Source organism: Macrosteles quadrilineatus, unplaced genomic scaffold (assembly GCF_028750875.1).
Source record: "Macrosteles quadrilineatus isolate MER2022 unplaced genomic scaffold, UCM_ALF_1.0 Scaffold_8__2_contigs__length_117827958, whole genome shotgun sequence".
NCBI lineage: Eukaryota > Metazoa > Arthropoda > Insecta > Hemiptera > Cicadellidae > Macrosteles > Macrosteles quadrilineatus.
In genome coordinates this window covers 29,987,902-30,103,126 of record NW_026542601.1, presented here as the reverse complement: position 1 = coordinate 30,103,126, position 115,225 = coordinate 29,987,902, and the positions used below count along the sequence as shown (strand labels likewise).

The window sequence follows — 115,225 nt, the reverse complement described above, 5'->3', positions numbered from 1 at the left end:
TCTTGTATCTATTTCTTTTTAACTGCATGACTCTTTTATTTCTTATCCTCTTCCATATTCCAATAATACACATCTTTATTTGCCTTCCAAAAAAAGAACTGTTTCACATCTTCTTTCCACTATAAAATCTCGTATTTTCCTATTTAGGACTTTCCTAGTTTTTCTCTACTTACACCCTTTATTGTTTTTTATAAAGCTTTATACTGTTGTTCTTCATCTCCAATTCATTCTTCATCTATTTAATTTTCAACCTTCTTAATTATAAAATGCAGTTTTCAATTTAAATCTTCATGGATAGGCTTCCACTCGTCACTTATATATATACAGCCTTGGTCTTTGGGTTTCGAGCGTCCTTAGGTTATGTACACTATGTACAGAAACAACCTAAGTTTCGGCCACATGCTATTTACTATGCCAAATACTATTTTTTTTTAACATCTCTTATTCTGTTTCGCAGTCTCTACAACTATTACTTTTCTCTTACTTCCCTTATTTTTGTTTCAAAATTTATTCTCTCTGAATCAATTTTAAGTATCTTATTCCTATACTTATCTCACTTTTAATCTTTGCTACTTAACTCAATATTTTTATTACCGCATGACTCTTTCACTTTCTAATTTCTTATTTTAGTGTCACTACTAATTAATTATAGTTCTTTATACTTGCATGACATTCTTTGTCTCCTTTTTATGCCTGTTTTCTCCTTGTTTCACTTTGTGTAAAGACTTGCCAATTTTGCCATGTATTTCATTTTTGTTTTCACTTTCATATTGACTTATACTACTTTCTTATTTATTGTTTGACTCCACTCTCTATTCTACTGCAATAATTGATTTCCTTTCTATAATTTTTAATCCTTTTACTGTTTTACACCTTTTACCTTCCTTCTTTTAATTTCTATTTTAATAAAAAATGTTGTATTCATTTTTCAAACCCATAAAAACAATCTATTCTATCCCTTTCTCTGCATTTTTTATTGGACTATCCTCCCAATGTGCCTAATAGGTTTCTACTAATGATTGTAGGCCTTTTATTTCTTTTGAAATTTTTTGTAAACTTATATATTACTTTAACTGTTCATTTTAGTATCGCTTTTATTTATTCTACTTCTATTTCATTTCATGTTCGTTCTATTTATATTGTTAAGCATTTCCATATATTTTTAGTTGGATTTGTTAAACTTTCCTACTATTTACTATCTTCTGTTCTACATAAATTGTATCTTTTTGGAAAATAGTCTGTTCTCTATTATTGCATGTGTTATTTCTTTATTCAATTTCCAACCACTCAATTTGTCTCCAACTGTCTTTCTTATCTTATAAATTGTATTAATTTTCCCTGTTTCTTTTTCTTCTTATTTCCTTCTTTTCACTGTCCATCTATCGAATATCTCCTCTCTTTATTATATTACTTCTTAATCACACTGCTATTTCTTCCAATCATCTTGATCTGTGATTTATTCCTCAATTGTCTTATGACAAAATCATACAACAACTTTGATCATGCTTGGTAATATAAATTCAGAAGATCATGTTTTATAAATTTACTTGTACATGTATACATTTTAGTTTTTAAGGTAAACTTGCTTGAACTGAGCTTTTCTTTGCATTCTCTAATTTTTCGTTTTAAAAATAAAACCTGTAATACAATACAAACTGTGATACTTAAAATTAAAATTATTGTTACCTAATTTTATAGCTTATGCTTTATTTATTTATTATGTTTAGTTCTGATTTAACTTTTGTTTTTATGTCATTAAAATTAAATGCTCTTGTGAACTGCAAATTTGCTGTGATAAAAGTTATATAAAAATATGTAGAAATGAAATTAAATGTCAACCTTTTCTCATCATATTATTCTATGTTGTAATTAAGTTCAGATATTTAATAAAATAAAATAAATCCTACATTCCTACCTAGTTTAGTTTCCTAGTATATAATTAAATATTATCCATCCATCATAATACATACTTTGCATAAAACTATCACTATACATACAACTACAATTCTTCTCATCCCAAAAACTGTTCTACTAATGAGGAGCATAACAAGAGAGATTAGTTGTTGCAACACATATTGAACATACTGTGGAGAAATTACAATATTCATGTTTATCATATCATCAATATGATACAGGTATTGCCTCAGAGTGGAAGAAATTCTCCTAAAATTTGATTCTGTCAGAGGTTCAAGTTCCTTAAAATCAAAAGGCACATATCCCCTGAGGATTAAGGTGCCTTAAATTGGTAGAAAAAGATATCTCTCAAGGATTTGTGTGAATTAATCGGAAAAGGTACAGAATTTCTCAAGGATTCAAGTCCCTTAAATTAAAAAGGTATATCATATCTCTTGTCTGTAAGTTTAGGTCGTACAAGCTAATCTAGATTTCGAGCAACAAAATATCAAAGTATAATAGCTAAGTAATAATTAAGTTTATATTTTGAAGGTATGTTCATATGGTGCATTAAAATCTAACCACCAAGTTAATAATGAGATAGTCATCAAATTTTGAAAAATGTTTTCTTCAACACAAGTCTTCAATTTGTGCTAATTTGAATTTAATATATGAAAACAAAAGTACCGCTCATGTATAAACAGTATATATTCAACCTAAATGAAGAATGACAGCAGTACAACACAGCCTGGAGTACAAGATTTTAAACAAATTTTGCCCAACCTGTTAACAAGTTCAATCGGTCCCAACCAATTGAAATAAAATGAGGCTGTAGATACTAGTTCCTTTATTGAAGTAAGTACAACCTCAGGATCTTTGCTTGGCAAGATTGCACCAACTTAGTTTTATGTAAAGTTGTATAACATAACAGATGACTTCAAAGTTCCTGAATTAATCTTGCAACATTATGGCTTTAGAGAAAATTCCTATACATATAATTTGTATGCCATATTGGTCGAGCTAGCTTTATTTTAGTTTCCTGGAGTAATTATATCACTGTCATAGTTCTATGTTAATATAGACAACTAAGCTGACACAAGCATTATGCTTCAAAATTAGATATTCCTTTTAATCATCAGTTCATTAAAAGAACATTATACTAAGAACAAGGGGATGACAAAAAACAACAAATAATTCCAATAAATGTATTTGTCGTTGTCTATACAAATACATCAATATGTGCAGATATCGCTAAACAATGACAACAACAGTGAAATACTTGTTGTAAAAACACAATGATACATTGTCCACACAACACTAGATTGGAATCTAGAGATGGCTCTATGTAAGGAATGTAACAAAATAATATGGCACTTTGCTAAGAGACTGACAGAATGTACTACTTGCGTTAACTAAATCAAAATGTTCTACATGCATAAACATAGGCAGTGTAAAACCTCTACATTTAAATACTGCACTATAGTTATACTGTATACACTGAACATACTGTAAGCAGAATGGACTCGGCAACTCTGAAAAAAACTAAATCATTCGATTTCCTAATAGAAATTGGGATGTAATTGATCAAAATCATAAAATTACACAAGCTTATAGTGGGGATATTGTATAAATTTGATTGAAAGACAATAAAAAGGAAGTTTTAAAAGTAATTCTAACTTGTAAAACATTTAATTCCAACACATATATAAGATTCAGAATGTTTTAAGTGAATTTATAAAGATTATTATTTGTAAACATAAAAGTATGTCTCTAAATTTAACTTAACTTGATTGCTTTTTGGACTGTATTTTAAGTTGTTATCATAAACTAACGTATAATCAAATCAAATCAAATCAAATCAATCTTTATTCATAATGTGTACATGAGTCATACAACGGAATAGTGTCATTTCCTTATAGCTAACAGGGCTTATAATACATATTTACAACTGGTTATACTCCTCAATTGAATAAATAGGATTTGATGTAATAATGCAATTGGTGTAATGTTTTTAGTTGAGAGTTTTCTTTGTCTTGGGCACCTATACTCTTTTCCTATAGAAGTGGACTTACAGCTTAAGCTCTGCTTTATAAAAACCGGTTACTGCATTAGCACTAATCTTGAATCCATTAGAGTGTTCAATACCCCACACTCTAAGGTACATTGAAATCAATAAATCAACAAATCATTAAATTTAAATATACCAGGTTCTAACAGGTAACAACAGTAATTGCATTTGAAATGGATGTAAATAGAAACATCTTATGAAAGTTCCATTGAATAACTCCTCTGGCAATAAGTAGATTTTTTTATCATTTGTTTAGTTATTTAACAAATGAAATAACATAACTTCAATTTTAATTTATTGAGTCAAACTTTACGAAATTAAACTTTAAGACTACAAGCAGCGTGGTGAATATCTTAATACACTTCAACCAACGGATCTGACTTCACGTCGTGACTACATAGTTTATTCTCTGTGTCAACAATTTTTCATTTTGCGAGGCAACCAGTTGCTTTGGTAGATACCAGAAATGTTAACACAGAATGTGCTAATATACCGCAATTTTAAACAACCAGTTTATTGAATTTATACTTTCACTCAAGGGGTAATTGCAAACATACTTTTTAGCATACAATCATAATTTTAAACTAGTTTATTCTGTCTGAGATTGTTATACTTCTATTTATACTTTTAAGTCCATTCTGCTTTTTACTATTTGATTATTGGACACATTAAGTTCTAGACTACTTATTCATTAACAACAATATATACACATCGGTGGCTAAACAGTACTTGCTGAAATAGACATTCACATAAATTATGTCCTTGACATGATTCATTAAATGTTTTAGATAAAAGTTTATGGTAATCAAATCATACTCATTGGCTTTCCTTTAAGTGCATCTTTGGTAACTCTATTTGATTCTGCGGTAACCACCCTCTACTTGTTTTATGTACTAATTAGTTTTGAACGTGGCGTTGTTTGATTTTGATAAAATATTTTAACTTTTTAAGTAATCTAATAGGACTAAATCCAAATCAAATTTTGAATAATTCAATCTAACTCTTAGAAAATATTGAGAAAATAAAAAAAATCAATAATTATTTTTACTCTGTAAGGTGTGCGCCACATCCTTTTCCCACAATGGGTTGGTAAAATCAGTAACATCCTTAAACAAATATAAATGGACAAACATCTAAGTCCTTATAAAAGAAACTTAACTAGAAACTATAAAGAACATTATGCATAGGGTAACCTTTTAGAAACAGTAACATTTCAATATATTTCTAGTAGTAAAAAACTAACTTTGGTTATTAAAAACAAAATAATTAACATCCAATACTAATTATTTTCTAATTGATAATAACAAATGAAGACCACTTCTAAAATAATACCAATACAGTAACAAAAACTTAATATTTTGTTCAACAAAAATGCACCTTGTATAAGCATGCACCTTTCTAGTAATACTTCTTTGAATAAAAAACAATACAACTAAATTATATATGCGATAAAAACAAGAAATGTATTCTATACTAAAATGTTGTAGACACTGCAATTATTATGCTAGTGATTATACCTATAAACATACACAATACAAATATAACGTAGTAACAATAAACTTAAAGTACAAAACATTATTTGTTTCGAAAAAGTACCACCTTTACTAAACTAGATTATGTAACATCAGTCTCACTTAAGAAAAAACAAAAAAACTATGAATCAAATTCAGACATGGTTTACACTAGACTTAGTTCATTCTAACCTCAACAAAAATAAATTGCACAAATTCAAACTGTACAAAGCTTAAACCAGTGGAATGCTGTGTTAAATACTGTTTTGTTTGTGAATACATTTTCAAACATGTAAAATTCATGAAAGTATAAGCTGCACATTATAATACAATAAAAAGTTAAAAGGTTTGTGGGAGAATTCCAGTAGATTAAATCAAATTACAATAAACAGAAATAATATTGTAGCCTAATTGTTGGTTTAAAAATCTAAAACAGAGACCTAAAAAATTGTAAACAATTTCAACCAGGAACTTAAACGTATGTAATTTATTATTGTTCTTAAAATTGTTAAGGTTAAATGTTTTGTTACCTTTTAATATCCATATGTACATCTACCTAAACTGTATATTTCTTGGCAAATGCCACGTCTTCATTAATTGATCTTTATTGATTAATTAATTTTAAAAAATCTATAAACAGGACAGTGAATTATGACCACATTTTCATTAGTGTTTTCATCCCTAACTAAAAATCTTAAATTAAACTTCTTTCCTAAAATTTCATAAGGGTGGGTTAGCAGTGGTCTACTCATAATTACCTTTTTGTTTACAATTATTTTAAGTGTACATTCAAATTTATGGGTAAGTACCAACATTTCCAACAATACTTGTTCAATTACTCACTACTCACAATTCATAAACCAAGCATACTCTTGAAACTGGTAACTTAGAATATCTATGGCTTATTTATTAATTAAACCTTAAAAGGTGGAATAGACATTGTCCAATGCATGCCACCTCAGTAACATGCACACTAATAATGATTGTAATATTGTTGTACATAATGTTTACTGGTAGTGTCGGGTGGGTGGGAGAGTCAAGTCTATACACACGGTCTCGGGGGGAGGTCGTGGAGGGTAGCCCATGAGAGGGAAGGGCTTGGCAGCTGGGTTGAACATCATGCTCGGAATCGCCATCTGCTTACTGTGCATCATCTCGTGAAACATCAGTTCACACTTTTCTTTGAATTTGCATCCACAAAACTTGCAAGAAAACTCTTCTTGTTGCGGGATCAGGAAGTGGCTGCCGTTAAACATGTTCTCGATGATGTTGTTGAAGCTCCTCATCCTTGTGTTGTAATTGTAACTCTCGTCTCTTGAATGGATCTTCATGTGGTTCTTCAGGTTCCCTTTCTGACTGAATCGTTTCTGGCAGACTTTACACGCAAAGGGTTTTTCACCGGTGTGCAGTCTGAAATGGCTTTCAAGTCCACTTTTTTGGCTGAATGTCTTCCCGCAGATGCCGCACGGGAAGGGCTTGATACCGGTGTGAAGTCTCATGTGACTCTCTAGGCTGCTCTTCAGACGGAACTTCTTGTCGCACATGGTACAGTCGTAAGGTTTCTCACCAGAATGTATCAACATATGGGCATTTAGATTTCCCCTCAGATTGAATTTTTTGTCACATATATTGCATTCAAAAGGCATTTCCCCAGTGTGCATGCGGAAATGGGCGTCCAAACTACACTTGAGTCTGAAGCCTTTGTCACAAACCGTGCAGACAAACGGCTTTTCCCCAGTATGAATCAGAGCGTGGGTGTTTAAGCTGGATTTTAATGTGAATTTCTTGTTGCACACTTCACACTCGTACGGTTTCTCCCCGCTGTGCAGCATCATATGACTCGATAGATTTCCTTTCAAAGAAAAACTTTTATTGCATTGTGGACATGAAAACGGCTTCTCACCAGTGTGTATTCTAAAGTGAGCATCCAATGTGCTTTTGAGTCTAAAGCTTTTGGGACATTCGGAACATTGGAAAGGTTTTTCTCCTGTATGAATGCGAAAGTGGGAATCGAGCATGGACTTGAAGCAGAATGCTTTTCCACAGACTGTACAACTGAAAGGTTTTTCACCCGTATGGATTCTGAGATGGCTTTCCAGGCTGCTTTTGAGAACAAATCTCTTGTCACATTCTGTACACGCATGGGGTCTTTCTTCTGAATGAATCAACGAATGGATCTTCAAGTTTCCTTTAAGAGTAAATCTTTTATTGCAAACTTGGCATTCAAAGGGTTTTTCTCCAGTGTGAATTCTGGTGTGACTCTCTAAGCTTCCTTTCAGTAGGAAACGTTTCCCACAAACTTGGCACCCGAAAGGCTTCTCCCCTGTATGAGTCAATAAATGGTTGTTCAGGGTGGTTTTCAAAGTGAACTTTTTATCACAAATGTTGCAGTTGAACTGTCCCTCCTCACTGTGAGTAAGGAGATGAGTTTTCAAAGTACTGTTTTGAAGAAACTTCTTATCACAGAGATGGCATGAAAATGGTTTCTCGCCAGAATGAATAAGCTCATGAATTTTTAAATTACTTTTCTGTTTGAATTTTTTGTCACAAATTGAACATGCATATGGTTTATCGGCCGAGTGGACAAGTTGGTGAGTTTTGAGGTAACATCGCTGGGTAAAACCTTTTCCACACTCAAGACAAATAAAAGGTTTTTCCTCCGAGTGCGTCGATTCATGAGCCTTTAAGTAGCATTTCTGGGTGAAAGCTTTATCACAAATGTTGCATACAAATGGACGCTCTCCACTGTGGATTAACATGTGAGATTTAAGATATCCCTTCTGACTAAACCTCTTGTCACAAATTTCACATGCAAAACGTTTTTCATCTGTATGAATTAAGAGATGTGTTTTCAAGTAGCATTGCTGGGTGAAAGCCTTATCACATACATCACACACCCAAGGTTTTTCATCAGTGTGTGTCAACTGATGATTCTTTAAGTAACATTTTTGAGTGAAAGCTTTATCACATAGCTCGCAAGGATAAGGCCTGTCATCATTGTGAATCATTTCATGACTTTTTAAGTAACTTTTCTGTGTAAACGACTTATCACAGATCTTACATATCCATGGTTTTTCCTCTGAATGTGTAAGTTTGTGTGCTTTCAAATAACATTTTTGCGTAAAAGCTTTATCGCACAAGTCACACGAGTAAGGTTTCTCGCCACTATGACTCAGTTGGTGGGTCTTCAAATAAGCTTTCTGTGTAAAGGACTTGTCACATTGATCGCACTGATAAGGTTTTTCGCCAGAATGCAAAAGTTGATGACTTTTCAAGTTGGCTTTTTGAGTAAAAGCCTTGTCACAAACATCACAAATATAAGGTTTAAAGTTGGCATGGACCATTTGATGATTCCTCAAGTAAGATTTCAATGAAAACTTCTTGTCACACTTGTCACAGGCAAATGGTTTTTCTCCTGAGTGTTTCAGCTGATGTGTTTTCAAGTAGCACAAATGGGTAAACTTCTTTCCGCATTCTTCACATTCATGAGGTGTTGGGACATTGTGTCTTTTCTTATGGATTTGTAGCTTAGTCTTGTTGTTGAACGTCCTCCCACAAACATCACAAGTTGGAAACACTCGTTTCTTGTGGTTCTGGGCAATATGTGCATCCAGCTCTTCTTTAGTCAAGAATCTTTTTTTACAGTTTTTACACCTCTCCGACCCATGTGTTACTCTATGATCTTTCCAAACGTCTTTTGAACTGAATGTTTGGTGGCAAGTTTCACATTCATATGGTCTTATTCCACTGTGATCCACCATATGAACTCTCAAGTTTCCTTTAAAAGCAAATTTTCTCTCACATGCAGTACACTGGTAAGGGGTTTCCTCCTTATGAATTATAGTTACATGACTTTTTAAGACGTATTGGTTATAAAATTTACTATCACAATAATTGCAAACAAATGATTTTCCTCTTGAGTGACTCTCTAAATGCTTCTTCATGTTAGTTCTATGATTGTATCTTTCTCCACACAGCTTGCAGGCAAAGGGTTTGATCCCATTGTGCAGCATTTTGTGACTTTTCAAAGAGCTATTCTTATTGAATTTTTTGGGACACTCATCACAGCCATAAGGTTTTATACCATCGTGCACTAATTTGTGGTTTTTCAAAGTGACTCTACTAGTAAACCCTTGTTCACACTCATCACATTTGAAAGGTCTGGTAGCCATATGGGTAACTTGATGGTTCTTGAAATTCCATCTATGAGAGAAAGCCTTTCCACACTCTCTACAAATATGACGTTTGGGCCCGTAATGGACCAGTTGATGACTTTTCAAATAGCACTTTTCAGTAAATGTTCTGTTGCATTCACTGCAAGAGATGTTTTTCAATTTCGAGTGAACGAGCATATGACTTTTCAAGATTGTTTTTAAAGTAAAAGTTTTGCCGCATACATTACAGGGGTGAATTTTGTTTCCGGTATGTGTAAGTTGATGAACTGTCAAGTAACTCTGCTTTGTGAAGCCTTTATCACAAGTGCCACAAATAAAAGGTCGGTTTCCAGTATGTGTCAGTTCATGGCTCTTCAAGTAACACCTGTGCGTGAAAGCTTTTCCACAGAACTTGCAAGCGAACTGCTTCTGCCCTGTGTGACATGTCATGTGAGATCGCAGATCTTTCCTAGAAAAGAACCGTTTACAACATTTATTACATTTAAAAGGTTTTTCAGCTTTGTGCTGCAGGATGTGTTCATCAAGATTTTCTTGGCTTGTCACTTTCAAGTCACAGATGAAGCAATCAAACCAAAGAACTCCAGAATGAGTCAAAGAGTGAGATTTGTATTCTGATTTTGAGTTAGTCACGAAATCACAAAGCTGGCATGGAAATGTATCCCTGTTATTGTGCACCTGATAATGTCCCATGAGAGTTCCTTTCTGAGCAAACTTTTGGTCACATATTTCACAAGAAAGTAGCCGTTCACCATGCAGCAATGCATGAGTTTTCAAGTTACTTTTAGAAGAGAATGCCCTGTTGCATACTTCACATGTCCACGGTCTTTCACCAGAATGAGTATTAGCGTGACTATCCAAACTCGATTTATTAGTGAATTTTTTATCACAGATTTTACAGCTATAAATCTTCTCTTTGCTGTGTAGAAGAATGTGAGCATTTAAATTACCTTTCAAGCTAAACCTTTTTCCACAAGTGGAACATTCAAAAGGCTTTTCACCCGTGTGAAGCCGAAAGTGGTTCTCCAGACTTGTCTTTGATCGGAAGTGTTTACTACAAACGGTACATGAGAATGGTTTCTCTTCTGAGTGTGTCAACATGTGAGATGTCAGACTTCCCTTCAGGCAGAATCTCTTATCACACATCTCGCAAGCAAATGGTTTGTCTCCAGTGTGAATCCTACAATGGTTTTCCAAATTGACTTTTACTCTGAACCTCTTGTCGCACTGGGTACAAGCGTACGGTTTTTCTTCTGAGTGACAAGCCACATGGTTCTTGAGATTTGACCTTGTTATGAATTTCTTTTCGCAGATGGTACATTCGAACGGACGCTCACCTGTATGTGTCATCTTGTGAGCCTCCAGGTTGTTTCTCTTACTGTACGCTTTCCCACACACCTCGCATTTGAAAGGTTGGACGCCACTGTGTATTAACAGATGACACTTGAGCGTGCTTCTCAGTCTGAAACGTTTGCTGCAGATAGAACAAGGGTAAGGCTTTTCACCAGTATGAATAAGAATGTGACTAGCGAGTGCCTTCTTTGTTCCAAATGCCTTACTGCACGTGTCGCACGAATACGGCTTCTCGCCACTATGTTGGAGCATGTGATTGTTCAACGATGTCTTCAAGTTGTATTTCTTATCACAAAGGTTACATTCAAACATATTTTCACCCGTGTGCAACCTTTGGTGATTCTCCAGTCCTCGTCTGTTCCGGAACTTTCTGTCACATGTAGTGCAGGAGAATGCTTTGATCCCCATGTGAACATCTATGTGACAATTCAAGCTAGCTTCAGTTGGAAATTTTTTCTCACATATCCCACATGAAAAAGGCATTTTTCCTGTATGAAGAAATCGGTGTGCTTTCATATTTCCTTTGAAAGCAAAACATTTTCCACAGATATCACATTTGTATTTCTTTTCAGTGCTGTGAATTAACATGTGCTTCCTGAGAGCGCTGGGGTAAGGAAACACTTTGCTGCAAGTATCACATTTGTGTTCATTAGGTTGATTAATATGAAAAGTGAATATATGACTCCTCAAATTACCTTTTTGAACAAAAATCTTTTTACAATAATCACATTGAAACGTCTCCCCCTTCTTACGAGATGGTTTGGTAGTCCAGCTATAATCCTTTTCAGTCACTTTTGGCTTTGTTTTCTTGGCGTATAGTAAACTCTTCATTAAGTTCTTTTCTGCGGGTTTTTTCCAAGCCTTGAAAAATAAACACAATTTGTTAATACCACCCTAGGGATAATGCATTTTATTTTACACCAATAAACAAATATAAATAAAATTATAAAAGATAAATTTAAATTAAGTTAAAAAGGCAAAAAATAAACTGGATTCATTCAAATTTATAAAGAGATTCACTTTGGTTTTATTAACATAATTTAAATATCATACCTTTTTAAATACTCTTGCAAGTGTGTTGGATTTGTTTATAAATGACAAACGACAACAAAACGGCACACGGAAGATTTCTCAGGTGCCGTTTGACGTCACTAACTGCTGACGTCACTTTGAGGGAACACCATTACTGCAACAATACGGTTTTGAGCCATCGGCCTCGGTGGTGTAATGGATAGCGTGTCGGGCTGATAATCCAAATGTACCGGGTTCCAATCCCGCTGGTAACATTAACTTTTTGTCAACAATTTTTTCATATCAGCACGTTTGGCTGGTTTGGTTAGGTTATGACAGTTTAATTTAATAATAGAAAACTTATAAAATTGTCTGTTTCTTCAGACGCAGCAGTTAGTGACGTCAAACGGCACCTGAGAAATCTTCTGTGTGCCCCACCGCAAATGACTATTCTTTATTGCACATAACATCTGTTACAGTTATTACAAACGTAATACACAGACAGGTACATTGTTAAGGTTTCTTATAAATAAGGAATTCTAAATATATAAAAACCCTAAGATTTAGCTAGTACCCCCTACAAAAGCTACAGCATGGTGGAACTGTTTATGTTAGGAGAAGTTGATGAGAAAATGGGTGTCTGTTACCAGGAGTCATTGAAATATTCCTCAAGAGTGTAATATGCTTTTTCTATTAAAACTGTATTGATTTTGTCTGCAAATTTTGCTAAGTTTAATTGCTTTAAGGAGTTTGGAATTTTATTGTAAATTTTTAAACCCATATAGAGAGGACTTGTTTCATATTTTTTTAAATTATGAGTGGGGTATTGAAAAATGTCTTGTCTTCGGGTATTATATGAGTGATTACTAAGATAATTTTGAAACATACCAGGATTTCCATGAACCGTTTTTTTAAATATCAAAAACTTATATTGAAGTTAGAGTTTACAATTTTAAAATTTCAAAACAATTGTCTACATGATGTTTTTTTTGGGGCAATTTGCAAGAGTTCTGATAATTGACTTTTGTTTTTTACTGTGGCTGTCCCCCATAATGTAATACCATAGCTTAAAATAGAGTACACATAAGCATAATAAACATTTTTACATACTTCCAAGGAGGTAACCTGAATTAAAACACTTAAAGCATATCTTGTTGGACTAAGTTTTTTGTTTAGAAAATTAATATGCTCTGTTCATTGTAGTTTACTATCCAAATATATTCCTAAAAACTTTACTACATTTGTGGGCGAGGCAGTAGTTTCTGTTCCAGTGGTTGAATTTCTCAATTTGAAAATTAAAACACTAGTTTTATCTTCATTCAAAAGTAAGCCATTTTTTAAAAACCAATTTGCTATTTCTCCAATTGTTTCTTTGACATCATCATGTAACATTTTAACAGTACTTCGTCTGATGAGAGCTGTTGTATCATCTGCATAAAGGGTAAAGTTGCAGATTTGACTTGAAAAATGAAAAGGTAAATCATTAATATAAATAAGGAATAAGAGAGGACCTAGGATTGAACCTTGCGGAACTCCATAGTTATTATTTGCCCAAGAAGAGTATTTGTTCCCAGAGGCGGTTTTAATTACTGTTCTTTGTTTTCTATCGCTTAAGTAAGATTTCAAAAGTTCTAGGCTATTATTTGTCCATGAAAACCAATTGCTGTAAGTTTTTTAATAAGAATTTTGTGATTAACACAATCAAAAGCCTTGGATAAGTCGCAGAACACACCAGCTGTGCACTGCAACTCATCCAAGGCCTTCAAAGCCCAATTTACAAAGTATAATTCACTCAAAACAATTATAACTCATAACTTGTTTTAGTAGTATTGCAATCTTTCCTGAATAGTATTTTCAGAAGAGCTATGTTTATGAACTGCCCTGATTAACACATAGTAGGGATCCTATATTTCAAACAAAATCTTTAAAGATGACAAAACAATATCCTCTCTTTACTGTAAATGAGGTAATTTATCAGAAGATAGTAAATATCGTGTTACATTCAGCAACATATAGGTATTGTATTTTCTAAATTGACATTTCTCATCAAAATCTAGTCTCTGAACAAGTCTTAAATTATTATAATGAAGTATTAGTGTGGTTTTGTGACATGTTCTTGTGTAACTATTAGCTACTACAGTGTAGATGAATATTCTTCAGTAACCTAGCTAAATCATTTTCAAAATAAGTCTTAATCAGCCACCTGGCCTTTCTTTGAAATTTATGCAAACTATAAAGGTTACCGTTGGCTATAAGGTCTGATCATATTTAGGTTATTTCTACTCACCTCCATTAAAGACTTTTCTGAGATTATAGAATTTTCCTCATTTAACTTTTCTTTGCTCATTTTGATCTGTTCTTCAGGAGTGCTTTGGAAAGAATCACATTCTTCGTCACTAAAATCATCTTCTAAATGAGGCTGAAAATACATTTAACATTAGATCCCAATAACTTTGAGAACCACACTTCATGTGTGCAACAGTGACAAATTGCAATAATACTCTAAACAAGAAAGAAACTCAGTAATAACATCTGAACAGCGCAGTTTTAAAATACCCCCGCCGCAGCAAACCTGCAGACTAAGCGAATTTCCATTAACCTGATTGGATTTACACTAAAATGCCTCCATAAAAATAGCGCATTTATTTCCTATTTAAATAGAATAAGTTTAACGAGTACTTAGGTTTGCTGCAACAGGGAGGATAAAAAAGATTTTTTTTTATAAATTGATAATAGTTTAGTAAGAAATAAAAGTATTTTCCAAAATCGATCAAAATATGTTCATAAACAAGCAAACTACCACGGTTGACTTATTCTCCATAAGAATAACATGGGAATTTCAAAATTACAATTTTTTTGAATTTTCTCCGTAACAAATAGGCGCATAACAACGCTTCAATATACTAAATTATTTGTTTTTTTAAGCTCTACAAAATGGTTTAAAAAGAAATTGTGAAATTTCGTGTTTTTAGGGTCAAAAATGGGAAAAACCTATTTTTACCCCATAAAACCCCCCATAAACCCCCGTTCCCATGGTCCGATCATGCTGGTTCGCGAACTCATTCAAGTTTATCCCGCCTTACACCTTCAAACCAAATTTTATCAAAATCGGACAAAAACTACTCAAGTTATCGTGCGGATGGACACATATATATATATATATATATATATATATATATATATATATATATATATCTATATATAGATATATAAAAATTTGAACGAATGGTGTTTTTGGCCTCTGGGGACATCAAAATGAAAAAGTAAATCGGTCCCGGGCTTAGGTCTTACCATGAGACCTACGGTAATAGCTACTTCCCTATAGGGAAATTCGCTAAAACTGGTGCGAAAAAGCAATCATGTGAGCAAGTGAGTTTCATACACAGGTCTGAACCAAGCAAATCAGATTGTGAGTTGGTCTACTTCAGATACAGCAAGAACAGATTAGATTGAGAGAAAACCAACAAACTATGAATATTTCAAAACAAACATTTAACAGCATCATCACCAACATGAATTTTAATCACAAAAATATTGTCAACAAGACCTTTAATGATGGCAACATAATCTCTTTTTACTTGAAGCATATTTATCTAAGACAAAATTAGCTATTAAACATACCTCCATTTCCTGCAATTAAACTACTCAGTAGCTTACAAATTTTGTTAAAAGACAGCAATTTCAAAGCTTGCAACTTGACAAAAACACAATTAAAACAAACAACAACAAACCCAGTGCCCAATACAAACATAAAAACTGTACGATTACACAATCATTTAGATAGCACTATAATAATAATGAATTAGTCTGATGCAGCGCGAGGTTGGTACCAGAGCCTGCCAGATTTTAGATGTAGGTATGAATTTTTATGTAAATAGCGCTATCTAAATGTTTGTGTTGTACACAGTTTTTATATTTGTGTTACTTAGTCTTAAAGATAATAACGACAATCGTCAAATAGGATAAAGATAACAATGGATGAAGTAAAACACCGCTTATTCTTTCTTCTTTGTTCTTCTATTCTTTCTTTAGTTTCTCTTCATCCACACATTCAACAAGTTGCCATGATTACTAATCACCCAATCACAAACTGTTGTGAGTTAGCAAGCCCACAGCAGACAGTTGTGTAAAGAGCAGATGATTGTCAGTGCAAGCAGGTAGCTTGACCTTGAAGCTAACAATGGCTATTTATTTTTTTTGCTTTAATTTTTTTTTGTCAAATAAACCGTCTCAAAAACAATAACGAGGGAACCTACTGTATAAAAAAATTGTCCGAAATATTTAGTCATACACTGAATTTCAACATATTAGACTGAAGAAAAACTATTTATAAAATGTTCTTGGTATTTTTGAGGTTGTGACCTAGTGAGATAACCGATCCAACCGAAGCCGAACTAGAGGGAGTCTACTGTAATAGTATATTTAATCAATAGGGTGTAAAGTGACTATTTTCGACCCGAGCTCAAGTTTCATGACCGAGTTGATACAGAGGTAGGTAAGTGATTCAATTTTATCGTCTATTACGATTGTGTTAGTATACATTATGCTAAGTCAAAAGCTATGTCGAGCTAATGAAAGAAGGCAACAATTAGCTGCAATCGATTAAAACGATCAATACATTCTTTCTATAAATGTGATTGTGTAAACAAAATAATCTTGGGGTCAAAAACATGAATTTTGATTCATATTTATTTCTTGTAATGACAGTGACATTGCCAACAATAATTTATAAATAAAAATACTTTTTAAAAATAACACGTTTTTAAACGCACTAAAAAGTATAAAATAATTTATAAAATGTTGAGAGAATAAATACTTGTAAGATTTAAAACGAAAAATGTGGGGCGCATGCTGATTTACAATTAACTTCACCTATTGAACTATTAAGATCTATTGCATGCGCCCCACGTTTTTCGTTTTAAATCTTACAAGTATTTATTCTCTCAACATTTTATATATTATTTTATACTTTTTAGTGCGTTTAAAAACGTGTTATTTTTAAAAAGTATTTTTATTTATAAATTATTATTTCGTTTTTAGTCTTTAATGTGTAAATATGTTAAATCTATTTTATATGGCCTCTTAATACATAACCAAAACCCAAAACCTTATTATCTGTAATCAGATGTTTTATCTTTACTTTGAAATTATTGTTTTATATTTATAGAATATCTCGGGAGCAGAACCTGTACCTCTTAACCTCTGCTCTTCTAACTGTCAAATTTAAGTATTTACAGCTGACTTAAATTAATTTATATGTTTACATTCTTTTAAAATGTAAACATGGAAAATTTGGAAGCCAAAGGGGCGTAGCCCAAGGGAAATATGAAAATTAATATTGCATTGTCATCCATTTGTGAGCGATGCTTCAAATTTCAAGTCTCTAGCTCATCGGAAACTTTGTTTAAAATTTATATCAAAATTTGTAGGAAAGGGAGCTAATGAAAACAAGCCCATGGGGCGTAGTCCAAGGGAAATATGAAAATTACATTATATAATATTGCATTGTCATCCATTTATAAGCTATGTTTCAAATTTCAAGTCTCTAGCTCATCGGGAAGTATCAAAATTTGCAAGAAAGCGATTTAATAAAAACAAGCCCATGGGGCGTAGCCCAAGGGATATATGAAAATTAAATGATATAATATTGCATTGTCTTATATTTGTGAGCTATGTTTCAAGTTTCAAGTCTCTAGCTCGTCGGGAAGTTAGTATAAAATTGATTTCAAAATTTGTACCGGACAAGAAAGCGAGCTAATAAAAACGTTTTAAAAACTACAACCAGCTGGCTGTATATAATAGTTGATTAAAAATTCTATTCAACTACTAAGTTATGTTTCAACACTATAAAATCACTAATACTGAATGGTTTTTGTTTTTACCTCTGGTTCCAGCTTAATTTCATATTCATCAATCATCTCTTCTTTCACTTCATGATTTCCAAACAGACTGAGTTTATAATCTTCACTGATCTCAAAGGCTGTTGCAGGTGGTGGTTCCTAAATCAGAAGTTTATATTATTATAGAAACCAAACTATAATAGTTGTAACTATAAACTATAAGTTGCAAAAACCCATGAGCAATGTTTTGTAGGCTAAAGATAAGCAATAAATTGTAACAGGTTAATGTTAAATGAACTTTTTCCACTGACCTTTTTGACATTCAGTTCCTTCTCCACCTCCACGGGACAGCCGATGTCCTCAATGTCACACCAACCAAACACTCTCTCTGTGGGCTTGATATCTTCCTCAGTCTTTAACATAACCTGCGGCTCTAACTTGGTAGTCATCTCCGTTTTCACCACACTGCCACTCCAAGACTCTCCGTTCTCTACATTTATCTCTCTCTTTACATAAGTCTCTCCAATCTCAGTCTTCACGTCCACTCTTTCCCGGTTCTCGAAATTACTTGTTCTAGCTAATGGGTTCTCATCAACAGACACCTTTTCATTTGCTACTTTAAAAAGATTGTCGATGAAATGTTCGAGTTTCTTTTTCTTCATGGTGTAATTCGTCGGTTTATGGTTGGACTTTCTCGGGCTTTTGTCTGTGTCGCTGTTGTTAGGATCTGGCAGGGAGAAAGCCTCGACAATTGTCGGGTGCAGATGGTTTGTGTCGGTCATTGCTCTGTTGTCTAGCGATGACTCTGTCTTCAAACCTTTCAATACGTCGACTCCCTGGGGAAATAATAATAAGTAGTAATTGATGATTTGTACATAAATCTCTCACATCGCTTCTATGATTACATTGCTATAATCTAGAAAGTGCCTGAGAATAGCACTGAAACGGCTGTAACGCAAGTTCTATTGGTTGAGCTGTTGGCAAAGAAAAAACCTATATTTAGTTAATAGCTTAGCTCAGGGGCTAAACATGGATTTTAATTTATGTTTCACATTTGTTTAGCAATATGCAAATATGGAAGTATGTTACTTTGAAATGTATCAGTATCATGAATACTTTTTGAAATTTATATGACAGAATTATATCAGAATTTCTTCACTGGCATTAATGACAGTTTAGGAACTATTTTAATTAGGTACATAAGTATCTTAAACTAAGACTAAAATCGTTTGGACACAAAATATGAATGCAAGAAAAGAAAACCTGCAAGGGAGAGGGAATCAATGGTGTTAGAGAGAACCGATTTGACAAGATATAGGAGCAGAAAGGAGAAATACATAGTTGATTGTATAGAGAAAAAGCAGAATATGGAAAGATCTAGGCAAAGCCCAAACCCAGAAATAAACTGAATATAAGGAAATATGTATGTGTGGACATTAACTAGACAAAACTAACAAATACTATTATAAAAGAGGGCATATTATACATGGCAAGACATCTGACTAGGAGCTGCTCATGACTATATTCATAATTTAGTAAATTATTGAAAACAAAAATTTGAAGCATTTGTTAAAACTGCACAAGATTTTGTTTAATTTACTGGTTTGAAATTAATCAGTGTTAGGCTATGTATTCAAAATGTAATCAATCTACAAAGAATGGTTTTTTTGTCAGATGATTGGAAATTAACATGTACAATTTACTATTGTATTGAAACTATTGTCATTCTTAATGAATGCACAATAAAGAATATTGTAAAATGAATTAACAAAGTAGCCTACATATGTAAATTCCTAAGGAATAAGATATGGACACCAACGGTGGAGTCAGCAATGGTGTAGGATTCTCAACCAGTCCAGCAAGAGTGCAACCTCTACATCTTCCGAACTTAGTTTTCAACTTAAAGCTCCATTCATACATTACTTACTTATAAAAACAAAGCATGAGAGTAAATTTAAGAGGTCCAAAATCATCTCTTTGTGATATTTGTTGATTGAAATTTAGGATATTTTGTGTTGTATCCCTAATTTATTGTTTCAATTATCACCATCCCATGTTTAATATTATTATGTTTCTGTTTACTTTTCACTCTTGTTGTAACAAATGTTGCACAAGCTATTAAACCAGTGTATTCCAAAAAAGGATTTACAGTATTAATTATTAGAGGACAAATAATAAAATATTTCAAAGATGTTTGGTATTAATTTAATCATTTTTATTGTAATTCTTCACGTTATCACTTTTATTGAATTTTAATAATAATTAAATTCCTGATTTGTGATTGTAAGGAGTCAACAAAGATTATAATTTCAGAGCGTGGTTATTGAATTTGATTTGCTTACTTGTGAAAGGTGCATGTACTCATTCTATTTAGAATAATTATTAATGTGATTAGTATATGATATATTGGAAATAAAGTGTTCCTCTCACAGCAGTTATTTCATTTGAATACGACCACGGTTACACCCTCGGTCACCAAAGACCAAACGTGATAATATCTTTGATGTTGAAAATATAAATATTAATTGGTGGTAAGACAATTTTTTAAGCACTTCCAAATAAAATACATCTTGAATTATTGGAAAAAGAAAGGTTGGGCATATAGCCACATGTGTTTTTTTAAGTATCTGCATACCATAAAATTAAAATGTAACAATCAATGGTAATATTGTGTGTATTAGAAGGCTACTCAATGTTAGTTACATTTTATGAAAGATTATAATTACAGTAGACTCCCTCTAATCCGGACACCTTTCAACCAGACATCGGTTTAACCGGACTACACATGGCAAAAATTACAACTCTTTAACCGGACAATTTTTATCAGCACATTGGTTTAACCGGTCTAGATCGGCAGGAAGTGGGCAATACTGAAACGACTGTTCTTGTGGGAAAGATTTGAGACCAGTGATCACAAGTCTAAATACAATGCTCTCCTAAATTTAAGTTCAATATAATGCTAAAAAGGGTAGTTTTGTGGTGTATGGTAAACGGTCTGTTTTAATGAGTTTTTGGGGGCTTTGGTTGAACCGGAAGAACCGTTATTCAGACTGGCTTCGGTCCCGAGGAGTCCGTATAAGGAGGAGTCTACTGTATAAACTTGTAGTAAGATGGCAATATTGTTCGTACACAGCTAGAACAAAAACCTATTGTTCACAGCCATCCACTAAAACCACAATAAAGATAGCATTCCCAGCACTCTGCAAGCTTACAAGCTTAAAACCAATAACAAGTGATTTTGCAAATATTATATACGGTATGGATAAACAAGCAAAGATTTTGTATCAACTGATTAAGACGTTAGCTTAGATGTTAGCTTAACTTATTAAAATGCATATGATCATACTATAAATTACTTACATTTGACCCAGTTGGTGAAAAGACACCTTCATCTTCTTCAGGGTGACTGAAAAATACAATGTTTGGTATTTACACTACTATTATAGTTATTGGTAAAATGTATATTCATCTAAAACCTATTAATTAAAACCAAAAATAACTGGGATGTGTAACAGCTAAACAGTTGGTATAGATTTTCTGTGACTTTTTGCAAAAATATATTTGGAAAAATGTATAAAATAATAATATTATGTAAGGCCAAGGCCACACTAAAAAAACAGGCCGTAATGCTCGTCAAGCATGACGTCGCGATAGAAGACGGCAATGACATAGGTATTTATTTATTTTCCAAGGAAAAATAAAAACAAGCAGCTGATCCCAAACGGCAAATATTATGTCATTGCCGTCTTCTACCGTGGCCTGTTTTTTAAGTGTGGCCTTGGTAAGGCCTAAAATTGTCTAACAACCTTAAAAATAAATCAGCTGAGCTGCACCAAAGAGGAAAAGATAAAAATATCAGCCTATCTCGCCATTTGACAAATATATGTCCCTACAGCACAAATTGTTATTGTAAAGAATTTGCTAGACTACTATTAGTAGGTACTGTCTTTGACGACTGAGATGTACATTGTATTTGTACTTACTCATGAATAAACTATGTCTATGTCTAAAATGTAATAGAGTAGAAGATCTTTAATCCGAACTAATTGGGACAGGGGGTAGTTCGGACTATTGAATAGTTCGGATTAAAGAACACAGTTGTTTTTACGTAACAATAGCTAGGGAAAAGTGAAAAATTCTTCATAAAGTAAAATACAGTGTTCATTTAATACAGTAGTAAAAATAGGGAATAGGAATAAACTGTACTGTACATTACAATTGAAATAATTATGGCGTGTATATCAATAAATACAGTATACAATAAAGAACTACTCTACTGTGTACAGCAATGAGGCGTTCGGATTAGTGGTCGTTCGGATTACAGGGGTTCGGATTAAAGAGGTTCTACTGTATTTGGAACATGACAATATTTTTAACTGTTTGGGAAAATTTATCAAGGAAACAGAAAGTACTTGCCTTTCATTTGTTACTACAGTTGAAAAAATCATCAAGACTGATGCAACTTCCGACACAAACTGAGGCAAGTTTTAACAGGTAGGCCAACTGATAAGTAACTCAAAGGTAGGCTTTGGTAGTTTTAGGAAGCATTTTAAAAACAGTTTATTTCTACACTGATTTAACTGTAATATTTTACCTAGAAATAATTTGTTCTACTGTAGGAGAACTAAAATAAACATAATATGTGGATTCCATGAAAAATTATGGTTAAAACTATAGTACTTTAACAATAAAAAAACACAGTTTTTGTTTTAAAAGTTAAAACTATAAAACTTTTACTTAAAGAAGTTTACTATCTTTCCTCCTTCATAAAAAATCCCTTCCTATATCCTATGTTTGGGAAAAAATTGTTTAGTTATTTGTCTAACTTTTATTGGGGGAGTTTTTTTTGCTATTTTCAAAAGACAATGTTTCACCAAAAGGCTGTAAATTGCGCTTTGCACCCAAGGAGTAATAGTAGGATAGTAGTGCAAGCTCTTTAATAATTGAAGATTTCTTCAACACATTGTTAAGATAGCAAATCCTTATTTTTGCCTTTTTTTGTCAAACAACATGTTTTTTTAAATATATAGCAATACATAATTACCTGAAGATGGGATGTATGGGTTTCCCATTGGTCTTCCAATAAGACCCTTCAAATGAAGGGCCAGCTTCCATGATTCCTGTAAAACAACATTCTATTTATAAATCCCTACAATTTTAGCTCATGAAAATAAAAGTTAGTCAACAGGGCTTTAGCCATTTTCAGTAAAGATGGCTTAAAACAGGATAAATCACACCTCGTCAAGAATTTACAGCCAAATGGTTACAAAAAGCAAACAACAAACTTGAGAGAAAATAAATAAAAAAACTTCTGACGAAAACTAAAAACAAACTTTTCTACCGTATGTCAAGGGAACCTCTGACAATATTAAATACCCCTGCCCCAAACAATTTTTTGTAATAAGTTTTACTCTCACAGGTTTTCCAACAATTATGTTGTTTCAAAATATCGTTGTATGATTTTCAACGACCTATTAATTAATTGATTCCACAGCTAAAACTATTAGCATTGATGTATAGTACGGTAATATATACCTATACAAAAAATCGCGCCCACCTTTAAGCACATGAGACAATGTGAGATTGCATTTCCATATTACCATTGCTCGGTAACTTACATTTATTTAATAATCCCAAATAATAGATAATAAAATCATCAATAAAAAAATCGCTCATTGGAATTCTACAGTTTGTCTCGGTTTTCTTAATTTCACCATTAATCATTTTCAACACCTCTTCAAACTGATTGGGCGTTAACCCTAGCGCTGGCAAACGCCGGATATACGGCGCAAATGCAGGTGTTACGGTAGGCCTATATATAATTTTTTTTTTTTTTTTTTTTTTTTAGTTTTGTTCCCTCTTTAGGGCTACTGTTGTAATAAATAAGTTAAATAATACAAACCAGAGTACCCTGGAATTATATATTATACTAGCTGGCCCGACAGACGTCGTCCTGTCCTATTGTGGTTTTATGTCACATGCTCGTTCATTTTCAAGATGAGCTTGTTCGCATGGCTCAATGACGTACTGGTTGAAGTTCGTTCGCTACGCTCACTCACCTTAAGGTTGGAGCTCGTTCGCTGCGCTCACTTGCCTTCAGGTTAGCTCGTTCGCTACGCTAACTCGCCTCCAGGTTGAAGTTTGTTCGCTGCGCTCACTCACCTTTTGGTTGCAAATTAACTGTTCTCATAAATTAAAAATAAATATAGTACTGCACCCTGTTGGTAAACCTATTAACTTTTTAATGCTATTGAACATCACAGAATCAAATTGTTTAGTTGCACCAGCTGTTAAGATTCTTTAATTCCATTTAAATATGAGTACTCATAAGGTTAACATGGGAAACTCCAGAGCCACTGGGGCGGAGCCCTATTGACGGATCTGCACCAAACTTCACACAAACCATCCTTGAATAATGCTTAATAATGCCTGAAAGTTTCATTACAATCTGTCGAGCGGTTTTGGAGTCCATAAAGGACAAACATACAAATATACAAACATACAAACATACATTGGATTTTATATATATAGATAAGGTGTACGGTTTTGAACATGACCTGGGTTGGATGATTATTAGGTAGGTACTAGCGCGGGGGTACGATCGACATAGTAATAAGGCTATCAAACAAAATACACAAAATAAGCTATATAAACTATATATTTTTGGAATCAGCACAAAATTTACCACAACTTTACAATTTACCTTATGATGATAAGTCTTACATGCACTTAGCTATACTACGGAATATAAAAACATAAAAAAAAATTAATAATGCCAAAAGTACAACCTTGTCATCACTATCATCACTACTGTACCCTACTTGAATCAAGCCATGGAACAGAAAATCCGGACTGATAACATGTGGCAATACGCACAGACATTGTGTACACCTCCACCGTGTTGTAGGAGGAATGACCAACTTCCCTACAGTATTTGCATTTGCGAATGAGTGGACGTTTAAAACGTAGCTTGCAATGTGAAGGGGGGTAGCATCCATCCGAATCATTCCATCCGTCCGCGGACGAAATTATTGTCCGCGGACGCCAGTGTGAAACCGCCTAAAGCCACCGACTCACCTAAGCTTACTACACTTTATAGGTACCGGTAATATGAAGCAAAGTGTATGCACTGTTCATGGGATGATTGGGATTTTCTAAACCTTGCGCTCAAAAAACCAATAAACTTAGGCATAAATGTAGGTTTAAGTTAACTTATAAGTTACTTCAAAAAATTAGGTATCATACATTAATGGCAAATTAACTTAGGTAAGGTACTGTAAGTTATACATTTTTTATTAAGTTATAAAAAGTATCCTTTGAACTTTTAAGTTTTAATGGTCAAATTTAGGCCTAATACTAAGTTAAAATTAACTTAGTGTTAGTTTAACTTACAGGACAAACTTAACTAATAAGACCCTAACAACTGTAAGTAAGTTAAGAAAAATATTTGATTGTTTTATATCTGTTTCTAAAGAGAGGTTTCCGAATCCCAAAACATAACTCAGTTAGCCTACATTCTTTTAAATGTAGGTTACGTTACACAAGTCCTTATTAATAAGTGTCCATATTAGTCTATGGCATACCAAAAAGCTATTGGTTATTTATTTATTTAACTTACCGGTATTTATTTTTATTTTACATAAGTTACCATCGGACAACTCCATTTTTACATTCATAACTTACAACAAAACAAGATGGAAACAATAATTCATAACAATAATGTAGCATTCGCGCTGGACTTAATAAAAATACATGCATTTGATAATAAAGAATTCTGCCTAAGTTAATGATTAAAAAATAATGAATAACATTTACAATAAATGGTTATGGTAGGCCTAAGTTAGGGCCTAACATATTTTATTCAATAAAGGGTTCAGCCTTGGCAATTTAAATTGTAAGCATAGGTAACAAGGAAAGGCCAAAACCTAACCTCAAAGTCCTTTCTTACAGTTATTACTGCATTCTCAACTAACAATAATATAAATAATATCCATGGGCTCAAATAAACTAATAAGTCAAGCTCTAGCTTAGTAATGACCAGAATTAAGTTTGGCTGCAGGGGACGTCATTATCATAAACATATTAAAATTATTAAGTTATGATAATATTCATTGTTTAAACAAAGTTGATTTAGCAGCATAATTTATTTTAGAATGAGTTATCTTAAATTGAAGAGATATTAAAAGTTAAATTAAAATGGAAGTCGAAAATGGTGCTCATTGTAATGAACAAGCAATCGGATTCTTTTCTGATTGACACAGACGCCTTGGGAAATGCTAAGAATTTATGCAAGACCGGTGAAGTAAAGGAATTGTATTTAATATAATTATTAAAACGTATTCAAAACACTAACCTTACATCAAATGCATAATTCCAGAATAGTTTACTCTACATCTTAAAAATTGTTAAAAATACTAATCAATAACTGAATTGTAAAATATGATGACCACCATTACATTTCTTATTTCATAAATCAACAATAAAAATAAATGGAAAATTCTGTAAGCAGCTGCTGCGTTTTTACATCTCTGCAGCTGATCTTTTAAAACAGCTGATAAGTACAAATACATTTCAAGCAGAAAGAAAAGAAGAAAGAATTAACATGGAGTGGATGGATATTTCGGAATCGGAAGAATGAGAGAAAATTAATCATAATTGGAATATTTGCAAACTTGTACTAAGTTTACTCTTTGAGTTTATAGACATTTAAATTCATGAAAGTACTAAACTAAACAGTTTTATTAGTTATGGTTAGGTAGCCTATTTGTTATTGTGACTGTCAGATGGTGATGTGCAGTTCGCGATTTTTAGGTTATGTAGGTTTGTTTTGAAGAAGTCAAAACATAAAAATGAATTTGATTTCGCAATTAATTTTTACTTATCTAAAAGCGATTTTTTTGTAATTTTCATGTTTACATAAACTGTATTTTGTATTTTTTAATATGACAAGATTGTTCAGAAGTGGATTACGATTCATAGGCCTAGACATGGTAAGGTTATGTCCTCAACACAAACAACCTAGTTATTTAATTCATTTTCCATATTTTATTTTACCACCAGTAACAAATTGTGAATCCCCTTGGTATAATAAAAGGACCTATGCATCAGATAATACCAGATTCACACCAGAAAACCAGTTAGCAACACTTGATACCTTTGCGGAAGTTGACAAGAAAAACAAAGAAAGTTATCTAGATTTGTTACATTTTTACAAAGCAAAAGAGAAACGGAGGAGAGGTCATGTAGAATTTATCTATGCGGCCTTAAAACACATGAAAGAATTTGGAGTGCATAAAGATTTAGAAGCTTACAAAGCTTTAATGGAAGTGATGCCTAAAGGTAAATTCGTCGCTCAAACTTTTTGGCAGTCAGAGTATCAGCACTACCCAAAACAACAGCAATGTATTATTGATTTGCTCACAGAAATGGAAGAAAATGGTGAGTAATTTTCATTGTAATTATTCTAACTTAATTTAGGCTGCACTTTACTTAACCCCTTAACCGCCACGCACGAGATATGCCGGGCGATACTAGTTTTCAGAGCAACCGCCACGTACGAGTTATCTCGTGTTGACTTAATCAGCTGTTGTGTTTTATTTTTAACAGCTCACTTCCCGCCTTATCTCTGATATACGTACGTAAACAAGTTGTTGACAGTGCTGCTTGACTAGTGCTGCAATCTGGTGGATTTTAGTGGTATTATAGGTCAGTAATGGTCCCGATCAGTTCCGTTCGTAGTTTCAGTAAAACCTGTGCTTGCGGAAGCTTACGTAATGCTTACGTACATTATGCGTGTCATTATAATTGTGATTTTTGGTGGTTATTTACTTGGTAGTGTTGAATGAGTAGTAAATATTAGTCGTAATGGCTGGTGACATGCTTGAGGATGACAATTTATTAGAGTTGTAGACTTTATTGTAGGCCCAATTTTTATTATAGGCCTAACTCAAGAAACCCCCGAACCCCCCCCCCCCCATCACAAATTTTAGTATTGTTAAAGCTTAATGTTTTTGAAGATGTCTACAAACAATATTGATAACTATATTCTTTAAAAAAACAACTGGTACAATTTTTTAAATCACAAGTAAAAACGGCAAAAATAAGTGGCAATGGCAGATTTTGATTAGGCTACTTAGACGGCGGTTAAGGGGTTAAGGTCCTACGCTCATTCGAATGAAAATATCGATTGTTCATGTAAAAAATAGATGAAGCATACTCTCTTGTGTTGCTTAGTCTAGGGTTTTAGTATAACTTCAGCTACACCTAATCATCTAATAGTAGGCTATTAGCATTGAGTAGGCCTATACTCAATGATATTAGTACCTATACCTATTTAAAAGTTAGTAGTGCAGTTAGTAGTGCTTATACCATTCTTTTACTTAAAAGGTAACATGGAAATATTTTCTAAATGTGAAACCAAACTAAGTTAGTCATATACGAGGCTTGTCTAGAAAGTAAGTACCGTTTCGTTCTACCTTAGATAAAAGGAGTATAGACACTCCTTTTATCTATGGTTCTACAGCCGTCACAGCGCTAACAACTGTTACCCGCATGCCAACTAGTCTCCGTGGTTCATTGTTGAACAGCTGACACAATTAGGCTACTGCAAAATTTAGTTATGTTTACATTAGTTAGGGTGCACTCAAAATGTTTGAAACAGTTTCTGATCCCGTGGACTGTGAAGTGAGTTCTGTAATACGATTTTTGAACGCAAGGGACGTGAAGTCTCCTGAAATTCATCGCCGACTTACAGATGTTTATAGAACACAAGTTCAGTGATGGAATGTTAAGAAAATGGGTTTGGCAATTCAATAATGGGCTAACCAATGTTCATGACGAGGTTTGCAGCGGGCAGCCATCTGTTGTGAGTCAGGAATTGGTTGAAAAAGTTAATGAAAAAATTTGTGAAAACAGACAATGCTTTCTGATGAATTCCGACAAATTTCAAAATCTCTTTTGCAAGATATTGTGGTTAATCGCTTGATTTATCGCAAGATGTGTTCCCCTTGGGTTCTAAAAATGCTTACGGTACGGCAATGTTTCTCTTCAATGGCGGCATCTTTCTGTGAAGAGGGTATAGAAAAGTTGGTTCCTCGCTACGTTAAATGTCTAAACAATGGTGGAAACTATGTACAAAAATGGTTTAAGATATCCTCTTTCTTGTAGAAATAAATTTTGTTGAAAAAAATTATCTTTATGTTTTTTTTCAAAAACGGTACTTACTTTCTGGACAAGCCTCGTATATTAATTAGGAAGGAGGATTATATTATTGTTATTACATTCATTTACGGTAGGATTAAGAGCACAATTTGATTTAAATTGTAAATTTTAAGTGTAATTTTTAATTTTTTAAATCCTGTGATGGATGGAAGTTAATTCAACCAATTTTAGTCAATCTTTCGTATTTTAAACTATGCTTTTGATAATAGTCTAGATAGTCTCTTCCCCCATAGTCAGTAAACTAATCATTGAAAATAAAGTCAGTGTTATTTTATTACTTACCCACCAGGTGTTATCCCGGATGAAGAGATGGAGGATTTGTTGATCAACATTTTCGGTCGGAGGTCGTATGCCATCCGTAAGTTTTGGCGTATGATGTACTGGATGCCCAAGTTCAAGAATCTGTCGCCGTGGGCTCTCCCAGACGATCTCCCAGACAACAGTCTGGAACTGGCTAAGCTTGCTATTGCACGAATAACCAGCGTGGATCCGGGCACTAAAATAACTGTGTATGAGGTAAATAAAACTCTTGGTGTTTTGGTAGATGATTGAGATGGTACACTACTATAACTTGTTACCATATAAGTTGTTGATTATGAAATGAAACTGTTCTAAACAAACCTAACCTAACCACAGTTTCTGTAACGTTTCAAAATTCTGTGTGATATACCCCACATGCTTATCTGTTATAAATTTTTAAATGTTACACCAAGCTTGGTTAGGTTTTAGAACAGTTTAATTTTGTAATCAATATGTATTATTTTTGCCTTAATAAGATCAGTGCTCAAATTTATATTTTAGTTCAAACATCATCACATCACTAAAAAATACGGTTTCGTAAAGTTGGAAGTCAATAGTATAATAAATTTAGGAGTTGGGGGCAGATAACAGATTTTGACCCCCTTTTGAACTCCATGTATTATTTAATAATCTAAATATGCCTATGTCTGATCTGTTCATGATTCCCTTCCATTTCATAACTATAATACACTTACACTGTCTTTGTTCTTCTATGGAGCTAATCTATTTGCACCACCCAAAATTACATACACTCAATTTTTTGTGTGTTCATTTTGGAGCTCTGGTCTTATGTGACATAGTTGTTCTATAACCATTACTGGAAACATAATCTTAAAATTTATTGCGGGTTGCGTCTACTTGACCTAGTTTGGATTTTTGTTGTTTGAATTTTGACTCTGGGACAGTCAAAATTGTTGGGTAGCTTATACTAGTAACAACTTTTTAAAAAAGTGATAGGCCTACTTCAAGGAAAGTTTTGCAGGTTGTTTTTATTGTGCCCTATCGACACTAGTGGCATTTATTAACGTCTTAAGTAAGGGAACGGTCTAAACCCTGGGCTTGTTACTATCTAATGTTGATCTGTTTTTATAAATCACCATTTATTGATAGCCCAATGACAGCCATCTGGGTCTAGTAACAATCTCGCTTGGAATCGAACCAGCGACCTTCAGATTTTAAGACGAGCACTATAACCACTCAGTCACTCAGACAATTAACGATAATGGTTGTGATGTCTTTAAGACTAATAGTGTCATTATACATTACTTGAAGCTTGAAGCATATGGCTGTTTCATAATGAACAGTGAGTTTGTAGAATGGAGTCACAGAAAACATACTAGGCATGCGGCCTCAGGTCCGCCAATTGAGCGGAGTAAGCAAGCTTTGATATAAACAAATAACTTTAATTTGTTTTCATGATTCAAATTGAATACATGATGACGTCACCATAGCAACAATCCAATTGAATTCTCGTGGTTGGTTGGAAGAGTTGAAGGAAATATGATTTCAGTCAGCTGTTTCTATTAGGTCATTGATTTTTAATTGTATAATTGAGTAATAGTAAAACTGTGTGTTTGTAATAGCATAAAGATAAGTATTATTTTGTCAATATCCTAATGTTTGTTTAGCTCCCATTTATGTAATAGGCCTATAGGCTTCCTTCTCATTTTCTCCAACTAAAACATTTAGCCAATTAGTAATCTTTGCTCAGCGAACAGAATGACAGAAGAAGGTGACTATATATAGCAATACCATAGTCAATGGTCACCACAGGAAATAAGGCGTGGCTAATTTCACGAGCTGATGATACTCTGAAAAAGATGGTGGTTGCCGCAACGCTTGTGGCATTGAATTGGTGACGTTTGCGCTAGCTCCGCCCCATTGCCAAAATATAGGCATACTGTACTCAATAAATAGATTAGATTTTAAAGACGGCACTGGATAGAGAATTGATGAATTAAACAAGAATATATTTATTCCTCATGCTAAATTACAGCATGATTAAGTAAAATACTGTATATGCATAATAAACTACTGTACAACAAAATTATTAAAATCAAATATAAAAGACGTTTTTATATTAGGCTATGGCAATTTAATTTGAGAACCTGCACTGTGTTGATGTACCCTAAAGCCTATTTATTGGGATATACTAAATTTTCAACCTGGCATAAAAATGCCAAAATGCTGTTCTGTTAGCTGTAATAATTCATCTTATAGTATTACGGAAAAAATAGGAATATTGTATCACGCTTATTTTATAACTGGACTCCCGTACAGGCCAAGCAGTCTAGGCTCTAATTTTTGTAATTATTGCCTTATTATCTTCATCTTTTACCCAAAAGGGATTGATGGCGTCAGACTTTCAAATAAAAAATATATACATTTAAATAAACAGACATAAATTACTGAACATATATTTACATCATTGGCATGTGTAATTGTAACTGTGTCTGTATATCTGCACAGAGAAAATTATTTCCACACTTATAAGCTATAAATTGGACAACACAAGTTAACAAGTATAGTTAAATATATTAAATATAAACATTTTAGGATTGTAGATACCTTAATCTAATCGTCATAAACAGTTCCCACAATCCGGACTACTCACCTCTACTACTTCCTTCACCACTTCCTACGTCGCGGACCTGTTTCCCTCCCTTCCCATAGCATTTTAAGATTGTAGATACCTTAATCTAATCGTCATAAACAGTTCCCACACTCCGGACCGCTCACCTTTACTACTTCCTTCAGCACTTCCTACGTCGAGGACCTGTTTCCCTCCCTTCCCATAGCATTTTAAGATTGTAGATACCTTAATCTAATTGTCATAAACAGTTCCCACACTCGGGACCGCTCACCTTTACTACTTCCTTCAGCACTTCCTACGTCGCGGACCTGTTTCCCTCCCTTCCCATAGCATTTTAGGATAACGGATACCTTAATCTAATCGTCATTAAAAGTTCCCACACTCCGGACTACTCGCCTTTACTACTTCCTTCACCACTTCCTACGCCGCGGACCTGTTTTCCTCCCTTCCCATAGCATTTTAGGATAACAGATACCTTAATCTAATCGTCATTAATAGTTCCCACACTCCGGACTACTCGCCTTTACTACTTCCTTCATCATTTCCTACGTCGCAGACCTGTTTCCCTCCCTTCCCATAGCATTTTAGGATTGTAGATACCTTAATCTAATCGTCATAAACAGTTCCCACACTCCGGACCGCTCATCTTTACTGCTTCCTTCACGACTTCCTACGTCGCGGACCTGTTTCCCTCCCTTCCCATAGCATTTTAGGATAACAGATACCTTAATCTAATCGTCACAAAAAGTTACCACACTCCGGACTAATATTTACCACAAAACTAATAGCAATAACAACAATTAAAAGAAATAATATGCTTGGAATAATTCAGTAAGGCCGCCTCAGAAATTATGCGAATCGGTGTATTGTTAATCAACGCTTGATGGTATTCATCGGACTCCTTTTCTATTGTACTGTCTTTTGTAAATAGGCCATATGTGCATGTGCAAGCTGATGTGCCCGTGGGTACAGAATGTCGAGTCGCATACGCTACGATTCTTTGTTTACATCTACGTTGTTATCTCGTAACCATCATGGCAACTCATAAGACTCATGTTAAACATTGAAAATTTTATGCCAGTCTTAAATTGTACACGTATCATCAAATTGAAATTTGTTTGTTTCGAAACATCAAAAATATTTGTCGAAATACCCCTGGTAAGTTTGGATTTAATATGTTCAGCCGTTATTGAGTTAATTGATTACATAGTTTGCATAAGGTCCGATCTCAAAGAGCTTCGCTCGCTTCGCTCGCTCCGCTCAACTACTATAACCCAGAATGCCAACCGCATGGTAAAAAGCATTAAGTGTTTTGAGAGAGCTTTTATCACCATTTTAGCGCCACCAACGTTGCTATGCTGAGTGCATAGCAACGCTGGTGGCGCTGCCTACGGATTGACAGGCAAAGCTCTCTCAAAACACTTAATGCTTTTTACCATGCGGTTGGCATTCTGGGTTATAGTAGTATGTTTTCTGTGGTGGATTATAAATCTTCCCTGATATTCTAGTGAAGTGCAAGAAACAATGGAGGCCCTTTGCTCACATGTAAACAAATGGAAAATTAAATCTATTACACTGGTTGTATTAAATATCAAAGGAGGAATGTCCAGCATAATTTAATCTCATATTTAACCAAATATTTCTGTTTCAAAATTGGCTCTCACTTGCAGACCAAGCAAGTGAAGGATGCTATAGACGACACGTGGATTGTGAGCGGAGTCAGTCCACTACAGCAAGAGTTGTTTGAGCAGCATGACTCTACTCGGCCACTCTTCGTGGAAGGCTCGTTCCGTGTGTGGCTGCGGAACTCGAGTGTTAGCTACTTCATCCTGCGTGCCGACCCAGCTCCTGACAAAGGACCTGAGCCAGATGTTGATGGTAATAAAAGTTTGTGGTGTTTTGTAGCCATTTTCAGTTTCTCTTATACTTTTGACACAATCTGAGGATTTCGAGTCAGTACAAATTGACAAGAATTGAAACTGTATTCAGAAGTTTGTGATCATTGGGCTTTATATAATTGACCCTGGCTAAAGAAACTAGTGATGGTCAAAACCAGAAATTTCTAATCTCAAAACCGAAACTAAAACTTTAAAAATTCAAATCCTGAATCTCAAATCTCAAAACCTAAACGCGAAACTTTTTATCTAGCTGGTTAAAAAGGTGAAAATTACAAAAAAATACAGGTAATAGTTAAATATTAAGTATGCAATCAGAAGTGAAAGAGATCGACTCCTGACCCTGACAATGTCATAAATACAGTTTCAAAAATAAAACTGCCAAAATCTTCAATTTTGAAACTTTTGAGTCTTGAACCTCGGTGATTGAATCTCAAAATCTAAACTTTTCCAAAGTTTTGGTGGTTTTGAGAGTTGAGATTTGTTTTTCACATATCACTAAAAGAAACGGCTGATCTTAGTGAATTACAAAGCTGAACAGACTATTCCACACTCACTCAGCATTTATTTATTATTATTTATAAAAACACATCTTATGCTCATTGACCCTCTTCAAATCCTGTTTGTTTTGCTATGAAGGTAGAGTGTCCTCTCGTATAAAATTAGAAGGTCTAGTGCTTTTTTACTTCAGATAGGGTAAATAATGTTGACTTTTTCGGGTCAAAATCAGTTGGTTTTAGAAAGTATTGACTTATGAAAATATAATAGTTATGTCACAGCGGGTTATGTAGCATAATCTTGTATCAATTGTAGTAAAAATGATTATTGGACAATCTTAGTAGACACTTACTACAGTCAGGAGAATAGAATAAAGACTCGTCTTGAAACTCAAGCCACTTACACTTCTCTAATATAAATTACCTGACCCGAGTTTATCCCAAAAATTATTTCTGCCATGAACTGATCTCTTCAAGATAGCTGTTGGCCTTACCCAAATATTTTGGGTACCTGCAACCCCCTACCAAAAATTCCTTCAGAAAATTTGGTATGTAACTGCTAAAAATAAGTATTACTATCAATCCTCTAAAATACATTTAGTTTACATTACTGTCTTTCTTATGAATCAATGTGAGGTGTATTGAAAGAAAGTTATGGTTGAAAAAGTACCCTTCAATATAGATAATGGGGGGAAGTACGCTGAATCAAAGTGCGATCTTGGTCTTGATTTGATCTACTCCTTGTAAAAATCTTAATTTGTATCTTTGAATTTAAACTATTAATAAGTCTTCTTTTTACGTTTTATTGCAGATATAAGACACATTGCGATGCCGTTATTTAGTGAAGCAACAGAAAGAGTCGTAGCAAAATCTGAGGTAAGTTTGAGTTGATTGAGTAAAACTATCGTAGCATTTATAAATTTACTTCTAGTGCTTTTAGAATAACAGAAAGAGTCATTTAAGTAGTAAGTTGATTACGTAATAAAATTATATAATTCCAATGTTGTAAAATCATTGCTAGAGATTGGTTATAAAATGCAATCTATTATATTATTAAAGTGATACAATCAAATTTTATGTAAACGGTTAAGGCCATTTAACAAATAAAAATAAAGGCATATTGCATGTCAAAATGAAGCTTGGAGTGTGTAGATCTGCCGAAAAGTATTGATATGGACGAACTCCCTAAGGGCTCGGCCCCACAGGCTGATTTCCAAAGGGCTACGCCTTGCATGTTTTGGAAGTTATTATTCGATTAATTTAGTGAACAACAGCTGGGCAATGCAATTGACGATATAGTTTGTTTGTTTACATTTTTGTTTACTTATTTTATTATTTACTTTTATGTTCTTAAAAGAAGTGCGGCGAATGGACAGTGAAGCTATTTCTAGCTGTTTGATACAATTGAGTGATTAAAGGTGTTCGAAACACGATGAATATGAGATTAACAAACCATGTATGTTCTTCGTTCCAAGAGGTTGTCACCGACCTTTAACAGGTCCCAATTTCATTGTAAAAGTATTAAAGTAGTGAAAGAGAGCTGCGTGTTCAGATACAACCTCGGCCAACCTTAGGACGTAAGGTATGAAGGTTCCACTGCTTTTAACATCCTTTCAGATGACAATTTCTCGAACTTGGGCTCTTTCAATGAAATATAAAGTCAAAGTTGATTAAATTAATTTAATGGTGGCCTCTGTTCACCCGTGAATTCACGGGTAGAACCTCTTGTAGCTGATTAAAGATGTTAACACTTTGACTTAATTTTCTTTTTTAGACTGCTAATTACTTTTTTTAATCCTTTCCACTCCAATCACGGGAGGCCTATTTTCTCACTAGCTCCATTTAATTTGAGACAAATTTGCATATTTAATTTGTTTACAAAATATAAATAACACCTTGATCTATAGAAGGTTTGTGACGGGTAATTTGGTAATTTGATAATATTTAATATAAAAAATAAATCGATTAATTGAAATCAATAATTTAAAATCATATAGGTAGGTTTGTCTAATTATTTAAAATTCGTAAACAATGTTTGCGAATTTTACTTATTTATCTTATGTTTGATTTTGAATTCTGTAAGTAGTTTATAAATCATTACGCTTAAATAAAGGTCCATTTTTGTTCTCAATTTTCTGTTTTTATTTTTCCTGGTTACCGTACAGCAATAACCTAGAACCTGAGTATAAAATCAAAAATGAGGTAGCTTAACTTACCTAACTTATTGGAACCCAAATAATTATATCCAAATTTTAATTACATTTAAATACAACAAAAAATACCGCAGCAGGTTTTTGTAATCTTTTCCAAATACTTAAAAAAAAATCTAAATAAAAATACAAGCAGAGTAGGTCTACGTTGTCATAGCGATGGGCAGGCCCGGCCCGTCATTAGAGTTGTGCGGCCATGACGAACGGCGGGGCTCCCCGCCAATTGAGTGGAAACGGTGTTTATATTGTATACACATTTAAACTAGTAGAAAGGATTTAAAAATGTGTTTCAAATTCCTAATTTTGTTTACTACTTGGTTGTGCTTTAAAGATTTTAATAAAACTGTTAGCTGCCCTAATTCCTTTGACCGATGACCAGACTGGCCCATGGTCGGAACAGCCAAAATGTCGGATATCGGGAGGAGCAAAGAAACAATAAACTTATACAAGCCAATGTATGAGTGAAAATTTTGAAATGTACGTTTTTATGTCCTGGCCTTTTACAGTGGAGTCCCGATAATCCGAAATTTGGTAATCCAAAAGTCCGCTTAATCCGAAACCAAAAATATATTTTGAAAATTTTTGAAAAATTTTTTTTATCAAACTTTTAACACAGTTAGCTGTACCTCGTCAAGAGTAGAGTATTTTGTAGAGTATTTTAGTAAATATTTCACCATTTTTGTTAATAACATTTTTCATTTTCGTCCGCCAAATCACAAATGGATTTTACTAAGTGATAATGCTGCAGCCACTAGGTCTAGCCTTAAGTAATGTGAAAAACAATCCTGGGCTCATGCCTGCGTCCTAAGATGAAAAAAAATTGTAAAAAACAAAAAAAAAATGTTTAATCCGAAATATTTGGTAATCCAAAATGGGCCCGGTCCCAACCATTTCGGACTACCGGGACTCTACTGTACTTCGTAGATACTGAATATGCAGTTTATCATTATGTGTTTTAATATTTTTTGGAACGGGGGCAACATGTTACACACCATTATTTGGCTTTAAATAGGTTCTAGGTATTTTTTTTGTATTTTTAAAGTCTCGAAACTCACGACCGTCACGTGTCCCTAGGGTACATTTTGCAACTTTCATGCTGTTTTTAGAATAATTATTCGTGCCGAAATACATAATGTCATTTTTTATTACATCAATAGTTATTAAACTTAAGAAAAAGGAGCATATGATCATTTTGTTTTCATTGTAAACTGACTACCATGACTAAATAGGTCTGTCCCTCAATTTGACATCACGACCATTAGGGAAAATTTTGCAACTTTGGAGCACAACATTGGCAAGCCTGGCGTCGACGGAGTCAGTTGGTTTTAGAGACTAGTTCGGGGTGTACGTAGGATTGTAGTGCCAGTCTTTTCGAGTTGAAAGGAGGAATTAAAAGATTAATAAATGCAAGTTTGTGTTTTTTGTAATTTTGGTGTGTCCATGACCGCACGTAGTCATTTGATGAAGTAGATATGGTGTTAATTTTTGTTTATAAGATATTTCAATTGCTAGATTAAATGTCCACTTTGTATCCTCGAACATGAGGTGCAGGGCTTATACAGACTTAAATACCTCCGTTGCAGCATACCTGCAGACTAAGCGAATTTCCATTAACCTGATTGCATTTACACTAAATTGCCTCCATAAAAATATCACATTTATTTCCAATTTAAATAGAATTAGTTTAAAGAGTACTTAGGTTTGCTGCAACAGGGAGGGTAAAAGTTTTTTTTTGTTTGTAAAATGTTAATAGTTTAGTAAGAAATGAAAGTATTTTCTAAATTCGATCAAAATATGTTCATAAACAAGCAAACTACAACAGTTGACTTATTCAAAAAATCACCAAAGATATTGCGTTACCATTGACATTTTATGAAACTTCAAATGTTAATAAAATAAAAATACCCCCGCCGCAGCAAACCTTCAGACTAAGCGAATTTCAACTTGTCTGATTACATTTTTACTAAAATATTTCCATAAACCAGACATATTTATTCCCAATTTAAATAACATTAGATTTAACCAGTGTTTAGGTTTCCTGCTACGGGGAAGGTAAAAAGTGTTTTTTGACCATATGTCAATAGTATAGAATGAAATAAATAAATTTGCCAAATTTTATCAACATATATCCATTAACAAGTAAACTACAACAGTTATAATTTTCTCCATAAGAATAACATGGGAATTTTAAATTACACTTTTTTGAATTTTCTCCGTGACCGTTAGGCATAAAACAGCGCTTTGATATACTAAATTATTTCTTTTTTTAAGCTCTACAAAATGGTTGAGAAAGAAATTGCAAAAATTTGTATTTTTAGGGTTAAAAATGGGAAAACCTATTTTTACCCCATAAAACCCCCCATAAACCCCTGTTCCCATGGTCCGATTATGCTGGTTCGCGAACTCGTTCGAATAAATGTAGGTTTACACGGTTGTACCAAATTTCATCAAAATCGGATCATTTTTGCTCGAGTTATCGCGCTAACGGAAACATATATAAATATATATATTAATAAATATATATATATATGAATTTGAACGGATGGTGTTTTTGGCCTCTGGGGACCTCAAAACGAAAAAGTAAATTGGTCCCGGGTCTAGGTCTTACCATGAGACCTACGGTAATAGCTTATTCCCTGTATGGGAAATTCGCTAAAAATAATAAAAGCTTCAAAAAACTGAATAAAAAATTTTTAAAGTGCTTCTCCTGAAAACGTATGTTTTAAAATTTTCACTCGTATACATATTATGAAATAATCTGTATTATGAAATTCTGCATTCAATATGATAAATAATTATTAATGCAATGATGTAGGCCTACTTCAATATATTCTTTATAATGGGACAATTTTATGGCTGTGATAACGTGATAATTTTCGCCTTTCGAGGGTGATGGAAAAATCATCATCTCTCCAGGTTAATAAAGACATTTTCATCATCTTCTGTGATCGCTGCAAAATCCTGGACATCCTGATCCCGGTTTATGATGTCTAGTGGGTCATTTAGACATCATGATCTTCAACCTGCTATCATGACAAAATCCTGGACAATCTGAATCCGGTTTATGATGTCTACCAGGTCGTGTAGACATCATTGTCATCAACCTGCTATCATGGCAAAATCCTGGTAAAAACCTCAACCTCATCCGCGGTTGTTTAATCATCGTCACCTTCTGCGATCACAGCAGTCGTGTACACATCATCATCGTCAACCTGATATCATGGCAAAATCCTGGACATCCTGAACCCGGTTTATATGATTTTTACCTGATGAACCTGGTTTATGATGTTTATCGGGTCGTGTAGACATCATCATCATTGTCAACCTGCCATCAAGGCAAAATCCTGAACCCGTTTTATATGATTTCTTCCGGGTCCTGTAGACATCATCATCATCAGCCTGCAATCATGGCAAAATCCTGGGAAAAAACCTCAACCTCATCTGCGGTTGTTTAATCATCGTCACCTTCTGCGATCACAGCAGAAGTCATAAATGTCTACTTCGGCTGTTTGGACATCATCATCGTCCCCAGGGTCTCGGCAAAATAATGAACATTTCCTGGGGTCATCACATTATACTCCTAATGGACTACTGCAATCACTGAAAATTTAATGTCCTCATTTGCAATCGCATTGACAGTGTGAATTTATTGAATGTGATCTTCTCAGACAAGTCCTGCAACCGCAACTACATTGTGACAGTAAAACCTCTGATTTAGCTTGATTTTCCATCTTAACATTCGCTTCCTCTTGAGCTTGTAGGCAAAGCTCAGTTAAACTCAAAAATGGTAATTTTTCAAACATTTTTAAAGCTTTAAAAGTCTTGGGTCACCTTAATATAAAAAATAGTAACAATGATAGAGCTACAAATTTTGCAACAAAGTCACTGGGCATAAAAATGATTTTAAAACAAATATTCAGTCATAAGCTACCACCGTCAAGGGGATGGCCCACTACGAGTCAGAAGAAAATCTTTGAGGTATACATTGATAAGTTGTAAATTGTATGCTGATCCTAAAAATATGTAGTTCATATAGCCTACATTATCTCTTGATATTTTTTTTCTATCTATAGGTGCCAGCAAAAACGGACAACAATAGTATTGTCCCGCAATCTTTTACACAAAGGACACATTTATTCAAAGAGCAATAAGAAATCAACAAAAAAAGTAAATTTATAGGGCCCTGCGTTAGTGCCGTATATCCCTAACTAAATTTTGAGTCTGGACTATAGTCCACTCTATAAGATAGAATATTTGCTTCCAGGTGGTGCACCAGCAAGAGGAAGGCACCATTTTAGCAGTGTGTGCGACAGGTAGTTCTAGCAGAGACTCTTTACTCAGCTGGATACGACTACTGCAAAAAGATAACCCAAGGCTTGGGGAGATCCCTGTGCTGTTCACTCTCAAGAGTCCTGTCGGACCAACAGAACCTATTAAAGAGATTGAGGGTGAAGAACTATTGCCTGTAGTCAACATAGACACTAATAAATAATTTGTAAATAGAAAATAAATAGTCGCTATTAGTCCTTTTTCATTTCTATACCAATGGTTTCCATCCAAAATTAATTTTGCTTATCGAGCCATAAATTACTGTGCGAGTGCAATAAAATCCAAAACTCATAAAGGGTATATTATTTAACCATTCCAGCAGCATCTCACTTCATGCTTCACTCATATTTGCGAAAAAATACACACTTTGTGGGGAGGGGTGTCTCCACCTCAATCTGTAAAATAATAACATTACAAAATTAAAATATCAAGAATAAAGAAGTGAGAGGTTATACATTTTGTTAGGACACTAAAGCCTTAGGCGCACAACGTCTCAAAATGCTATTTGACAGTGAGCCTGTAAGTATGGTATTGGATTTAAGACACTATAGTGAACTTACATAAACACGTATAGTGTTTATGTAATAAATTACCGTTTATCCTAAGCGAAGGGTGTGGCCTGACTATTAATTGTATAGTTAATTAGTATCCATGCTTATATAGTTACAAACTTATTCTGGGAACGAGAGAATGCTTAAATATTGAAATTCAGAAATTGAATAAAATGATTCATAGAAACAGTTAGTTAGGATAACTTAAGATGGCCTTGGGTAACTATATGGACCTTATGGTATGAATAATTATTAGTTATTAGTTACTAGCAGAGTACCTGTCCTTCGTACGGGGTTGGCATACAAGTATAAAATGCTTGCTACAGTTATGGCACAGAAAACATACTACCATAACCGTTATGGGAGAGGACACGGTTTAAGAAAATTTGGTATTTTTATTTATAAGGTATCCTATTAGTGTAGCACACATCTACCATAGCCCTAATGTTCTACCACTGCACCTAAACCATACGAAAAAGTAAAGTTTTCATTGTGTACCACAATTTTTTGTCCCGACAGACGTCGTCCTGTCCTAATGTGGTTTTATGTCAAATGCTCGTTCACTTTCAAGATGAGCTTGTTCGCATCGCTCAATCACGTCCTGGTTGAAGTTTTTTTTTCTACGCTTACTCACCTTTGGGTTGGAGTTCGTTCGCTGCGCTCACTTGCCTCTAGGTTTAGCTTGTTCGCTACGCTAACTCGCCTCCAGGTTGAAGTTCATTCGCTATACGCTCACTTATCTTCTGGTTGCAAATTAGCTGATGTCATAAATCAAATACCCCCGCTGCAGCAAACCTGCCGTCTAAGCGAATTTCCATTTGGCTGAATTGATTTTCAATTGATCTATTTAAATAACATTAGGTTTAACGAGTACCTAGGTTTGCTGCTACAAGGAAACTAATAACGTGTGTGTTTTAAGTAAAATAATTATTGCTTAGTATAAAATGAATATATTTGCCAAGTTTGATCAAAAGATATCTATAAACAAGCAAACTACAAAATTTTACAATATTCTCCATAAGAATAACATGGGAATTTTAAATTTACCGTTTTTTTAGTTTTCTTCTTACAAAAACACTTTGATATACTGAATTGTTTGTTTTTTTAAGCCCTTTAAGAAGGTTTAGATAAAAATTGGGAAACTTTGATTTTGAGGGTCAAAAATGAGACATTTTTACCCCATAAAACCCTGTTCCCATGGTCGATCATGCTGGATCGAACTCATTCAAGTTTATCCCGCCTTACACCTTCGAACCAAATTTCATCAAAATCGGATATATATGTCTAAAAATTTGAACGAATGGTGTTTTTGACCTCTGGGGACATCAAAATGAAAAAGTGAATCGGACCCGGGCCTAAGTCTTACCATGAGACCTACAGTAATAGCTACTTCCCTATAGGGAAATTCGCTAAAAAATAATATAGTGCTGCACCCTGTTGGTAAACCTATTAACTTTTTAATGCTATTGAACATCACGGAATCAAATGGTCTATTGTCGGTACCACGTAAGTTTTCAGTTGGTGGCAGCCAATCACAAGACGAGGCTAGTGCGACGTTGCCACATCACCCATTGACAACACTAATAAAAATATACAAAGCTATATTTTTACATCAGCTGGTATTGTTAGATTTGGCAACACCACACCGTTCTCATTGGTTCATTGAAAACCATATGGTAAATAGGCTCCTCCCTCAACTGCAAACTTATGTGGTCCCGACAATAGTTGAACCAGCTGTTAAGATTCTTTAATTCCATTTGAATATAAGTGCTCATAAGGTTAACATGGGGAACTACAGAGCGACTGGGGCGGAGCCCGAAAGGATTTGTCAGATAATAATATGCCTAAATGTTAATCGGGAATGTGAGCTATCATCATGCCAAATTTCAGCCCAATCCGTCCAGTAGTTTATGCGTTATTGAGCAACACACAAACTCACATACTTTCAGATTTATAATATTAGTAAGATAATAAACCTGCGTACTCAGCCAATTCCCAGCAGGTTTAACCAAAATAAGACCATAACAGCTAATAAAATGTTTAGTTTACATTTTGAAAACAAACTGTTATATTAATTAACTGTTATATTTTCACAATGATCGTGTAGCGTACTTTTCAACTGTACTATTTTACAAAGAAATTAAATTAATTAACTGTTTTATGTCATAACTCAAACTCAACTAACTTTATTTACCTTTTTTAAACAAACAACATCAAATAAAGATGCAGTAGAACCCACCCGGTTAACCGAAATCCGGGTTGACCGAAACAGCTCCATAAAATAATACATGGCTAAAATATTAGTACGTAGTGTAAAATGCTTTAGTAACTTTCAGTTGATAGTTTAAAGTTTACAAGAGGTCCCTATTCGCTTTCCACATCGCATTTTATTTAAATTATTTATTTATTTTAATTTAAGTTCTTAATTTTGTTTGCACGATCTATGTAGTCTTAAACAAATCTTTTAAATGCTTGGCTGCTATTTTAGTAACTAAATTTCTAATACCACATTCTAACAGTCCTAATTGGTTGCTAGTTCTGTTAGCCTAAAAAAATGCTATTATGTATGTCTCTAAATACAATACCTCCCCCCTTCAACGTTACGGCACGTGGTCGGGCTAGCTTCGATGAAACTCGAGCGTATGTCCTCTCCTTAATGTTTACACAATCCTCCTAGACTATAATGATGACTGCTGACTGGAGCTATAGAATACATGGGCTGACTCTTGTCTTTGATGTAGCACTTGCCAAAATGGTCCCACTCCCTTCTCCCCCCTCCCGGTGACGTCACCCGGCGTACAATAGAGCCTGTTGCCATGACGCAGCCAGAGAAAATCTTGGGCTTTTACACGCTACCTCAGAGGAGGCCCTACATAAAGACGAACAAGGAGTGTGCTTGGGATCCCGCGCTTTTCAGGGGCCACGCGCAGCCTTATTTCAGGTATTAAAAGATGAGGCCTGTCATTAGACTTTGCCTTGGCCCCCGTAATCTCTGGCACCACCACTAGGCTTTCCCCTACCTTTTCACAATTATATTTTTAACACTGCTTGCATAATTTTATTCTGCATTAACTAGAGAATCCAAATATCTAAACAGGTTTTAGTCTGAGACAAGTGAATTTGTTTTTTAGCAACAAATGTAGAAGATCTACAATATATTGAATCTTGGAAAAAGCGAGGAAAATTTTTATTTTTGGGTTGGGAACAAATTTTTAGCGAAACAACTATATATATCCAATAAGTTCTTCCACATAATTTAGTTATCATTTTTACACATTTCCAACAGTTTATTAACAATTTATCTCCAAAGACCATGACTGACATTTTTTATATCATGCTACAAACAGCAGTGTGGGCATGAGCGATGGAACGATCGAATAGTTCTGTTGTCACTCGCCACTTCGTGATTAATAATAAACGACCCGTGGTTTATCGAGAATTTTCAGACTAATTATTGAGTTTGCACTATCAATAAAGTTTTTTTTCTTAAAGTTTGTTACTATCCCTAAAAAAATAAAAAAAAACCTAGCGTAGTGCCTTTTTTAAGTAGTCATAGTCATAGTCATATAATCTTTATTCAGGAGTACAACATGTTGCACCAGAATGGCGTTATACAATTAAATTATACGAGAGGTCGTCCAGTGGTCGAAACTCGACCAAAAATATGTAATGTACTCACTTCTCTATTTTCACCCCACACTGTAAATAAAACATGTGATTGGAGTTTCTTCCGTTTGTTTTGATTTTCTGTTTATATTTCGTTGTTATTTCGTCACCAGCATGGCAACGCATAAAATCCATGTTAATTTTTTCAAATTTTTAAACTCATTTTTTGTGTTCATCTTTGAGCCTATTTAAATTTATGAAGGGATTCTGCACACCTACAGGAAAATTGCTTTCTAACGGTATGCGCAGATTTACCCCACGATGCACACAAGCTGAGAAAAAAGGTTTTAAAGAAACATGCTTGCCTATTAATATATAGATTGTTAGAACTAACCATAACTAATATAAAAAGGCTAAACAAAAATACAAAAGCTTATAACTTAAAAATTTACAACACATTCAACCAACAAATTCATCTAGGGAATAAATGGGCTTGGATAACATAAAAGTTTTTAGCTGTTTTTTAAATTTATTTTTGTCTGTTATTTGTAAAATATTATCTGGTAGAAGGTTATAAAATTTAATCCCAGCATATGAAGGTTTATTTTCAAAGAATTTTAAGTTGTGATTTGAAAAACTGATTTTGTGTCTGTGCCTTGGCCCATAGCTGTGGCATGAACCCAAGGTCTCAAATTTTGGTAAATTATTCTTTACAAACAAGATCAAATCAAAGATATATTGGGCAAAAACAGTAAGAATACCAAGTTTTGAAAATTGTTCTTTAACTGAAGTTCTCCAATCTTGAATGTTTACCATGATACGAAGTGATTCTTTTTGAAATAATAATATTTGTTCCAAATTTTCATGAGAGGTTGCTCCATATAAAATTATGCCAAAGGAGATGTGGGAGTGAATAAAAGCAAAGCAAATTATTTTTATTTCCAAAGGACATAATTTAGACATTTTTCTCAGAGCAAAAATCCCTGATGAAATTTTACGGCCAAGATGTTTAATATGAAGGTTCCAATTCTAATTTTTGTCAAGTACAAGTCCTAGGAATTTAAAATTTTGCAGTTCTTCTAGACATTTTCCTTCCATCAAAATTCTGTGTTGAGCTGGTTTATTACTTTGATATGTTGAGAAAGATATGCACTTTGTCTTATTTATATTAACTTAAAGGTTTAAATTGTTTAAGAAAGTATTTACGTGTGGAAATTGGTTATTTGCTATTGACTCTATACTTTTTGATGGGTATTACCCGATACAAGTAAGCTAATGTCATCAGCATATAAACAGACTTTAGCATCATCTAATACATCTGGTAAACCCTTTGTATAAATAACATATGAACAACAGTGGTCCCAGGATTGATCCTTGAGGCACTCCATATTTTAAAATGTCCAATGATGAAGTAAAATTTACCTTATTGTTGTTTGTGACATTAGTTATTTCTACATATTGTTTTCTGTTATTTAAATACGATTTAAACCAATCTAAAGCTCTTCCCTTGATACCCAAACAAAACAGGATATTTACCAGCTTGGAGTGTGACACACTATCAAAAGCCTTGCTGAGGTCCATGAAGACCCCAGTAACATTATTTCTCTTATCCACCGAATCTATTATTGATTCAATGAACTGAACACTAGCACTAATCACAGACTTGCCGGATTGAAATCCATGTTGTTCTTTATCTATCAAGTTGTTGGTTTCCAGAAATTCTGTTAGTTTTATACACATAGCTTTTTCATAGATCTTAGAAAATGATGGTAGTAAAGATATAGGTCTATAGTTTGAAGGTATGGCGGGGTCTCCCTTTTTAAAGACTGGTTTAATCTTAGAAATCTTTAATTTGTCAGGAAAAATACCTGTAATAAAAGAAGAGTTTACAAGATGACATAACGGATATTTTAGATAGTCAATTGCTGTTTTAATAATAGGCATGGGGATCTCATCATAACTACAAGAAAATTTATTTTTAAAAGACAAAACTATTGATTTGATTTCTTCTAATGATAGTGGTTGAGGAAGAAAACTTTTATTTGAGTGGCTCAAAAGGGGTGTTTGGATAGCTTTGTTGGGTATGTTTGGGATGACTTCTGTTTCAACCATGTTGGCATAGTACTGGTTTAGGAGTGCACTTACCAACCTGGGATCACTGACGTCTCTGTTTCTATGCTTTAAAGTAATGTTTTGTTGGCGGATTGAACTGCTGCCTACCTCTTTATTTATAATATTCCATGTTGTCTTGCAAACATTGTCTGCATTGCGTATCTTATCACTGAAAAAGTTAGTTTTAGCTCCAAGAATTTGGGATTTTAATTCAGTTTTTTTTGTTTTTCAAGGCCGATTTAACATTTTTGTCCCTGGTAAGCCGATTTAAATTACTTAGTCTGTCGATTTCCTGTTTACTCTGAACAATGTGTTGGTTCATCCAGCCTGTTTTTTTGGAAGTCTGTCTGCATTTTACCATAGGAAAACACAAGTTAAAATAATACATGAAAACATTGATGAACACATCATACTTATCATTTACAGGAGCGTTATAGACATCATGCCAATTTTCATGAGAAATTAAATGCATAAGTAAATGCATAAGTAGGCCTACACAAGTTTGTAATCCTTATCATTTTTGTTTTCTTTATAAAATTTGTCGATAAAGGTTTCATACGGACAATTGAATTGTGTAAATGTAGGGAAGCGAGCAGCGTGTAAATAAGATAATATGTATTTTTATGGGCCACGCGTAAGCTCGACCACAGCCACCTGGCTCGACCCGTGTAGTCCGCGCGGTGACGTCACAGCTACACGACAGTGGAACCCAGGGCTACGGATATACATACAGTGGAATCACTTTGCTCTTTGCTCATCGACGTCGGTCAACGTCGACGTGAGCCGTCCCCTTTATTCCCGCCCCGGGTCGCGTGTATCCTCATTGGTACATGTCAAGAAGAACTTGAACGAGCTTACAACCAGAGGCGATGTCCACTACCACGCTACACGTGGCTCTACCAAGTTAGATATACCGAGAACACGCCTAACAAGCACACAATGCCGTTTCCCTGCCATGGCATTGAAGCTGTTTAACAAGCTGCCTGAGAACTTGAGAAGCCTTTGAGACCAAGAAGTTTGAGAGAAAAATGAAAGACCAACTTACTCAGTCGGCCTATTTCTCCATCAAGGATTTCCTTGAGGATAATCTAGCGAGTAACTGACTCAAAACCCTACTTCACCCGCGAAGTTTGTGGGTTGACATATTTGTATATAATATATTTTTTTTTGAACATTTGATTTTTGCTATTTGATCTAAAATTTAAGAAAACTGACGCAGTTAATCCAGTAAACCTGGTCAAAAACGAAGAGATGGTATTAAGGTATGTTCTGGACAGGCTCACGGGAGCCATCCGTGACGTCATATTGCTGGTCCGCAGATACATGATGTCATACTTAATTATAAAATTAAGAACAATTATAAAACTAGTTTTTTATGAAATTAAACTGTCATAACCTAACCTAAACAACCAAACTTTCTTATAATGAAAATATCGAATGAAGGTCTACTAATCGAAGTAATAGTTCTGTTCACCAAATAAGATTATAAATGCCTCAAATTCTAACAGAAGATGTACAGTCATCGAATTCTAAGCAAAATCTTCGACAAAAATTTTGTGACACTGGTGGAATTCACTCTGACTACCTACTGAAAATTAGTGGAGTACGCTATCCACTACACCCACGACCACCACGAACACGAACACTGCTGGCTTCACTTCGTATCGTTTGCTGTAATGGTGTTCCCTCAAGAGAAGAGAGTACTTACTTTCCGTGTCCGGAAATCAGACTTCGCTTTCCCAAAAAACAGCTACCGATATGTATTTGTCATTCGCTTGTAAAAGATCATCTAATGTGCAACACTTGTCTAGCAGACTAAGCAAATTTCCATTTGCCTGATTGGATTTACACAAAAATGAACGTCTCCTTAAAAATATGACATTTATTCCATATCCATATTTTTAATATAATTAGTTTAACGAGTACTTAGATTTAGGTTTCCTGCAACAGGGAGGGTAAAACAGTGTTTTTTGTAACATATTAATACTTATAAGTAGTATGTAATTAATGCATTTTCCAAATCTGCTCAAATACGCTCATAAACAAGCAAACTACAACAGTTTACAATTTTCTCCATAAGAATAACAGGGGAATTTTAAATTTACAATATTCTTCGTAGCCATTAGGTGCATAATTGCTTCAATATACTTAACTATTTGTGTTTTTTTTAAGCCCTACATAATGGTTTGGAAAGAAATTGCTAAATTTGATGTTTTTGGGTAAAAATGTCCCACTACTCGCGTTGAACCTACGTCATGGAGCGTCCCGTGCGCCTTGCGGGAACTCGACCCCTTGTCCTTTTCACTGTGTGTACCATCGCGTAGATGTGAGGTACTTTCCTGACTCGAGTGACTCGACTCGCCAACTGCCGTGAACTCGAGTTACGAGTCGAGTCAGACTCAACTCGAGACGTTCCGAGTTCGTGTGAGTTCGGGATTCTCCGTACGAGTTCGTTTTGCGAGTCGGCCGACTCGGTACCGGCCAATAGCGTGTCAGCTTTACGAGTCGACTTGACTCGACTCGAGATGTTCCGAGTTCGTGTGAGTTCGGCATTCTCCGTACGAGTTCGTTAGTTTTGCGAGTCGGCCGACTCGGTACCGGCCAATAGCATGTCAGCTTTACGAGTCGACTCGACTCGACTCGAGACGTTCCGAGTACGTGTGAGTTCGGCATTCTCCGTACGAGTTCGTTAGTTTTGCGAGTCGGCCGACTCGGTACCGGCCAATAGCGTTGAATCTATGCGAGTTGACTCGTAAAGCTGTGACGCTATTGGCCGAAAGCGAGTGCGAGTAAACTCGAGTCAACTCGTTACGTCCCGAGTTCGTTAAGGTTCGGCTTTCTCCGTATGAGTTCGGTTTCTTGACTCGGCTTTTGCGAGTCGGACAGTGGTCGGACTCGTAACGTTACGAGTTCGTGTAGCTTCGGCAATCTCCGTACGAGTTCGTAAAAGAACTCGAGTTGGAATTGAGTTGACTCGACTCGGGTCTTGACTCGAGTCAACTCGACTCGCCAACTCAACTCGTCACATCACTACCGACCGGCGTAACCACTGTGCTTGTGCTATTAAGGGCCAAGGGGGTAACCTCCAAACCTCCTCTCCTGGAGCTCCTCTTACCTAACCTATAAATGAAATCGTGTATTCGTATGTTCATGTTGTCCGTTGTCTTTTGTCTTACTCAGTGTAGTTCTTTCTTTTCCTTGTATAGGCCTGGCCTTGGCCACAGATAATATAACATAACCCCAACTACTTGGCCTATGCCCAGCACAACAATGGCAACAGTTCATCATGTTCCCAACTTTATTCAGTTTTTATTTTCATCAAAACCCAAATTTGACTGTTATTTTGCAGTTAGGATAGAAGGCCAGAAAAACCCTGTAAGTGTAATTTTTCCATCAATTCTTTTGATTTTTCTCAGATATAAGTCCTAACTTGCATACTGAGGCATGCCCTGTGGTTGCAATACTCCCTGGTGTGGATTAGCGAGTGAGGATGAGTGAGTACTAGGACTATCCGCAGTACTATCCTAGATAGGCCTATCCGCAGTACTATCCTAGATAGGCCTAATTGGAATTGGACCAACTCAGCCTATATAGGCCTACCTAAGGCAAAAATGTGGTTCGGATTCCACCACAGTTTCTTACTGGGCTAAGCTAATGTCGATTGAAACTATCGATTCGATAAGTAGCCTAAACATTCATGCGTTTTTTTCACCATCAGCAAGTTTGGTTGGTTAGGTTAGGTTATGATAGATAGGTTATTTTACAATAGATATATTTAATAATAGGCTACTGATTATTAATAAACATTTTCAATTCGATAGTTTCAATCAATAAGTAGTTAGCATAGCCCAGTTAAGAAACTGTACCCGAAACTGGTAAGTCCCTTTAGTTGTCATTAGCTGTATGGGCTATTATTTAACAGCTGTGTCTAAGGAATATATTGGCCTTAGTCACTAACAAGCCTACAAGATTGCGCCACTCACATCCCACACTTAGGGTTGTTGCGATATCAGCAATCTATCGATATTAGATATCAATAACGATTCCAGCCTCTAATATTGATATCACGATAATATCGGATACAAATATCGATAAGTTATCTTCAATATTGAATATCGATATTACTTTGGAGGAATCTACTTTTTAATGACTTGCTTGAGCTTGTTTAGGATTTTTGATTTTTTTAGGCGTTCTGTCAGGAAATCTTTTTTGGCATATAGGCTATTTTACATTCATTTTACTAGGCCTACTACCAGTTGATTGTTATTACTTTTTATTTATAAGGACTAACGAGGAAGTGAAATTTGAAATTAATAATAAAAATCTAAGTGATGAACATAGTTTTGGAGCTTTAAACACAGTGCATTTCAGAACCAGCCTAATTTTTTGGAGTTACAATGAAAACAATAATTACCCCATTTGCAACAATTTAAACAAGGTTAGCACTGGTGGACTTTAGTTTAGGCTATAACTTAATCATCGGCGCTTGAGCTCTGACAACTAACAAGTGACAGCTGACAGCGCAACCAACACTCCAGCAATAAAAATCAGTACTAACTTAGTTCCTTCTACCATTCCATTTTTTTTCATTTTGTTTTGTCATAAGAGCAAGAAGCTCCCTGACTGCAAACCCGGTACCTATAATTAAACATACCGGGCCCCATGATGTAGGCCGAAGCGTACGCACTGACCTTTGGCACACCATGGGTGGATGACTTTAGGTCATCAGGCTCACCGGCTGCCGAAGCAACCCTTCGGAGAGAGGGTTGCCCCTCAATCCTAACCAGGGATACCAGCTACTTGTTTAAGCGTCACTCCACTTGGGTTCCCCCAGGTACAAAACCCAGGAGGACCATAGTGGAATGCCCTGGCGCATTTAGTGCAAGCAACACTCGGGACCTATCCAATCCCTGACGGGCGGAACCCGCCATCAAAGCCAGGAAGAAGGGGACCACCAGCAAGCTGATGGGAGAACCCCAACCACCTATTTACACCACTACCCGATCGAGGCCTTACCCAGTTGCTGGGAAACCAGAGGTGACCAAGGCGATAGATCCCTGAACACCCCTAGCGGACTTGAACCCAGCACCCGATCTACTTCGTTTGCCCGTCAAGCCCAACATCACTGCCAGGCCATCAAGGTTTCCCAAAAGGAGGCAGGAATAGAAGTGGGTCCCACCCGGATGAACCTATCCACCATAGGTGGCGACACCCTTAGCTCAATTAAAGTTCCAGGGAGAACTCCCCAATCTAGATAACCATACCTTCCGGTCTCAGAGACAGGGATTGGCTGATGGAGTGCACCCAGCCGTTGCCCTTACACTGCGGAAAGTTACGCTCCCCTAGAGTGTCCCTGTGAGTTAACGGGTACTTGCCCAATTTCACCTCCAGGAAAGGCTACTTCCAAAGTCGAGGATTTGCCACACAGAATGTTGGTCGCACAAAGCAAGCAGGCCGAAGCCCAAAGAACCATAGTCACAGGTAGATGGGAGATTGATGGCGCACTTCCACCTCTCCGAGAGCTAAAACCCCACCAACCTGGATGGAGGAATGTCACTGGAGGCTCCCCCTAAGGGGCTGGCGCTTACCAGACGTCCATGACTATGGCCTACTTGAAAAGCCAATACCAACACCGAGCAGTTACCTCCCCTTTGGGGGCTAGGTTTTTCACCTCCCAGGACGAGGCTACTTCCAGAGCCGAGGATATGCCTCGCAAAATGTCAGTCGTACACAACAAGCAGGACGAGGACGAAGAACTCAAGTCACAACCACAGTTACAGGTAGGTGAGGAGAGGCGGCGAAAGCGGCATCACTGAGAGCTAAACACCCCACCACCTTGAATGGAGGGAATGTCACTGGAGGCTCCCCCTAAGGGGCTGGCGCTTACCATTCGTCCATAACTGTGACCTGCCTGTTCAGACACCGGGAAATTTCCTCCCCTCTGGAAGAGCTGGGGGGGGGGGGGTTGGGGGGGGGGTGGGAGCGTGGTCGCTAGGCCACATACCCACGCCCCCTTGCACGCCCCCTTGGCGGGCGTGGGCCCCTTGCGGGAAGTTCCTTCTACCACAAAAAATATAAGTAACTAGCTATTCGCATATTAGTGAGGATTTTATCTTGTATATAACTTAACTCGATAAGAAGGTATGCACGGCCATCTTTAACTACAGGCCGCGGCCTGGTAGAATTGGCAACGTTGCGTTTGTGATGATTCAGGCGGTGGATGACTTAGGATATCTGAATACCTACCGCTCACCCCATTGCGAGTCTGCTCGTGGCGTGCCTCAGGGGCCAGTCCTCGGTCCGGTGTTGTTCCTTGTCTTTGTGAATGATCTTTCATCAATTGTAAATTCTGGAAACATTTGTCTGTTTGCTGATGATACGTCGCTCTCGGTTTCTGATCAAAATTTCGACGAACTCGAAATAAAGGCCTTTTTGCAAGCGAGCTTCATGATGCAGGGGTTCGAGGACAACTCATTGAGTCTAAATGCCAGAAAAACTGAATTTGTAAATTTTTCTATAAGTTAAGCAGGGAAAAACAAAAACAATTTCCTTTTGAATGATGTTGAGCTCAAGGCAACTGATCAGGTTCTTGGGATTCAAGCTTGGGATTGGTGCTCGATAGAAACCTGTGCTTTCATTATCTTGACACTGTGTGTAGAAGGATTGCTTCGGGATCTTTCTTCTCTGCCAACTTTCTAAGTTTGCAAAATGTGATGTAGTGATGTTCTAATTTCAGCATATTATGGAGTGATTTTCCCACACCTGTTATACGCAGTGGCGGTGTGAGTGTGGGAAAACGTCTTTCCTTTTCCGACTCCAGAAGAGGGCAGTTAGTCTTTGGTTTGAAAAGAAGAGCATCTTGCAGGCAATACTTTATTTAATCACACATTTTAACATTTCCCTCAATATACATTTTGGAAACTTTGATTCTCATTTAATAAAAAACTTACACCAATACCAATCTTCACTTACACATTCCTATTCACTACGTAACAGTTCTCATCTTAAATTGCCACCTCATTCAACTACATTTTTCATGAGACACTTTCATTACAATGGCATTAAACTTTTTAACCTCCTCCCTCCCTCCCTTCAGCTGGAGTCGGACTTGAACAGCTTTAAAAAGCAAATCAAAAAGTAAATACTCTTAAGCCGCGGTCACACTAGGCTGTTTAACAGCCGCTACTAACTAGCTGCTGGCAATATCGCCAGCAGCCAGCTGGATCTGAAGGGTTCACATTTAAAACCTACTAGCCGCTAGTACAGTTGTTGCTGGTGACTTGAAAGCTGTGATGTAGTGTGTTCACCATGTCATCTGTTGGTGTGAGTCGTGACGTTTTGAGACGTCATCTGCTCCCGCACCACTCTTCATCGACTTTTTCATTTTATATACTTCATTGCGATACGTATCACCTAAACTTTTAATTTTTTTTTCAATGGGGCCAATTCAGCTTGTAGTCCTTGTTCTTCGAGTTTTTCGATTAACTTTTTGTAAGCCGAGTCCTTTGCATTTCTGTTATTATAGTCTGCAGTCGACGCGTCCCACAGACATGGATAATTTCAAAATGTATCTAGAAAGGTAATTATGTCTCTACCTGACCACTTGTTACTGTCAACCATGTTCACTAATCTCAAAAATACAAAGAAAATACAGTAGAACCCAACCAACACTGCAAAACAAACTGGATGCATATTAATTCACCAGCCGCTTGTTAGCTACTAGGGGTTCACATTGGCTGTCTGGCGCCAGCGAGGAGATCACGTGACTGCTAGCGGATGGTAGGCAGCGCTCAAAAGTTAAACATGTTCAACTTCTGATTGTGGCTGGTAAACACCAGCCCGCTGGCATTTACCAGCCGCTAGTGCTGGGTCAGACTAGGCTGCTTGCTGGCAATATTCAGAAATATTAACAGCGGCTGTTTAGTAGCGGCTGCTAAACAGCCTAGTGTGACCGCGGCTTTAGCCAAGAGTTTTCGAGATTGTGTCGCTGATGGGCTTAGTTAGTTAGTTTCTTTTGTTGAAAGAAGTAATTTGTATAGTTTTATTGAAGCAACATTGTCTATTAAGTTTATTTTAATTTTAGTTCTACGCTATTAATTGACATGACCAATGCAAATTTTGTATTTGTTATTTTGGTTCAATGAGTTATGAGTTAAGTGGTGTGTACTATGGCCACTGGCATAGTACTTGAATTGTTTAGCTTTTTTGTTTTTACTCCACAATCTGACTTGGGTTTTGCTCCACTTCCCAACAGGAAGCTGTTCACGATTTTGCCGTGACCGCCGACGCTGTTCAATTCTATTCATTGTTCTTGATTTTACAGTGACGTTGGAATACGTTCATTATTACCTGTGACTACTTAAGTTGTTCTTGATCTAGCTGTAACCGCGGAAGATGTTTTTAAATTGTACTGTGACCTCAGAAAGTTGATTCCGCCGTGACCACGGATGATGATCTAAATTTCACCCTGATCGCAGACTAAAACATGGTTTTCCAGTGCATTTTTTAAATTCCTGCATAGTTCTCGATTCAACAAATTTACGCAAACTTCCCGGAATTCTCAGTCTGTATGGTCACCCTGGTTCTCATAGGGGGGGGGGGGGGGGGGGGCTCAAGCCCCCTCTTGCCGATATGGATGGACACCCATGATTATGTTCTTCTCTTTTTGATATTATTTTTTATCCAAGCTGTAATTTAGAAGTCCTTAAACTAGGGTTCAAAAGGCTGCCATTCTTTGGCCGTTTTGGTTGTTTTAGTCCTCTGGTATTAAAGGGTAATAGATCTGTTTGTGTACTTTTTCTGTGAATTCCTAGGCTAACTTATCTGTACTTTTGAGCTTTTTCTACTTATTGTTGTGTCTAGGAAATGTATTTTTTTCTGTTTCAATTTTGAACTTGATATTGTTATGTAACCTGTTAAACTTAGTTTTTTCAGGATTGGGTGTGTTCGCCTAATGAATGTTGAACACTAACCTGTAGCACAGGGCTGCCACCCGTCCCGATTCTGCCGGGACAGTCCCGATTTTGGTACCTTATGCCCGTATTTAAGCCTATGTTAATCCAGGAGGGAGGGGGCAATGTACCGATTTTTTCCTGACCTAAGGTGGCAACCCTGCCGTAGCAAGAGGCAGTTGACGATACATAGCTCAGTTGGTGATAGTCTCGGGTGTTACTTGTTTTGGGTATTTATCCTTAACATACCTATATTAATATAGGTAATAATACATGTAATAAGTTAATAGATCCTGTTCAGAAACACACTAGGCCTATGTAAACCAGTGTTATGCTTGTACTGTCAAAAATACCAAACTACAACTCTTATTTACTAATTAATTGCACATTACCAATGTCAAATTTACCTTTTTTAAGGAAAGGATTGGAGCTGTCAAGTTGATGTTGATGGCTCACAGCGAAGTTTTCAGACTAGAATTAGAGGACAGTGAATTGGCTGAGAAGAAAGATGTTCCTATCAAAGACATTCATCCTGACACCTTCAAAGAAATGTTGAGGTGAGTTTCTTGAACTTATTTGAAAGAACATATTCCATGTCCATCCATCCACATCACCAGGGGTCTTAGGGAGGAGGGGGTGTCAAGGAGGCTGCGACCCCTCCAAAATCCTTTTTTTACAGATGAACGTTCCACCAAATTCATCAGAGTCTATAGGCTACACTATTGACAAACGGGAGGAATGAATACAAACTCTAACCTTAAACTTGGTTTATTCAGCATTGCCTCCAGGATTGAAGACAATATAAAATAAGTTACATACCTTTATGTCGTCAATCCAAGGTTAGTCTTTTTAGCGACTAGTTTCGAAACTGACGTTTCATTTTCAAGCAGAAATAACTTTTATGAGCACAAATAACTTGGATAAAAAATGAAATTAAATTCCTTTACAAAAAGAAAGACTATTTAGCACTACTTTTGAGATCTTTGACTACATAGTCAATGGTTTTATGATCTGCTAATATTAAAAGTAAGTTACACACAATTTCAACTTATTTCAGATATGTTTATGGTTATGATACTACTGCTACAATGGGTTTTGATGAGGCTGATGATTTACTGTATGTTGCGGAGAAGTATTTGATGAAACCTTTGAAAGACAGCCTGGCTGCTAGACTGATGACTCTTTTGAACAAAGACAACATTTGTTCCTTGATGAATAACCCTGCGTGTTATACTCATCTGGAGTTGGACTCTGCCATTACCAAGGTTAGTTTGAGTGTTTTACTAGACTGATGACTCTAATTGAACTCAGACAACATCTGTTCCCTAAAGAATAGCCCTATCTTTTACACTCATCTAGAGTTGGTCTCTGCCATTACCAAGGTTAGTTTGAGTGTTACAAGCAGCCCTCCTCAAACCAACAAACCCCGCTGCCAACAGTACCTACGTAGAAATTAAAAATTAGATGCTGTGAAGTATGCCTGAAGCAGCTGAACGCATATATTGTCTTGGTTGCAACAGAGCTTTTTGTTCATTTTAGCAAATTTCCCATATAGGGAATAAGCTATACCGTAGTACTCATGGTAAGACCTGGACCTGTTACCAATTAACTCTTTCGTTTTACGGTCCCTAGAGGCCAAAATCACCATCCGTCCAAATTCATATATATATATATATATACTAGCTGACCCGGCGAACTTCGTATCGCCTAAGTTATAGGTTTCCCCTAAGACAGACCGATGGAAAGAAAGTACCGTTACGTTTAATTTTCAAGATGATCTCGTTTGCATCGCTCAATCACGTCCTGGTTGAAGTTCGTTCGCTACGCTCACTCACCTTTGGGTTGGAGCTCGTTCGCTACGCTCACTCACCTTTAGGTTGGAGCTCGTTCGCTGCGCTCACTTGCCTTCAGGTTAGCTCGTTCGCTACGCTAACTCGCCTCCAGGTTGAAGTTCGTTCGCTACGCTCACTCACCTTTTGGTTGCAAATTAGCTGTTGTCATAAATGTAAAAGAAATAATAGTGCTGCACCCTGTTGGTAATCCTTGTAACTTTAATGCTATTGAACATCATAGAACAGAACCAACTTGTTTAATTGAAACAGCTGTTAAGATTCATTAATTCCATTTCTCATAAGGTTAACATGGGAAACTCCAGAGCCACTGGGGCGGAGCCCTTTTAAGAATTTTGAAACGGGAAATAGTTTACGTCTGATTCGCATACCTACAGAATTTACACACCAAATTTCATAACGATCGGTGAAGTCGTTCCGGAGGAGTTTGCAGACAAACACTGTGACACGAGAATTTTATATATTAGATATATATATATATATACTAGCTGTGTACCCGTTCTACGCACGGGGATCTTATAATATTCAGTTGAAACCTTCTTATATAAAGAACAGCAGTTGGTTTGCATATTTTAAGATATGCTGGCCAAACTATTATACATAGCTTCATTTTATGTTGTTTTTTGTTGTTCCGGATCGGTATGACAATCAATAAAAGGTTAAATTACCTCTGTGTCTGCCGGTCGATCCTATAACGGTAGGCTTACTTTTATTTTTACTATCTGATCTCGTTTGCATGGCTCAATCACGTCCTGGTTGAAGTTCGTTCGCTACGCTCACTCACCTGTATGTTGGAGCTCGTTCGCTGCGCTCACTTTCCTTCAGGTTAGCTCGTTCGCTACGCTCACTTGCCTTCAGGTTAGCTCGTTCGCTACGCTCACTCGCCTCCAGGTTGCAAATTAGCTGTTGTCATAAATGTAAAAGAAATAATAGTGCTAGTGCTGCACCCTGTTGGTAATCCTTGTAACTTTAATGCTATTGAACATCACAGAACAGAACCAACTTGTTTAATTGAAACAGCTGTTAAGATTCAATAATTTCATTTCTCATAAGGTTAACATGGGCTTCCAGAAATTCCACGTCAAAAATCGACAAAAACTTGATTTTCAAGGGTTTACTGTTAAATATCTAACTGTCTCATATTCGATGAAATACGTCTAAAACCATCTCATATATGTATAGTATTTGGAAAATAAGTTTCAGGCGGGACAGTGCTATAGTTATTGAGGAGTAGTTGTAATAAAGTGCGTATTTTAGCGTTACCAAGAGAATGACAGATAGACAGACAGACAGACAGACAGACAGACAGACAGAAATTGAGATAAGGTTTGATTCGGTTTCTCTGACCTATGAAATGTAAAAATAACCAAAAAGTTCATTATTCTAAGCAATGTACAGACAAAACTCTAATTTTATTTATATAGATATCCTACTAATAATATAAATGAGAAAGTTTGGATGTATGTTTGTGACAAGTAAACGCGAAAAATACTGGTCGGATCGGGCTGACATTTGGTGTGATGATAACTCACATTCCAGATTAAAATATATACGCATTCTTTTCTCAAAAGTTCTTTCGGGCTCTGCCCCAGTGGCTCTGGAGTTTCCCATGTTAACCTTATGAGTAATCATATTTAAAAGGAATAAAAAAATTTTGTCAGCTGTTTCAACTGCACAATTTGGTTCTATGATAATAAATAGCGTAAAAAAATTATAAGGTTTACCAACAGGGTGCAGCACTATTAAACTTTTTTTAAAATTTGAACCAACTAGCAACAAAAAGCTGTGATATACAATGAAAACATTACTTTATCTATTGTTTAGTTGCAGTGGTAGAACATTATGGCTATAGTAGATGTGCTATGCTATACTATAGCTTACCGTAAATTAAAAGAACCAAATTTTCTTGAACCATGTCCTCTCCCATTGCAAACGCAAAGCCAAGTAATTATACTTATACTTATGCCAAGCATTTTATACTTATACGCCAACGCCGTACAAAGAACGGGTACTGTGCTAGTATATATATATATGTGTCTGTTAACCCATTAACTTGAGCAAAAATTATCCGATTTTTATGAAATTTGGTATAAACGTGTAAACCTACATTTATTTGAACGAGTTCGCGAACCAGCATGATCGGACTATGGGAAAGACGGTTTATGGGGTAAAAATTGGTTTTACCATTTTTTACCCAAAAATAAAATAAAATTTTTCAATTTCTTTTCAAACTATTTTGTAGAGCTTAAGAAAACAAATAATTTATTATATTGAAGCGTTATTATGATCCTAATGGTTACGTTTACGTAGAAATTTCCAAAAAATTGTAAATTTAAAATTCCCATGTTACAATAAGGAAACTGTTATAGCTTGCTTGTTTATGAACGTATTTTAATTAAATTTGGAAAATGGATTTATTTCTTACTAAACTATTCACATTCTAAAAAAAACAAAAAAAAACACACTTTTAAACCTCCCTGTTGCAGCAAACCTTAGTCCTCGTTAAATTAATTATATTTAAATAAGCAATGAATGTGATATTTTAAAGGAGACATTCCAATCAGGGAAATGGAAATATGCTTAGTCTACAGGTTTGCTCAGCGGGGGTATTCAGGTTACGGCACGATCTCCTAGATGTTGAGTCCTTGAAGTTTCCCCACATTGAATTACCACTACAAGCGTATTTGAAGAAGTAAGAGATACAGGAACACACACACAATAAAACCAAACATCACTGCAAAGTCTGAAACTGCTGTAATGCAGGAGCAATATTTCCTTCAGCCTTCTGATGCAGACCAGGTCTACTAACCCTGGCATATAAGTAGCCTATTTTTGTCATAGCCATGAAATTAAAATAACTAAACGAATTATTTAATTTTTAGCAACTGCTAAAATTATAAGCAACAATGGGAAAATTATCTGGGAATTTGTCCCTATGCAACACTAATTTGTATGACTTAGCAATTTTATATTACAGAAAATTCTTTACAACCGAAATACTATTCTATCTCATAGTTTGCAGATCTACCGATAGTCCCTGTAAAATAGAGCTGCTTTGTCCGATGGATTAAATAAATATAGGCCTAAATATATTCTCACCTATGATAGGTAAAGTAACAACTTTTTGTAACTTATCTTAGATGATAAAAAAATTTAAATATTGTTTATACATTTTTTGTGAACTAATGCACAGTTTGTTCTTTGATAGATTTTGAGGTTTGAGACGGATCAAGTGTTAGCAAGCCCAGATTTTTTGTCCATGAATTCTGACGGGTTTCTCAAGATTTTGGAACAGGATGAACTTGCAGTTCCCGAAATAGAATTGTGGAGAGCAGCGATTAAATGGGGAAAACACAGAGGTAAGATTTTGATCTTTACTTTAAATGCACACCTAAGCCGAGTCTGAGTACACAACCAAATAATGAATTATCTGAAGGACTTGACCTTGTTTGGAATACTCAATTGTTTAGATTAGCCGTATGTGCATTCAAATTACATCACACAATTAGAACAAATGTATCATTATGACTGTACAGTAATGATGCGTTTTTTATTTATAGTAGACTCCCGATTATCCGAGGTAATTAGGACCGGGACTACTTCGGATAACTGGAAAACTCGGATAATACGGAGGTTAAGTACAGTTATAGTAAAAAAGACGTATAACACAGTGAAAGTTTACAAAACTGGTATATTAAAAGAAAGAACATATAATAGACACAATTTAATAGCTGTAAGCAAGTATGAACACAGATTATTTCTTTAAAAAGACTTCGATCGTCTTCTGAGCTAACCTCACATTAAATTTGGTTTCAAGAGAAACTGCAACTCTTTTCCGTTTCCCACACACAGCAACAATAAAAATCAACAACAAATGATGAATATTCGGTAACAGTAAAAGTCAACAATAACGATAAAAAATCAATTAAAATGGCATAAATAAACACAACCGCGATTAGCACGAGAACAATTAACATCAACCACGTTCAGCGCGAGTTCAGAGCTACTAAACTGGGACTCAGGACTCAGAGGGACTAAAAGTGTCAGGTCCAGGTGGATAAGGAAATACGCAGGTTTCCAGTGCACCGATAATTCATAGAATACTCGACCTAGCAACAGCCAGTAAAGATCTTAGGTGCAACTAATCTTAGTAGCAACACTAAATAAACAGGCCGTAAGGCTCCTCAGACATGACGACTTCATAGGCAATAAAATGATATTTTTTAGTTAGGCTACATTTTTGTTTTCCAAGGAAAGATTTAAACACCCAGCTGATTGCAAATGGCAAAAATTACATCATTGCCGTCACCTACGATGCTATTTTATAGTTTTATTTTTGTTTTCCATGAAACGATTAAAACAAGCAGCTGATCATATACGGCAAAAATTACGTCATTGCCGTCGCCTACGATGACGTCATGCTTAAGGAGCATTACAACCTGTTCATTTAGTAGAGGTGTGCAGATATCCGAAAAATCGGGTCGGATTCAGTTCTGTTCGGATATCCGTATCCGAACCGAGCCTAAATTTGATATCCGACACAATCCATTATTTATCCGACTTTTTCGGATAGACAACATATTTTGACGTTTTTGACAGAAATCTAAATCTCCATAACCATCATTAGTTTCCCAGGACAAAATTACAGCATTACGTTTCCAACGACAACATAACAGCAAAGGACAAAGAAGCCGTATGATGCAAACCTATGTCTAGTTTATCCCTCCGAGTGTCCATAGTTTAGGCCTTAATGTCCACCTATTTTTGGCCCCTTTGCAAGGTTTTATTAAAACGGATCTGAGAAGCTTAAAACAATGTCAATTCTAATGTTCTATATACCATTTTGTTTGGAAAATCATGGGCTTCAATATTATATATAAAACATAAGGAACATTTTTTCAAAAAAAAAAATTTTTAGGTAAAAAAAAAATATAATTTCGAAAATTTTCAAAAAAAAAATAAGTTCGCGCTCAATGAAATTGTATAAATTATAGGCCTATAAATATTTGAAAATAGCCACTTTGTTCTAAATTTAATGAGGATTACAAATATATAATCATATAGCGAGGTAAGTTATCAAATAAATAAGTTATGAGCGAAAAACGGATTTCAGTACATAGCGTTTAGCTAAGAATGCATAGCCTAACCATAGCTAGGAATCTGGCTGATAATTTACATCAATATCACTACCTACTTCTTCAGGATCATCAACCAGCACTTCAAAACCACTTAAATCTTCTTATAATGCACCACGTATATCACTACTTTTGATTTTTAACACTAAAACAATGATAAACGTAATAAAACACATCAGTCATCGGTCCGGGGGAACCTAGCTGTTTACAAATACACGCACGTCAGCTGTCTGCTACAATATTTTCGGAACTAAAATGAATAGCGCTTAGAGACAGACCTCTGGAGAAAGCTTAGAATATTACGGAAAGAACGATACCTAACTCGATCCAGTTCAATCCGATTCAGTCAGTCATAGAGCCTTCGCCGTAAACGATGTTTGTGCGTCATAAAAGTGACGCGTGACCCTACACAAAGTGTGTTGTGCGTCATTTTTATGACGCGTGACACTCGGAGGGTTATAGTTGTTATCAACGTCGTTATCGGCTGTTTTGCTTTACAATTAGATTCGTCTGGAACGAACAGATAAACAGAAAAGAACTACCATGGTCAACTCGTGCTTGTCTCCTGATACTAGGGGCGCTATGTGTAATAGTTTTATTTTACAGTACTGTTTTAAAGTATAAAAATCTAGTGTACTTCTGTGCTGTTACGTAAACAATAGATTTAATGTTTCCCGAAAAAAATCAGAATAGAAACAATAGAAAGGCAACACAATAGAAGAGTGAGAGGGGTTGGGCAATGACCTCGAAAGGAGCCCGGGTAACAGGTAGCAACAGTGAGTCGAGTTGGCCTTGAGGGGGGAAGGGGTGGGTACGACCTTGAAGCTATATATAGACTTGCACTACTTCCCTAAATCTAAGGGACTGGCAAGTGGTATTCCAATCACAGGACAAGATATGTTGTTTATCGGGTATTCATTGCCCGGTTTCACTTTGGATTGTCTTATTGTGTAGAAACTTTGAATAATCAAAAATAAAATTAGAACTAACCACGATTATTTAGCATTTATTGTCTATATTAAATGATTAAATGATAGGGACCGGGGGAGATATACAAACTTTTGTCATGATTAGAATTTCAACATCAAAATACAATATTGCATAATCATGATATTTTAGGTCATTGACCTTTAATATGCATCCGGTATTGCTCTTTCAAAAGAGAAGCACGTTAATAAATTGTAAATTGATATCCCGTGGTAAAAAAAAAAAATTTATAAACCTATAAAACAAAATCGTAAAATCCTACATAAAGATAATAACAAGAACAGCAATAATTGTAAAAAGGGTATAAAGATAACAACGTCATTATACTTTCTCTTTGTTCTCCTATTTCTTGGGTTTCCCTTCATCACGCATTCAATAACTTTCCTAGTTGCCATGGTTACAAATCACCCATTATCAGCTTTTGTGACATTTATAGTTATTATTTTTTTTATGACTGGCTCGGTTACCCGAGACTCAGATAACCGGGAGTTTACAGTACAGGAGCCTTTCTCCCCAACAGTTAGTTTGTTTTGGTGAGACTCTTGTGTTTTAAATGGTTTTAATGAATTCCACCTTTTATCCCAAGCATATTTCAAGAAATTATCCAAAGCCTTCTAATCTCTCCCATTTAAATAACCTAAGAGAAACAGAATAGCTTAATGCAATTCAAATTAAAAATTCAAATAATCTTAATTTGTTTGAAGTATACAATACATGCATAAATAGTGTCAGGTAGTACAGGTACCGTATTGAAAAATGAAAAACAAAAGTTTCTTAGAATTAACAATGCAAAAATTCTTCCTACTTCCTACAACTCATTGAAAGAATAAATAGGTAGCTTTGTTGATGAGGTACTGCTTCAATTCTTAGTAGTTGCGCGATAAAGAGATGATATCACTGAATGGATGTAAGAGAAATAAACAACTTCTTTTTCACAAAAATATTTCAGCCTAACCAATGCGTAAAGGCCAGAAGAAATTTTTGCGATCAATTGTTCAACATGACGGTTCCATTTAAGTGTACTTTCTAATCCTAAAAATTTTATGCTGTCTTTGACTTCAATTTTTTTATCAAATATGGTAACATTAGGTTGAGTTATATTTTGAGCTGATCGAGTTTTAAAACAAATAATATTAGTTTTATCAGGATTTAAAAGCAAATTGTTGGCATTAAAAAAATTGTTTAAGAGAGTTAGGTTAGAATTAATTTTAATTTATAATTCAGCAACGGTTGATGCAGTGATTTTCAAATTGGTGCCATCAAACAAAGTGTCATCAGACAAAGTTTACTGAAATCAGAAAGCTGAGGGAAGTTTCTTAAATAGCAAATAAATAAAAGGGGACCTAAAATGGATCCCTGTGGCACCCCATATTTAACTGCTGTAATAGCGGAACGATAAGGGATTTTATAATTTTTGTTGTTATGATAAATAATTTTGACAAACCGTTTTCTATCGTGAAGGTAAGATTTTAGCCAGTTTAAAGTATTGTATTTAATTCTTAATTTACTCAATTTCAAAATTAATAAATCATGTGATATTGAATCAAAGGCTTTGCTAATGTCCATGAATAGACCCGCAACTTTACCTTTGTTGTCTAGACTATCTATAACAGATTCTCAATGAAGTCTGTGGCAGCTGTAATAACTCAAATCAAATCAAATCAAATCAAAATGTCTTCATTTCGTATTAAATAATGATTTTTACAGTTTTTACAAAATATCATATTACCATAAGAATATAACTGAGTAACTTAAACTATACGAAATTAATCCCACATGGGAGAACCCGTGCATGGGAGTGAGTCATTTTACATAACAGATCGACCATAGCGGAAGCCATGTTGACAGTCCTCAAATAGATGATTTTTTCCAAAAAAATTACCAGTTGGTTATAAACTAATTTTTCATAAATTTTTGAGATAGATGGTAACAATGCTATAGGGCGATAGTTTGATACAATTTTCTTGTCTCCTTTTTTGAAGAGTGGTTTTAATTTTTTAATCTTAATTTTGTGGGGAAAAATACCTGAAATTAAGGAAGAATTTATAAGGTGAGTAATAGGTTTTAGTAAGACTGATTTAGCTTTTTTTAGAAGTACCGCAGGGACATCATCATACTCCATATGAAAGAATGTTTTAGGCTGCAGATAATAACATCTATGTCCTTCTCATCAACAAAGCTAAAACAAAATTTCCTGTCATATGGAAGTATCTCTCTCCCAGTATTACTACTGCTATGATCGTCTTTGGCTTGCTCTAGATTCGACAAGACACTGCCATCAAAGGTGATCTAGCAGTCTTTAAAATATTTAGTTTGTTTTAGTGCAATATAATTTATTATAACTAACAGCTGTATGAATAAAAAAGTATTCTATAGAACAATAAGGTTACTTTATTTACTGATTTTGTCATTGATTATAGGAAATAAATAAGATTCTATAACCATTGCTGTACACGAATCGAAGCTCATGAATCTTCAAAAGAAATCTTATGAAAGTTATTTTACTACTCAACTTTTTGAGGAAAGGTTGGAAAAATAACAATGATCACATGGTTTAATTCATCCTGGCAGATTTTTCTTTACTATAAATTTTGAACTGCTTAAACTATGCTTGAATTAGTAATTTTTTTCCTAGGACGCTAGGCACGAGCCTGGGATTGTTTTTCACATTACTTCAGGCTAGACCTAGGGGTTGCGGCATTATCACTTAGATAAAATCCATTGTTGACTTGGCGGGGATCGAACCCGGGACCTCTGGGACTGAAGTCCCGTGCTCTAACCACTACGCCAGCTCGCTCCCCTGAATTATTAATAGACACTCTATATACAGTTTTAAAGGACTACTCGATTCCCGTACGTAGGACGGGCCAAAAGCTCGTAATTATTACTTAACCAATTATTTTTCTTCACTTTCAATAAAATAAATTAATCTCTCTATTATAGAAATTAAAAAATCATAAGTAGTCAGGACCAGTGCAACCATGCGACCAGGGTATATTTATGCCGATTATACCCAGAAGTAAAATCTTTGACTATCAATACAACAACTTCTGTATCCAATAGTCAATGGTAAAATGCTATTAGTGACCTTATGAAATTTTGTTTAACACATTTTATCATCATTTTACTATCCTTACAGGGTAATAATTGAAAAAAAAAAACATCTCAATATTCTCTAACTTTAATAAAAAACTATAAATACCCGTTTTTTGGGTATTAACCCAGGCCTGGGGTAAATACCCAATTTACATTTACCTACCCACTGGGTATTTACCCGGCCCACATCATTACTTACAAATATTTATTCTCTGAACATATTTATAAAAGATTATTTTCTACTTTTTAGTGTGTTTAAAAACGTGGCATTTCTAAAAAAATATTTTTATTTATAAATTATTAGTTCTCATGGCTTACTTATGATAAAGGTTGTTTACAAGCTAATGGGAGAAAGTATGTGTCAGATTGCTGATACTGTTTTTTTTTTTTTTTAGAATTTGTAACCATCACAGTTTAATAACACAACGTTTTTCTCCAGCTTACCCTGAAGATGGACAGCTGGTCCGCCAACAACTCTCAAAGTTGACTCAACATTTAAGACCTTACTCACTGAGTGGAGAAGAGACATTTGAAGTGATTTCTTCAGGTATATTTTTCATAGAAGAAGTCAACAGTATGTGTCATTATCAATTTAAAAAAGAAACCACTCAAGCTCTTAGTGAGTTTTCAAATGAGACTAAACCAAGGAAACTGAAAAAAGCAAAGTCTTTTGGAAAACTAGAAATGTATATGTTAGATGAGAATTTTGATCAACAACACTACTGTTACAACTTTGCCCTGACTACCAAAAGCCACACAATTGAGCTGCTGTCACTAGAGTGTAAGTCAATTGATCTTGCACCAGAAGCCCAGGGGACATATAAAGTGAGCTGTTCAACAACAATAACTGAGTGGACCAACAAGAATGTGCATGAACCTGTGATACACTTCAGTAAGTATGTCATGTTTGGAGTGAAGTTTATGATTCCTCTAGCTGTTGATGGGAGAAATATAACCTTGAAGCCAGACACCAAGTACTCTGTCAAGATGATGGTGAAAGGATATCACAATCAATTTCGCTGTAGAGTAGTAGAGCCCAAAATTGAAACTAAACACTTAATTCTAAGTATAGGCAAACAAGGTGATTGGTACGAACTTCCTTCAGACAGGTTATGGTACAGAACCACATCAGAGGAATAATATCACTCTAGAAAAAAATACTATGGAGTTGTTGTGGTTTGAATTCCACTTAAGTGTGTGTGCCAAAAATGTAATTTTATTCTATTTGAATTTCACCCTGAGCGAATATTCTTTTTGTAAAATTATTCTAATCCAAATTTAAATTTTTAATACATGCAAATTTGGTTAAAATGTTAAAATTAAGATATGGGCATACAGTCTTGAGTGGCAAAGGACAATAAAGCAATTTTCAACAGATTTTAAGTTTTATCTACGTTGTTGGCGTGCTGTGGTAGAAGAGGAATGTAAAGAATCCTTTATTTAGGTGAATTAAAATCACTTATCTTTATTTGTTGTGCATTATATACCAATTCAAAGACACCTTTTGAAATAAAAAATATTTAAAACTGCAACTGAAAATGATTCATTTAACCTGTTGAACCATTCAAGAATTGTTAAACAAATCCTACTTAATATTATAAACTAGTTAACCGCCCAAAGCTCCGCCACGGGAATATTGTCAGCAATAAAAGAAATAATAATTAACAAATACCTACTGTTTATCTTTGTATTTTATTTAGGGGTTGTTTAATTTTTTACATGAAATAGAACTGATAGTTTGCCTGTATAAACTATTTTATGTTAATCAAACCAATATATTATTTTAACCAAATGAATGTTTTATATTAATTCGAGTTTAATTTGAAAAATAAATAGTATACGAACTGGGCAATGCTGATAACCTAATAAGCAGCTATTTATGCTATTTAGATATTTTGCTCAAGTATATTCCTATATTCGTCGTTTTTTTTCCTTACATTTGTTGTATGGAATAAAGATAGTCACTTAGCCTACATGTAAATCACGCATCAGCAGTTGGTCGCATTTCACGAATCTTTGACCCATACTGTGAGTAAAAGCTATGTTTACGTCGTACCGGTATATATAAAGTTGGGCATACTTTGTTCAATGTTAGATGGTATTAACGGTCCAATTTGATGGAAAAGGAGTCGTGGATATTAAAACTATGTAGACTACCACTACCAGAAAACTATCGACCCCAATAAAAATACCCCCGCCGCAGCAAACCTGCAGACTAAGCGAATTTCAACTTGTCTGATTACATTTTTACTCAAATATTTCCATAAATAAGACATATTTATTCCCTATTTAAATACGAGTAACATTAGATTTAACAAGTGCTTAGGTTTGCTGCTACGGGGAAGGTAAATAGTGTTTTTTGACCATACGTGAATAGGATGGGATGAAATAAATAAATTTGCAAAATTTTATCAATATATATCCATAAACAAGTAAACTACAACAATTTTTATTATCTCCATAAGAATAACATGGGAATTTTAAATTAAACTATTTTTGAATTTTCTCCGTGACCGTTAGGCATACAACAGCGCTTCAATATACTAAATTTTTTCTTTTTTTAAGCTCTACAAAACGGTTTGGAAAGAAATGGCAAAATTATTTGTTTTTAGGGTAAAAAATGGGAAAAACACATTTTTACCCCATAAAACCCCCCCTAAACCCCTGTTCCCATGGTCCGATTATGCTGGATCGCGAACTCGTTCGAATAAACGTAGGTTTACACGTTTGTACCAAATTTCATCAAAATCGGATCATTTTTGCTCAAGTTATCGCGCTAACGGACACATATATATCTTACTAATATTATAAATGTGAAAGTTTGTGTGTTTGTTTGTTTGTTTGTTTGTTTGTTTGAAGTTCAATCACGCAATAACTACTGGACGGATTGGGCTGAAATTTGACACGATGATAGCTCACATTCCCGATTAACATATAGGCATATTCTTATCTCAAAAATCCTTTCGGGCTCCGCCCCAGTGGCTCTGTAATTCCCCATATTAACCTTATGAGTATTTATGTTATTTAATGGGAATTATAGAATTTTGTCAGCTGTTTCAACTAAAAAAGTTGGTTCTATGATATGCAAAAGCATTAAAAAGTTAAAAGATTTGCCAACAGGGTGCAGCACTATTTTTTTTTTTCATTTATGAAAACAGTTAATTTGAACTAAGCTGTGATACGAAATGAAAACTGTCAATGTAGGATTGTTTACAGTTTTTTATGTTTTTAATTTAATGAACAATTTGTGATATTTTGCGAATTTTTAAAAATTAATTTTTCTCTATTGTTTAGGTGAAGTGGTAGAAGGTTATGGCTTTGGTAGATGTGTAATATTATGTATACCATGAATTTAAAGAAGCAAATTTTATCAAACTGTGTCCTCCCCCATTGAAAACGCAAAGCTGGAGTATAACTGCAATAAGCATTTTATTCCTATATGCTAACCCCGTACGAAGGACGGGTACTCTGCTAGTATATATATATATATATATATATATAAATATATATATATATGAATTTGAACGGATGGTGTTTTTGGCCTCTAGGGACCTCAAAATGAAAAAAAAATTGGTCCCGCGTCCAGGTCTTACCATGAGTACTACGGTAATAGCTTATTCCCTATATGGGAAATTCGCTAAAAATTGGTATTTTTTAGAAGGGACTTCCAGAGCACATTTAACACCATCACTGCTCTTTACCTTTTTAGTTCGATGGTTCTCTACATGTTTTTTCGTTCTGTATGTCTCTTTACGCCCGGTTAATGATTACCTTTTCTTTTTCTTTTTGTACTTTTCACATCCTGGGGTTAACGATAAAGTTTTATAACGCTATAATGACCCGAGTCAACATTGCCATTAAACATCAAGTCAGATACTTCTTCGCCAGAACCGAAATCGTAAGTCACAGTTTCTCAAGCAACTTCCCTGTGTAGGCCTACTCGAACAAATATAGTTAGGGTATAGTTCACTGATAAATTGTAGTTCCACGTATCCCAGCGTACTCGCCATCTCGAGAAGGTAAAGTTTGTTACCACTGAACGTCTAACACTGATCTTGAGTAAGATTCGTCACCTACTATAAAATGTTTGTATGTTTCGCACTCATTAGCAATTATATGTACAACTTGCAAGCGGATTTCCCCATGATTATTCTGGTGGCCGTAGAGAATAAATTATATTGAACAAAACAATAAGTTTCCATTCCCTACTATGGGTATTATTTCACATTCCATACTCAAACTTAAACTCAATTACTACTTTCCTTCAGATCACTTTGCAGGAAAACTAAAACATTTCAAAAATAAGTTAACAGATACATTTTCCTTGATCAAAATCGTGTGTTTATAAACAGAAACCAGAAACTCCAAGTTTAACAATTGCATACTGAAAGTGAGGTTATAAAAATAATAGCAAATGTCTGACAAACATTAAACAGCTGACAAATAATTTATAAACTGTGTATTATATTTTTCAATAAGAATTGTATTGACTCGTCCTTTAAAGGGCTGTAGGTCGTAGCCCTTAGAAAAAACGTAAATTCTAAGGAAGTTCGGCAAATCTACACACTATCCCCTTTAATTTGAGACATAAATCTCGTAGATCGGTCCAGTAATTACTGAGAAAACAGTGTTACAACTGTGTATTAAATATATAGAAGATGAGAAAGTTTGGATGTATGGATGTATGTATGTTTGTGACAAGTAAACATGACAAGTAAAATGCTGGTCGGATTGGGCGGAAATTTGGTATGATGATAGCTCACATTCCCGATTAACATATGGACTCAAAAGTTCTTTCGGGCTCCGCCCCTGTGGCTCTGGAGTTTCCCATGTTAACATTATATTTAAAAGGAATAAAAGCGTTTTCTCAGCTGTTTCAACTATCCAAGTTGGTTCTATGATATTGAATAGCATTAAAAAGTTACAAGGTTTACCAACAGGGTGCAGTACTATTATTTATTTTACATATATGACAACATCTATTATAGCCTATAAAGGCCATAAAGGTTAAATTTTGTTAATAAAAGGCTTATGCGTATTTATTTTATCAACTGATGTAAAGATCAAAATGTTTCTATTTCGTGTTCTCTTCCCGTTGCAAAGCACGGGTACAACAGCTAGTTAAAAATATATCTGTAATTAATTATTGTACATTACTAAAATAATAATAATCTCTGTTGGATTTTTAACTAATATTATTACAGTAGCCTAATTATATCATAATTATATATCATTATATATAATTATATATCATAATGTATATATCAATAAAATCTAATTCTTGAAAGTACAAGTGTGTGTAAGTACAAGTTTGTGTAATTTGAATAACATCAAGTAGGTGAACAATATTTGTTAAAATGTGTAACCTCATGCAGTACAATGTATTAATAATATTAAATACTAGCAGAGTGCCCGTCCTTAGTACGGGGTTGGAATATAAGTATAAAATGTGTATTGCAGTTATACTTAAGCTTTGCGTTTGCAATAAGGGAGGACACAGTTTGATAAAATTTGTTTTTTTTTTTAAATTTTCAGTATTCTATTACACATCTACTATAGCAATAATGTTCCACCACTTCACATAAACAATAGAGAAAAATAATTTCGCATAATATCACAAATTATTCATGAAATGAAAAACATAAACATAACTGTAAACAATCCTACTTTGACAGTTCTCATTGCGAATCACAGTTTTTTGTTGCTTAGTTCAAATTAGCTGTTTTCATAAATGCCAAAAAATATAGTGCTGCACCCTGTTGGTAAATCTTATAACTTTTTAATGCTTTTCCATATCATAGAACTAACTTTTTTAGTTGAAACAGATGACTAAATGCTTTAATTCCCTTTAATATGAATACTCATAAGGTTAACATGGGGAATTACAGAGCCACTGGGGCGGAGCCCGAAAGGATTTTTGAGATAAGAATATGCCTATATGTTAATCGGGAATGTAAGCTATTATCATGTTAAATTTCAGCCCAATCTGTCCAGTGGTTTATGTGTGATTGAACTTCAAACAAACAAACAAACACACAATCTTTCACATTTATAATATTAGTAAGATTAATTTATTTTCCTACAGTTACCTAACAATGTACATGTTTTCTCACTGATTTGAGAAAGCAAAGTGGCCAAGTCGCTCATCAGTGAGACAATGTTAACATTGTCTCACTCTAATTACTTTGTCTCACTCCAGATTTGCAACGTGAAGGCACGAAATAGTGAGCGCGTAACATGCAGGCAACGTCGTATGCGCGCGAAATACGTTGGCAGCACTGGCTGTAAATCAGCTGGTCAGCTGTTGTACTGTTGTATTTGTCACTTCACATTAAATCTTATATTAAAAGTTCACTTCTGTGTAAAAATAGGTTATGTTTCTTCACCAATTTATTTGTTTTATGGTAACTGTAGGAAAAGTATAATGTGCAACTCGAGTTCAAAGTACAATTGCCTCACTCGAGAAACCATTCCTCACTCGCCTACGGCTCGTGAGTAAGGATTTCTCTCGAGTGAGTCAATTGCTCACTTTTCTCACTAGTTGCACAAATAACTATTCTAGATTGTAACAAAATTTAAGCTAAACCAACTTCCCTTATAAGATGCAGCAGCAAATAAAAAAAATTTCCCACTGTCACCTGACAAAAGTGGACTTCCTTGCACTGATTATAGCACACCAAGTAGCCAATTGATGCATTATTTACTTAATTTTGCCGCACTCATTTTTTTGCCCCACTCAAGTATTTTAACCAAACAACAACAAACAGTGTGATTTTATTAGGCATATAATATGTGTACGCTAGAAAATAAGTTGGCAACACTTAAACATACTACAACTACGATCAGCTTCTGCAGTGTTTCTCATTTCGTTCAGTGCTTTGATTTAACCTAACTTATATACATGTTGTATAGTGTTTGAAAGACCAATTATTTTGATGATTTCTAAGTTCTATGAAAGCAGCCATTTCTGTATTTTCTATTTTAGGTGTTGAAAATTTTGAAATGAGTAAATTATAATGTAGGTAGATAAATAGTAAGTACCTAAATATATATTTGCATTTAGATACATAATATTTGCAAACAAATGTATAAATCTTACTAATATTATAAATGTGAAAGTTTGTGTGTTTGTTTGTTTGAAGTTCAATCACGCATTAACTACTGGACGGATTTGGCTGAAATTTGGCATGATGATAGCTCATATTCCCGATTAAAAGATAGGCATATTCTTAACTCAAAAATCCTTTCGGGCTCCGCCCCAGTGGCTCTCTATTTTCCCATGTTAAACTTATGAGTATTCATATTTAAAGGGAATTAAAGAATTTAGTCAGCTGTTTCAACTAAAAAAGTTGGTTCTATGATATGCAAAAGTATTAAAAAGTTATAAGATTTACCAACAGGGTGCAGCACTATTATTTTTTTGCATTTATGAAAACACCGAATTTGAACTAAGCAGCAACAAAAAACTGTGATAGGCAATGAGAACTGTCAAAGTAGGATTGTTTACAGTTATGTTTATGTTTTTAATTGCATGAAAAAATTGTGATATTTTGCGAATTATTAATAGTTTATTTTTCTATATTGTTTAGGTGAAGTGGTGTAGAACATTATGGCTATAATAGATACTGTAAATTTAAAAGCAAATTTTATCAAACTGTGTCCTCCCCTATTGCGAACGATAAGTTGGAGTATAACCACAATAAGCATTTTACACTTATATGCCAATCCCGTACGAAGGACGGGTTCTCTGCTAGTTACTTTATAAAAATTGAATACATTATTGTTTTGGTAACTTGTTCATAACGATTTTTTTTTTAACAGCCAAATGTAACTCCAAATGGTGTAACACCGAGACCATTCTCTAATTTAGAACCTTCAGAGGTGTTATAAACTGTTTTTTAGCACATTAAAATACCAAAACTTTTCAGAGGCTCTGAACCTTTACCCTGGGGGGTATTTCATATCCTCCTGGTCTTGGCCCCCCTCAAAACAAAATCCTAGCTACGCCACTGAGGTGGTATAGTATATAAATAAAAATCCCCACTGCAGCATACCTGAAGACGTGAAGTGAATTTCCATTTGCCTGATTGGATTCCTACTCCAATAAATCTTAAGTCAGATTCATTTCCCATCGGTGTAGACTTTCCTGCCATACGATGATAATCCTATTAGTGACGCTTGGCTGACCTGTCAGTGCTACCCATCCTTGCGTTGAAGATGAATAAGCGTAGAGTAGAGGGGGGGGGGGGTAGGACGCCAATGTAGTGGGAGTTTGTACAAGGTGGAGAGTGTGAAAAAAATGTGGAGTGAAGAGAAAGAGGCAGAAAATTCAGCCATAAGAAACAAAGTGATCAACAACTCACCCCATCATTGTGATCCAATTGTGTTTATAATATGTGTAAAGGGACATCATTCTCCTATTGGGTGTGAAGATTAGAATTTACAATAGAATAACCACTTACCACCTTTTATATACAGTATTTACCGTCTTGTGAGTTAACAGTATATTGTGTAAATAGCCTAAATGTATCAATAATACAGGGTGTTCATTTGAAAACTTTCCATATGTATTGTGTGCAAAGGTAAGGCTTTTAACACTTGTTTTTTCTCATTTCCCCCTAATTTGGACATGCCAAATCCAATAAAATTATTTTCAATTTTGAAAAATGACCCAAAAGGGCCCAATTTAGGGGGTAGGGGTGCTTTTTGAGAAATTTTTAAATGTAGACATGGGTTGTGTGATACATCCCGATCATTTTGGTGCAAAAAATTTAATTACTTTTACTGTATTTACAGGGTGGGTCAAAACGTCAAAAAAAAGACTTTGAAGTTAAGAACCGTATTACCCTAACCATTGAACGGAACAGCGCCAAATTTCTTTCCAAGCTTATTCTTGAGCTACTCTTTAAGATAACTTGTTATAAGGACATTTTCCATGTTATTTTCTTATTTTAATAAATCTCAAATTTGAAGAATAAAAGAAAACTCAAAACTCTTAAATAGCAAGGTATGACAAATTTCATACCACGTGTTAGCTCCTTTTTAAACAAACATTTTATGTATTTAAGTTTTCTTCCTAATCTCTTACCGTTTAAAAATTGCAGTAGAAAAACAGAATTTTCTATATATAGTTAAGTAGTTATATAGTTGTAATAGTTCAACTTCTATATCTGGTGGATTCAAATGTGACGGAATCTATACTAAATGGCATCATTGACTATATAACACACAGTGTTGTAAAGGGTGATCAACTCAAGGAGACCACCTTTGGGATATCGGAAACTGGAATGTGGATGCAATTTTAAGACTTATTTACTCTTCGCATTTTCACTATAAACCTACTCGTTTAGGAGCTACATGATGTAAAATGTATACCGGAAGTCATTTTTCCATAGGCTGTAACTCCTAAACGAGTGGGTTTATCGAAAAAATGTCAAGACTAAACAAGTTTTTAAATTGCGTGTTCTATCCAAAAATATGATAAAATATATGGTGTTCCATAAGAAATTTCAAACTTGCTTGGCTGCCATTTTGGAAAATAGCAGCTGAATTTTGAAAAACTAAAATCATATTTTTAACTGCCATAAAAAATAAAGGAATGTCCCCCATTTTAAGTTTTCTCTACTTCTTACCATTTCCAATATCCCAATGGTGTCCTCCTTGAGTAGATCACCCTGTATAGTCAATGATGGTACCCCTAAAAGTATGTAAGCATTTCAAAAATTCAATGCAATATGAGAATTGGATGAGAAAGTGGTATTGCAACCTGTGCAATGTTGAGGTTAAGCAATTAAGTAGCCGTAGTATTCAAATTGAATTATCAAGAGTTTTGAATTATCAAGAGGTTCTACTTATCGGGATTAAAACGAATCATTTGAATTACAAAGATTTTTAAAATACTGTATTACATAAGGTACAGAACGTTGCAACAAAATAACCCTTTTTAGTTACTTTACAACAAACAACATCCTATATTTTTTTAGTTATTTACCAGTATCTGCTAATTATGTTTTTTTTTGCTATTGATTCTTGCATCATCAATAACAATATTTAAGACATATTATTCTGCTAACAGAATTTATAGTTTCCTATTATGACAATAAGGAATCCCTTCCTTCGAATTATAGTTGTGTTTTGCCAACGAAAGATCATATTACTGCATGTTCCAAAACGGCCTGCCCTCTGATTGGACTTTGAAATACCAATTGTATCCAAATAAATGCATTGTAGAAATTTGAAATGTTAAAGGTATTATCTACGGACTGAGCTTTTATCTTGAATTATCGTAAGTTTGAATTATCGTATCTTTAACTCATCAAGTTTTTGAAGTACCAAGAGTAGACTGTATATATATGTGTGTGAGTCCGTTAGCACGATAACTTGAGAAAAAAATGATCTGATTTTGATGAGATTCAGTATAAAAACATGTAAACCTATTTTCATTCTAACGAGTTTGCGAACATGTATGATCGGATTATGAAAATGGGGGTCCATGGGGTAGCAAGTAGTTTTCCCATTTTTGACCCTAAAAACAAGTTTTGCAATTTATTTCCAACCCATTTTACAGAGCTTAAATTTAAGCAAGTAAATTTAATTTTTTTCACTTTTAATCGTACAGCAACATTTTAATGTAAAAGATTATTTGATTTTTGGGAATTTTTATGTTTATTTGTGGCATGGTATCAAATTAATATAAATATTGACCAGTTACTGCATAGTAGAAGTTAAATAAAAAATAGGAACAATCTCAAAACTGACAGTATTATCATAGATAAAAAATACTCCCCCAAGTAGATTTCTCATCCTAATGGAACAGCTGAAGACAGTTTTATTGTTAGTTCCGTACGGTTTACGTAGAGGTCGTGTTTTGTTTACAATTTGTTTCCCGTTATTACAGTCATTTAAAACCTCGTTAAACCAAATAATACGATCTAATCATAAACAATAACTTGTCTCCTAGTTATATAACCAAACAGTGAAGCACAAATCAAGAAACTAACCCTAAAATAATGGAAACAAAATGTTGACGACACTAGCGCCCAGTGTCACCGTACATGAACTAGACACGAAAAACGTGCGTCAAAATTTACAATGGGATGACAAGTCTACTTGTGTTGGTTAGTCTATGGTATTATTCTGCCATATTATAAAATTCTATTAAAATAGTCATTATTATTTTGTTATTAATTCATCATAATAATTAAAAAAATGGTTATTGATAACAAATAATAAGTACTTATTATTTATTAACATTTATTTACGCTTAAAACTTGGCCTATTAAACTGCTATAATATTTTTAGTATGGAAATCATGAGGAAAATCATTCATCAATGACCTATTAAGCTGCTTAACTTATTACTGTAAATAGTGGAAATGGATATGGTAATGGATTTTTGGGACCCAAGTTCTATTAAATAATTCCACGTAATCGTGAAGTTGATCATGTATCTTAAAACTGGTTGGATTTTTTTTTTAATCTGTGACCATCACATTTTAATAAGGCAATGTTTTTTCCCAGCTGACCCTGAAGATGGACAGCTGGTCCGCCAACAACTCTCAAAGTTGACTCAACATTTAAGACCTTACTCACTGAGTGGAGAAGAGACATTTGAAGTGATTTCTTCAGGTATATTTTTCATAGAAGAAGTCAACAGTATGTGCCATTATCAATATAAAAAAGAAACCACTCAAGCTCTTAGTGAGTTTTCAAATGAGACTAAACCAAGGAAACTGAAAAAACCAAACTCTTTTAGAAAACTAGAAATGTATATGTTAGATGAGAAATTTGATCAACAACACTACTGTTACAACTTTGCCCTGACTACCAAAAGCCACACAATTGAGCTGCTGTCACTAGAGTGTAAGTCAATTGATCGTAAACCAGGAGTCCCTGTAGATATGACATATGAAGTGAGCTGTTCAACAACAATAACTGAGTGGAACAACTTGTATGTGCATGAACCTGTGATACACTTCAGTAAGTATGTCATGTTTGGAAGGAAGTTTATGATTCCTCTAGCTGTTGATGGGAGAAACATAACCTTGAAGCCACACACCAAGTACTCTGTCAAGATGATGGTGAAAGGATATCACAATCAATTTCGCTGTAGATTAGTAGAGCCCAACATCGAAACTAAACACTTAATTCTAAGTATAGGCAAACAAGGTGATTGGTACGAACTTCCTTCAGACAGGTTATGGTACAGAACCACATCAGAGGAATAATGTCACTCTAGAAAAAAATACTATGGAGTTGTTGTGGTTTGAATTCCACTTAAGTGTGTGTGTGCCAAAAATGTAATTTTATTCTATTTGAATTTCACCCTGAGCGAATATTCTTTTTGTAAAATTATTCTAATCCAAATTTAAATTTTTAATACATGCAAATTTGGTTAAAATGTTAAAATTAAGATATGGGCATACAGTCTTGAGTGGCAAAGGACAATAAAGCAATTTTCAACAGATTTTAAGTTTTATCTACGTTGTTGGAGTGCTGTGGTAGAAGAGGAATGTAAAGAATCCTTTATTTAGGTGAATTAAAATCACTTATCTTTATTCGTTGTGCATTATATACCAATTCAAAGACACCTTTTGAAATAAAAAAGATTGAAAACTGCAACTGAAAATGGATTCATTTAACCTGTTGAACCATTCAATTGTTAAACAAATCCTACTTAATATTATAAATGAGAAAGTTTGGATGTATGGATGTATGTATGTTAGTGACAAGTAAACACGACAAGTAAAATGCTGGTCGGATTGGGCGGAAATTTGTTATGATGATAGCTCACATTCCCGATTAACATATAGATGCATTCTTATCTCAAAAGTCCTTTCGGGCTCCGCCCCTGTGGCTCTGGAGTTTCCCATGTTAACCTTATATTCAAAAGGAATAAAAGCATTTTGTTAGCTGTTTCAACTATCCAAGTTGGTTCTATGACATTGAATAGCATTAAAAAGTTACAAGGTTTACCAACAGGGTGCAGTACTATTATTTTTTTTTACATATATGACAACATCTATTATAGCCTATAAAGGCCATAAAGGTTAAATTTTGTTAATTAAAGGCTTATGCGTAACTATTTTATCAACTGATGTAAAGATCAAAATGTTTCTATTTCGTGTTCTCTTCCCGTTGCAAAGCACGGGTACAACAAACAGCTAGTTAAAATATATCTGTAATTATTGCGCATTACTAAAATAATAATAGGTAATCTCTGTTGGATTTTTAACTAATATTATTACAGTAGCCTAATAATATCATCTGCTTGGATTTTAAATTTTGCCTGAAAATTATTTTATTTGATTAAATTACTCTATATATCAATAAAATCTAATTATTGAAAGTACAAGTTTGTGTTAGTACATTTGAATAACATCAAGTAGGTGAACAATATTTGTTAAAATGTGTAACCTCATGCAGTACAATGTAGTAATAATATTAAATATTAATTTATTTCTAGATTGTAACCAAATTTAAGCTGAACCGACTTCCCTTATAAGATGCAGCAGCAAATAAAAAAATTTCTCACAGTCACCTGACAAAAGTTGGCTTCCTTGCACTGATTATAGCACGCCAAGTAGCCAATTGATGCATTATTTACTTAATTTTGCCGCACTCATTTTTTGCCCCACTCAAGTATTTTAACCAAACAACAACAAACAGTGTGATTTTATTAGGCATATAATACGTGTACGCTAGAAAATATGTTGGCAACACTTAAACATACTACAACTACGATCAGCTTCTGCAGTGTTTCTCATTTCGTTCAGTGCTTTGATTTAACCTAACTTAAATACATGTTGTATAGTGTTTGAAAGACCAATTATTTTTATGATTTATAAGTTCTATGAAAGCAGCCATTTCTGTATTTTCTATTTTAGGTGTTGACAATTTTGAAATGAGTAAATTATAATGTAGGTAGATAAATAGTAAGTACCTAAATATTTATTTGCATTTAGATACATAATATTTGCAAACAAATTTATAAATTAGTTTATAAAAATTGAATACCGTAGTAATAATGTTTTGGTAACTTGTTCATAAAGATTTCTGAACAGTCAAATGTAACTCCAAATGGTGTAACAGCGAGACCTTTCTCTAATTTAGAACCTTCAGAGGTGTTATAAACTGTTTTTTAGCACCTTAACACCAAAACTTTACTGGAGGTCTGAACCCCCCCCCCCCCCTATCCTGGGGGATATTTCACACCCTCCTGGTCTTGCCCCCCCCCCCCAAAACCAAATCCTAGCTACGCCACTGTGATGGTATAGATATAGTATATAAATAAAAATCCCCACTGCAGCAAACTTGAAGACTAAGTGAATTTTATTTTAATTTGTCTGATTGGATTCCTACTCAAATATTTCTATAAGTTACGCCATTTAGTCTTAAACCTTACCTGTAAACCAAGTGGTTGTGATTTCATTTCGTAAAACTATTTTGTATTTTTAGCTACAGTACATTATTTACAAATTTACTTGCAAATCAAGGGCGGTGTGATTTTTGTTAGTATAATTATGTTGTAGTGTCTTTTAATGACCTCGTTTTATCTTCAACTTCTCCACACAGCATAGGCTTAGACCTAATAAGTTGACTATTCATTGTTGTTAAAAAGAACAGAACGATTTTAAAATTAAATATAAACGGCATTAATTTAATCACTCAATATAGAACTGACAATTCGTATTACATGCAATAGACTAATATGCTCTTTAGTATTCATCAGATTTTTATCTTTTGTACTGTATTTATAATGTGGTAGATTTGTTGACTAACATATGTCAAGGCTCTTGTTTACTTTTTAGTGTTGACTCGCAAATAATGTCATGACGACCAATTAACCCATAAGGCCCATGTTTAATTTCTAAAAGTTTGCATTCATGGAGGGAAAAGTCTTATGGTCCGATTTGTACCATTTCAGATTTATACCTTCGCATGGTTGGTTACTATGACCATAGATAAAACATATGACTGTGTTAAATTTCGTGCAGATCGCTTCAGCCGTTCAGGAGGAGTATTTGTAAAACAAAAGCAGGAGTGTAGTCTAAGAGCTTCGCTCGCTCCGCTCATTTATTTATTTTTTGGGAATTTTTTTGTTTATTTGTGGCATGATATCAAATATAAAAACTGACCAGTTACTGTATAGTAGAACTTTAATAAAAAAATAGGAACAATTTTGAAACTGACAGTATTATCATACCATATTATAAAATCCTTGTAAAGTGTTATTAATTTATGATAATAATAAAAATAACTATTATTTACAACAAATAATAATTACTTATTATTTATTAACATTTATTTACGCTTAAAACTTGGCTTATTAAACTGTTATAATATTTTTAGTATGGAAATCATGAGGAAAATCTTTCATCAATGACATATTAAGCGGCTTAACTTATTACTGTAAATAGTGGAAATGGATATGGTAATGGATTTTTGGGACTCGAGTTCTATTAAATAACTCCACGTAATTGTAAAGTTGATCATGTATCGAGGAACTGGTTGGATTTTTTTTAGAATCTGTGACCATCACATTTTAATAAGGCAATGTTTTTTCCCAGCTGACTCTGAAGATGAACAGCTGGTCCGCCAACAACTCTCAGGGTTGACTCAACAGTTAAGACCTTACTCACTGAGTGGAGAAGAGACATTAGAAGTGATTGCTTCAGGTGTTTTTGTGATGGAAGAAATCAAAAGTATGTGTCGTTATCAATTTAAAAAAGAAACCATTCAAGCTCTTAGCGAGTTTTCAAATGAGACTAAACCAAGGAAACTGAAAAAAACAAAGTCTGTTCTTCATCAACTAGAAATGACTATGTTGGACGACACATATGGTGAAAATCTTAACTGTTACTACTTTACTCTGATAACCCAAACACACGCAATTGAGCTGTTGCCACTAGAGTGTCAGTCACCTGATCGTAAACCAGGAGTCCCTGTAGATATGACATATGAAGTGAGCTGTTCAGCAACAATAACTGAGTGGACCAACTTGTATGTGCATGAACCTGTGATAAACTTCAGTAAGTATGTCGAGTATGGGGTGAAGTTTGAGATTCCTCTAGCTGTTGATGGGAGAAACATTACCTTGAAGCCAGACACTACGTACTCTGTCATGATGATGGTGAAAGGATATCACAAAAAATGGTCCAGTATGGAAGAGCCCAACACCCAAACTAAACACTTAATTCTAAGTATAGGCAAACAAGGTGATTGGTACGAGTTTCCTTCAGACAAGTTAATGTACAGAGCAATATCAGAGGATTAATGTAACCCTAGAAAATAACACTAAGGATTTGTTGGGTTTTTAATTCCTCTAAAGTGTGTGTGCCGAAAATGCATATACTTTTTATAATTTTATTCTATATTAATTTAACCCTGAGCGAATATTCTTTTTGTAAAATTCTTCTAATCCAAATTTAAATTTTAAATACATGCAAATTTGGTTAAAACGTGAAAGTAAGTTTGGATATGAGCATACAGTCTGAGTGGTAAAGGACAGAAAATGCAATTTTCAAAAGATTTTAAGTTTTATCTATGTTGTTGGAGTAACTGCTGTGGTAGGAGTGGAACGTTAAGAATCCTGTTTTTATGTAAATTAAAATTACTTCTAGTTATTTGTTGTGCATTATGTAACAATACAACAGCACATTTTAAAATAAAAAAGATTGAAAATGAAAACTTCAACTGAGAATGGATTTATTCAACCTGTTACAGCATCCAAGAATTGTTAACAAAATTAAAAATTTGTTATCTTTGTACATTTTACCAGATTTTAAACTAATATTAGTAATAATAATATCTGTTGGATTTCAATTTTGTCTGACAATTATTTTAATTGATTAAATCACTCAATAATTCAATAAAAATCTTATTATTGGAAGTACAAGTTTGTGTTTGTACATTTGAATAACATAAAGTAGGTGTACAATATTTGTTAAAATGTGTAACCTGATACAGTACAATGTAGTAATAACATTAAACATGAATTTATTTCTAGATTTTAAAACAAATTTAAGCTTAACCGATTTCCCTCATTAGATAGAGCAGCAAATAAAAAAAAACATTGAAGCAGTTAAAACTGGTCTGATTATCAAATAATATTTCAGCTTTTGCTAAAAACTACTTTCTTTTATTTCCTTTTTAATGGATTTCAACAGATGATTGTCGTTGAGAAGAAAAGGACTTTGTGGACAGTAAGCTACTAAGGAAGTAGCTTACTGAGCATTAAATTTATATCAACACAAAATATTCACAATTCACTGATAATTACTTTTAAAAATGTCCAGAGGATTCCTACGCTCTAACAGAAATTTCCTTTGCTTCCGTTGTATTTATAGTGGATTAACAAAGGATTGGCTGGTTCAAATACTTGATACTTAAGGAATTTGGCTCAATTTAGTTCAGCATGCTGTTTTATATCTACAGGAAGATACAGATTTATTTACTTAAGGACCTAAATAAAATATACTTTTTGATTGACCCATAGCAGCGGGTTGGGTTCTGTTGGCAGTCTAGACCTATACCTTGAACCCGCAGGGGGTAAAAAATGAAAAAAAATTTATCCCATAACACCCCCGTTCCCATGGCCCATGCTGGTTCGAGAACTCATTGAAGTTTATCCCGCTTTACACCTTTAAATCAAATTTTATCAAAATCGGAAAAAATTACCCAATGAAATAGCTACCGGTACTTCCCTATAGGGAAATTCGCTAAAAGCAGGAGTGTAGTATAAGAGTTTCACTTAATTGATCAACATTAAATTTATGAATATAAGTTTATTAAAATATTGAAAATCAAACATACAAAATTGTAAGCCAAAACAATATGAATTTAAAATCTATATAATCTATTATATTATTAAAGTGATACAATAAAATTGTATGTAAACAGTTAAGGCCATTTACCAAATAAAAATATAGGCATATATGGCACATCAAAATGAAGCCATAGACTAACCAACACAAGGGAGTATGATGAAGCTTAAGAGTGTGTGGATTTGCCGAAAAGTATTGATATGAACGAATTTCCTAAGAGCTCTGTCCCACAGGCTGATTTCCAAAGGGCCACACCTGTCATGTTTCCAATGTTTAAATGATTTAATTTAACTAGTGTAGTGTACATGTTGCTCGAATTCGAGCAGTTGTAAAGTATTACAGGATTTGCAAACCAATAACTATTATACTTAGCTATCAACATTTCAACAATAACATACCTACCTTCCCTGTAGCAGCAAACCTAAGTACTCATATTAAAATTAACTAAATGTTATTTAAATAGGAAAAAATTACCATTTTCAGGGAATACCTTTGTATATAAATTAAGCCAGGTAAATAGAAAGTCGCTTAGTCTGAAGGTTTGCTGCGGATACACAATTTTAATACAGTAACTGTTACTTAGGATTCACTGTTTTTATCTTTAGGTCTTTCAGTTTGACTTTTTGTAGTTGTGTTTAAAATGTAGTGATATTTACCATTTTGATCCATTTCATAATATGCTTTAAACAAAGCTTGTCTTCAAGTTTTCATACTGTTGGTTCTAGGTAGGATTATATATCTTACATTTTATTATTATTATTATATATCATTTATATACTGTTACAGCAAAGATTGAAGAATCTGAATTATTACTTATATCCATGAATTTATCTAACAATTATTTCCTGTAAAATATTATTACAGCAGTTCAAAAATATTAAAACAAACTTGATCAACAAATTATGTAACTGAAAGAATTCCATACTAATGACATTAACATATAGTTTGACAGTTCCATTTACTGAATGTTAAATGTTTACATTCGGGCATTGACAAAAATGATTCGGGCGAGTGACATATTTGATTAATGTTTATGATCCCTACCGTTCCTGTTCTAATAATTATGCAGTATTTAATATGGTTGAACCAGCTGTGTAGAATTGTGAAATCAAAATTAATTTGACAGTTAGTTCTGCTTGTTTATATTTTTAAATTTTGGGGGTTCGTTCTTTGTTACCATGGATACCATCAATAAATATTTCACTTTTAATTTCTGACAACAGCTGGAGTTCCATAACGAATTTTGTTTCCCATGTTAATCTTATGGATAAATACAAAACTTTAAAGGGCCCCAGGGCCTCACTCTCTAATTATTTCTCTAAAAAGAAAGTTGCCTGCACAACTTCACGTTACGCTCTTTCCAATGACACCAAAAACATGCCAATCGGTTCAGTAGTTTCGGAGGAGTAATTGTCACAAAAAACCTGCTTGCGTATTAAATAAGTACAAGAGGTTCTACCCACGAACTCATGGGTAAATAGAAGTCTAAATTAATTTAGTCAACTTTGACTTTCCCCATTTCATTTAAAGGGCCCAAGTTCGAGAAATTGTCATCTGAAAGTATGTTAAAGGCAGTGGGTACGGTCGCCGAAAAAAGTGGAAAGTCGCCGAGGTGGGTACGGTTGTACCTGAACTCGTTGCTCTCTTTCACGACGTCTTAAATACTTTACTTAAATACTTTTCAATGAATTGGCGACCTGGATCGGTGATAACCTCTTGGAACGAACAACATACATGGTTTGTTAATCTCATATTCATTGTGTTTTGAACACCTTTAATCACTTACTTGTAACAAACAGCTAGAAATAGCTTCACTGTCCATTCACCGCACCTCTTTTAAGAACATAAAAGTAAATAAAAAAATAAGTAAACAAAAATGTAAACAAACAAACTATACAGGGTGTTTTTTTAAAAACTTGCATCTTTATTTATGTAAAAACCGCAATAGATAGAAATATGCAGTTTGCGGGAATCATCTATTGAAGTAGGGGGCCCAATTGTTTTGAATTCAACGTTACATTCACATTCCCCCCTTTCACCCCCTTTCACCCCCTGCCCCCAACTTATTTTTTTCAAATAGCAAGGTACCCCTTGTGACATATAAAATGAAAGAGCATGAAAAAAGAAAATGTTTGATGAAAAAAAATTAAAAATCGGTTCATAAATTTGCGAGATATTTCCCCCCCCCCCTTCCCCGGAACTTGATTATTTTTTTAATAGCAAAGTACCCCTTGTGACATATCAAATGAAAGAGCATGAAAAAAGAAAATTTTTGGTGGAAAAAAATTTAAAATCGGCTCATGAATTTGTGAGATAATCCCCCCCTTTTTCCCCTACCCATAACTTGTTTTTTAATAGCAAGGTACCCGCCCTTGTGACATATCAAATGAAAAATAAATTTCACCAAAACTTTTCTTTTTTCATGCTCTTTCATTTGATATGTCACAAGGGGTACTTTGCTACTAAAAAAAATCAAGTTCCGGGGAAGGGGGGGGGGAAATATCTCGCAAATTTATGAACCGATTTTAAATTTTTTTTTCATCAAACATTTTCTTCTTTTATGCTCTTTCATTTGATATGTCACAAGCGGTACCTTGCTATTTAAAAAAAATAAGTTGGGGGCAGGGGGAGAAAGGGGGGGAATGTGAATGTAACGTTGAATTCAAAACAATTGGGCCCCCTACGTCAATAGATGATTCCCGCAAACTGCATATTTCTATCTATTGCGGTTTTTACATAAATAAAGATGCAAGTTTTTAAAAAAACACCCTGTATTGTCAATTGCATTGGCCAGCTGTTGTTCACTAAATTAATCGAATAATGTTAACTTCCAAAACATGCAAGGCGTAGCCCTTTGGAAATCAGCCTGAGGGGAAGAGCCCTTAGGGAATTCGTCCATATCAATACTTTTCGGCAAATCTACACACTCTAAGCTTCATTTTGATATGCCATATGCCTATATTTTTATATGGTAAATGGCCTTAAGCGTTTACATAAAATTTTATTGTATCACTTTAATTATATAATAGATAGATTTAGTTAATGAAACAGCTGGTCAGTACAATGAACTAGTGTTTGTTTATTTACTCGAAAAATATGTTTGGGACGCTTTATGTAGATGAGGAGGATTATGTTTGGTTTTTAAGTGAGGTTGTATACGTTTTGTAAAGTATTGCCATGTTTTATCTATGGTATTGCATGGTATTGCCTAGACTTCTCGTCCCATTGTAAATTTTGAAGCTCGTTTTTCATGTCTAGTTCATGTACGCCACACTGAGCGCTAGTGTCGACGAAATTTTGTTCCTATTATTTTAGGGTTAATTTCTTGATTTGTGCTTTACTGTTTGGTTAAATAACTAGGGAACGATTTGTTGTTTATGATTAGATCGTATTATTTGGTTAAACAAGGTTTCCCAGACAGCACACTTTCTCCTCAGGACATCCCACGGATATTGCGACAGGATATGCAAGATATCCCATAGTAGTCCTATGGTCAACCTGGGATATCCCAGGATATCCGCAGGAATGCGTAATGTCCCCGCCCGGGGATGTCCTACGGATAAGCTCACAGCATATCCGTGGGACATCCGAGGTCATCCCAGGGTAGTCCTCAGGACATTCTCAGGACATATGGGACTACTATGGGATGTCCCTGGGATAAAGTGTGGTCTGGGCCTGAACATAAAAAACACAAAATAATATAGATTTAGTATGAAATGGTTAATTATAAGTTGAGTAAATTGATTAAATATAGTTAATAAACACAAATTTTGAAGAAAAAAAACGAGAAAAAAGTTTTTGACCCAGACGGGTCTCGAACCTGGTACCTCTGCCTTATGAGTCTCTTACTTTACCTTCTGAGCTATCTGCGCTTGATGATCATGAGTGTTTTCAAGTGGTGAAAGAGTAGCCGACATTTGCAATAGTCGCAATACTTAAAATATTTTTTATACTACAGTATATAATATGATTCTGTTAATCTGTTTAGGCCTCAAGTAGTTGAATTGTTTTCTGGTAGTTGGAGAGGATACTGGTATTTGAATATATATTAATTTAATTACCATTAGATTATCACTGTTTGTTATATATGAGTAAATTAGTTTTAGATTATTTTATTAATTTAAAGTTGGAATTATATACACATTTCACACAACTATGATAGAACTCTATTTTCAGGAACTCAGTGGTAGTAATATGTCAGTAAAGTAAAGTCAGCCCTTGCTAGCCACAGTATTAACAAGACACATTTTCATTCTGGGAAACCTTCAACTTTTAAAACAAATTATAAAACCTCAACATCTTAATGCGTGGGAATCTTATTTTATAGAAAAAATAGACCAAAATTAATTATTTGTTAAATAGTGAAGAAGGCTCAATTATAAACTCGGAATTACTGAAAATAATTACATCAAGAACAACACTGTAATTGAGCGAAGCTCTTATACGTCGACTTTTATGCATTTCGTAATACGCAAACTCCTCCTAGACGGCTGAATCAATCGTTTTCAAATTTTGCATGGTGATAGAGACCATATCGGTGAGTGCCAACATCTATATGGCGTTAAAAAAGTCTCTCAGGAATCCGCCCCACTGGGTCTCAAAGTTTCAATGTAATCCTTATGGAAGTAGTATTTGACACATAAACAAAGACATATGATCAGCTGTTGACTTTTGAATGCAGTAGATAAATAAATAGCTGTTAGCATTATTCCACAGATATTAGAACATAAACGGTGGTATGGATCATAAATATAATCAAATGACGACACGAGCTTGAGGTCCGTGACGTAGGAAGTGGTGAAGGAAGTAGTAAAGGTGAGCAGTCTGGAGTGTGGAAACTGTTTACGACGATGAGATTTAGGTAGGTATCTGCATTCCTAAAATTCTATGGGAAGGGAGGAAAACGGGTCCGTGACGTAGGAAGTGGTGAAGGAAGTAGTCAAGGCAAGCTGCCCGGAGTGTGAGAACTGTTTATGACGATTAGATTAAGGTATCTGCATTCCTAAAATTCTATGGAAAGGGAGGAAAACGGGTCCGCGACGTAGGAAGTGGTGAAGGAAATAGTCAAGGTGAGCTGTCCGGAGTGTGGAAACTGTTTATGACTATTAGATTTAGCTATCTGCATTCCTAAAATTCTATGGGAAGGGAGGAAACAGGTCCGCGACGTAGGAAGTGGTGAAGGAAGTAGTCAAGGCAAGCTGTCCGGAGCGTGGGAACTGTTTATGACAATTAGATTAAGGTATCTGCATCCTAAAATGCTATTGGAAGGGAAGGAAACAGGTCCGCGACATAGGAAGTGGCGAAGGAAGTAGTAAAGGCGAGCTGTTCGGGGTATGGGATCTGTTTATGACCATTAGATTAAGGGTTTTGCAATCCTAAAATGCTATGGGAAGGGAGGAAAACAGGTCCACGATGTAGGAAGTGGTGAAGGAAATAGTCAAGGCAGGTCTGGAGTGTGGAAACTGTTTATGACTATTAGATTATGGTATCAAAATTCCTAAAATGCTTTGGGGCGGAAGAAAACAGGTCCGCGATGTACGAAGTGGTGAAGGAAGTAGTCAAGGCGAGCTGTCTGGAGTGTGGGATCTGTTTATGACCAATAGATTAAGGTATTTGCATTCTAATAATGCTAAGGGAAGGAAGCTAAACAGGTCCGTGACGTAGGAAGTGATGAAGGAAGCAGTAAAGGCGAGTTGTTCGGAGTGTGGGAACTGTTTATAACGATTAGATTAAGGTATCTTGATATCTACAATCTTAAAATTCTATGGGAAGAGAGGGAAACAGGTCTGTGACGTAAGAAGAGGTGAAGGAAGTAGTAAGGTGAGCAGTGTGGAGTTTGGGAACTGGAAACCGTTTGAGGCAGTTAGATTAATGTATCTGCAATGCTGAAATGCTATGAGAAGGGATGGAAGCATGGCCACGACATAGAAAATGGTGAAAGAAGTAGTAAAGGCTAGCAGTGCGGAATGTGGGCAATGTTTGTGGCAATTAGATTAACGTATCTAAAATACTAAAATGCTATGGAAAGTGATGAAAACAGGTCCACGATGTAGGAAGTGGCTTAGGAAGTAGTAAAGTATGAACATATTGTGAGAACCGTCTGTGGCAGTTAGATTAATGTATCTTCAATCCTAAAATGCTATGAGAAGGGAAGGAAACAGGCCCCACGACATAGGAAGTAGTGAAGGAAATAGTAAAAGCTGGCAGTGCAGAGTGAGGGAACCGTTTGGGCAGTTAGATAAATGTATCTAAGACTTAAATGCTATGAGAAGGGATGGAAACAGGTCTATGACGTAGGAAATGGTGAAGGAAGTAGTAAGGCTTGCAGAGCAGAGTGTGGGAAGTGTATTTGGCTATTACATTAATGTATCTGCAATCCTAAAATGCTATGGGAAGAGAGGGAAACAGGTCCACGACGTAGGGGACGGTGAAGGAAGTAGTAAAGGTGGGCAGTGTTGAGTGTGGGAATGGATTAATGTATCTGCAATGCTAAAATGCTATGGGAAGAGACTGTAGACTGTAGGTTAAAATGATTATGAAGCACGAATCGTTACATATTTCGATACGTATTCAATAGTTTACAATAGAAATTTACACCTGAGTTGACAACAGCTGAGTTTTACTCCATAGAGGCTAAAAACAAATTTTATTCCCTAAAGAGTAAAAATGCTACTTTAGACCCGCAAAGCATGCACCAATGACGACTGTTTTTACTGCAGTATGACAAAAACAATATAATATGAACCCTTGATGACTCCGCTCAATTTTGTGGAAGCCTCTGCGAACGCCACCTAGTATATCCAAAATTCAAAAGATTAATTTTTCTAATATTGTTTTTTATTTTTCCAATATCCTTTTTAATTATCTGTTTTAACTTTTGGTTTAAAATTAATTTATTAAGTAAATATTTACTTTTTGTACTAGTGTAAACACAGCCTGAAGATGGAAACCTAGTTTCTGAAAGAGCTAGTGAATAAAACAATTATTAGATATAGGCCTTGTTGAACATTTACATTTAGATAAACATTTCATCAGTGGTAGTAGTTCTTTTCTTCAGTTTGTTACCGGGACATTACGGGTCATTACAGGATATCCAGTGGATTTTGTACATATGTCCCGGGATGTCATGGGACATTCTGGGATATCCTATGGCATTCGTACATATCCCGGGACTTTACAGGATATCCTGAGGTTAACTTACAAATCCCGGGACATTACGGTATATTGTAGGATATCCTGTGGATTTCGTACCCGTCCCGGGATTTTGCGGGATATCCTGAGGCTAGCGTACATATCCCGAGACATTCTCAGGACATATGGGACTACTATGGGATGTCCCTGGGATAAAGTGTGCTGTCTGGGTTTAAATGACCGTATTAACGGGAAACAAATTGTAAACCAAACACGACCTCTACATAAACCGTACAGAACTAACAATAAACTTGTCTTCAGCTGTTCCATTAGGATGAGAAATCTACTAAGGGAGTATGTTTTATTGCTCAAAGGCTCAAAGTTTCATATTTTAGCGAATTTCCCTATAGGGAATAAGCTATTACCGTAGGTCTCATGGTAAGACTTAGTCCCGGGACCGATTTACTTTTTCATTTTGATGTCCCTAGAAGCCAAAAACACCATCCGTTCAAATTCATATATATATATATATTTATATATATATATATTTATATATATATATATATATATATATATATATGTGTCCGTCAGCACGATAACTCGAGCAAAAATTATCCGATTTCGATGAAATTTGGTACAAACGTGTAAACCTACGTTTATTCGAACGAGTTCGCGAACCAGCATGATCGGACCATGGGAACGGGGTTTTATGGGGGGATTTATGGGGTAAAAATTGGTTTTTCTCATTTTTGACCCTCAAAACATAAAATTTCCCAAATTTCCTCTAAACCATTTTGAAGAGCTTAAAAAAACAAATAATTCAGTATATTGAAGTGTTTTTGTATGGTTATTGGTTACGGAGAAAATTGTAAATTAAAAATTCCCATGTTATTCTTATGGAGAATAAGTAAACTGTTGTAGTTTGCTTGTTTATGCATATATTTGAATCAACTTGCCCAATCTATTTATTTTATACTAAGCTATTAATATTTTACTAAAAAACACACTTTATTACCCTGTAGGCAGCAAACCTAGGTGCTCGTTAAACCTAATGTTATTTGAATAGGTTTATTTGAAAATAAAATCAGGCAAACGGAAATTCGCTTAGTCTGCAGGTTTGCTGCGGCGGGGGTATTAATTTATATTGTAAGCTACATGTGAAGAGGCTTGACTATTGAAGAATTATGGTAAAACATGTAATTCATTATAAGCATCAATATGAAGCAGTTGATGCTATTACTACACTAAGGTATGTTGTCATATTATGGATCTTCTATTAACATCAAAAGTAGGGGTTTGATAGTACAGTAAGTAGCTTTACGATTTTAAATCAGTTTATATTTTCAAACTAAATCATAGAGTTGCTGTATTTTAAAACACACATCACCACCACTTTAATAGTTCTCTAGGTCACATTTTCTTCCCGTTGCAAAGCACGGGTATAGCAGCTTGTAACATTTTAAAGCGGAGTCAATATTTTCATAGTCCAGTAACCAGCTGTTGTAAATACAACATAACAGCTGTTGAGCTGTTACCACGTTTCTAGTATTCTTGGTTACAACCACAACCACGACTACAACCATACTTGCGTTGCGATGTTGCCAGTACGGTACGTATTAGAGGTGGTTGTGCTTGGAGTTAAAGGTAGCCGCGAATAAACGCGTTTCTTTGATACCGATCCGAGATCGAAGTGTAAGAAGAGATAGAGTATTCAAAACTTATATTTAATTATTGTTTTTTTTTACAAAATTGCAATGCCTATTCGTTAAGAAAATATGCGATGCAAACAACCGATGGCATATAATGCCATATTGATTATGGTAGGTGTATGGCTCTGGGGAGTGGGATTTTTTAAGCGAGATTTATCCCTATTCGGGGAAATTTTTTCAAACTTTTGATCCCTTTCAGGGATTTTCTCCAGTTTGTACCTACAGCTGTATAAACCATGTAGCCCTACTATTTTTGGGGCGAGGAATTCGATGGGACCATCGCCGTCCCCCTACGAGCCCCCCCTTTCTAATTACAAGGGGTAGATGGATATTCTTTGAATAAAATATATTTGTTTTCATGTGTATTTATTTATTATATTATCCTCCATACAAATAAACTCATTTTAACACTTATACTGCCCCCTTGTACTGTAAGGGCAAGACCCTCCCCCCCCCCTTTGACTAAATATATATAATTTTGGAGAATATGTCGGTAAATCAGTACAAAAATAATAAATATCCCCTATTTTTGGGGTGAGAAGTCCAATGGAACCATCGCCGACGACCTAACCCCCCCCCTTCCTACTTACAAGGGGGGGAATTCCCCCCCCAGCCAAAATATTTTTTCTTCCCTATTATATTGATTTGTTATGTTTTCCTAAATACAAATACACCCTTTACAACAGTTATATTGCCCTCCTTGACCTGTAAGGGGGCGACACCCCCCCCATTTGCTAAATGTATATAGCTTTCGAAATTTTGTCTATAAAGCAGTACAAAACCATGGATACCCCCTATTTTCGGGGTGAGAAGTTCAATGGCGCAAACCCCGTCCCTCCATCATCTATAGTTTTCGATTTAGGGTGGGGGTATATGGATCTGGGGAGTGGGTATAAAATACGTGTTCTGGGATGTATGAGGGGTTGTGATGTAGTTTTTTACCCTATTTTGGGGTCGAGAAATTCAATGGCGCAAACCCCGTCCCTCCATCATCTATAGTTTTCGACTTAGGGTGGGGGTATATGGATCTGGGGAGTGGGTATAAAATACGTGTTCTGGGATGTATGAGGGGTTGTGATGTAGTTTTTTACCCTATTTTGGGGTCGAGAAATTCAATGGCGCAAACCCCGTCCCTCCATCATCTATAGTTTTCGATTTAGGGTGGGGGTATATGGATCTGGGGAGTGGGTATAAAATACGTGTTCTGGGATGTATGAGGGGTTGTGATGTAGTTTTATACCCTATTTTGGGGTCGAGAAATTCAATGGCGCAAACCCCGTCCCTCCATCATCTATAGTTTTCGATTTAGGGTGGGGGTATATGGATCTGGGGAGTGGGTATAAAATACGTGTTCGGGAGGGTATGAGGGGTTGTCGGGTGATTCCCACATTAGGTCATTAAGTAAGATGTCGGTCATCTGGGACCCTGCGCAATCAATTTTATTCTGAACATCTACACAGACTTCTAGTCGGCCGTGCTTCTACTGTGATCGTGATCGTGGGAATTTTGGTTTAGATCTATGTGGGTTGGTCATGATGGAGGAATGCTTCAACTTATTAATCTTGGGAGGAATGCTTGGTTGTTATTATTAATCTCTTTCTGCTTTTCTTCTGCTAGAGCTAGAGCTAGGCTATTATTGCCATTTTTGTTTACAATACAAATGTGTTTTACAATGTTTACCGTACTGTTCAAATCCCCTGTTTATCACACAATTTTCAAACTTTAGTTAGTTGTTATTATGTCCATCGATATATAACAAACATCGTGTTTGTATATCGATGATTATGTCCAAGGAACAATTTCAAATGTTTATCCCTCAAAACTATTGCAGATGTTGTGGAATAGAGAAATCATCTGGCATAGACTTAAATGTCATAAACAATGATAGATCAGATAAATTAACAAAAGTTTTATCTTTACTCCCCAAAAAGGTGAGTGTCTAGGTTGAAATGAAATATATATATAATAAGCCTGTAACTTATATCTAAGTTATGTAACCAGTTTCAGTTTCACTATTCTTTAGGTTTAGACACCTTAATTTTATTCTTGACAACACAATAGGCCTACTGTAATAGGTTATATTATACACCAGTGAACCTGTGATAAATTATAGGCCTATTATCGGTTTAAATATTGGCTGCACTTTAGTTAACATCCTACACTCATTCGAATGAAAAATATCAATATATAGATTATTTGATATATCGATTTCATTCGGTCAGTTAGGTTAGGTTTTAACTTAACCAACCAAACTTGATATATCGAATGATATAATTTATATATCAATCGATATATTCATTCAAATGAGTGTAGGACGTAAACTAAAGTGCAGCCTAAATACCCTATCAATAACCTATTATCCTATATCGATTTTATTTTGGTCCGATAAGTTATAAGGTTTATCGTTTCTACAATGTAGGTACTTAAATTTTTTATGTAGGCCTACATCAAATCAGGTTATGATCTGTTTAGGCCCTACGTGTTATAGATGTTTAATAAATGAAACTATCAATTGGCTATTCGGCTGCACTTTACTTGACGTCCTACACTCATTCGAATGAAAATATCGATCGATATATCGATTAATCGATTGCTTCGTTCGATATATCGTTTGGTTAGTTAGGTAAGGTTAACCTAACCTAACTAACCAAACGATATATCGAATGAAACAATCGAATGAAAATATCGAATCGAAAAAAACAATCGAATGAGTGTAGGACGTCAAGTAAAGTGCAGCCGGCTATTCAACCATAAAATAAATAGCCTAGCCTATATACCTACTTAGCATTATGAAAGTTACAGTTATACAGTAGCTTAGAACCTTGATAACCAGACTCTCATGGGGATTATAAAATAAGTCTGGTTATCAAGAATGGCCTCTTATTGAGGTTTGCAATGACATGTGTTTTAAGGAAAATAAATTCAAGGGGATTATCGAGGGAATTCTTATCGAGGTTCCACTGTATTATGAAAGCATTTAATCAATAAGTCTTAAGTTAGGCCTATTTAACTAAAACTTATAAGTTTAAATATATAGCCTAATAGCTACGGCATAGCCTACAGTTCAAAAATGTATAGTTTCTTCCGTTTTTAGTTGTTCAAATTTAAAACAAAACTTACCAGTAGGTTAAAATAAAGAAACAATTTTATGAATTCTTTTGGTTTTTAATGAATTTCCCATAGGCTATAGGGAATAAGCTATTACCGTACCGTAGTAACTTACTCATGGTTAGACCTGGACGCGGGACCGTTTTTTTTTTTTTTTTTTTGAGGTCCCTAGAGGCCAAAAACACTATCCGTTCAAAATTCATATACCTCTATATATGTATGTGTCTGTTAGCACGATAACTCAAGCAAAAATGATCTGATTTTTATGAAATTTGGTATAAACGTGTAAACCTACATTTATTCGAACGATTTCGCAAAGCAGCATGATCGAACTATGGGAACGGGGTTTTATGGGGTAAATAGGGTTTTCCCATGAAAAAAAAAATATTTAGTATATTGAAGGGTTATTATGCGCCTAAAATGGTAACGGAGAAAATTCAAAAATACCCCTGCCGCAGCAAACCTGCAGACTAAGGGAATTTCCATTTTTCCATTTACCTGATTGGATTTACACTAAAATGTCATACTTAAAAATATAACATTTATTTCCTATTTAAATATAATTAGTTTAACAAGTACTTAGGTTTGCTGCATCAGGGAGGGTAATTTTTTTTATGTTAATAGTTAGTAAGAAATAAAAAACATTTTCCAAATCTGATCAAAATATGTTCATAAATAAACATGCAAACTACAATAGTTTACTTGTTCTCCATAAGAATAACATGGGAATTTTAAATTTTATTTTTTTGATTTTTTGATTTTTTTTGATTTTTTTCCGTAACCATTAGGGGCATAATAAAACGCTTCATTATACTAAATTATTTGTTTTTTTAAGCCCTACAAAATGGCGTGGAAAGAAATTGCAAAATGTTATGTTTTTGGGTCAAAAATGGGAAAAACCCATTTTTACCCCATAAAACCCCCCGTAAACCCCCGTTCCCATGGTCCGATCATGCTGGTTCGCCAACTCATTAGAATAAATGTAGGTTTACATGTTTGTACCAAATTTCATCAAAATCGGATCATTTTTGCTCGAGTTATCGTGCTGACGGACAAATATATATATGAATTTGAACGGATGGTGTTTTTGGCCTCTAGGGACCTCAAAACGAAAAAAAAAATCGGTCCCGCGTCCAGGTTTTATCATGAGTACTACGGTAATAGCTTATTCCCTCATGGGAAATTCGCTAAAATTGCAAATTTATAATTCCCATGTTATTCTTATGGAGGATAAGTAAACTGTTGTAGTTTGCTTGTTTATGAACATATTTTGATCAAATTTGGAAAATGTCTTTATTTATTACTAACTATTAACATTTCACAAAAAGAAAAACGGTTTTACCCTCCCTGATGCAGCAAACCTAAGTAGGCCTACTTGTTAAACTAATTCTATTTAAGTTATATTTAAGTAGACATTTTAGTGTAAGTCCAATCAGGCAAATGGGAATTCGCTTAGTCTGCAGGTTTGCTGTGGCGGGGATATTATAGTAAACTTATCATACAGTAAAATTAAAAGTAACTGTTATAGCGATCACTGACGTCACGTCAAAATAGTATATATTTTACTATTAACTTATGACGCTAAATAACTTCCTGAATTTGATAAAAACTTTATTTAGTTACTTCGGCTTGTATATCAAAACACATTTGAGGTAGGCTTATTTAAATTGTGCCGAATGCGATTAACTTAATTTATGTTACTAAATTTTTTTTCCATACTCTGTAATTGAAAAATTGGGTTTTAAAATGTTAACAAAACCCAGCTTTAGCCAGGACTTATAATTAAAAGCCCGGATAGACTTCCATATCTGTTGTCAAAAACAACGAAATGAAAATATCGATCAATATATAGATTATTCGATATATCGTTTGGTTAATTAGGTTAGGTTATTATAGCTGATCTCCACAACTAAAATGTAATTGTAGTCTTTTTTTATAGTAGCCAAAATGATGGGAGGGAAAATATTTGCCTCCGCCAAGTATAGATTGTACTAAGTTATGTGATTAAGTTTCTGTGGGAAAGGGTCCAACTTCAAAATTAAATCCATTGCCTGTTTACAGATGTGTATGTGCAGAAAAGTGTATGGACAAAGAAAATGTGCATGGCTTTTATGGAGTTTGCAGAAGGTCGTACACATTTATAGGCAAAGAGGCCTGCAGCGTGTTTCACCAGTTTCAGAAACCGAGATAAAGGTTGAGGATATTTTGCTTTCTGATCAGGGTGCTCAAAAATACCAAGATTTATCATAGCCACAGCCCTTGATAGACTTATAGAGACACCCTCATCAGTTTGGCAATCTTTATAAAAAGATTCATATTTGGCAAAAGTGTATATTATCCTTTGTAGTTATTATCCTTTGTGTAGTTTTTGGCTTTCATGAAAAGAGCAATTAATTGTTGCATAGGTGTAAGAAACAGCTTGAATAGTGGTGGATAAAGTCTACATTATGGCGCTAATGTCAAATTTGAACTAACTTGCTTGGCCGCAACAGGAGCTCAGTGGAGACACCCCTTGTTGAAGCTTAAGTCTTTAAATCTATCTATAAGAACAGATACGGGATTTAAAAGCAACAATATGGTATTAGTTAGGCCCTATCCATAGCCTATCTTAACTGTTGGGATCATACACACATTTTATACTGTCTGTTTTAGGTTATAAATATTACATCAAGCGACAAGCTAACAAAGTTTGTTTGTGTCGACTGTGAGATGACTCTTCATCACTTCGGTGACTTTTGTGAAATGATCAAGAAAGTTCAGAAAACACTCAAGTCTCGTCTCAAATCAGCAGAGGTTGATAAAAACAATCAGGTTAACACAATCAACTTAAATAGAACGCAGAGGATATGCGTCCGGTAACCGAACGTGGATTAGGCGACCGGCAATGATGTCACCGGGTTGTGGGGGCCCGGAGCACCATTACCACAACGATACGATGTACAGCCAACGGAGTTTGTGGTGTAGTGGATAGAGTACTCGGGTGATGAACTAGGTACTAGATCAAATCCCATCGGTTATATTAACTTTTTGTAAAAAATTTGGCTTGGAATGCCATTTATTCGTAACTGTTCATCTTTTGTTAGAATTTGAGGCATTTATAATTTTATTTTATGAACAGAATTTAACCTTCATTCGATTTTAGCGAATATCCCATGTAGGGAATAAGCTATTACCATAGTACTCATGGTAAGACCTGGACCCGGAACCGACCAATTACTTTTTTGTTTTGATGTCCTAGAGGCCATCAAAGACCATCAAATACATATATACACATATAGGCCTACAAGTCATAATGGTAGATCATGGTTTTGCAAACTCGTTCGAACAAATGTAGGTTTACACGTTTACCAAATTTAATCAAAATCGGATCATTTTTGCTCGATTTTCATGGTAACGGTTTGGTATAAACGTTTAAACCTACATTTATTCAAACGAGTTTGTGAACCAGCATGATCAGACTATGAGAACGGGGGCTTATGAGGGGTTTTACAGTAAAAATATATTTTTCCCATTTTTACCCTAAAAACAAAAAAATCACAATTTCTGTCCAAACTATTATGTAAAGCTTAAAAAACAAATAATTTAGTATGTTGAAGCGTTATTGTGCGCCTACTGGTTACAGAGACAATCCAAAAAAAATTTTAATTTAAAATTCCCATGTTATTCTTAAGAAAGATAACTGTTGTAGTTTGCTTGTTTATGAACATATTTTGATCGAATTTGTAAAATACATTAATTTCTTACTAAACTATTTACATTTTACAACAAAAAACACCTGTTTACCCTCCCTGTTGCAGCAAACCTAAGTACTCGTTAAACTACTTCTATTTAAATAGGGAATAAATGTGATATTTTTTAGGAGGCATTTTAGTGTTTCAAATCCAATCAGGCAGATGGAAATTCGCTTAGTCTGCTGGTTTTGTGGTGAAATGCAGTGGTATGAGTGTTAATAAAAACATCTGGGCCCAATATATCTTCCACTAACCACTACTAAATCACACATTTCCTGTCATAGTTCAAACTCTATTTGCAAAGAATTTAACTACCCCGTCAAAGTACACAATAATACCTTAGCTGCCTATCACAGCCAGCTTTTATGTTATTTAATACATCTAATTAATACTTATTCTAAGGCAGGCCGCACACTTAATATAGCACAGCACGGCGAAAAGGTTAGTTAGGCTAGATTATGACAGTAACTGCCTAATCAACGCCCAGTTACCGGACGCATATCATCTGCCTAAATAGAAAGTTTAAATATCAACCAATTAATTGTAAGTTTTTTAGCATTAAATTTAAATTTCCCATGCAGTAGGTAATTGAATTCAGGCTAATCTCATACAAAACCTGTTAAAAAATTGTTTGGTTGTAACACAAAACCCCTTGTGATGTTTAATAAAGTTAAAGACTACAAGCAAATTGCCGGATGCTGTAGCAGACCTTATTTATCAAGATGGACTTACCACATATTCTGACTTTTCCGATTTCCTGTATGGCTTTCAAAGGGAGAGGGAGGTCATTCAAAAGTGTTACTGCATTGAAGTGGAAGTTTTTCTGGAAGAAAGTGGTTGAGTGTCGTGGTACCGAAAGATTGAAATTGTTGCGGAGAGGATAACTATGGATACTTGGAGAGCTATATGATTATTGGTTTTTCTTAATAAATGATAATGTTTCAAAAATTTAAATGGAAGGGAAAGTTAGAACTTTGTGTGATCTGAAGACATCTTTGCAGGATTGTCGACGGGGAAGGGAAAAAATCGTCTGGAGAGCGTTTTTTTGGAGCTTGAATATCAAAACATTTTTGAACTCATCATTTACCACTAGCCGTATGTGGCAACTACTTCAACAAAACTCATTACGTTTATCGTAGAATTTCAGAATCCTAGAATTTTATTTTCATTGCAAGTAAGTTCTATCAATTAGCTAAGTTTTAACATGTCTATTTGTCATCCGCAGGAGAAGCCACAAAAGAAGACAGACTGTCATGTGACTGGTGTCTCGTCCACCACGTCTCCTGTAATCATCTCCATCAGCAAGGAAGGTCAGTTAAGATGCGAGGACTGCCACAGCTCCCTGGCCACTAGTCAACTGATCACCCTTCATATGCTGACTCATGGACTCGGGTCTGTGCTATGCTCTTGTAAACACTGCGGTCACCGCGACGAGATCGGAGCTTTCCTGCAGCACAACAATGAGGTTGGTTTACATTAAAAAACCAGTGTTTTGACTATAGCTTTTGAGAAATATTAACATGACAATCGGGTTAAGTAACTTGCTAAATTATTTTTACCGATTCCATCAACTAAGCTAATTGTAAAGTTACAGGTAAAACAGGTAACATCTATATAAGACGCCATCTATATAATGACGCCATTCGTGCGCATGTTTGCAAATTTTGAACAATGTTTATTTCATTTCATATTTATCTATATAAATAAAATCAGAGTTTTGTCTGTACATTGCTCAGAATTATACATATTTAGGTTATTTTCACGTTTTATACATTAAAGAAGCAGAAACAAGTCTTATCTCTATTTCTGTCTGTCTTTCTGTAACACTCAAGATGGCATTTTACGCAATCTTCTCCATGAAAACGAGAGTACCTATCGAGATCCAAGTCATTTTAATGTATTCACTGGATTGGCGAGAGTGTCTTTAGCCATTAAAACATGGCCTCACTACTTTGTAAATAAAATTACGGACGTTTAAAAATGCAGTTTTGTGCGATTTTTGCCAAGTTTTCGTTCAATTTTTATCACATAATCATCTATGAAATAACGAACAGCTGTTCGAATCAAGATTTTTTTTCTAGCTGTCACTGATATGTTTACAAATGTTGTTTACAAATACCGCAATCATTTCCGATCATGTTTTGAAAGCAAATCCCAATTAAAGTGAGATAAAAACGTTTTTCCTACATAACGGATTTAATTAATCGCAAGTGCAATATTATAGTGAAACCGTGAATAAAATTAAATAACTAGGCATCATCCAGGTCAGGAACCAGAGATTATTTGTGTATAAAATTGTTCTTGAGTTTTGATAACCAGAAAGAAGACCTTGAATCAGTGTTGTATAGGGCTGGGACACTTAATGATCATTGCCAATAGCTTACAAACAAGGTTTCCACTCACTGACGGCGCTTCAATGGCGATTGTGTAAAGTGTAAAGTAAAAAAATCACAACTGCAGTGGGTGATTGTAACGAACAGAGGTATATGGATGATGCTAAACTCGATTTTCCAATGTGTCACTTTCTGTTTCTACTCACCGTGTGATGCTAATCACTGCACCATACAGCCAATAGGCCCATAGCCCATCTCTTGGGTACGTACGCCTACCTATTTATTCATAACAACCTTTTCGATGACGATCCTTGATACCGGTACTTTTCCATGGAATACATGGCCTACCTACTTAAGAAATAAAGTTACAAATATCCAAAAACCCAACACATTTTGTGATTTTTGTCACATTCAACTGACTACTACAAGATCAAGATCCCCGTGCGTAGAACGGGCACACAGCTAGTTAATACTATTGACTTTTGGCTACTGAAGGTTTTCTATCAATACTCTTACTTAATTAAGCATTGATCGGTGACGAACAGAAGGGCTTTTGTCTTTATTAAACCCAGTTAGTTGTGCTTCGGATTCATCCATACTTGTATAGCAAATATATAAAATTGTCCCCTACAATAAATTTAAACTTGAGTAGCCTACCTGTAACCATTTTTTAAGTCACCTGGGCGAAACAGCTGAGGGAATAAGTAGCCTAGACGATGGTTGTAAATCTTAATGGATTTCCTTTATATTAAATACGTACATTAATTTTCTTTATGCTTTTAGGAGCTTTTAATTGAAAGAAGCAGCCTTTCATTACAGAACCAATTAATTTTAGCAGCGTAGATAACACTGCAGCAGAAGTCTGTGGCTCATGACTAGCCCAGGTTATTTTATGTTACATCTGTTAAATTCTTTTAACAACATAACCTTAACAGAAACAATATCGGGAATTAATTAGCTTTAAATTAGGGGATGATGATGGTCAATAAATGGTTGAATGATGAATCCATATTGTCTAGGCTCAACCAAAATATTGTGCATAATGACCCTGGACGAACCCGACTAATCACATCCAAAGATTAACTTTTTAAGTGAACATTTTAAACCCGTCTTGATAAAATAATGCATCATACCAAGTCACTAAAAACCATCTATAGGGATTGTGTTTTGGGTCATAAACTGATTATTAGTGTAGTAGAGTTTCAATTATCTAACCTTTGGTTATCCATTCTTCTATGTTACCTGACCCTCAAGTTTCGTCTGGTTTTGGACTGCGGCAGTATATCTGCTTTAAGTGTGAGACCATAACTACAAGTCCAGAGTCTTGTGTTCAGTGATTAGCATTTCCAGATTAATCAGTCATAACAAAATATTTTTGTACTGATCGTTTATCACTAGCCGTAGGCGTATGTGGAATTAGTGACAACAACTCCAATAAAGCTCATTATCCTGTTAATACCTGTACCTTAGAATTAAACGGTCCCCGGCTCAGGTGAGAGCTGGCTTGAAAGAATCCCAGATAAAATATGATGCTCGGTTGTGGGGAAATTACAAATAAGTTCTTCAGAAGCTTTGTGCTCATATAAAACATTATCAGTGTTCATCAACTAAACTTGCAGATAAGTAGAAAAGCACATGATCATCCGTATCAATTTTCCACAGAGGAGATAACAATTACCAGGAGATATCTTGGCCTCGTACAAGCAATGATAGGAACCGACCCAATGCAAATGCAATCGGCTGAGCATAAGGCTGCCAGGCGCAAACTGTGCAGCATTCAACTGCAACAAGGTCAGGTGCTAGAAAGAACGACAACAATGACTATGAACCCTGGGGGCAATACAATTGTAGCCTAGAAGGTGGGGGCTTTTCACATGTGTAGTCATGGAACCACAAGCCTTGTCCACTGTAGTCGGCACATTATTCCTAGACTATCTCTAGGGAATTTGAAGACATTGGTGCCTCCCTGTCGTACCAGGAAGAGGAACTTACTGTCGTTGTTCAATCATTAAAAAATATAAGGACATTGGGACCTTATTGCTGTAGGGCTACTAAATTATTTATTCCCAGTAACCTTACACATAATTTAGATTTGTATAAAGTTATTAGTAAAATATTTTTATGGAGGTTATAAGTAAAATAATATTCATGCTCTTCATGCTTTGAGATTTATCAAATAAAATAACTCTTCCTCAACATTATATCTCTTACTTGGAAAGGGGTTGTTTCCATAATTTTACTTAAAAAACAGTTAAAAATTGTCCCATACGTCAACCTTACCCAAAAGGGGATTTTAAAATTACAACAAATTTTATAATAGTCACATGCATCAAAGCAAACTACTACTTCACAAGACAGGCAGAGAGTGAGGGGTGGAACCTGGAAAAATCATGCTGACTGTGGACTGTTCTCTGATTGGTTAAAATTCACAAGTTCTGGAACATTCCAGCCAATAAGATCACATTACCTTGCTTCAACCTGTACAGTGATTTTCATAGAATATTCATGTTTTAGACTTTCAAGTTAAATTCGGTTTTTATTTGAATTTAATTTAATTTCATAGTTTTACTCAAATAAATAGTTTTCTAAAATGAATAACTTGCTTAAATAAATATTTTAATTTAAGGAAAAGTAGTAAAATTGTTTTTGAAGTTATCAAAAAATAGCTAAAATAAAATATTGAAAATAAAATGCTGCATTGCATACCCTTAGACAGCGGTTCCCAAACCTTTTTAAACGGGGACCAACCTGCAACCTGGTCCCAAACCACCTCAAATAATATGATATCAGATTATCCTGAATTCTATACTACACATTATCTGTCCATCTTCTTTTCTTCTCTTTTCTTTGGTCTTTCTGCAGGCCTTGATTTCCATCTCATTCTGTTGATAGTTATTTCTCCAGTTTATCCTTCTCAAAGCGCTCAGTTTTAGTTAGTGTTTTATTCTTCTGACCTTCAATAGTTTGTTATAACATAGGCTGCTTTGTCTAAGTAATTTTCTTCTCAGGGTCCACCCAGTTGATATTTCTTGTGATGAAGCCTCTACGATATTAGACCCCTATGCTGCCATGAAAATCCTTGTTAACCTATGTATAATGACGTGGTTGCTTTAACTGTAGCAAGGAATGTAGAGTAAACAAAATTCATGCTTGGTCTAATAATGGTGAAAACGAGTAAAAATATTTACCTGTTTTGGTGCTCAATTCCTAATGAATTAATTTATCTTGTGAAGACCCATTTCAGCCGTTCAACGTTTTAAAAATTAGCCCATCCCAACCAAGCTCTAGGCCTACTACAGACAGGTTAACTTCTCATGAAAAGCGCACTAAACCTGACCAAGACGGATTCGAACCCCTAATCTACTGTGCTTTCCCCTGACCAACACCCGAACTGCTCGGTCATTGCATTTGATATCGGCTGCTTGAGCTCTAAGAGTTTATGTCAACATGCTTATCCGCGACATATAAAACTAATGAATTAGTTTAATTGTTTACTAGGGACACAATTATAACAAAATATGTGGATGCTTTTTACTTTCTCCCCCTATATATAATTATAGACAAAATAGTGCTCCCCAATGCTGTAAAAAATAGGGTTCAAACAAAAGTCATTGTATCACATATTATTTTCTTATAAAAATCCCAAAAATAAGAGAAAATCGGATTTAAATAAAAATGCTAGTTTTGATTACTCCATTGCTGTTTATAAAAGGGTCGGTTCAAAATTTATTTATTGTAACTTGTGCTACTTCCCCATAAAACCCCATAAAATAAACAACTCCTTGATCAGCATCGTACGTGTTATTAAATTAGTTGAAAAATATGTCAAATAACACTTATTATAAGTGTTATTTGACATATTTTTTGTGTTTTCAGATAAAATAAACAACTTATATGAAAGTTTTGTTTAAAAAGCCATTGCAGCTTTTGTGATTTTTCCTATAAAATATCATAGTTACTCCCACCGCTTACCCATGATAAAATTTGTTGACAAGCTAATGGGAGAAAGAGAAAGTATGTGTGAGATTGCCGTTTATTTCTGTTCTAACTGTAAAACAGGTGTAATATTATAGATTGAATAAGAATATTTAATTTGTGGTTTTTGACATCTGATATTTTTCAGGTCAAATGCCCTCGGTGTCCATTTGCCACCTTTCAAGAAGACAACGTCGTAGCTGACTCGGATAAATCTTCGAATGGGAGTCTCGTGTGTGAAGTGTGCAGTGCGAGGTTCCGTACCAAATATCGTCTTAACCGACACAAACTCATTCATGTGGGAGTGAAGCCTTTCTTGTGTGAGACTTGTGGTATGAAGTTCAACCAGAAGATAAGTTTGAAACTTCACATAATGAAGCACTCCAAAACGGCCCCTCATACTTGTCAGTGGTGTGGTCAATCTTTCCGGTTTAAAGTGTCGCTGCAATCACATTTTATAAATATACACGGAAACACGTCGCAGTCGGGGACTAAGATTGAATGTGACCAATGCCAGAAACAGTTTGCCACCTCATACAAGCTGAGGAGACATTACCGTCTACACACCGGGGAGAGACCTTATTCCTGTCCGGTCTGCAACAAAGGTTTTTCACAAACCGGGAACTTGAAAATCCATTTGAAAAAACATAAAGAGAACTCCGATTCTTTCCCGGGGACTTTCAATGCGGAGTTGTTGGAAAGTGATCAGATATTAGACACTATTTTGGATTCTTGCCCACAAGGAAAACAGTTTTTGGATTTGCCCTCTGAGGGGCAGCCTGGCTACAACTTGGTTGGAGGTGGGAATGTGGACAAACATAGTACAGCAGATCTCTTTTCGGACTTTAACCCTCAAGATGTCCTTTTCGATAACACTCCTATTCTCCCCCCACCCACCTCTAACACACCTATAATTCTACCAAATTTCTCAAGCATACAAGGTGGTACTTCGGACATAAATTTATAATATATCCATTTTGTTTACTTTGAAAATGGCCTTAGTATCGAAACCTGGCTGATATAATTTTACATGATTTTATGCCAAAAAGGGTATTCAGTTTATTAATGTTCAATCTTTTAGTAGCAGTAGCCCTATTACTCTATTTTTCAAATTTATTATCTAGGTTGGTTATTTAACTTAATAATAGTTCTCAACCGAATTTAGTATTTTAAGATTTAAAATATGTTCTACACTTAGGCCAATTCCTTATATATATATAATATATACCTATATATACAAAAATGAATGTGGAATAAGTCTAGCCACAGAAAGTATTTAGTGGTCTAAAATTTGGAGTAGAGTTTCTGACAAGTAAATATCAGTCATTGAGATCTGTTGACATGTTTGTATCAATAATGTATGAATTTAGTCTTAATGTTTTCCTAAAGGGTATGATTATTTTACCCATCCCGCTTTGTACCTTTGTAGCTTTGTGTTATTTAGTGTATATTTGTATTACAGTAAAAATCATAGGTACCGTAACTTATTTCTAGTTTTTATCACAAGAAACCCTACATTCTTATTGTTAAGTTCTTATAAATAGCTTCACTGTCCATTCACCACACCTCTTTTAAGAACATAAAAGTAAATAATAAAATAAGTAAACAAAAATGTAAACAAACAAACTATATTGTCAATTGCATTGGCCAGCTGTTGTTCACTAAATTAATCAAATAATAACTTCCAAAACATGCAAGGCGTAGCCTTTTGGAAATCAGCCTGTGGGGCAGAGCCCTTAGGAAGTTCGTCCATATCAATACTTTTCGGCAAATCTACACACTCTAAGCTTCATTTTGATATGCCATATGCCTATATTTTTATTTGGTAAATGGCCTTAACCGTTTACATAAAATTTGATTGTATCATTTTAATAATATAATAGATTCTATCCTAAATAACTTCTTGATCAGCAGCATCGTACGTGTTATTAAATTACCTGAAAAAACAAACAAATTGTAGGTCTAACAACACTAGTAATAATATATTTACACTTATACTGTTGAATCACAAGATGGTAAATACATATGAAAGATTGTAAGTGGTGATCGATTTCGATTGGACACTTCAATCATCATCAGACCCAATAGGCGAATGACAAGAATAAAAATGGCGTCCCTTATATACTATAAGTAAGTGAGTAATAAGCAATAAGTTTCTAAAAGTACAACTAGAGTCAAAATTCACAATTAGCTTATTTCTAGTTTTACATTTTTTCTTGTCAATATAAAATTAATTATTCCCAAGCATTCATCACATTTCCTTTCTTACAATTCTTTAAAATACATACATTGTCTTCCATTTTCCCTAATGAGTGGCAATTTTGTAACAATTGTTGTGCGAAATTTGATCTTTCTTGTTTGTTGTTTATCCAAGCAGAAATACCTATGATTTTTTAAACTTTTAATAAAGTTTACAGTTTGTCCAATGTAAACATACCACAATCGTTACAACTTATTTTATAGATGCTTGAAGAGTCAATTTTTTTACAATCTTCTATATTAGGATGCAATATTTTTAGTACTCTATATTTCTTGAACTTGTTAGCGTTGTCCTGGGTCCTGTGTAACTAAATGTAACATATGTTTTGTTTTCTACTTTTATTTCTTCCAAAGTTGTTCTGCTGTGTAATCTTTTCCTCGTCTCGTCTTCTTACCGATCTCATCTGTTGTTTTAGCGTGAAATCCTTTGAAACAATCTTTCATATATATTTACCGTCTTGTGATTCAACAGTATAAGTGTAAATATGTAATTACTAGACGTATGATTTGTTTGTTTTTTGAAATTCTATCCTAGTAAACAAATAGGATCAAAATCTATAAAAAATTTTAACCACAAGCATGTTTTCAAAGCAAGAGATGTGAGCTCTGCACTCTGATCAGTGTGTTGAGTAGAGAGAGGGATCTTCATGGTACTATTTACAGAGCTCCCAGAATACTCTGTCTGCAATCTCTGGTTGAAGCACAGAGGGCATTAGCTTCAGATTCCTTACCCTCCACAGACCAATGTAACCCTCTTGGCAATTAGAAGTTGAGCTAAAGGATTTGAAAATTAAAAATGGGTTGCATGTTTCCCAGGTTAATCTGTTATAAAATTTGGTCTGTATAACTTCTCTCTAAAAATGTAACTGAAACATTGTTTACATTATGTGAAATATTATCTGCTACTCATAATCATCATATATTATTTTCTATTTAAAAGAAAGAAGGAATATTTAAAAGATTTGATCACATTTGTTTAGATGGATGTTAACCCTAATAAATTCCTAATATTCTTGTGAGGAATTTCACAAAGATTCCAAATATTACAATAAATCCCATTTACATATAATTTTCAATGCAGCTTTTGCTATTAATCAAATACATGTTATATTAAAGAAAATGCAACTTTAGCCGTTACATGTTTTTCAAGAGAAACTCTTAGATTTAAAAACAAAAATTTGAAGAAGCAGTATTTTTTATACATTATTTTAAAGATTATTGATTGAGGAAGTTTTTAGTAGTATTTTGACACTCTCTACAGTCCAGAGTAGCATATAAAACCCTAGGTGAAAATTAATAATGTTTTGTTACAAAATCAGAAAGTCAAACTTCCATTGCAGAATAAGGGCTTACAGATGTTAAATCTCAATGACTTTCTAGTAATTATTATTGTAAATCTAATGAGGATTCTGAAAATGACAATTACCTTGAAATATAACCCATCTTTAGTGCACTTGTGGTCACTTTATCTATTACAAATATTTTGAACAAATCTAATTTTTTTCTGTTACTGTCTTTCTGTGAGGATATAAAAACTTAAATTGGTGTATTTTTTTAGTGGAGCCATTTTGTTAGCAATACCATTTACTATTGGATACTGAAGGTAACACTTAAATAAAAATGTTTATCACTAACTTCTTTCCACCACAGGGTACAGATATAGATCCTGATATGGCACCAGACAGAATGATTTATCATTTCATATGATTCAAACCAAATAAAAATTGATAATCAAAAGTTACCTCAAAGTCTGATTCACAAATAAGAGTACTACTCAAGCTATACACATAAGTTTTTCCCATTGCCAACATTAAAATTATTCTTTGTTTGAAGTTCATTGTTGGTGATGGTGAGTTAATGACTTGACTGCTATACAGTGCATATTTTTGACTGCCACCCTCTGTAGTGTATTCCAACTTAGGTTGGGCGTTTGTGTATTGTTAGTTGTAATGTGTTAGTTAAGTTTTTTTTCACCTGAAGACGGGATCAGATTCCAGATCCCGAAACGTTGTGTATTGTTTTTTACATTCGTGATGGAAAATGTCCGCAATAAACCTTTGAACAACATTAAAATTATGGTTGATCATCAGCCCCATATCAAGTTGTGAAAACCTACTACAACATGGATGTAGACTCTTTAATGATACAGAGCTGTGAAATAAAAAAAATGAACCAATGAAATCAAATGAAATACATATGAACAAGTGAAAAAACAAAACAAATGTGTTTGTAGCTTGACAAATGAAAAAAAAGTTATTGTCCTAAGAGCGAGATATCCTACATTGTATCTTATAATATATCTTATATTTATTTTATTGCATTGCACTGGGTTGAATAGACTGTATTTGCAACACACAAAATGGGACTTAATGCATCAGCTCTGGACTGAGAATAAATCCACATCATCACGAAATTAAAGATAATGTAGAATGGTAATATGCACTCTAGAGAAGATGGTCTTGGAAGAAGTTTCATTGGAGAAGGCTTAGGCCTAAGGCCAAGCAAGCTATAAGCAGGCCCGTCTCTGGGCCTGAGGCCAAGATATAAACAGAATGGCGGGAGGTCTTGCCAGCATAGTGACACTTGGACACAATAACGGTTGTCTGCGAACAGAAGATTTAGAAATAACCATTCTGACAGTAATTAAGCCATATGACGTTTTTCATAGCATACAATTGTGAAAGCATTACATAATATTTCCGACATACAGGTACCCTATCTGTGGTTATTTATTTAGAAGGTCGCATCTGATTCGTTTGGCCCACGGTGTAGTTTGAGAAAAGTGAAATGTTCCTGATGTGTGTGATGTTAGCCCTCACTAGTAAATAAAGGCTGCAATTTTAATAGAATCTGTAGATGTCTGATTAGTTGTAGGTTTTAAACAACCGCATTATCTTTCTTACCTTTAAGAAAATCAATCCTGTGTGCTTCGACATGATTTTACATATCATACTAAATTTAATGAGAAAAATAATAAATAAATAAGTAATCCTAGGAGATGACCTGCTGAATTGCATAATCTAAATAAATAAAATTACAGTTTTGTCTGTAAAACTATGTAGAGTTATGAAGTTTTTTGTTAGTTTTATGTTGCATAGCCTATAAGAAAGTCGAAAAGAGTCTTTATATTGCTTTTATGTGTGTCTGGAAGCGACGCCCAAGATGGCCAAGATGACAGTTTACGATTAGCAGCTCTTTTCCCTGTAAACACTAAATAAGAGCGTATCTTAAGCTATTGAAGGTGGCGGTTCCAGGGGCTTGTCAATGGTGGGGGGGGGGGGGGCTACCGGTGTGTTTGGGGGCGTGGAACACCCTCCAAGAAAGAAGGGCTTCGGGGACCTCCCCTTGGAAAATTTGATATTTTCAAAAGCAGTTTGAACATTTGCTTAACTATGCCACTTTTAATGTATTTAACTAAGCCAAAAAACCTCCGTTTTTAAGACAAAATAGACCTAATGTTTAGATTTTTCCAGGGCCCAATTTGGGGGGGGGGGCTTTAGCCCATGTAGTCACCCTTGGAACCACTATTTAATAAAAATTAACGTTCGAAAACCCAGTTATGCGCGTTATCGGACACATTTTAATCCTAGTGTGTCCTACCTACGCTATATATCAAATACCAATCAGATGTTACATCATCTATAAACATTATCAAATTTACAAACTTTTGATAGCAAATAACGCGAAACCTATACAAGATATCGAAAAATAGTAAATTACAGACTTGCTGGAAATTTAATAAGCTTTCATTTTGTATATTAGCATAATTTCGCTTGGACGCATGGTTTCCGAGATATCAGCAAAAAAACGAAAAATGGTACCTTCAAGCCCTCCCCTCCCCCACAGCACAAGTGTTAGAGGCGGGGACTTTTGGTATGTTAACCTCCTAACTATACTAAACATAGTTACGAAGTCAGAAATTGTGTTCCAAACATTTCCCTCTATACCATTTTTTTAGCATTCGTTGCCTGGACTACTATACAAATAAAGGCGAGCTGTTCTTTCTGAAACTCCCACTGTAACATACGTTGTATTTTGTTTACCACTGCAGATAAAAAAAACTGCCCTCGAGTATTTTATTTGCTTGGATGAGTACCTAACTTTTTCAGATGGACGCTGGAAAAGGTACTCATCCGAAATGTTAATTTAGAGCTCATGCACATAACTAGAGTATCCACACAAACATGGAAAACCATTCCGGAAGTGGTCGGAAGTCAAGGAGTTATTGTAGGTGCCAGCTGCAACGCGCTCTCATAAACTCTGCTGCATAAACATCTCTTTCCTCCCCTCCACCCCTCTGTCTCTCACTCTCTCTCTTCCTCTCCCATCCCCTTACAACCGCACGCTCACAATTTCATTACAAAACTTGCTGTGCCGCACTTTATTAACAATCCCGCCATCCCGCAGAGTTATTTAAAACAAAACTGGTTCGATTTTCAATTTGCTCACGAAAAGTTGGAGTTGATTAAAAAGTCAAAGTTTAACGCAAGCGGTGTGGCTTGTTTGGATATTACATTATGAAACAATGTAGCGTTTTAAAACTTCAACATTTGCGATATTGGTTGAAAGATATGCGTCGATAATATAAAACTGATCGTGCGATGACGATTAAAATTAACAACAAGATTTTAATTTATAGTTGACTGGTAATAAAAGTACATTTTGTATTTTACATGTACTGTAAAATTGTATATCTGTTGATTGTGATAATAAACAACCGTTTAATGATATTTTTAACTAGCTTTGCAAAAAGTAAAACTATTTTTGAAGACAGAACAACATTTGAAAGTGCAAAGCTTAACTGCTTCCAATGGTTGCGGGTTGGAGGTCTTGTATTAATAGTCTTCTACGGAGTAATTTATTAATTCAAACATACATCGTACCTATTTTCATTTTGACATCGTAATTTCTGCCGATTACAGCAATGTCGTTCTCCATTTTTATATTTTACTATTATTTTTATCACGTTTGATATTCAAGTTTCACAGGTGATAGGGAAGCTTTTCTGTAATTTTTTTAATTCAGAACACATGATTTGCCGAGAGTCCTATTCTGGATTCAGGTCACATTCGTAAAAACCCGCAGATCCATAATGGAAACCGGAGGTTGAATGACAAAGTAGTCCAGGAAAAAAGGCACCTTTTTTCATTACACTTAGTTAGGTTTGTCAGTTAATTATAGTGTAAGCTTCATGTAAAATCGTTTGAAAAATAGGTAGTAACATATGATACATATGATGAACATATGATATGTTAACATATGAGAAATATTATACATGTTTATGAAAACAACTAACTATTACCGACCACTACAATAATTTATGGTGCAGAAAATATATGGCAACGTACAATAATTTGGTACCTGCGCTCTCGCCAATGAAACTTTGGCAAGCGGTGTTTCAACTAAGTACCATTCTGTGTTAGGTGCATTATGGTACCACTCAATATTTATTTTCTTTCTCTCGTCTTAAAGACTAAGGTTTTATTAAGGTTTAGTTAATATAATTTGTAGCTCAGTGATTCTTCAATTTTTCTCTACAAGACACCGATATGCGTTAAAATTGTGGCGCACTTATGGTACCACACGATAATTTGGACCGGTGTTGTCATCATTGAGATGATGAAGGCAAGATGAGTTACAATACACATGACGACACTTGTGCCCTGTGAGTTACTGCCAAGTTTCATATGACCATTGACTATATAGATAGACGCTGTAGTGGCACAATGACTATGAGACTGCACGATAGTAGGCCTATGCTGGGCTGCAAGAAGTTTTAGGATTGTTGGGGACGCAAGTAAGAGGAAATAAAGTGGGGAAGGGGCGCAATCCTCGGGCCCGTAGCGCGTCCCATGCAAACCCCTGGTCTGATTAGTATGGCACCCGCTCCCTATGAGTCACCTTCAGGCACCACAATAATTATGGCGCTGTTATGGTACAAATTATGGTACCGCACGATAGTTATGGTGCCTCGC

At 34.9% G+C, this 115,225-nt stretch overlaps 4 protein-coding genes across 5 annotated transcripts; 3 read left to right on the top strand and 1 right to left on the bottom strand.

Moving 5' to 3' along the window:
- Nucleotides 1-3,090: 3,090 nt before the first annotated feature.
- Nucleotides 3,091-26,336, bottom strand: LOC128999369 (zinc finger protein 208-like). The gene is made up of 7 exons (XM_054425839.1): nucleotides 26,202-26,336; nucleotides 22,893-22,968; nucleotides 21,209-21,254; nucleotides 18,160-18,684; nucleotides 17,891-18,007; nucleotides 14,296-14,427; nucleotides 3,091-11,858 (listed from the first exon to the last, which is right to left on the bottom strand). Exons 2-7 carry the CDS (start codon nucleotides 22,961-22,963, stop codon nucleotides 6,480-6,482), a joined length of 6,270 nt encoding a protein of 2,089 aa, XP_054281814.1. The 5' UTR covers nucleotides 22,964-22,968; nucleotides 26,202-26,336; the 3' UTR covers nucleotides 3,091-6,479.
- A 91-nt stretch (nucleotides 26,337-26,427) lies between these two features.
- LOC128999370 (evolutionarily conserved signaling intermediate in Toll pathway, mitochondrial-like) lies at nucleotides 26,428-41,086 on the top strand. The gene is made up of 5 exons (XM_054425840.1): nucleotides 26,428-27,286; nucleotides 29,358-29,584; nucleotides 33,632-33,839; nucleotides 35,165-35,229; nucleotides 40,828-41,086. Exons 1-5 carry the CDS (start codon nucleotides 26,791-26,793, stop codon nucleotides 41,053-41,055), a joined length of 1,224 nt encoding a protein of 407 aa, XP_054281815.1. The 5' UTR covers nucleotides 26,428-26,790; the 3' UTR covers nucleotides 41,056-41,086.
- A 9,122-nt stretch (nucleotides 41,087-50,208) lies between these two features.
- On the top strand, nucleotides 50,209-83,851 carry LOC129000150 (BTB/POZ domain-containing protein 9-like). Of its 2 annotated transcripts, none has more exons than XM_054427082.1 (5): nucleotides 50,209-50,536; nucleotides 56,530-56,669; nucleotides 57,170-57,377; nucleotides 61,171-61,321; nucleotides 82,749-83,851. In XM_054427082.1, exons 1-5 carry the CDS (start codon nucleotides 50,417-50,419, stop codon nucleotides 83,453-83,455), a joined length of 1,326 nt encoding a protein of 441 aa, XP_054283057.1. In that variant the 5' UTR covers nucleotides 50,209-50,416; the 3' UTR covers nucleotides 83,456-83,851. The 2 variants fall into 2 exon arrangements, with proteins under 2 accessions (XP_054283057.1, XP_054283058.1); XM_054427083.1 differs by lacking the exon at nucleotides 82,749-83,851 and adding an exon at nucleotides 67,620-68,704.
- Nucleotides 83,852-95,556: 11,705 nt separating this feature from the next.
- On the top strand, nucleotides 95,557-108,497 carry LOC129000149 (zinc finger protein 675-like). Its single transcript, XM_054427081.1, has 4 exons — nucleotides 95,557-95,775; nucleotides 99,605-99,763; nucleotides 101,909-102,148; nucleotides 107,140-108,497. Exons 1-4 carry the CDS (start codon nucleotides 95,623-95,625, stop codon nucleotides 107,956-107,958), a joined length of 1,371 nt encoding a protein of 456 aa, XP_054283056.1. The 5' UTR covers nucleotides 95,557-95,622; the 3' UTR covers nucleotides 107,959-108,497.
- Nucleotides 108,498-115,225: the final 6,728 nt, after the last annotated feature.

Bases quoted from the DNA above. Each gene is read 5' to 3' on its own strand.
- LOC128999369 (XM_054425839.1), bottom strand. From the start codon at position 22,963: ATGGAAGCTGGCCCTTCATTTGAAGGGTCTTATTGGAAGACCAATGGG. The intron at 21,255-22,892 runs GTAATTATGTAT...TGTATTTTTCAG, and splicing joins CCCATACATCCCATCTTCAG to TCACCCTGAAGAAGATGAAG. The intron at 18,008-18,159 runs GTCAGTGGAAAA...CTTCTGATTTAG, and splicing joins AGGAACTGAATGTCAAAAAG to GAACCACCACCTGCAACAGC.
- LOC128999370 (XM_054425840.1), top strand. From the start codon at position 26,791: ATGACAAGATTGTTCAGAAGTGGATTACGATTCATAGGCCTAGACATG. The intron at 29,585-33,631 runs GTAAATAAAACT...TCTCACTTGCAG, and splicing joins CTAAAATAACTGTGTATGAG to ACCAAGCAAGTGAAGGATGC. The intron at 33,840-35,164 runs GTAATAAAAGTT...GTTTTATTGCAG, and splicing joins ACCTGAGCCAGATGTTGATG to ATATAAGACACATTGCGATG.
- LOC129000150 (XM_054427082.1), top strand. From the start codon at position 50,417: ATGCCCAGCACAACAATGGCAACAGTTCATCATGTTCCCAACTTTATT. The intron at 50,537-56,529 runs GTAAGTGTAATT...ACCTTTTTTAAG, and splicing joins TAGAAGGCCAGAAAAACCCT to GAAAGGATTGGAGCTGTCAA. The intron at 56,670-57,169 runs GTGAGTTTCTTG...AACTTATTTCAG, and splicing joins ACCTTCAAAGAAATGTTGAG to ATATGTTTATGGTTATGATA.
- LOC129000149 (XM_054427081.1), top strand. From the start codon at position 95,623: ATGATTATGTCCAAGGAACAATTTCAAATGTTTATCCCTCAAAACTAT. The intron at 95,776-99,604 runs GTGAGTGTCTAG...TGTCTGTTTTAG, and splicing joins TATCTTTACTCCCCAAAAAG to GTTATAAATATTACATCAAG. The intron at 102,149-107,139 runs GTTGGTTTACAT...GATATTTTTCAG, and splicing joins TCCTGCAGCACAACAATGAG to GTCAAATGCCCTCGGTGTCC.